Below are 144,179 nucleotides of genomic sequence, written 5' to 3'. Positions count from 1 at the left end.
TAGAAGTTCACCAGGATGGATGAAGACAGCTGGTTCTTCTTCAGTGTCCTGAGGAAGAAAAGGCGTTGGTGAGCCTTCTTGACCAGATTGGAGGTGTTTGTGGCCCAGGACAGTTCCTCCGAGATGGTGGTTCCCAGGAACTTGAAGCTGGAGACACGTTCAACAACCATCCCATTAATGTGGATGGGCTCATGCGTGCTTCCTTTCTTCTTCCTGAAGTCCACAATGAGCTCCTTAGTCTTATTGGTGTTAAGGAGCAGGTTATTGTCAGCGCACCATGTGGCCAGGTGCTGTACCTCTTCCCTGTAGGCAGTCTCATCGTTGTCTGTGATGAGGCCAATCACCGTGGTGTTGTCTGCAAACTTAATGATGGAGTTGGATCCATGCACAGGCTTGCAGTTGTGGGTGTAAAGGGAGTAAAGTAATGGGCTCAGCACACAGCCCTGTGGTACACCAGTGTTAAGTGTGATGGTGGTGGAGTGGGTGTGGCCTGACCAAACATGCTGAGGCCTGTTGGTCAGAAAGTCCATAATCCAGTTGCAGAGGGAGGTGTTAATGTCCAGGTCTCCAAGTTTTGTGGTCAGCTTTGAGGGAATGACGGTGGTAAATGCTGAACTGAAGTCAACAAACAACATCCTAACATACGTGTTGTTATGGTCCAGGTGTGTGAATGCAGAGTGCAGCACTGTGCATACTGCATCCTCTGTGCTCCTATTTCTGCGGTAGGCAAATTGGTGTGGGTCCAGTGTGGGTGGGAGGCAGTCTTTGAGGTGTGCTAGGACCAGTCGCTCAAAGCACTTCATAATGATGGGTGTGAGTGCTACAGGGCGATAGTCATTCAGGCACATTGGGGAGAGGTGTTTCGTTACTGGCACAATGGATGTGGACTTAAAACATGTTGGCACAGTTGCTTGGGTGAGGGACAGGTTGAAAATGTCTGTGAAGACCCCTGCAAGCTGCTCTGCACATGCCCTAAGCACACGTCCAGGAATGCCATCAGGGCCAGCAGCCTTGCATGCGTAGATCCGGCTCAGTGCAGTGTGGACATCTGTGGAGGTGAGTTTGAGAGGTTGGTGGTCTGCTGAATGTGTAATTTTGGTGGCCGTCTCCTTGCTGTCGCTGTTGAAGCGAGCATAAAAGTCATTTATCTCGTTAAGGAAGGAGACATCCGTGACCGTTGGAGTGGAGTTGCTTGACTTGTAGTCACTGATGATCTGGATGCCCTGCCACATGCGTCGGGGGTCAGAGTTGGAAAAGTGTTCCTCTACCTTCAGCTTGTAGCAGTACTTGGCCTTTTTGATGCCCCTTTTCAGGTTAGCCCTGGATTTACTGTAGGCCTGAGCGTCATCTGACCTGAAGGCAGTGTTGCAGGCTTTCAGCAGAAGTCGCACCTCCTTGTTCATCCATGGCTTCTGATTAGGGTATGTAGTTATCTGTTTTTCTGTTGTAACACTGTCAATGGTGGAGTTGATGTGATCCAGTTCAGAGGAGGTGAATATATCAATGTCCGTGTGAGAGCCACAGGCAGCCTGAGAAGCAAACATACTCCAGTCAGTGTGTTGAAACCTGTTTTGAAGTAAAGAGTCTGCTCCAGTTGGCCACACTTTGATGGTCCTCACTGATGGCTTCACACGGTTGATGAGGGGTGAATACTTAGGGGTGAGAAACAAAGAAAGGTGATCAGACTGTCCGAGGTGGGGGAGGGGGATAGCGATGTACATAATCCAAAGTTTTGTCTCCTCTGGTGTGGCAGGAAACATGCTGGTGAAATTTGGGGAGCACTGTTTTTAATTTGCAGTGATTAAAATCACCCTCGACAATAAAAGCAGCCTCTGGGTGAGCAGTCTGTTGTTTACTAATGGCTGCATGAAGTTCGTTCAAAGCAAACTTGGCATTAGCATCTGGTGGAATATAGACTGCGGTTATTATGGTGGAAGTGAACTCCCTTGGCAGATAAAAAGGTCTACATTTAACCATGAGAAACTCTAGGTTAGCTGAGCAGTGTCTCCCAACAATGACCGTGTTCGTACACCAAGCTTTGTTGACATAAATGCACAATCCACCACCTCTTGTCTTGCCGGAGTCATCTGCCGTTCTATCTGCCCGGAACGTGTAGCGTCCGGCTAGCTCAATAGCATTATTGGGTACGTCGCTGTGTAGCCATGTTTCTGTGAAAACCATGACATTGCAGTCCAAAAGTCTCTTACTGTGGGTGATGTGAAGTCGTAACTCATCCATTTTGTTCACCAGTGACTGCACATTAGCGAGGAAAATGCTGGGTAAAGACAGCCTGAGCGGTGTTAGCTTTAGCTTGACTCTTAGACCTCCGCGCTTCCCACGCCTTAGGTAGAGTGCGTAGCCTCGGGTGTTCTAGCGATCTCAGGGATGAGTCGAAGATTGGTGATAAAACTGTTGGAAAAGTCCTCACTGATATCCAAAAGCTCCTGTCGGGTGTATGATGTTAAAGCAAAGCTGTTCAGTACGATCAGACCCGAGATGAGCAGGAATTATACTGCAAAATTGCAAAAACTGGGGAGATGCTGAGCCTCGCGATGTGTTCGCGCCGCCATCTTGGTCTATTGGTCTATAAAACCCATTATAAACGTGATATAAACATTATTTGAAGTCATGTTTTCTTTTGGAAGGCAAAAACCAAGTAGTTTCGCTTTCTCAATGGAACAACGTCACACATGGCTTGAATGAGCAGAGGCAGGCGGCTTGAGAATGGTGCGGCAGGCTGATTCTACGAAGGAGCGTACCTTGGTCTTGCAGAAACCACATTTGACGAACCCGGGCTGGACGCTGCCTCATCCATGGTGAAAGCTGATTCAGCGATCCACAGTGAAAAGTTGATGTATTTCCTCAGCGACCAGCACGGATCAGCTCCAGACATGATGAAGCGGATATCATCCTCTTTTAGAAGGCAGAACAAAGTAGTTTTGCTTTCACAGTGAAACACACAGCGTCAATATGGCGAACATGGCGGCAGCGGCAACAACAATACTACAACGAGAATAAAAGGTACGCCTTTTTTTATTGCGTGAACATCTGGGCGGTATTATGCAAATCTTCCCATATACTGACGTAGATATGTGGGGGCGTGTTAGAATGAGCCATTATTTACAGAGGTATATGATGTCGAACTTCTCAATGTGTGAAGACATTGTCCAGCTCAAATCTGTGAATGGATGTTCCAAAGTGAGGTAAACTTCAACAGATTCCCCCTACTCAGGGAGTAGGGAACAATGAACACTGTGTAGGGACCATGTCAATCGGAACACAGTTCATGCACTGAGCTCACTTTTAATGAGCTGATTATCTGAATCAGGTGTGTTAACTAAAAGAGACATTCATCTCCTATCCATAGTTACATCCATCTGTGAATGCCTACCTCTCCTGGAACAGATGTAAGAACACTTTGACTCTTGGTGCTCCTCTCGAGGAGCGCTCCTCACATATCTCTGAGAACCTCTGGGGAAGTACGGTGGCTGGCCAGATAATGAAGGACTAGACTCTGACCCTTATGATTTCACAGAATATGAAAACAGTAGGTTAACTAATTCACTAAAGTCAATTTAACCAGTTTAATAGTTTTTTTTTTTCTCTACAGTGAATTTTAATATTTTGAATATACTAAGCCATTATAATATGATGGTGCCTTATATGTGGTGGTGGTGATAATATGATGTTGTCTTATATGTGGTGGTGGTGACAGCTCAGTCAAGTCAGAAGAGCAGACCAACATCTCAGAGAAGCAGTCAAAGGAAGAAGGCTGAGATCAGTAAGGTCAAGTACAAGAGAGTCCTCCTCATTATCAGATAATAGACTCTGGCTTGTGCCAATACTGTGATTTTTTTCTGCACTATTCCTCCAATACTTGTGCTACAATAATGAACTGGTCTGGATTTTTTTCAATCATGTTTCTTTTTTTGAATCAATTCCACAATGTAACTGCACATTAGATATGGATACTGATTTTTAACAGCGTGACCCTTTTGACTTGACAAGTTTAGATAGAAAGTCTTCGAGGCAGCTCTAATGAAGTCCTTTAAGGTGACGCGGTCTCAGTCAGTGGTGTGCTGATCTTCTAACTCACATTAACAAAGACCAGGACGAGGAGTTTGACCAGAACGAGATTAATCTTCTGCTGGAGTGCATGCAGGATGACAACCAGGTCATGGTCTCAGAGAATGTGATGTTTCTCATATAGTGCAGGGCCAATGGACAGCTGCATCTCTTGAAAATTCAGGAATGTAAATAACATTTCAATTATTTGTAATATAGCACTTTGTTACAGACTATAAGAAACCATTCATAAACTGTGAGCATCAATTGTTGAGTATTTATTTTGATCAAGTGCTTTTATTTTTTTATATTTCCATGTAATAATTTAGCAAAAGCGTCTATCCAAAGCAATCTACTAATGAGTAATACAAAAAGCAATTCATCTTATGAAAGCAAAGACCACGAGAAGTGCTAGTAATCTAATAACAGTATTGTCTTGAGAATAGTACAATAGTTTTATCAGTTGTATTTTATTTTTTTATTCTTTTTCATTTTGGAAACAGAGAAGGGCAAGCAGATTCAGTAGCTCCAGCTCAGTTATGAAAACACAATCTGACAAATTCTGGAAAGATTTGGAAAAAAAATTCTCCTTTAACGGCTTCATTATGTATCCTGCATGGTGTCATAGGGATTTTCTAGTCCACTGTCCTTTTGAATGGACATTTGGGGTTCTGTGGGAGAAAATTCAGTTTAATGGGAGTTACTGTACTGTTTAATAATGGTACAATTATCTAGTGTGGGAGGAGAAAACTGGTATATGGAAACATACAACCATCTGTCCTCTCCGGTTCAATCTCTCTGTCTCTTTCCATTAGTCTCCTCCTCCTCCGCATGTAGAACATTGCGCCCACAGCAAGACCCAGGAACATGGCAGTCGCCACAAAGACACTTATTGCCACTGTTGCTGTAGAACTTCCAATGGTGTCATCTATCTCTAATTGCAGGTCTTCGATTTCTGGTCTCCTGGTCTGAGTCTTCCAAAGTCCAGTCACATCTTTCATTGATGAAGTGAAAAGTTAAAACTCTTGTCCTAATTTATAAAAATTACACTGGTATGGAATAAAAACGGCAAACCGTCAAGGGACAGGAGGAAGATGACATCTTTTCCTTTGATGAAGCTTCGACTCTTCAGACGACCATGTGTGATGTAATTGCTGGTACCGTAACCCGGACCCCGGTAGAATTTACTGCCATCTGTGTCAGTGACTAGACTGCCTACTTTTTGTGGGTCATCCCAGAAATACTCAACATTACCCATTGCTGCACAAAGAGAGAATATGCTATTTATAAAATGCATTTTATTGACTTCAAACTCAACATAATCTGTAACCAAGTACTTAAAATATCTTAGCATTAATGGCTCATAAAAATGCCTCCCCAACTCTTTGTTTGTGTCTTACTGTCAGTTGAGGTCTTGGTTGGATCTGTAGTGATCATCCTAATGTTGTTCATGCGATGTTGGATGTCTGGATTCTGGTCCATCAGCTCCATAGATGCCTGACGCCATGGACATGGCCATTGGAGATTGTCATCATTGGGTCCAGAGGTCAAGTGGAGGTATATTGCCATTTTATCTGGACTATCCTTCAAGCCATTAATGTACAAACCAATCTGAAATGAGTAACCATCTGGGGACAGGAAGCGGGGGCTGTAGGTTTTTGAACCGGCAGGGATTGTAGCGAGAAGCCTGGAAAAATCACGAATGTGCCAAGTGTATTGAGGACACTTGGTCTCTGAAAGGTTGATGTCATCCAGAGACAGACCACCCTTTGATGTGTCTCTTCCTTTAACCCCTTCAAATACTACTCTGAATTTATCAGAGACATCTAGCGTAACATGATATAGTTCCCAGGATCCTTGAAGTCCACCTAGGTTGTACAAGTATAAGTTACCCATAGGCTAAAATTATTTAATTGGTGTTTTAAACATAAAAAGTATTACCACTGATCTTCTGAATGAGTCTCAGGGCTCCTTTGGGGTTTTTAACTGTGTATTCACGCACCCAGATGTTTAGCTGGTCATCAATGCCCCCGCTGTTGTAGTGATAGAACTGCAGGCATTGGGAGCGTCTTTTGGGGTAAAAGAGGCGACTTTCCAGGTAAGCCTTGTCACCCTGGATTCCTGTGGCTGTGCTAAAATGCATGAAGAACTCAACCCCTGTGGAAGCATAAACTTTATTAGATAATTGGATATTAAGCCAGTCTAATTGCTTTCTCTTTGGAACTTATTATGGAGTTTAAAGATCATCTTACATGTCATAATCCTTGACAAGAAATGCCTAGAGAAGGTCAAATAATATTTCCTTAGAGTATCAGTAAAATGTTTATCATGAAGACCAAAGTGCCACCATAATATCATAAAACAGTTATCAATGCAGGAATTTGGACTATGAATTATTAAACTTTTTACACAGAGGTGATATAGCAATGAAAAGACAAAACTAAACAAATCCTAAACAAAGTCTTTCATGTGACGCCCCCCTATTTAAAGTAATAGTTCATCCAAATTCACCCTCATGTTGTTCCAAACCCGTAAGACCTTTGTTCATCGACGGAACACAAATTATTATTATTATTATTTTTTTTTTTTTGTGAAATCCGAGAGCTTTCTGATCTTCCATAGACAGCATAGCATCTGACACATTCAAGTCCCAGAAGGGTAGTATGGACACCATTAACATGGTCCATGTGACAGTGGATCAACTTGGATCAACAAAACAAAAATAATGACTTTTTTAATCAGTTTCTTCTCTTTCGTGTCAATTTTCAATGCGTTCAACACAGTAGTACAATGGATGGGTGTGGTGCTGCTGATGCATTAGGCCCTTTAGATCCTTTTCACACTAATACCAGTAAATTGCTGTGAAATTGCCAGAACAACCTTACTGGTAAATACAAAAATTCACTGTTCACACAGGCAACAATGTTATTTTTTACCGTTTTCTTTTTTTTTTTTTTTACACACCATTCACACATAGGTTTCAAATTACCGGAAAATTCTGTGACATCATTAACCAGAAATTACCTCCTGGTCTTGTGTGTAAACCTTGAAGGGTACTGTATATGCAGTCAGTGTTTTTGTTTATGTTTTCATTTTTGTGTCAAACGTTCACATTTATGCAGCAATATTGGCCCAGAAACATAGAATTAGACAACTTCAGACTGAACTACACAGCACAGAGTAAATGCGTCATTTGAATCAGAATGCTATGATTGGCCCAGAGCCATTGAATTTTGAATTTCAATGGCTTTAGATTGGCCCAGAGTACATGTCTTACGTCAGCGAGTTCTGAACTCATACATGCTCATAATAGTAATCTTCATTCTGTGTTCACACACAGCATCATTCCAGAATTTACTGGCAATGTTACAACTTCAAATACAGGTATATTTCCGGAATGAATTTACTAGTATTTTTGAAAAGGTCCTGTTCACACATGATCTCTTAACAGTAATTTACCAGTAATGTTTGTATGTGTGGAATGATGATTTCGACAGAGAGGATGGCTTGCAATTTTTAGCCCAGCCTTACTTATTTGAACCAGAATATACAGGCAATGAAATGGACGTTGTAGTTCAGCACAGCGGTTCCTTCATCAGCAGCACCCCACGCATGCATCGCAATACTCTCATGAAAGCACATCCAAGACTGAAATGGGATGATTTAAGTCAGTATTTTTTTTCTTGTAGCTTCATAAAATTAAGGTTGAACCACTGATATCACATAGACTATTTTAACAATTTCCTTACTATCTTTATAGGCCTTGAACATGGTTATTCAGTTCCTGTCTATACAGGGTCAGAAAACTCTATCTTTAAAATATCTCAATTTGGTTCCAGCAATGAACAAAAGTCTTACAGGAACTACATGAGGGTGACTAATTAATAAAAGGATTTTCATTTTTGGGTGAACTATCTCTTTAAGAGAGTCTTTGGCCTAATTAGTATGATGTGGTAAGACTGCAATGATACATTTTCACAATAGGGTCACAATAGATAAATAAAATAAATAAAAAAAATCATAAAATATAATGTTCATCAACACTTTGAGTTAAATTAAATTAAAATTAAATTAAATAAAAAAATGAAATGTATGCATTTAGCAGGCGATTTTATCCAAAGCGACTTACAATCAATTTTTACCTATCATGTGTTCCCGGGGAATCGAACCCCTAGTTAAATTACCTTTGCAAACTAATACGATTAAAAGTCAACTCTGCGGTTTCTGATGGAGTTTCTAATACGGTGTTGACAAAATTACTATTAAGTTTAACATTTCTCTATATACTTATCTCTCTGTATTTTGTTTCCTCTTCTGTAAAGTAATGGAAATGCAATAGCATTATAGCAGTGTAAATTTTGCTGTAATTTCTTAACAGTTTCCAGTCAAATGTTTTACCTACCAAACTGTGTGTGATTTTGGATGCATCACAACCAAATATATTTGAGGTTATGTGGATTTTGAGCCAATGAGATTTCACAATAGACAGGGCCACCCAGCACGAAGTTGCATAAATGGAAACACGATTGCATGACTTAACTCACTTATCTCATTTGCATGAAGTTTTATTTCTAGCAATAATGTGGCTCAAAAATAGTTTTCATTGTAAATAAATGCAAAACTAGAATGAATCCTGCTTTTATGATTAGGGGTGTTCATACCTTGACATTGACCCAGGTTGGTGTAGTCCGTCTGTGGACCGCCCTCTACCATTTGTACACGAGCCCATTTGGCATTTCCACCATCACCCTGGATCATACCACAGATATTCGGCTCCTCAAAATTGCAAGAGTCCAGAAAAGTTGAGGCTGTAGCTGGAAGAATTATGAAAAATGTTTAGGTGAGTGAGCGAAGCAAAGTATTAGTTGAGCAAGTAGTCTTTATCTTATCAGTCAAACTAATGTCAATATATTTATAAAAAAACCAATGGAGGATTATTCCACAGAAAGTGCTTAATCATAAACTTACTACAATTGTATAGCCGGTTCAACTTGAGCAAGTCACTGTCACTAAACTCCATGCGTTGACCAATCACATTCAAGAATTCTGGTATTTTGGTAACAATGGTTGGTTCACTGGCTTTGCTGAAGGATGTCTTACTGTAGTGCATGACTGAACCATAATCATAGGGCACACCGAGAGAGCTTGACACCGTTTCATCATATGAATTAAAGTTGTGCTCTTTACCTACGCGAGAAACAAATGGCAAAACAGTTAATAAACAAACGTGTGTATTTGATATTAGAACATATACATTTAGGAGTTTGACAAGGCAGAATAATCTTATCGTTGATGCGTGTATTTAAAAATTAAATAGTTACCCTCTTGAATCTGGTCCCACACAATGGTGACATAGTCGTCTCTGTCAGATCTGGATTGCTCGTGCCACAAACCCAGTGCATGCAGAAACTCGTGCTCCACTGTTCCTAATCTGTCACAGTTTGCACCAATTGACAACTCTTGTTTCCCCATCTTTCGATTCCCCACCTTTGAGTAACATCTGATTGAAAATAAAAACATCCCGACAGTCAATGGAAGAAAGGCCAATGTTTGCACATGTCTGCAAAGGTCTAAAATGATTAGAGACTAAGAGATTATTAGTCGAATTAAAAACAATATAATTATACATTTTTCAATAATTAAAAAAAGAAAATCCATGAGCATGGAGCATGGAAATATGAGTTCAAATAATGTTTTTGAAGTTCTCTTACCCACTGCCTTTAAATACGAAAATGTAGTTTGGCTCTCCATCCCAGGGTTTGAAGTCAATACAGGTCTTGAGTCTGTATTGCTCAAATGCTTTCAGTATCACACCTTTAGCATTGATTTCTATTAGAGAGAGAGAGAGAGAGAGGGAGAGAGAGGGAGAGAGAGAGAGAAATTCGGAGCATATATTAAGTTCAAATTTGAATGACTGAACAACCAAACTGAATCAGTTATTGTTATATTCACAGACCGAGGCTGCTGTCTAGGACATATGGCACAGTGGTCGGCCAGCGATACTTGTCACCCAGAATAGTGTTTCTGCCTTCTCCCTGTTAAATGTAAACCAAACATGGATTTAGCTTATTTGCAAACCTGTAACTTGCGACTTTTGTTTTGTTTTGTTTGAATAACATTTTTTTTATTTGTGATGTTTAGCAATTGAAAATGTACTGTATTTAACTGTATTTACACATTAGTTTGAGGTTACTGTTGACATTTTCTGAAGGTTAAGAATGTCCTAAAAATGGTTTATTATTATTATTTTTTAAGCCCAGAGATTCAGGTCCTACTTTGTATCCTGTTTGTGGGAAGTGACATGAGAATTTGTTCAAAGAAAACACTGACCTCATTTATCAGAATGTCTCCTTCCACCAGGTCAAGTCCTGCCGCTGTTGAATGAGACAGCAGTTAATGCAAAACTGTTATAGAAATTATGCTAAAGATTTAAGATTTGATATTAATGTTTCCACAAACCTTCATTTATATTAAATATATCCTGGTCTTTTCCACCATCCACATCAATTTCTGTATTGCCTACAAAAAAAAAGAACATTAAATAGAACATTATATCATAGAACATTAAATCATTACATCATATGAATACATTGTTATATTCAAAATAATGTGATTATGTCTCACCTGTGAGTGAAGATGTTGGCTTTTAAAGAAAACATTAGAGAGATAAGTGTCAAAGGTGCACATTTAAGTCAACAAACTTGTATAACTTGCTATCATAAAATAACCAAAGACTATTTCATTATAAAACTCATTCAGTCTCGAACAAGGCCATTACATTTTACCATAACTGTGTTAGTTATGCTATAACATACTGTATGATCATTTGCTTCTGTTTAGCACAATATAAATCAACACATGATCACAAAATTGATGACGTCTGAATTCTGTACTCACCAAACACAGGGCTGTGGCACATCCACACAGAATCAGTAATGTATGGAGAGACGCCATGAGAACTTCACTCTGAGACGCTCTCTTCAGAACATCAGTGCATTGTGTATTAACCAATTTATAGAACAAAAGAGCCAAGTCTGCAGTGATAAGAGCCTGTACCTGATAGTGTATGATTTATTACACTAATGGTTAATGTGATATTATTAAGTATGATAAAAGTAATTATTGATAAAGACTTGGCTAAAACTTAGAATGATTTTAAAGCAATAGTCCAGCCAACATGAAAATTTGCTAAATATTTACTCACCCTCAAGCTATCCAAGATACAAATGAGTTTATTAAATATGTAACGCATTTAAAGCAGGGGCAGGGCTAGGGATTCTAGGGCTATTTTTTCCTGACAAGAATTGTTTTTATTTAGACACAGAACGTCTTTATATGACCACATCAAATGAGAGACTATTCAGACCCACACTCCACCTCAGAGCGAGTCAAACGGGCAAGGAAACGGACAGGTGATGAGGGAGCTTCAGTAGAACAACAGTGAACTGCGGATGAGATGTTGTCAGTCATATACTGTGCTCGTAGCATATCCACTTAATTTCCACTGACAAATGCAGTGGCGTGTGCTGTATATAATTTTTGTTTAAAGTGCAAATGAAACTATGAGCATGCAATGTCATAGTTATGTCATCAGTTAAGTCATAAAGTTACAATAAAGTTAACATAAAGTTTAAAGTATGCATGCATACAAGTATTTATGTTTGAATCACATTAAGAACATGTCTCTGAAATGCAGTGACTTTCAAAAATGTCCTGGTGCAGCCCAGCACTGTCTTTCTCATCTAACACACCTGATTCAACTTGTTAGTTCATTAGTAGAGACTTTAAGACTAGAAGCATGTCAGAAAAAGTAAAAAGAAGTGACAGGATGCATGTCAGTTCCCCATTTAGTTCAGCAGTGGCAGCTCTTAAAATAAAAGCAACCAAAAACCTAATAACACAAGCTGCTGTGTTAATTCTGTTAATAAAAAAAACAAAAGAAAGAAAGAGGAAATCAATCATTTTTGACAGCTTCATTCAAGGGCACAGGCAGCTAAATATGAAATTTATTATAATGGGTTTATGTGAAGATTGTTTTAAGTTCACTTAAATTAGTTGGTTTTTTTAAAAGGTCTAATAAATGTTCAAACTGATAGCTCTCAGTTATACTGTAATGTTGAATGGCTAGTCAATGATTAAATACTAGGGGGGAAAACAAGAGATATCAGTATGGTATCAGTGATATTTGCCTTCAGTCATAAAAGGATGCCATTAAATTAATATTAAAAATACACTAATGTATGTTGTTTCTACATTAATTAAAACATTTAATGTGAAATTATTGCAATATAAAAGTATATTTAAAAAATTAATGTTAGGTGGGATTATTTGTGATTCATTTCAGGAAAAAAATGTGTGACAAGTAATTTTTTAATTGACTGACAGCTAATATAATTATTAGTTATTTTTATGTTAGGCTCTGTAATTAGCCAACGGAATTTTAAAATCTGTGTAATTATAATTTAAATCGTACTACTTTTCAAATTGTATTTCATAAACCAACATCTCAGACGTTATGGCAAAACGTTATGGGGTTTCAAATAAAAAAAATGACTTTCTGTTATAGAACAGAGCATTGATTTCATACCTGTCCACTGTAGAGGACGTCAGATATTAAGTCATGTTCATCAGGCATTTTAGGAGACACAACAAGTGAATATGGAAATAAATTATACGTCAATATTACCATGAAATATTAGATATTATTATTTAAATGTTGCCAATTATTACTCCAATTATTACACTTCTTTTTCATTAAATGTTGCTCCAAGAACACATTAATATGCAAATAAGATATAGTGTATAGATACATTGAATTGAATGGGAATATTAATTTATGGCCATTTTACCCACATATTGCATAAAGTAAAATGCTGTATGAAATCATTCCATTATATCTTTCATAACATAGTTGAGAATCATCTTTATTAGAATTCCTAAAATAATTAGCAGATTTCCTCTCAGACCTTTTGGTAACAGTCGATAAAGTGCTAATGGTCTGAGATTTTAACGCTGATAATACAATTGATGCATTAGAACTTGTGTTTACTGACCTAATAAACTCTTTTGGAGTCAAGCAAAATGTCACCGGGCCCACTCATCGTTTTAATCATACACTAGATTTAATTATATCGTGTGGAATCTATCTTACTGATATAGATATCGTACCTCAAAGTGATGATGTTACAGACCATTTCCTTGTATCGTGCATGCTGCGTATCACTGATATTAACTATATGTCTCAGCGTTACCATCTGGGCAGAACTATTGTTCCAGCCACCAAAGACAGATTCGCAAATAACCTGCCTGATTTATCTCAAATGCTATGTGTTCCCAAAAATACACATGAACTAGATGAAATGACTGACAACATGGGCACTATCTTCTCTAATACATTAGAAGCTGTTGCCCCCATCAAATTGAAAAAGGTTAGAGAAAAACGTACTGTGCCATGGTATAAAAGTAATACTCACTCTCTCAAAAAAGAAACTCATAGTCTTGAACGCAAATGGAGGAAAACTAACTAGAATTGCGTGGAAAAACATAATGACCAGCTATAGACAGGCTCTAAAAACTGCCAGGGCCGACCATATCCACATTAAACTCATTAAAAAAAAAAACAATCAAGGTTTTTATTTAACACAGTGGATTAACAAATTCTGATTCAAATATTCCCTCAACGTTTAATAGTAATGACTTCATGAATTTATTCACTGATAAAAGAAGAAATTCAAAAACAAATGTAGATTCTACAGCATCTAATACTTCAGTTTCATCCATCGCAACCAAAGATAAACTGCAGTGCTTTACAACTATACGACAGGAAGAGCCTTATACCATGCCACAATCCATCACATCCCTAAGGTCACAAAATCGGGTACTGAAAAATTTTGGTAGTTCCTAAGATAGCAAAGTCCACTAAAGGAGGTAGACCTTTTTCGCATTTGGCTCCCAAACTCTGGAATAGCCTTCCTGATAATGTTTGGGGTTCAGAGACACTCTCTCTGTTTAAATCTAGATTAAAAACACATCTCTTTCACCAAGCATTTGAATAATACATCTCATAATTTGTGACTGCAGTTTTATCTGATCAAATGCGCATTATTATTCTTTAGCTTGGGTTAAACTTATTAATTTTACTTGGTTAGAACAGCAGCTACACTAATTATGTCTGTATTTGTTTCTCTGTTTTGCCACAGCATTTACATCCCGTGGTAACTAGGATTTACACAAGCTCCAGTCTGGATCCAGAACACCTGAGAAGAGATGATGCTGACCCTCAGAGGACCCCAGATGATGCTAACCCTGAAACAACATACAGAACTAACAAATATTGCTACAAGTGTGATTGCATCATATAATAATTGCTGTTAATAGTGTTCATCATCTGGTTGATTACGTATTGTATTAATTGACAGTCACCACTGATAAGCTACTATTATTGTAGAAACTCGATTTTCTGAAAAGTCGTTTTACAATGATTTGTATCATTAAAAGCGCTATACAAAAAAAACTTTAATTTAATTTAATTTAATGGCAGAGCAACAACTTGAACACACTATCAAATATACACAGTATGATAAATTTTTTTACACTGTAATGATACAGTATATTTATCATACTATAGTTATTTTGGGGTTTAATAAGGTTTTTATGATATGACAATTTTTGATACCTTAGCGATTTCATAATTCTTGTAATACTAGCCTTAAAAGAAAAAAAAAAACTTCAAGCTCACTAAAGACAAGCAAACAATCAGCAATTAGCTATTCATGGATTTAAAAGAAATTAGACAAAGTGCCCTTTCACAGATCTTCACCTCACCTTGTCTGTTTATTGAAAACCTAAAGGATCTAAGGAATTGAATTATTTCCATTAATTGGGGATTACATTTCCAATCCACCTCTGTTCTTTCTTTCTTTATTTTTGCCTTTCAAAAATAATGTTTATCCAGCATTTGTTCCCCTGTCTAAATTAATGTACTTCCTAGAATGCAGCTGAATATGAATACAAAAGTAAACTTGGATACTCACTGTGTCTTCCTTAAGTGATATACACTCAACACTATTATAAGATTTCTTTTGAATGTTAAAAGGAGTCCAGAAAATGCTGCCAGTAGATACTAGTAGAAAGTTTATAAATAGTTCAGTTATTGGACTAAAAAGTACAGCCGGTTAAACAGACGATGCCTTTTTATCTGTGCCGCCAATGCTGCTGGCTACTGCTGAGTGTTATGGAGAACAGGTCAGTGAAGAGCTTCAGGCCTGTTAGCACTGCACACGAATAAATGTGTCAAAATCAACAGCACACGCAGCTCTACTAAATGCTTCTGAAATCACAAGCAACACTTCAGGTAATAAATTTACTTTTTATCTCTTTGTACATTTCTTAACCCTTATGTTGTGTTCCAGTCATTTTCAACCAGAGAGGATTCTCATTATACTATTTTATTATTTAATTATTTTTCGCATTTCCAACTTGGTCGAAGGTGTACCAGTTTCTCATACAGTTTCTCTGTATTTTGTCACATTAAAGAAAGTGGCATCCAGGATGTACACAGTTACTGATAATCACTAACCTTTAAACAAATAAAATGCTTCAATGAGTCAAAGTTCCTAGATTTCAAGATAATAAAAATCTTTTGAGCCAGTGTTTACAGAGGCCTCCCTGCTGATAACTGTACCTGCAAAACAAATGCTAGCATAACAATTTTGTTACTTTATATACCTGTAGGTCAGCTATCTTAAGTAGAAATATCCCACATCTGAATTGAACAGAATGCAGCAAAAATAAACTGACTACATTTCCCATCAACATCAAATAAATAAATAAATAAATAAAAACTCAATAAAAACTTTTAATTCCTTTTTGATGTCTGGCAATTTATCTCAAAGTACCCTTGTGAGATTCACTTAAAGTGGAGGTGGCGTACAAGCTGGATGCTAATAAAGAAAAAAATCATTATAGTGAGTGTACGGTGACAGTGTAGAACAAGAGAATTAGAAAATGGTTAATATACAAAGATTAAATCTATTCATCGTCCCTTTGGAGAAGTTGTGGAGTGATAAATGTCCTTGTTGTGTGGGTGGAGTGTTTGACTTAGCCGTGGCTTGTAGGTGGCTAAAGTGCAAGATTATGGGTCATGTTTCTGATGTTCTCAGCTATTTAGCTGATGTCTCTTGTGGGGCTGCAAACACATTATAACACAAATCCACACTCACAGTGAAATATGTCCCTGAAGAACAAACCCACCAGCTCCTAAGTGCTCACATGCAAATCTTGCCGTTATTTTTGGTGCTGATCAGAAGTTTGCATCTTGCTGTGTAGCTTCTGTAATTCTGTGTCAAATTCTCCTGTGGACTGTAGATTGACAGAGCATCACTCCAGCTTTCTGGAGGTTGTTGGTGATTTTACAAACATGTATTTTAGGGTTCATTTTCACAGCTTTTATGATTTGTCTGTCATCAACTACTGTTGTTTTTCTCAGCCTAGCAGGTCGTTGTTGTTTGCTGATGTCACAGGTAGTTTCCAAACTCTTGATTTCTCAATGCCCTTTGTTTTTCCTATAGTTCTAATTGACTTCCTCTTTTTTTAGCATTCAAATTGCTTGCTTCTCTTTCAGAGTCGGCTTCTTCTTCATCCTGGTTTGTGTGTCATCATCGAATGCAAGAATTAAAATGCAGAAGCAATGGATATAACTGATAAAACAAATTCCCTGCTTTTAATTTCTGAAGAATTAATGCAACATCTTGCTGAGATTAATATTTAAGTCAAGTTCACGTAGGCTAAAGACTTCTCCCCCGCTGCTGTCATCCTCCATTCAGCATTCAAACTGCATGCCGCATTCGGTTACTACAGAAAGATGGAACTTCTCTTCAAGAGTGCACAATAACTAAGATTTAAAAGCGTTAAAAGAAAATGCTCAATAAAATATGGCACAGATATAATACACTATGCTGACATCTGCTGGTCAAAGCACAAACTGCACTGGAGATGTGTGTACAGTTACAGTAGATCAGAGGTTGAAGAACTTTTTAGGTGGTGGATTGTTTTAAAAGTGGAGCAAAACTCGTGGAGTGTTCACTAGCTTTTGCACAAACACTTATCCTTTATACACTGATTGATATCTCAGTTATGTTACCAAAGTAAAGAAGTACTAGTACTATTTATGTATTATGTACACTATCAATTATAATTAACACTTTCACATTCAACTCTTTGCTTTTGTAAATAAATAAAGAATATATAAAGAGATAGAGAGAAGTCTCTTTTTCTCACCAAGGCTGCATTTATTTGATCAAAGATGCAGTAAAAACAGTAATATTGTGAAGAATTATCACCATTTTAAAGAGCTTTCATATTGTAATGTATATAAAAATGTAATTGAATTTTCATCTATGAGTTCTCAATGACATTGGAAACAATTTTACTGTTTAATTGTACTATTAATATTATATACTTTTTTGTGACACTACCAAAGTTTTTGTTGTTGTTGTTGTTAAAAAAACAGCAAAAAAAACACAAAACAACAACAACAAAAACAAATAAACACAACCAGAAAAAAAGAAAGAAAAGAAAACAATAACAGTTGTCTTTAAAGGGGTTGTAGTGAAACAATCACTGTCACAGTCGACAGCAAAGTAATTGCCAGGAAAAGGTTAATAATAATAATAATATTAATAATAATTTTAAATAAATAAATAATAATAATAACTTTAACTATAACTTTAAATTATTATTATTTATTTATTTTTAGAAATCTACTGCAGTAGTATGCAGCGTCTGGCAGTAAATAATAACATTTTGAGTAACTGAATCTTAGAAGAGCTCCTGTTGTATGAAACAATCCCTAAAATACAGACCAGTGGGTCAAGGTCCAGAGAGATTCATTAATGTGTCATTAATTTCTTAAACAACATCCAATCAGAATACTTTAATATGATGATCTTCCATTTTACACTTAACACAGGCCTTTGAAAATGTATGATTCATTTTGTGATGTTTCACTGGAGAGATCTGAAGCCTATGTATCACACCATTTAAAAGTTTACATACCGAACTGATCAAAAGTGACAGTAAAACCATTTATACATACATAGATAGATAGATAGATAGATAGATAGATAGACAGATAGATAGATAAATTAATAAATTAATGTTGTTCTTTTGAACATTTTTAGAACTTTCTGTCCCTGTATCCTGAAACAAATTATCACTGTTTCTAGATGTAATATTTATTAAGAAGCAAAATATATTTATTTAAATGTAAATTTTATAATATCTAAGAAATATTTTATTAATTATATCTGCCTATGTGCGGACAACTTGGAATTCTTCAGCCCACAGTTTGAGACCCACTGATGTAGACAGGATGTCTACAGGAAGCGTTCTCGGATCTCTAAATGACTCATGAAGAAGAAGAGGACTCTGACCCTTATGATTTCACAGAAGATGAAAACAGTAGGTTAACTGATTCACTTTGATTTCTCAGTGAGCTATGCTTAATCAATGCAGGTTCTGTCCATTGCTGTACTAAAGTCAATTTAACCAGTTTAGTAGTTTTTTTCCCCCCTGTATGTTGAATTTTAATATTTGGAATATACTAAGTGCCATTATAATATGATATTGTCTTATATGTGGTGGTGGTGATGTTGTTGACAGCTCAGTCAAGTCAGAAGAGCAGACCAACATCTCAGAGAAGCAGTAAAAGGAAGAAGGCTGAGATCAGTCAGGACAAGGACAAGAGAGTCCTCTTCATTATCAGATAATAGAGTCTGGCTTGTGCTTGAGACTTCAAGGCAGCTCTACTGAAGTCCTTAAAGGTGACCCAGTCTCAGTCAGTGGTGTGCTGATCTTCTAACTCACATTAACAAAGACCAGGATGAGGAGTTTGACCAGAACGAGATTAATCTTCTGCTGGAGTGCATGCAGGATGACAACCAGGTCATGATCTCAGAGAATGTGATGTTTCTCACATAGAGCAGTGCCAATGGACAGCTGCATCTCTTGAAAATTCAGGAATGTAAATTACATTACAATTATTTATAACATAGCAGTTTCTTACAGACTACAACATACCACTAATAAACTGTGGGAGCATTAATGGTTGACTATTTGTGTTGATGCTTTTACATTTATTCATTTTGCAAGCACTTTTATCCAAAGCAACTTACAAATGAGGAAAACAAGAAGAAATTCATCTTAATGAGGCAATGAACATTGAATAGAAACTGAATAGAAAGAAAACGTCCATTTTTTTAATGCAAGTTATGATTCAGTAGTGCCAGCTCAGTAATGAAGACACAAGTAATGAAGTAATGAATATTTTTCTCTCTCCATAGAGGCTTCTTGATGTATCCTGCATCTCATGGGGATCTTTTAGTCCATGGTCCCAAGACTCTGGGGTTCTGCAAGAGAAAATTCAGTTTATTGGGAGCAGTGTTGAGAAGGTTCATTTGTAAATTTAATAGTTAACAGATTACAAGTTACCCTATGTGAAATGTAATAAATAGTGCATCTATTTAAATTGCTTTATTAATGTTTCTGATTACATTTGAAGTTTTTTTATTTCTTTTCTAAATTTCTAATCATTTTCAAACATTTAAAGCAGGCAGGGTTAATCTTTCAGTTATACTCAATACTGATTACCGTCAGACTTTTGAAATCTTTCTTCACTTGAATTAAGATACTAATAATTTTGTTTTAAAGCACAGCCACCACAAAATCAGACTTTAGCACCTCCATTTACTTTGAGATCATTCTGAGGTTAAATACTGTTTTAAAATTATAATAAGAAACCATTAAATAGCTATAATACTGTTTTTGAAATCAAATCTTTGCATATATGTGGCAAGAAACACTGACATCTAATGATTCCTGAAATAAATAATTTGTCCTAGTCTGTGTCCCAAACTCCTAAAACACCTGTGTCTCATATTTTAAAGAAGTCAAAGAACTCTGTCCCTTTGTTTCAAATAATAATTCTGCAGGTCTCATTCACGCACTAGTCACCTCACGTATAGACTACTGCAATGCTCTTCTCACAGGTATTCCCTTCAGATTGCAGCATAAGCTTCAATTGGTTCAGAATTCTGCAGCTCGTGTTCTCTCTAGAACACCTTCTACTGATCACATTTCTCCGGTTCTCCAGCAACTGCACTGGCTTCCAGTAAAATATAGAGTCGAATTCAAAATCTTGCTACTCACTTATAAGGCACTTCATAATCTTGCCCCACAATACCTTACTCAACTTCTCCAGGTTTACACTCCTTCACGTGCACTTAGATCTTCATCTTCAATTTCTCTTGTGGTACCTCGGATTCGACTTACTACTACTATGGGTGCCAGATCTTTTAGTTATGTTGCCCCCCACCTATGGAACTCTCTTCCCCTCAATGTTCGCAATAGCAAGTGCTTGTTGACTTTTAAAACACATCTTAAGACATATCTTTTTATACAGGCTTTTTTATAACATGTTTTATTGAGACTTAAATGCACTTTATATGTATAGGCTGTTTGTTTGATATATGTTTTTTCTTATGCAGTGCCCTGTTTATTGCTCGTAAGGTGACCTTGGGTGTCCTGAAAGGCGCCATGAAATAAAATGCATTATTATTATTAAGTCAATCATATGTACAGTAAGTTTGTGAAATATTCAGATAACTCCTTTGTAATTGTTAACATGTTCATAGTTAACTTATTTAATTACACATTTTGATTACAGTTACATTTATTTTGTTAATTAAATTACATAATTCCGTTACTTGTAACTAGTTACTCCCCAGCACTAAATAGAAGTTATCCATTTACATTTAATAATGAATAATGGTAGCCCTACAATTATCAAGTATGGGAGGAGAAGACTGGTATGTGGAAACATACAACCATCTGTCTCTTTGGATCCTCATCAATCTCTAATCGCAGGTCTCTGATTTTTGGTCTGCTGGTCTTCAAAAGTCCAGTCACATCTATTGATGAAGTTAAAATTTAAAGCTCTTATCATATTTCATAAGAATTTCACTTGTATTGAATAAGAACTGCACACCTTCAAGGGAGAGGAGGAAGATGGCATCATCTCCTTTAATGAAGCTTCGACTCTTCAGACGATCATGTGTGATGTAGTTGCTGATTTTGTAACCTGGCCCCCGGTAGAATTTTTTACCATTTGTGTCAGTGACTAGACTGCCTACTTTTCGTGGGTCATCCCAGAAATATTTAGCTTTACCCATGTCTGTACAAAAAGAGAAGATACTATTTATAAAACACATTTTTTAACTGTGCTGGCAAAATCAGTCACATTAAAAAATGAGTTATTTTTCACATTTCACATTCTCCATTAAAAGGCCTTCAAAATGATGAATTGTAAGGATCAGATGAAAAATGACAGAGCTACATCCTTTTGAAGTCAAAAGAGTCAGCAAACTCAATTCTGAGAAAAATCGCGTTAAAGTTAATGAAGGAGCCAAGGCAAAATTACAACATTGAATCTTTTCATCCACTTCTTTCCTTACTAATAATTACTATATTAATATAGCTATTTTTATTTTATATTGGTTATATAAATAAGAACAAAAAAAGGGGAAAAAGCAGTAGAATAAATATAAGAAAGAAACAAATAATGCATTAGGCTACCTTTTGTATTTTACATCTAAACAAAAGCATTAAAGTAAGAAAAAGCAAATAATTGAATGCAAAAATACCGTTAGTGTGTTCATTAAAAATAAATTGATTAGGCCTATTACAGTAAATCTACAAAAGTAGTTAAATCAAGAACAGCGAGTGATTCCCTCTTTTCTTTTCATTCCTATAGTATCTGTACTGTAAATGGCAACTGAGTGTCATACAACTGACTGAAATTCAATGACATCAAGGCTGTAATTTGATTGGTTCTTAAATGGGTCATCTGATGCCACTTAATTTTTCCCTTTCTTTTTGGAGTGTTACAAGCTCTTGGTGCATAAAAGAAAAATTGTTAAGTTGAAAAGACCAAAAGAAAAGTCCAAAGAGATTCTTTATAAAAGTTAAGACTCGTCCACACCCCCCTAAAACAGCTCATTCTAACACACCCCCACATCTCTATGTTACTTTGTGGGAAGATTTGCATAACGCCGGCCAGATGTTCATGCAAAGAAAGAAGGTGCAACTTTTATTCTCATTGTATTATTGTTGTTATCGCCACCTCCATGTTGTATAGACGCTGTGTGTTTCACTGTGATAGCGAAACTTGAGGTATTCTGACAATCACAACGCACTGGATAGCTGGCCAATCAGAGCACAACTTGCTTTTCAGAATGATGAGCCTTGTAAAAATCTAATCGTTTCAGAAGGATGGGGCATAGGAGAAACAATAATGTATAGTATGTGGAAAATAATATGTTTTTTTTTTAATCCCTAAACCATATAAACACACTTCATTACACCAACTAATGTTATTTTTAGCAGCATTATATGACCCCTTTAAGATACACTTGATCCAAGTTAGTCGTTACTATTTCTCCAATAGTAAGTAATACAGACCCTCTCATCACTCTATAGTAAAACAATCTCTGCTGTAATTCTTTGTACATTTTCCAGAAATGCACTCTGCCGGAAACACCTTTTATGCAGGCGCTGTGGATGATAGTCAGTGTGAGAAACGAGTGGGGAAAAGTTACCCTCAGAAAAAAAGGCTTTTATAAACTAATTTTAGTGAAATATTTGTCACTTTTTTTTTTGCCCGTAATTCTAAATTAGCCCTTACGCATTCTGACTCATTTTGCCAGCACAGTGCGCATTATATTGAGTTTTATCTCTAAATAATCTTTAACCAAGTATTTGTACTAAGCACATCAGCAATAAAGGGTTAGTTCACCCAGAAATTAAAATTAGCTCATAAATTACTCACCCTCAAGGAATCCTATGTGTATATGTCTTTCTTCTTTCAGACGAATCCAGTCAGAGTTATATAAAAAATTGTCTTTGATCTTTCAAGTTGTTTAATGGCACTTTGCGAGTGTTGCAATGCATCAGTCCAAAAGAATTTAAATAAAAAGCGCCCATCCATAATTAAAAGTGTCTCACATCGCTCCAAGGGGTGAACAAAGACCTCCTTTAGCAAATCCATGCATTTTTATAAGAGAAATATCGATATTCAAAACATAATAGTCACTTTAATGTAGCTTGCGCCAACAGTTCCGGGAGCATGACGTATGAGGTCATCATTGTGCATGCGCCAGTGAGCCTCGTGAAAACCAATGTTTGTTAGCAGGAGCAAAAGAAGCAAAGTTTTCTTACTGTAGCAAAGGGAAACAAGTCTCCTCTTGGTTTATATTAAATCATTCTTCTTTACAAATCTTTATTTTGTACTTCTAATTAGCAGTGTTGGGCAAGCTACTTGGAAAATGTAGTAAGCTAAGCTAACAGTTATTCTTCCTTAAATGAAGCTTCACTACATGGGAAATCATACCGCAACATGGCAAATGTAGTTTACTACATCTAAGCTATATATATAAAAAAAAAAAAAAAAAAAAAAATATATATATATATATATATATATATATATATATATATGATTTTTATATTGAACCAACATCATAAGTCAACGCTCTCTAAGTGATCAATAAAACTGTAAGTCAAGCAGATAGACAGGAATAATAGTTCAGTTTAGTTGTTTATTCAACAACTGTTCCAAACCAGTTTGGCATCATGTACTGTACAGGGCCGCATTTACCTCATATTGTCATTATTAATGTCAATTTCAACTATTTACAATTTACTAATGCATTATAAAAATGAAAAGATGTGTTTGTTAACATTAGTTAATGCACTGTGAACTGAACATATAGATGTATAGGCCTGCAAATTACAGATGCTACTTTTTTTGCATCATTGCATGTGTCATTATATTAACATTTAACCAAAATCAAGTTCAAGTAAAAAGTTTTTGACAAACTAACGCAACAAAGACAGCATGGGTATTGCATTTATATTTTCCTGAACTTGCAGGTTATAGTTTTCTGTCGCTATGTGTTCACTCAGTTTTTTTCTGTCATTGGGCCAAAGTATCATATTATAAAAGACTCAGTGCTTCACAGAAGCTATTTGACTGTGACTTGACAACAAATGGTAAGACACTTTTCTCCACTCCTCAAATATATATAAAAAAACATTAACCTTTATAAAAATAGTATTTCTTGAGTAAAGAAAAGGCTGTACTTATTCTATCAACAGTTCTTTTATTTACCTTCAGACTGCAAAAAAAGCTGAAATGCTCTAAACTGCGCGCCGCACTTCATTTACGTGAGAGACAGGAGGAATAATGAGGTTTGACTAACAGTTTGAGGAGCCAATGATGTTACAAGGTTTAGTAGTGGTATCATCACTTTTACTGGTCCAGGATCAGTGATTCTTAGCTGTTATATTTTCGATTTGAGCTTGAGTTTCAGAAATGCTTTGATAATGTAACGTCAGCTTTTGTTGACGCTACTGTGCTACTCGATCAAAAACAGAGCTTCACTACTGAAATGCTATTTGATTAAGAAAACAGCGACACTACCACCACACTACTCAGAAATGTAGTACTTGTAGTGACGCTACTGCCCATCACTGCTAATTAGTGACCGTTGTTTTTATCTCACCGCTGCTCTTCAGCATGCGTCACTTCTGAACGGCACATGTGCAACGCTGACCTCCATGTGTCATCCGCACAGAACTGCTTCCATGTACAACAGCTAAATTGATTATTACGTTTTAAATATGGTTATTTTTAAAATGCATAATTTGCTACAGGAGGTTCATGCCCCGGAGCTGTGTGAGACACTTTTTTATTAAGGATGGGTGGTTTTTATTTCACTTCTTTGGAAACATTTTTAAAATAACTCCGACTGGATTCGTCTTAAAGAAGAAAGTCATATACACCTACGACAAGTAATTTATGGGATAATTTTCATTTTTGGGTGAACTAACCCTTTAATGACTCAAAAAAAATATTAATATCTATAACTTTTTGTCTTACAGTCAGTGAAGGTCATGTTTGGATCTGTAGTGATCATCTTAATGTTGTTCATGCGATGTTGGATGTCTGGATTCTGGTCCATCAGCTCCATAGATGCCTGACGCCATGGACATGGCCATTGGAGATTGTTGTCTTTGGGTCCAGAGGTTAAGTGGAAGTAGATAGCGGTTTTATTTGGACTATCCTTCAAGCCATTAATGTACAAACCAATCTGAAATGAGTAACCATCTGGTGATATGAAGCGGGGGCTGTAGGTTCCGGAACCAGCAGGGGTTTTAGCAAGAAGCCTGGCAAAATTACGAATGTGCCAAGTGTATTGAGGACACTTGGTCTCTGAGAGGTTGATGTCATCCAGAGACAGACCAGCCTTTGATGGTTTTCTTCCTTTAACCCCTTCAAACACTACTCTGAATTTATCAGAGACATTTAGCGTAACATGATATAGTTCCCAGGAGCCTCGAAATCCACCTAGGTTGTACAAGTATAAGTTACCCATTGTCTAAAATGTTTTATCTATTTAAACATAAATAATTATTACCTTTGATCTTCTGAATGAGTCTTAGGGCACCTTTGGGGTTTTTAACTGTGTATTCACGCACCCAGATGTTTAGCTGGTCATCAATGCCCCCGCTTTTGTAGTGATAGAACTGCAGGCATTGGGAGCGTCTTTTGGGGTGAAAGAGGCGACTTTCCAGGAAAGCATTTTTACCCTTGGTTCCTGTGGCTGTACTGAAATGCATGAAGAACCCAACCCCTGTGGAAGTATACACTTTATTAGATAATAGACCATAAAACCAGTTTTCTCACTTTCTCTTTGGACCTTATAATGGAGTTTAAAAATCATTTTGCATGTCATATTGGAATCCTTGACAAGAAATGTCTTGAGAAGGTCCTTATGAATATTTCCTTATGGTATTAGTAAAATGTGTTTATCATAAAGACCAAAGTGCCACCATCAAAAAAGAGGTATCAGTGCAGGTTTATGGACTATGAATTATTCTACTTTTTACAATGAGGTGAAACAAAATTAAACAAACAGTTTCCATGTGATACCATTCCAGTTAATTGACAGTCTTTGGCATAACTAGGTATGATGCGATAAGACCTGAAATAATCATATAATAATGTATCCCTAAAACGCTTTGTATTTGTGATGAGGTTCAGTTCAATATTGACAAGGAAGGAAGAAGACAGGGGTTGGCTTGAGCTGGGACTCTCGTTTATTCAACTTTCTTTAGCAATTAACAAAAGGTGCGCACAAAGCGCGTTCACCGTGCACATGAACAGCAACAATAAACAATAACACAGAATTCTCTTTGGTGACTTTTCTCAGCTCCCAGCAGCACACAACGAGGTCCCCACTCATCTCTCTCCTCTCTCTCGGTCGCGCTCCGGTTTATATCCGGTCTCTCCACGCCAATTACTGAAATCAGTCACAGCTGTTCATCATCTGCACTTGACCTACTTACGCTCCGCTCTGCTCCGTCCTCTCTCTCCCGCTACAGACTCCGCAAAACCATGCCCCCCTCGCCACATACCCCCACTGCCCAACTCAGGCCGGGGAGCCATCCGGTCTGCAGCCCCCCCCTCCTCCTGGAGAGAAAGTCAGCCACAGCCATCTGTACACCCGGCCTGTGGATCACCTGAAATTTAAAAGGTTGCAAAGCTTTACAACCAAAGCTTTAAGATACCAACGGGTGATCCGCGCATTGGTGTCTCTCATGCGGTGGAGCCACTGCAGGGGAGCGTGGTCCGAACAGAGGGTGAACTCCCCCCCAGGAGGTAATAGCGGAGGGTGAGAACAGCCCATCTGATTGCCAGACACTCTTTCTCTATGGTGCTGTACATTGTCTCTCTCTTAGAGAGCTTGCGACTGATGTACAGCACCGGCCGCTCTTCCCCCTCCACCTCCTGGGACAGGACAGCGCCCAACCCCCTGTCCGACGCGTCTGTCTGTAGGATAAAGTGGAGAGAAAAGTCAGGAGCATTTAAGAGCGGACCGCCACACAGAGCAGCCTTTATCTGGGTGAAAGCCTGCTGACACTGCTCCGTCCACTGGACCCTATCTGGTGCTTCCTTTTTAGTTAAATCAGTCAGCGGGCTGGCAGTGTCCGAAAAATTAGGTACAAACCTTCTATAATAACCTGCCAGCCCCAGGAACTGTCTAACCTCCTTTTTTGTCTTGACGCTGAAAGGTGGCCGGGGCCCCGAACAATCCGAACGGAAGAGTAACAAATAGGTGTAATCCGAACGGCGTTCTGAAAGCTGTTTTTTCTTTGGTCATGGGAGACAAGGGGATCTGCCAATAACCCTTAGTTAAGTCCAGTGTCGAATAAAAACGAGCAGTGCCTAGTCGATCAAGCAATTCGTCAACTCTGGGCATTGGATATGCATCGAATTTTGGCACAGCATTCACCTTTCTGTAATCCACACAGAACCGTACTGAGCCGTCCGTTTTAGAAACTAAAACTATCGGGCTCGCCCAGTCACTGTTGGACTCTTCTATTACTCCCATTTCTAGCATCGCTTCTAATTCACTTTGAACCACTTTTTTCTTATGTTCTGGTAATCTATACAGCCGGCTGCGAACCACCACGCCAGGCTCAGTCTCAACATGGTGCTGAATGAGATTTGTTCGACCAGGCAGGGGCAAAAACACATCAGCAAAATCTGCTTGTATTGATTTTATATCAGTGAGCTGCGAAGTGAGAGGTGGTCTCCTCCAGGGGCCAGAGCAAGAGATTGGGACTTTGAACTCACTTCTGGACAGAGATCCTCCTCCCCACTCACTACCGTCGCCAGCATCACTGATACTGCCTCAGACCATTTTTTTAGCAGGTTGAGGTGATATATTTGTTGTGCTCCGCCCCTATCCGTTCGAGCTACCTCATAGTTGAGATCACCAACTCGCCGTGTGACCTCGAAGGGTCCTTGCCACTACGTGAGTAATTTTGAACTAGAAGTAGGGAGTAATACAAGCACTTTATCTCCCGGTGCGAATTGACGTAGTCTAGCCCCCCTGTTGTACAACCGACTCTGTTTGTCTTGTGCCTGTAACAAATTATCCATTGAAAGCCGCCCCAAAGTGTGGAGTTTTGTTCTCAGGTCCAAGTCATATTGAATTTCATTTTTGCTATTAGAAGGTCCATCCTCCCAAGTCTCTCTAAGGACATCTAACAGCCCACGGGGCTGACGTCCATTGAGAAGCTCGAAGGAGGAAAACCCCATGGAGGCTTGCGGGACCTCCCGTACAGCGAACAAGAAGGGTACTAACCACTTATCCCAATTTTTTTGGAACTTACGAATCATGGATTTTAACGTGCGGTTAAACCGTTTGACCAGCCCGTCTGTCTGTGGGTGATAGACACTTGTTCGAATCGATTTAAAGCCCAACAACTCGTAAAGCTCGCGAATAGTACGTGACATAAACGCCGTGCCCTGATCGGTGAGGACTTCATTCGGAATCCCCACCCGGGAGATTAATTGAAACAGTGCACTCGCCACACTTTTTGCAGAAATAGTGCGGAGAGGCACTGCTTCAGGATATCGCGTTGCATAGTCCACCAGAACTAATGCAAAGCGGTGTCCTCGTGCTGACCGTTCTAATGGCCCGATGAGGTCCATACCAATTCGTTCGAAGGGGACCTGCATTAATGGTAGGGGGCACAATGGTGCTTTTGGGGTGGCCGGTGCATTCACCAACTCACATTCACGACAAGACGCGCACCACCTGCACACATTCTCGTGAATGCCCGGCCAAAAGAGCCGGGCCATGAGACGGTTTAGTGAAGCCGTTTGTCCTAAATGCCCGGCCATTGGATTACAATGAGCCGCCTGGAAAAGCATTTCCTGACGGCTTCTAGGTATCAGTAACTGGGTTGTATCTAGCTTTGTCTGGGCGTCTTGGGTCACCCGATACAACTTATCTTTTAAAATTAAAAAATAAGGATAGGAGAGCGGTTGATCAGGATGAAGAAGCTGACCGTTGATAGAACGAACCTGATCAAAGGCATTTTTCAGCGTTTCATCCCGGGACTGTTCCAGGGGAAAATCATCATGCTCAGGGAGGATGTTTCGCTCCAGAGCACTCTGTTCCCCTGAAACAGGCTCCGGAGGTTCCGGTTCAGCTTCTCCTAACTGTGCAACCGCTACTCTACCCTTCTCTCTTTTCCCCCAAGAGGCATCCGAACATAAATATCACAATAATTTATTGAATGAGGGTCAATTAGTACCCAAAATTATCGGATGCCGGAGGTGCGGATTAACTGCCACCTCTATTCTATGCTTTTCTCCCCTGAATTGAATATCCACAGGCAAAATAGGATAATTCACCACTTCCCCATGCACACACCGAACCTTAACCATGTGGCTATTATCCAATGCCCTAGGTTGAATCAGACAGTGTTCAATTACCTTGGCAAACAAATACAAATAATGGTCTAAAAATTTCAAATTTCTAAAATTAAGAGTTTCTAATAAAGGTGCTGAGAGCGTGACTGTAAGTTTGACATTTCTCCTGTTTTTTCAATATATTTGGATTCCTCTTTTTAAGTCATGGAAATGCAATAGCAGATTTTTTTTCTTTTTTCTTTTTAACAGTTGGTATAAACTTGGCAAAATAGTAAATTTGCCATGTTGAAAAAGTTCCAATTTCCACACAACACTCCTGTTTGATGTGACTCACAGTGACAAGATTCTGGATTTTTGATGTATCATAACCAAAGATATTTTTGTTTGTATGGACAAATGAGGTTTCACAATGGGAGGGGCTACTGAGCATGATGGTGCATAAATGGACAAAAACAACTGCGGATTTCTCTTAACTCACTTGCATGACGTTTTATTGCTAGTGATCTTGTGGATAAAAACATGGCAATTTTCATTGTAAATGAATGTGAAACTCGGTTGGTTGCTTTTGTGGTTAGGGGTGTTTATACCTTGACATCGACCCAGGTTGGTGTAGTCCGTCTGTGGACCACCCTTTACTCTTTGTACACGAGCCCATTTGGCATTTCCACCATCACCCTGGATCATGCCACAGATATTTGGCTCCTCAAACTGGCAAGAGTCCAGAAAAGTTGAGGCTGTAGCTGGAAGAATTATGAAAAATGTTTAGGACAAGATGATTGAGAGAAGAAAAAATATTAGTTGAGGAAGTAGTCTTTATCTTATCAGTCAAACTAATGTCAATATAAATAAAAAAAAAAAAAATTAATATGGAGAATTATTTAGTTGAGAGTTGAGTCTTCCACAGAAAGTGCTTAATCATAAACTTACTACAATTGTATAGCCGGTTCAGCTTGAGCAGGTCACTGTCACTAAACTCCATGCGTTGACCAATCACATCCAAGAATTCTGGTATTTTGGTAACAATGGTTGGCTTACTGCCTTTGTGGAAGGATTTCTTACTGTAGTGCATTACTGAACCATAATCATAGGGCACACCGAGAGAGCTTGACTCCGTTTCATTATGTAAATTAAAGTTGTTCTTATGACCTAAGTAAGAAACAAACCATGAAACAGTTAATGAACAAATTAGTTTGTATTTAATATAAGTGTATTTATAGATTTTGGGAGTTTTGTAAGACAGAATGATCTTATTATTGATGCGTGTATTTAAGAAATAGTTACGCTTTTGAATCTGGTCCCACATGATGATAACGTAGTCGTCTCTGTCAGATCTGGATTGTTCGTGCCAGAAACCCAGCGCATGCAGAAACTCGTGCTCCACTGTTCCTAAATGGTCACAGTTTTCACCAATTGACAACTCTTGTTTCCCCATCCGTCGATTCCCCACCTTTGAGTAACATCTGATTGAACATAAAAACATCACCCTGAATTTCATTTTTTTTTATTTTGCAAGTACATGCACCCCTCAGATACAGCCAGTGCAATAAAAATCTAAATGTTTTCAAATGCCTGAAAAGGTCTAACATGCTTATTTGCCTAAAATATTATGTAATAAATTTAAGTGATTAAAGATCCACTGAAGTGCCTTAAAGTGTCTCAATTTTCTAATTATACATCCTCAGCTAAAAGGGGAAATCTATTAGATTTAGACTATGGCTGTCATAAGTGGTCAAATGTGTCTTTACTGAGATCAAAAGCTCTGACCCAAGCTGTGATATGAACAAAATACTGCTGGCTATTTCAAAAAGAGGCGGGGTTTCTCGCTTTGTCTTCCTGTTTCAGCTAAAATTATGTCAACTCATATAATAATATGTACGGTGTTTGAATTGTTCACTATACCCTATATAGTACACTACTGTACATGCCATCAACCATAGAGAAACTACTATGTGAACAGGGCCGTGTGAAGATGATGGGTTAAGCAGCTGCATTTTTTTAAAGCTTGTGATAGGTGTTCCAAAAAATTAGCTTGAAGTGAGTAATTCCTACTGTTTTAAATTAAGAAGTCTTCACAAAAACGGATTAAACCTGACAAACTACAACTAGACACCAAGGGGCAAAGATTTCTCACCTAATGTTGAAAAGAAAGATGAAGCAAAAGTAATAGAGTAAAATAAAAGAAATGCAAAGGCTAATTAAACCAATTTGGAGGCCATATTAAATCTGTAAAGTAGTGTATATAAGAAGCTGGTGGATTTCAATCCATAATATTAGATTAGATTTACTCGATTGTGGTGAGGTGGATTTCTTATGTTTTTAGAATTCTTAAAGCATCCTTTATTTTTAAGCATTTTAGTTTTGGAGTAAAATTTAAAAAGTGTATTTAAATGTTATTTCCTCTTCAGGAACTCGAGCTGTGTCGAAGCGCTACGGGGAACGCGTTTACCGTGAGCGACTCTGAATATCATATCTAATCTGTCTTATAGAAGAGCGTGATGTCACGGGCCGGGTGACGTAAGGCGACCAGGAAGCTATAAAGGCACGAGCCGCACAGCTGGCGTCAGCTTCGCGTCTTTCAGCAAGCGCTCTGTGTGTGCATGTCATTCTGTCTTGTCAGTCTTATTTATTGTTGTTTGTCACTATTAGCTCCTCAAAGAGTAAGCAATAGTCAAAGAGCAAAGCTAAGACGAGACATCAGAAAGGCGAATCCAGATCGCATTTCAGATTGTGTGTTCCTCGCTACATCACAAGTGGGGATACACAGACTGTGCTCGGTCTCAGTTCTAGGATCGAGGCCCTCTGTTTCAGCTCTTGAGGGAGCCGAATGCCTGCACTGGTACGAGCCAGTGTGGACGCTTTGATCCCTGAGGACTCTTCTCGAGAGGGAGTCTTCAACCAGCTATCCTCGTGGTGTCTGTCCCACTTTCACAGAGGCAGAGCGGCGCCTACATTCGCTGGGTTCGCAGATAGATTTGCTGGAGGGTATGGAGACGGGCATGTTCCTATCTCCTACCTCCCCCGCAGATCTGACCGTTCTCCGGGTTCGGAAGCCCGAATGTTGTGGTCCTTCCCCCCGAGTGACGGCCGTGACGCACCGCCTCTCTCCGAGGAGATTGAAACAGAGGGCGTCGATGAGCTCGCAGTTGCACAAACATAAGCTGCATAAACATCAGTTGCACAGACAACAGTGGCACAAGCATCAGTTTCACAAGCATATTATGCCTAACGTTATAACGAGCAGCATTAATGAGGAGCGCAGCTCGAGCAGTCAGCTCTCAGGAAAAATAAGGGGGCTGACTGTGCTTCTCACATATCTGGGAATGGGTCAAAGACGGCTCTGCCTATCTCCACCCATGTTCCCTAGATCTAGAGTTCGTTCTCGAGGTTCGGAAGCACGCGCAGCGGTTCCTTCCCCCTCTGTGAACTCGCAGGTACAGCTACTTTTCTCTGAGGAGATTAATACTGTTAGTGCAGACCATCTTTACTCGTCTGATTGGTTAACTGCATTAATTCTGAGGAATTAAATTCAGTATTTATCTGACTATGAGAAGTTAGATATGCATTATATCAACAAAGCAGACCATGTTTACTCTCCATGTCAGATTGTTTGTTTGCATTAAATTCTGAGGAATATAATGACATTTATCTCACTCTGAGAAATTATATATACTGGAGAGGCTGCTGGGCGGGAGCAGCCCTCTCAGTCTATCGTCAGAGAGTTGCCGCCCGCGCTCCCCCGCGTCGGGTCCGGAGGCTGAAGCAACTCTCTGAACCAGGGTTTTCCCAGCCTAAGGCAGATCTGAGGGCCGTATTTCAGGCTGGGAGGTCCTCGGCTAAGAAGTCCTGACACGTTTCGGTCACGACTGCAGAGGGCGTCCCCTACTTGGGTAGATCGGCGTACATTGCATTATACGGTGCCCGTCTCGCCTCAGCATCCTCTGGGGTCCGGTCTGCCAACCCTGCCAGAGTTCCAGGGCGCAGTGGCCTCCAGCAAGCAATGTCCTCAGTATTTTCCGCCCACGTGTGTAGCGGGGCTGAGATGCTCCCCGCCCCTTCAGGGGCCTCTTACACCAGAGTTCAGTCCTGAGAGACTGATTCCCTTAGTTGATTATTTAGCAGCGTGGAAACTACTGCCAAATGTATCTCAATGGGTTCTGTGCACAGTAGAAAAATGCTACCGTATTCAGTTCGGCTCTCCACCGCGGAGATTCAATGGGGTTACTCCAATGTAAGTAGGCCCCGAGCAGGCTCTGGTTATGGAACAAGAAAACCCTATTAGGGAAGGAGGCCATCAAGGTGGTCCCTCCTCAAGACAGGAAGTCCGGGTTCTACAGCCGGTATTTCATAGTTCCAAAGAAGGATGGGGGGTTGCTTCTGATCATAGATCTGCGGGTCTTAAATCAATCAGTTATGAAACTGAAGTTCAAAATGCACAATCATGCATGTTGTAGCTCAAATCAGATCCGAGGACTGGTTTGTCACAGTAGATCTCAAAGATGCATACTTCCACATATCCATCCTTCCACAACATAGGACGTTTCTGAGGTTCGCTTTCGGGGGTGAAGCTCACCAATATCGAGTACTTCCCTTCGGCCATGCACTCTCACCCCGCACGTTCATGAAATGTGTAGGTGAGGCTCTGGTTTCTCTGCAGGGCATCAACATTCTCAATTATATCGACGATTGGTTGATTTTAGCTCAGTCAGAGCAGGTTGCGGCTCAACATCGAGATATCATTCTCTCACATATGGGGGAGCTGGGTTTGAGACTGAACGCCAAGAAGAGGTTCCTTTTTCCGGTTCAGAGAACCACCTATCTAGGCGTAGTATGGGATTCGACCACAATGCAGGCACGTCTGTCCCCTGCTCGTATCGTGTCAATCCTCATCTCAGTCAAGAGAGTCAAAGAAGGCCAGTCACTCACTGTCAAACAATTCCAGAGATTGTTGGGTCTGATGGCAGCTGGGTCCAACGTGATACTTCTTGGCCTGCTGTACATGAGATCCCTACATATGTGGCTCAAGACCAAGGGATTTTCCCCGAGGGGCAATCCACTTTGAACGATCAAGGTCACGCAGCGCTGCCTCCATGCCATGGAAATGAGGAAGAAACCTTGGTTCTTGAATTGGGGCCCGGTGCTGGGAGCTCCCTGTCACTGTGTAATACTAACGACGGATGCATCCCTCACTGGTTGGGGTCCGGTCATGAGTGGCCACCCTGCCCGTGGTCGGTGGAGTGGTCGCCATCTGGTTTTACAACACTGGTTTGTCTCTCTAGCGAGATCCCAATTTTTCAGTCACTGAAGTAACGTCTCTGTTCCCTCCTTCAGGGAACATGGGTTACCATACTTTACTGAGAGATTCTTTCACACACATAGATCACATTGTGATCACACTCAGACATCAAGGAACAAACTTTTTAGCACTGCCCAGCAGTAACTAAATAGCTTGATTGCGCAAAAGCTACATCTTTCTTAACAAAGTTAGTTTTTGGTTATTCATACATGCACAGCCTCTCTCTCTCTTTCTCTGTGTGTGTTGTCATAAATTAACAGTTGATTAATAAAATTTTTCTGAGAATATTCAAGTGGAGATCGCTAAACTTCAAGATCACCAGTGTTTTCAGAAAGCAAGCGCGTTTATCCACAATGGAGAGAGAGAGAACACGTGTACAGGGTTGCCAGGTTGCCAAAGATAAGTAGCACACTTAGCTGATATTTCCATATTGGGCAACCCTTATGAAAAAGAAGATTATTCAAGTGTGCTATTAGTATACTTATTTTAAACTAAAAATATGTATGTAAAAAATGTTTTTAGTTTAGAAACGTTTTAGAAATTGGCTTTATGTACTCCTCAGAAATATACTTAAAATTACAGTATTTATACTGTATAATTATAGTATTATTAAGTATTTACTTTAAGTATACTTGACTTATACTTACAAAAAGTATAAATATTTTTGCTATACTTCTTGAATCAGTGTTTTCATTATTATACGGTAGAGGGCACTAGTATTCATCTTCTCCACGGAATAAAAAAAGAAAACACAAGTCAAGAAAGAAAAGAAACAACAGATACTAACACATTTAATCTAACACAATCCTCTGACATGAAACAGCATAACAACTGTAACAATATGGAATAAAACCGATGAAGAGGTAATAATTACAGTCAAGCTTTGGGGTGCTGATCGACTTAATCTACGTTTTGATTATCATTCTGAATCCAATTCATGTTTTGTTTTTGTTTGTTTTTTTCAGCTTTTTGTTCAAAAAGTTATTTATTTATTTTTTATGAAACTTACCCACATTAAAGTGTTTAAAAAAGATAGCATGAAGCTAGAATAAAATGTTTTTATTTACAAGCAGATACCCTGTACTTTCTTTGGATGTTTTGAATGTTCACATATTCATATAACAAAATATATACAGATTCAAACCTAAATAGGGACATAGTAGTATACTTAAAGTGATGTAAAGTTATCTTAAAGAAAACTTATGAGTTTACTTGCAGTATAAATCTACTAAACTAGTAGTTTACTGAGATTATACTTCAAAGTGTACAAAGTATTTAATTAGTAAACTATCAGTATAAGTTCACTTTAAGTGTAATTGCAGTACAAACTACAAACATAGAGGTTAACTAGTTGTGTACTCAAAGTTTGCGACTGTTATACTTAAAATATTCTTAAAAGTATACTTTTATATACTAGAAAGTGGGTCACTGTGGGCAGCTGTGGCCTAATGGTTAGACAGCCAAGCTAATTACCAGAAGGTCGCTGGTTTGAGTCTCGTGCCGGTTGGAGGGAGTGAATGAACAGTGCTCTCTTCCACCCTAAATACTCATGGCTGAAGTGCCCTTGAGCAAGGCACTGAACCCCCAGTTGCTCCCTGGGCACTGGATATATAGCTGCCCACTGCTCTTGGTGTGTGTTCACTTCTCTCTGCTTTGTGTGTGCACTTGGATGGGTTAGATGCAGAGCACCAATTTCGAGTATGGGTAACCATACTAAGGAAATGTCATGACTTTCACTTTCAGAACATTGATATTTGTATACTTGCTACATAAAGTATACTTAAAAATATACTTGAGCTTTACTTATGTATACTTAATAAAATAAGCTTGAAGTATACTACTTTTTGGTAAGGGAAGAAGGTAGATATGTTTCAGGGATTACGTTTCTTTCACGCTTGTTATTTTATTATTCATGACTGCAAATACCTTTTCTAGAATTCTGATTCCATAGACGTGGCGCTTCCGATTCTAGAAAGCATTTGGTTGGACAGAAAGTTTGATGAGAAGCTGAAAAATCGTTGATCGCATATTGAGGGAAGTTAGAGACTGAAAGTTTTCAATGACTATATATTCTAAATGCAACTTTTTTCATTGTTTTGGAGCACACTATAGCTTATAGATAACATAGTTATACTAAAAAACTAACAAAAAAAATTATTTCATGGGGACATTAAGAGTAAGATTTATTTGGTAGATTTTTGTTTGAAGAAAAAAAAGTGACACATTTACATACATGTGAATAGAGTTTTGATTACTGCACAATGTGTGAAGATGAGTTTAAATGTGTGTAGTGTTTTGAAGTTTTCTTACCCTCTGCCTTTAAATACGAAAATGTAGTTTGGCTCTCCATCCCAGGGTTTAAAGTCAATACAGGTCTTGAGCTTGAATTGCTCAAGTGCTCTCAGTATCACACCTTTAGCATTGATTTCTATATATATATATATATATATATATATATATATATATATATATAAGGCAGAAAATAAAATGAATAAGGTATAGTTAGTGAGTAATTTGGAGCAAATATTAAGTTACATAGAATTATATTATCATATACAGGTCAAAGCATAAATTCAACAGAACTGAATCAGTTATTATTATATTCACAGACCGAGGCTGCTGTCTAGGACATATGGCACAGTGGTCGGCCAGCGATACTTGTCACCCAGAATAGTGTTTCTGTCTTCTCCCTGTTAAATATAAACCAAAAAAGGATTTTATTATTAGGATATTATTTTGATGTTTGTGATGTTTAGTGTGTCTTACTGTATTTACACATCTGAAGTTTAAGAGTGTCTTTAAAAAATATTTGGTAACACTTTCTATGTAGCCCATTTTTATAATAAATTATAAGGGTATTCTTAAGGCATTATAATGAATGCATAATGCATTTTAAAAAAGCTTATAATATGTTATATCAACTTATGAATAATCATAACAACAATTATAATACATCATAATATTTACATATTTGTGGTTATAAGTTTAAGAGTATATTTATTTATAAGACACAATGAACACCATATTAAATCTACTTCATTTACAGTATAATGGACTGTATCATATCTTGACATTGTTTATTTAATATCTGCACAGTATCTTACTACTGCTTGTGAGTGGTTAGATGCTGAGTGTAACTTGAGTGTTTCTGTCGAGCTAATGTTAATTTATTGATGTGAGCTTAATATCCCAACTGAAAAACAATTCTGTGTTTTATATGGTCAGATTTTATTTTGATGGTCCCCTTAATCAATCGACTATGTGCATATCAACCACATATCAATAAGTTAATTATCAACAACTGTCTAAAGGGTACTATCAATTTTTTTTTATTACAATTACAATAGTTCAAAGCAAATGTGTCATATTACACATTGATCTGATCTGATATCTGATCTTATGGTCGTTTGAGATAAAAAATATTGTATTATTATTATTACTACTTATAAGTGGTCTTTGGCCGCTTTGAGTAAAGTAGCATCAGAAAAATGGCAAGATATGAGACTTATAATACATTATAACTATGAGAAATATAATCCATTGTGAAAGTGGAAATATACATCATTATACTCTTAAAAGATATAACCACGAATAAGTAAATATTATAATATATTAAAACTGTTCTTATGGATATTCATGATATGATACAACATATTATAAGAATTTTTAAAATGCATTATGCATTCATTATAATGCTTTAAGAATACCCTTATAATGTTTAGAAATACGGGCTACATAGAAAGACTTACCAAATATTGCATAATTTTTTTAGGCCCGGAGATTCAGACCCTAATTTGTATCCTCTGGAAAGTAGCATGAGAATTTGTTCAAAGAAACACTGACCTCATTTATCAGAATGTCTCCTTCCACCAGGTCAAGTCCTGCCGCTGTTGAATGAGACAGCAGTTAATGCAAAACTGTTATAGAAATTATGCTACAGATTTAAGATGTGATATTAATGTTTCCACACACCTTCATTTATTTCAAATATATCCAGGTCTTTTCCATTATCCACATCAATCACTGTATTGCCTACAAAAAAAAAATTTCTATAAATATAAAAAAAATATTTAACAATTTAAAAAAGTATTTAATTTATTGTTGTATAGATTGTTATGACTCACCTGTGAGTGAAGATGTTGGCTTTTAAAGAAAACATTTGAGAGATAAGTGTCAGAGGTGGACATTTACAAAAACAAATTACAGTGTAAGTTTTGATATTGTATGAAATAACCACAAACTATCATAAAACTCATTTAGTCTTGAAAAAGTTCATTGTATTTTAATATAACAATAGCTGTGTAAGTTTTGCTTTTACACAATATTAATTAACACATGATCGCAAAATAGTTTCTCTGACATCTGAATTCTGTACTCACCACACACATGGCTGTGGCACATCCGCTCAGAATCAGTAATGTATGGAGAGACGCCATGAGAACTTCACTCTGAGACGCTCTCTTCAGAACATCAGTGCATTGTGTATTAACCAATTTATAGAACAAAAGAGCCAAGTCTGCAATGATATGAGCTTGTATCCGATAGTTTATGATTTATTACACTAATGGTTAACTTGATATTATTAGACATGGTAAAAGTAATTCTTGATAATGATTTGGCTAAGAGTTAAATTGAGTTTAATGAAAGTTCACCTAAAATGAAAATTTGCTGAAGATTAACTCACCTTTGTTATGGAAAAATGTTTCCAACTCTTATTGTGAGACAATAACTCAGAGAGTATTGTAGAATAAGAAAAAATGGGGTTTATTCTTGCAAGAAAGTCAGACAATCATACAGAGCATCTGCACAGTGTGTGACAAAGAGGAACTCTTCGACTCAGTATTTATATCCCAATCAAACCAGGATGTTTCTATCTCATCCAATCATAATGCATATTCAACATATATCTCCTTTTAGGGTATCTATTACAAAAAATTAGATTTTTTTAAATTAACCCTCAGAGTGAGAAAGTTAACACTTTTTCTGGTTTATAAACTGGTCCACACTAACACTTTAAATAGTGTTACTTTTTTTTTTTTACACTTGCACCGAGTAAAAACACCCTTACCAAAAAGCTTCAAGTATACTTCAAGTTTATTTTAAGTATACTTAAGGAAGGTTTAAGTATATTTTTAAGGATACTTTATGTAGCAAGTATACAAATATCAGTGTTCAGTATACTTGTAAGTGTACTGTTTCAATACTCCTTAGGTCTAAATTGGCCCACTTTTTTAGTATATAAAAGTATACTTTTAGTATAACAATAGCAAACTTTGAGTACAAAACTAGTTTATCTCTATGTTTGTAGATTGTACTTTAATTATACTAAAAGTGAACTTACAGGTATACTGATAGTTTACTAATTAATTACTTTGTACACTTTGAAGTATAGTCTCAGTAAACTACTAGTTTAGTAGTTTTATACTGCAAGTATACTCAAAAGTTTTCTTTAAGTGAACGTTACGTCATACTTTAAGTATACTACTATGTCCCTATCAGAGGTGGGTAGTAACGAGTTACATTTACTTCGTTACATTTACTTGAGTAATTTTTTGGGGTAACTAATACTTTTCGGAGTATATTTAAATATGGGTACTTTATACTCTTACTTGAGTAACTTTTTGGGGAAAAATCTGTACTTTTACTTTGTTACTGTGGGCGACGCTCCTCTCGTTACTTTATCTTAATCCAATAAATGTTATAAATGCTTCAGTTTATTCCAAACGCGCCGTCTACTTTTCTCCGGGCAATGAGCGATGCCCATTCGCGAATGATTCATTCTTTTGAGTCAATTCTGTTCAAAGGCTTGATCAAACCAATTGGCAAACGAGTGAATTGGTTCATGAATCAGTTTGAATTAGTCGTTCAGTTCCCTGCCGCACCCGCTGAGCATCTGAAGTGGTTCACTCGGAGTTGTAACGTTTAAGAACATCAACAGCATTGAAAACATGGAACTGCACTGAACTGAAAGCAAATCTGCAAAGGCTATTATTTGCTAGCGATGGAGATCCTTATTAGATGAACACCGCGTGTGCTGTCTACTGTTTAACAGGTAATAACTTGGGCTACACTCGATTACAGTACGCGATACCACTGTGACATTAGTTTGTTGTACGTGTGTGGCTTATAACAGAGGGGAGTCAAGTTGAATGCAGCTTCCAAAAGACAAAAAATAGCCGATTAAGATTTTATTAATTTTAATACAATCACACCGGTGCGAGTACGTTCAGCAAGTCATATCATCATCAGCTGCTAAATTCAGATCTGTGATCGCTTGCTGGCGCTGAGCCAGAGATAGATGCATTTTTACAGCACTGCGCATTATAACCAATCACACACGATTCTGTTGAGCTTTTGAATGCAATGGCCAATCAGAGGTGTTCCGATGAGTCATTGCTAAAATCCCGGTGCTTCCTTCACTCGCTCGCTGACTGGAGACCTCTTTCTGGCGAATTCTCTCGTCAGAAACAACAAAGTGCAGATGTGTGTACCAATCTGTAATTAAGATATTGATTTCACAGTGTTAACAGTTTCAGTGATTTTAATGGGAGTTTCTGAGAGTGATTGAACTCTAGACTGTCAGTGAAAATGATCTTTAATAATGTAAATGGTATTTGCTCTCTTTCTGAACAATGAAAGATTAGTAGCAATATTTATATCACATTAACTTTCAATGTTAAATTCACATTTAATATAAAGTCAGTTGTATTAAAAATATGTTATGGCATGACACCTATATCTGTTACTTAAGTAAACAGACAGGGTTATATAATAAATTACATAAATTGGAGTAAAGGCTGATGAAAGGCTGTGCCTAGGGAGCAAAACGATTGGGGGGTGCTGCAGGAAAGTTCTTTTTTTTTTTTTACCCTTTTGTAACCATCGTGTAGTTCAGATCAGAGGATGGGTACATGGTGGTCATAAAGGGATGGACATGGTCAGAAACAATGCTCAGGTAGGCCGTGGCATTAAAACGATGCCCAACACCATTACACCACCACCACCAGCCAGCACAGTAGTAACAAGGCATGATGGATCCATGTTCTCATTCTGTTTACACCAAATTCTGACTCTACCATCTGAATGTCTCAACAGAAATCGAGACTCATCAGACCAGGCAACATTTTTCCAGTCTTCAACTGTCCAATTTTGGTGAGCTCGTGCAAATTGTAGCCTCTTTTTCCTATTTGTAGTGGAGATGAGTGGTACCCGGTGGGGTCTTCTGCTGTTGTAGCCCTTTCGCCTCATGGTTGTTCGTGTTGTGGCTTCACAAATGCTTTGCTGCATACCTCGGTTGTAACGAGTGGTTATTTCAGTCAAAGTTGCTCTTCTATCAGCTTGAATCAGTCGGCCCATTCTCCTCTGACCTCTAGCATCAACAAGGCATTTTTGCCCACAGGACTCCCACATACTGGATGTTTTTCCCTTTTCACACCATTCTTTGTAAATGGTTGTGCGTGAAAATCCCAGTAACTGAGCAGATTGTAAAATACTCAGACCGGCCCATCTGGCACCAACAACCATGCCCTGCTCAAAATTGCTTAAATCACCTTTCTTTCCCATTCTGACATTCAGTTTGGAGTTCAGGAGATCGTCTTGACCAGGACCACACCCCTAAATGCATTGAAGCAACTGCCATGTGATTGGTTGATTAGATAATTGCATTAATGAGAAATTGAACAGGTGTTCCTAATAATCCTTTAGGTGAGTGTATGTGTGTTAATGATGATTATACCCTCGTCATGTGAGCGGAGGATTTGCTAGTTATTCGCGTGCAGCATCCCATTATGGAGTTGTGCAAGTTTGTGATGATAAATTACCTCAGCTGCACACTATGTGTATGTGGTCTTATGCTGCATAATAAAGGCAAAAAATAATATGATGACTTCCCTCCTTGACCGGGGTTCTGTAGCGGTCAATATTATCCAATCCAAGTATTAAGGCAATCCCCAACACTGTGTACCAGGTATTTAGGTGCTTTAATAGAAGTTTCCTTTTTTTTTCAGTGCTCACATGACTCGAGTAAAGAAGTGTAATTGAGTATTTCAGCGTAAACTTAAAATAAGTCAGCAGAAATGACTTATCAAACTCTAACATTAAATTGATTTATTTAAAGTAAAAAGTAAAATGAAGTACATTTTATATTATAAATATAATATTGTCTTATATGTGGTGGTGGTGGTGATGTTGTTGACAGCTCAGTCAAGTTAGAAGAGCAGACCAACATCTCAGAGAAGCAGTCAAAGGAAGAAGGCTGAGATCAGTCAGGACAAGTACAAGAGAGTCCTCTTCATTATCAGATAATAGATAATAGATAATATAATTTTTCTGCATTATTCCTCCAATACTTGTGCTACGTGGATGAACTGGTTGAAATTTTTTCAATCATGTTTCTTTTTTTCCCTCATTTTGTTTGAGCCAATTCCACAATCTAAATGCAAAATAGAAATGGAGACGGATTTGACCAGCTTGACCCTATTGACTTGACCTGGTTAGATTGAAAGTCTTCAATGCAGCGATACTGAAGTCCTTAAAGGTGACCCAGTCTCAGTCAGTGGCGTGCTGATCTTCTAACTCACATTAACAAAGACCAGGATGAAGAGTTTGACCAGAACGAGATTAACCTTCTGCTGGAGTGCATGCAGGATGACAACCAGGTCATGATCTCAGAGAATGTGATGTTTCTCATATAGTGCAGTGCCAATGGACAGCTGCATCTCTTAAAAATTCAGGAATGTAAATTACATTACAATTATTTATAATAAAGCACTTTGTTACAGACTACAACATACCACTAAACTGTGGGAGCATTAACGGTTGACAACTTCTTTTGACGCTTTTACATTTATTCATTTTGCAGGCACATTTATCCAAAGCAACTTACAAATGAGGAAAATAAGAAGAAATGAATCTTACGGAGACATTTTTTTTATGCAAGTTATGATACAGTAGCTCCAGCTCATTAATGAAGAAACAATCTGGCAAATTCTGGAAATATTTTCTCTCTCTCTCTCTCTCTTTCCATTTAGGCTTCTTGATGTATGCAGCATCTCATGGGAAACTTTTAGTCCATGGTCCCAGGACTCTGGGGTTCTGCAAAAGAAAATGCAGTTTATTTGGAGCAGTGTTGAGAAGGGTAATTTGGAAATTTAATAGTTTACCGATTACAAGTTACCCTACTTAAAATGTATTAAATAAAACGTAACAAGTAGTGTATCTATTCCAACTGCCTTATTAATTACTGATTACATTAGATTTTTTAAATTACTTTTCTAAATTTCTAATCATTTTCAAACATTTAAAGCAGGCAGGGTTAATCTTTCAGTTATACTCAATACTGATTACCGTCAGACTTTTGAAATCTTTCTTCACTTGAATTAAGATACTAATCATTTCATTTTAAAGCACAGCCACCACAAAATCAGACTTTAGCACCTCCATTTACTTTGAGATCATTCTGAGGTTAAATACTGTTTTAAAATTATAATAAGAAACCATTAAATAGCTATGATACTGTTTTTTCAAATATTTGCATATCTGTGGCAGGAAACACTGACAACTAATGATTCCTGAAATAAATAAAATAAATAATTTGTCCTAGTCTGTGTCCTAAACTCCTAAAACACTGGTGTCTTATATTTTAAAGAAGTCAATCATATGTATATGTGTGAAATATTCAGATAACTCCTTTGTAATTGTTAACATTTTCATAGTTAACTTATTTAATTACACATTTTGATTACAGTTACATTTATTTTGTAATTAAATTACATAATTCCATTACATGTAACTAGTTACTCCCCAGCACTAAATAGAAGTTATCCATTTACATTTAATAATGAATAATGGTAGCCCTACAATTATCAAGTATGGGAGGAGAAGACTGGTATGTGGAAACATACAACCATCTGTCTCTTTGGATCCTCCTCTGCCTCACGTTCTGATTTTTGGTCTGCTGGTCTTCAAAAGTCCAGTCACATCTATTGATGAAGTTAAAATTTAAAGCTCTTATCATATTTCATAAGAATTTCACTGGTATTGAATAAGAACTGCACACCTTCAAGGGAGAGGAGGAAGATGGCATCATCTCCTTTAATGAAGCTTCGACTCTTCAGACGATCATGTGTGATGTAGTTGCTGATTTTGTAACCTGGCCCCCGATATAATTTTTTACCATTTGTGCCAGTGACTAGACTGCCTACTTTTCGTGGGTCATCCCAGAAATATTTACCTTTACCCATGTCTGTACAAAAAGAGAAGATACTATTTATAAAACACATTTTTGAACTGTGCTGTCTAGATCAGTCAGAATGAGCAAAGCGGGTTAAAGTTTACTGAAGGAGCCAAGGCAAAATCACCTAGCAACATTGAATCTTTTCATCTAATTCTTTCCTTAATAATAATTACTATATTAATATAGCTATTTTTATTTTATCTTGGTTATTATAAATAAGAACATAGTGTATGCCAAAAAAAATGAGTAACCATCTGGGGATATGAAGCGGGGACTGTAGGTTCCGGAACCAGCAGGGGTTTTAGCAAGAAGCCTGGTAAAATCACGAATGCGCCAAATGTATTGAGGACACTTGGTCTCTGAGAGGTTGATGTCGTCCAGAGACAGACCAGCCTTTGATGGTTTTCTTCCTTTAACCCCTTCAAATACTACTCTGAATTTATCAGAGACATTTAGCGTAACATGATATAGTTTCCAGAAGCCTCCACGTCCCCCTAGTTTATACAAGTATAAGTTACCCATGGGATAAAATTATTTATCTATTTGTGTTTTAAACATAAAAAGTGTTACCACTGATCTTCTGAATGAGTCTCAGGGCTCCTTTGGGGTTTTTAACTGTGTATTCACACACCCAGATGTTTAGCTGGTCATCAACGCTTCCGCTTTTGTAGTGATAGAACTGCAGGCATTGGGAGCGTCTTTTGGGATGAAAGAGGTGACTTTCCAGGAAAGCATTTTTACCCTTGGTTCCTGTGGCTGTACTGAAATGCATGAAGAACCCAACCCCTGTGGAAGTATTAACTTTATTAGATAATAGACCATTAAACCAGTATTCTCACTTTCTCTTTGGACCTTATAATGGAGTTTAAAAATCATTTTGTCATATTGGAATCCTTGACAAGAAATGTCTTGAGAAGGTCAAAGAATATTTCCTCATGGTATCAGTAAAATGTGTTTATCATGAAGACCAAAGTGCCACCATCAAGAAAAAAGGTATCAGTGCAGGTTTATGGACTATGGATTATTCAATTTTACATATAGTGTTGTTCATATAACAAAAATTAAACAAATAGTCTTCCATGTGACACCATCCCATTTAATACAGTCTTTGGCATAACTAGGTATTTTGTGATAAGACCTGAAATAATCATATAATAATGTATGTTTTAAACACTTTGTGTTAAATTACCTTGGTAAACAAATATAAATAATAGTCAATTCTGTGATTTCTGAAGGAGTTTATAATATAGCTGCTGAGAGAGTGACTGTAAGTTGGACATTTATCTTTATAGATATCTCTATATAATTTGATTCCTCTTGTTAAGTCATGGAAATGCAATAGAAGATTTTTTTTTCTTTTACAGTTGGCGTAAATAATGCTTGTCATGTTGAAAAAGTTCAAATTTCCACACAACACTACTGCTTGATGTGACTCACAGTGACAAGAGTCATGATTTTTGATGCATCACAACCAAAGATATTTGTGTTTATATGGATCTGGACAAATGAGGTGCTACGAAGCATGATGTTGCATAAATGGAAAAAAATAATTGTAAAATTCTCTTAACTCACTAGCATGAAGTTTTATTGCTAGTGATCCTGTGGCTCAAAAATGGCAATTTTCAATGTAAATCAATGCAAAACTCATTTGGCTTGAATCCTGCTTTTGTGGTTAGGGGTGTTTATACCTTGACATCGACCCAGGTTGGTGTAGTCCGTCTGTGGACCACCCTTTACTCTTTGTACACGAGCCCATTTGCCATTTCCACCATCACCCTGGATCATGCCACAGATATTTGGCTCCTCAAACTGGCAAGAGTCCAGAAAAGTTGATGCTGTAGCTGGAAGAATTATGAAAAATGTTTAGGACAAGATGAGTATGAGAAGCAAAGTATTAGTTGAGCAAGTAGTCTTTATCTTATCAGTCAAACTAATGTCAATATATTTATAAAAAAAAAAAATCAAAGAATATTCTACAGAAAGTGCTTAATCATAAACTTACTACAATTGTATAGCCGGTTCAGCTTGAGCAGGTCACTGTCACTAAACTCCATGCGTTGACCAATCACGTTCAAGAATTCTGGTATTTTGGTAACAATGGTTGGTTCACTGCCTTTGCTGAAGGCTGTCTTACTGTAGTACATGACTGAACCATAATCATAGGGCACACCAAGAGAGCTTGACTCCGTTTCATTATGTAAATTAAAGTTTTTCTTATGACCTAAGTAAGAAACAAACCGTGAAACAGTTAATGAACAAATTAGTTTGTATTTAATATTAGTATATTTATAGATTTTAGGAGTTTGGCATGACAGAATGATCTTTTTATTGATGTGTGTATTTAAGAATTCAATAGTTATGCTTTTGAATCTGGTCCCACATGATGGTGACGTAGTCGTCTCTGTCAGATCTGGATTGTTCGTGCCAGAAACCCAGCGCATGCAGAAACTCATGCTCCACTTTTCCTAAACTGTCACAGCCTGCACCAATTGACAAGTTTTGTTTCCTCATCCGTTGATTCCCCACCTTTGAGTTACATCTGATTGAACATAAAAACATCACCTTTTCATCACCCTGAATTTCATTTTTTTTTTTTTTTTTTTTTTTTTACAGCCAGTGCAATAAAAATCTAAATGTTTTCAAATGCCTGAAATGGTCTAACATGTTAATTTGCCTAAAATATTATTTAATAAATTTAAGTGATTAAAGATCCACTGAAGTGCCTTGAAGAGTCACAATTTTCAAACTACACGTCCTCAGCATCATTATAGTCACTGCTTTGCTTTAGTTAAAGTTTCAAATCGAAACTAAAGGGGAAATCTATTAGAGTTAGACTGTGGCTGTCATAAGTGGTCAAATGTGTCTTTACTGAGATCAACAGCTCTGACCCAAGCTGTGATATGAGCAAAGCGCTACTGGCTATTTTAAAAAGTGGTGGGGCTTCTCGCTAGGTCTTCCTGTTTCAGCTAAATCTATGTCAACCCATAGAATAATATGTAAACTGTTTTAATTGTTACCTATACCCTATGTAGTGCACTACATGCCATCAACCATACAGAAAATACTACTGTATATGAATAGAGCCGTGCGAAGATGGTTGGTTAAGCAGCTGCATTTTTTTAAAGCTTGTGACATTTGTTCCAAAAACTTAGCTTGAAGTGAGTAATTCCTACTGTTTTACATCAAGATGTCTTCACAAAAACTGATTAAACCTGCCAATCTACAACTAAACCCCAAAGGCAAAGATTCCTGACCTAATGTTGAAAAGAAAGATGAAGAAAAAGTAAGAGATGGCTAATGAAACGTGAAATAATGTGATATTAAATCTGTAAAGTAGGATGTATGAGAACCTGGTGGATTTATGTGAAAAATCCAAACAAAGCAGCGCAATGATTGTAAACCTAACGAAGGTGATTCAGTTCAGCATGGAAGAGGTGAATGAGTGCAACAACAACAACACACAAAAAAAAGATTTAAGGACTTGGAGATACAAAATGATCAACTTCCCAAGAATCGTGATCTTAAGGAGAGGGTTAGAGAAAAGGAAAGATATAGAATGAGGTGGTGCCTCCGTATCAAAGGCATAGAAGAAAAAAAAAGATGAAGCTATTAGATCACTTGTCAATCCATAACAATGTTAGATTAGATGGTGGATTTCTTTTCTTTTTTTCTTCTTTTTGATTTCTATAAAGCATCCATTTTATTTTGAGGCATTTTGGTTTTGGAGTAAGATGTTTTAAAAAAAAAATCATTTAAATGTTATATAATGGTATCAATCAGCTCTACAATCTCAAAATATTCTCCAACTAAAAGAGGAATTCAGTAGCTATAACTGACTGTAAAAAAGTAAAAAAATATTTCGTAGGTTTTTGTTTAAGAAAAAAAAAAGTGACACATTTACATAAATGTGTGAAGATGAGTTTAAATGTGTGTAGTGTTTTGAAGTTTTCTTACCCACTGCCTTGGAATACGAAAATGTAGTTTGGCTCTCCATCCCAGGGTTTGAAGTCAATACAGGTCTTGAGCTTGAATTGCTCAAATGCTCTCAGTATCACACCTTTAGCATTAACTTCTATAAAAAAAAAAAATAATAATAAAATTTTAAAAAAGGCAGAAGAGGGAGGTGTCATGATCATAGACTTTCTGTTCCTTTTGTGTTTCCCTACTTTGGTCATGTTCCGTTCCTTGTTTTGGTAATTGATTAATCCCCACCTGTTTCCATTCCCCTGATTACACAACAGCTCTGAGTCTGACCCAAGCTGTAATATAAACAAAACACTACTGGCTATTTTACAAAGAGGTTGGGCTTCTCGCCATCTGGGCGTGATGATTTGCCACGGGACTTCCATTCTCCAGCTCCGCCTTAGCATGAGGTTTCCTGTCTCCGCCTCCAGCCTCCGAACCCTGGACTCCACCTCGGTCCTTTGACCCAGTGGCTCCGCCTTGGCACCTAGTTCCCTCGTCTCCACCGTGGACCGTCGTGGACCATCCGCCGCCTTGGGACTCCACTCCTCTGGTTTCGCCTCATCACTCCATCCCTCCGGCTCTGTCGGGCTCCTCCTTCCCTCCAGCTCCACCTCCATCCTCAGTCGCTCCGACTCCGCAGCGGGCTTCTGGAGCCCTGCCTCGGTTGCTGGTGCCTTTAGCGCTGCCTTTGACCTCCGGACCCTCCGTGTCACCCTTGCTCTCCGTCTGCTTGGCTCCAACCTGGGCTCCTCATCCACCGGCGCAGTCTCCGTCAGTTGGCCCCCTGGTGTTGTCGGCTCCTCCTCCACCATGGCTTCTCCCGCCGTCGACTCCACCATGGGTCATCATCCTGGCTGGTCTATGGATGACCATCTGGCTTCTCCTGCTCCGGGCTCCTCCATCCACTCCACCCTGGTTCCATGCTCCATGTTCCCTCTTTGCCTGCCCCACGCCCGCCTTCTGAATCCCTACCCTCCCACCGCTGGACTGTCTCTTTCGGTGCAAGGACGGACCGTTCTGGGAGGGGGTGGACTGTCATGATCATAGAATTTCTGTTCCTTTTGTGTTTCCCTACTTTAGTCATGTTCCGTTCCTTGTTTTGTTAATTGATTAATCCCCACCTGTTTCCATTCCCCTGATAACTTTCCTTGTGTTTAAAAACTCTGTATGTTTAGTTCCTTGTTCCTTGTATTAATGTGATGTATTACTGTTAAATCCTGATGTTTCAAGAATTGTGTTGGATGTGCCCTTATTCTCCCTTGAGCTTTAAAATAACTCTTTTGATATATCTTCCTCATGTGCCTTATTCTACACACCAGCACACGTATTACATGAGGAGAGTGAGTAATTTGGAGCAAATATTAAGTTAGAATTATAATATCAGATACAGGTCAAAGCATAAATTCAACAGAACTGAATCAGTTATTATTATATTCACAGACCGAGGCTGCTGTCTAGGACATATGGCACAGTGGTCGGCCAGCGATACTTTTCATCCAGAATAGTGTTTCTGCCTTCTCCCTGTTAAATGTAAACCACACAAGGATTTATTTTATTTAAACAAAATGTTATCATTTTTATGTTAGTGATGTTTAGTGTATCTAACTGTATTTACACATTAGTTTGACCTCCTGAGGTTAATGTTGACAATTTCTGAAGGTTAAGAATGTCCTTAAAAATTATTTCATTATTTTTTTAAGCCCAGAGATTCAGGCCCTAATTTGTATCCTGTTTGTGGGAAGTGACATGAGAATTTGTTCAAAGAAACACTGACCTCATTTATCAGAATGTCTCCTTCCACCAGGTCAAGTCCTGCCACTGTTGAATGAGACAGCAGTTAATGCAAAACTGTTATAGAAATTATGCTACAGATTTAAGATGCGATATTAATGTTTCCACAAACCTTCATTTATTTCAAATATATCCAGGTCTTTTCCATTATCCACATCAATCACTGTATTGCCTACAAAAAAGGTCAAATTCTGAAAATATTATATAAATATCAATACAAAAACAGTTGTATTAAAATGATGTGAATGTTATACTCACCTGTGAGTGAAGATGTTGGCTTTTAAAGAAAACATTTGAGAGATAATTGTCAAAGGTGCACATTTACAAAAACAAGCTATTACAGTGTAAGTTTTGATATTGTATGAAATAACCACAAACTATCATAAAACTAATTCAGTCTTGAACAAGGTCATTGTATTTTAATATAACAATAGCTGTGTAAGTTTTGCTTTAACACAATATTAATTAACACATGATCGCAAAATAGTTTCTCTGACATCTGAGTTCTGTACTCACCACACACATGGCTGTGGCACATCATATGTCTCCTTTTAGGGTAGCTATTTCCTCCCAGACTAGGGTTGATTAAGTATTTAATTTATCTTCCTTGAAGTTTGGGTGTAGGGTGTTTGAAAAAGAAAACATAATTTCTCGTTGTGCACTTGTCTCGCACCATTTCGAATGTTATAAACATGAGCATAAAAAAAACTTGATCCTGGACCACAAAACCAGTCATAAGGGTCCAATTATTATTATTATTATTATTATTATTATTATTATTATTATTATTATTATTATTATTATTATTTAAGATTTTTACATTATAAGCTTTATATTCATGTATAGATTGTTAGGAAAGCACAATAAAAAAGTATTGAGAAAATCACCTTTAAAGTTGTCCAGATGAAGTCCTGAGTAATACATATTTCCAATCAAAAATTAAGTATTGATATATTTACGGTAGGAAATTTTCAATATATCTTCGTGGAACATGGTCTTTACTTAATATCCCAATGATTTTTGGCTTTATAAAATATTTATAATTTTGACCCATACAATGTATTGTTGGCTATTGCTACAAATATAACTGTGCTACTTATGACTGGTTTTGTGGTCCAGGATCACAAATGAATATCAGGATGCTTTTACCTAAAGCATTATATTCTTTACCTTCTTTGATCAAATAAACAGTTAATGCTTCAAGATGAGAACTAAAGAGCAAATAAAAGAAACATACACAAACTAAAATTTACATAACAAACCAACTTTTGATTATTCTTTAATCATTCCATATATTCAACCATCAACATTTACATTTATTCATTTAGCAGATGCTTTTATCCAAAGCGACTTACAGATGAGGACAGAGGAAGCAATCAAAAACAACAAAAAGAGCAATGATATATAAGTGCTATAACAAGTCTCAGTTAGGTTAACACAGTACACCTAACATGGGATTTTAAATAATATAATAAATAAAAAGAAAACAGATATATTAAAAAAAGAATAGTGCAAGCTTGTGTTAGAGGTCTTTACACATACACACACACACACACATAATTAATAAAAAAGAATATAGAATACAAAAAGATTAGAAAGGTAGTTAGATTTTTTTTAAGAATAGAATTAGAATAGTGCTTGTTAAAGTTAGAGGGTTAAATTAAAGATGGAAGAGATGTGTTTTAAGCCGATTCTTGAAGATGGCTAAGGACTCAGCTGCCCGGATTGAGTTGGGGAGGTTATTCCACCAGGAGGGAACATTTAATTTAAAAGTCTGTAAAAGTGACTTTGTGCTTCTTTGGGATGGCACAATCAAGCGACGTTCAGAACGCAAGCTTCTAGAGGGCACATAAGTCTGAAGTAACAAATTTAAGTAAATGGGTGCAGAGCCAGTGGTAGTTTTGTAGGCAAACATCAATGCCTTGAATTTTATGTGAGCAGCTATTGGAGCAGCTATTGGAAGCCAGTGCAAATTGATAAACAGAGGTGTGACATGTATTCTAGTTAATATACCAGGATTCAAAACATACCATCATTAACTAAAAGGGAAATGCATATACATCTCTACACTAACAAACTGAGGGGAGCTTTTCCATATATCATTCTTACACAATGGTTTCTTTGTCATTATCTGATGAACTTGAACTAGTAATAAATCTTGGGGGTTTAGTCACCCATGGTGGAATAGACTAAATCTGGGAAATCATCATCATCATCATTTTTGGGCACCTGTGTTTACATCATCATTTGGTGATGTATATACATTATTTTTCTCTATTTTTGCAAAGGTCTACACGTCTGAAATAGAATCAGAAAGTTAAATTCATTAGGCAGTATTCTGCAAGCCTCTGTTAATGCCACTAGTTTAGCTGCTTGGGCTGAATAGACTGCAATGACCCCGACAAAATCACATCATGTTCCGTAGTTACAGTATAGCCAACCTCGTTTTGCCTGTCTCAGGGTCTCTAGAGGCTGATCCCTCAACAAAAAGCATCATGTCAGCATTGTCAAAGAGGGTCTCTCTGAGGTCTGGCCATTGCTTCCAAACAGCTTCAAGCACAGTTACACAGTAAATTTATACCTTCTTCTTCTCTGTTGTTAACAGAGTGGTAAGATTTAACACAGAGCACTGTTTCACTGTCACATTTGGTTTTTTAAGAAATACAGTGTGGTATCTCAGCCAGCGATCGGTAGACAGATATGAAGTTTCCTGTTTCAGCAGAATTATTGAGACAGCGTGTGTAACCAGCAGTGTTGCATCAGTGTAACCAATGATTTCTTGGGAAGCCATTATGGCTTTTTCTGCAGTTGTACTGCCTGTAAGCATTTTGGCAACACAGGATTTTTTGCATAATTTGGGATGAATGTGCAACAATTTGAACACATTCCCAAGAATGACAATAGTTGTTTTTTGTAGCTGGTTTTGGAATTTTTTGAATGGCCTCAACCTGTTTTGATGACAGTGACTTCCTCGCTCCTTTAATGACATTCACCAAAAAAATGTACTTGCTGTTGTGCAAACTGTGACTTTGTCAAGCTTGCTTAATGACCTTTAGCAGCCAAATGCTGCAGCAGTTAAACAGTGTCTTTTTCACACCGCTCCTTTGTTGGTCTGCATACTATGAAGTGGTGCAGGTGTCAGGAGTAATGGTTCTAGACTCCTTCTCAGTGCCTCGTAATGTATTGTTGGTGATTCCCAGTAGCCTTGACATAATTTTGTAAAAGTGTTACCTTTCCCAAAATTTTTTTTAATCCAAACCAGAATTGACTGGGTATACTGGCATACTGATCTGTCATTTGCCAGATCGACCATAGAAAACCATTTGGCAACTGATGGCACTTGAGACATTATTAGCACATTTGGTGCATTTGCCTAAACTTCAGTGTTAGTAGCTCGTCTTGCACAAAACTCCACAGAGTTGGCTGACCTTTGTCTCTTATTCTTTTGACAGGAAACAATAGGGTTCATACTGGAGAGTCATTGCATGGCACAATAATGTCCAATTCTCATGCAATCAGTTGCTTCCTTTTTTTTTTTTTTTTTGAGTGTTGTGGTTTACATAAATAAAAGTCAGATTTTGCTGCTATCACCACTGGTCCATCTCCTCTCAAACTCACATCATACTTTTGTTATGCCACCGTGATCTTATGAGAATTATATTGTATTTCACATAAAATGTGGTTCTACAAATCATACATTTACTTATGTTTTCACCGGCACTAAAACATACAATAAATGTAAATTATTTATGTATGAACAACTTTACAGAATGAATTCTTATTAGTATTGAAATTGCAACATTATTATATTCAGTTGTCAAATCAATGGCATTATGTTTTCAATTGCATTATTAAATGAAGCATACTCAATTTATTATGTATAAAATGATAACATTTAATTATGTGTGATTTTTGCAACCAACTCGTTTAGAAAAATACATCATGTAAAAGAATACTTTAAACCCTTACAATGAATAACATTTCTGTAGTCTTACCCCTTACTTATCATGTAATATGTACTTTGTTTGATATATTTTCTCTGACATGCTGTGATTGATAATAGAACCATAAAATACACCAAAAAGGCAAAAAAAGCGAAGAAAATTTCTAGGGATCTGTTCTCATTACTTTGTGCTTCATTGTCTATTTCCTCTCCCTATGTTCAGCTTCCTCATATAACATGACATTCCTATTGCATTTGAAGAAAATCCCTAAATCCTTCATTTTTACCTTCTTCTTTGCTTAATTTCTGATATCTATTTTCTTTTTTCCTTTTTTCTTTTTTTCCTGACTGAATGTCCCTTGTTCTAGAAACCCATGGTATCCATCCAACAGAGTACTGCTGTCAGCACTTACCGCTCCATTCAACCTGAGTCTCTATTTCCCTGCAGCTGCAATTTACCCTTGTGATTGTCACCATGAGGGGCAAGTTGTTTTCAATCAGGCTCTTACTGGATTCTTGCGGTGAAGATCCAGGCCCACTGACGCCACTACCTCTCTTCCCTGAATGATGCAGGAGTCTACTTCAGACTTTAAGAGCAGGATGGCCAGTTGATCGACATCCCTGGGTCCAGACGAAACAATCACAGTATCTCACCATTGCCAGAGATGTTGTGGAACAATGTTTCCTACTTTGAATCTGCGGCAATAACTATTGAGTATTGTAGATTAAGAAAATAGAAGGTTTATTCTTGCAAGAAGGTCAGACCATCATACAGAGCATCTGTGGAGGAACACTTTGAACAAGTGATGTAATGCTAAATTTCTCCAGATCTGTTCAGATGAAAAAAAAAACTCATCTACTGTATCTTGGATGGCCTGAGGGCGAGTAAATTTTCAGTGAATTTTCATTGTTGGGTGAAACAATTTCTTTAATTGCACACATTTTCTGCATTTGTTATGAAAAATATTATTTACCTTCACAGTAGATTATTGTATTAAAACTATATACAGCATGTATGTATATATATATATATATATATATACATAAATATTTTATCTGAAAAGAAAGTGTAAGAAGAGATAAATTGTACAAAACGTTTTTGGCAGATACTACATTACTAGTCATTTTATAGGCATGATGAATAGGCCTACCTGAGATGCATAAGATAGCATAGGAAAATATATTTATAATATTATGAAACATTATAATGTTTCATAATTAGATAATCATGCATTTTCTATTGCCTTAAAAGCATTTCAACATATCCACAAATTACATTTTACATAACATTGGTAAACTACTTTAATATAACATCCTCGAAATACCATTCCTTCAAATGATTTCTCATTATTTACATCCTTGTGGTTCAGAATCCTCTTCTCAAGCATTTGTTAAAAAAATAATGATAAAAAAATAGAAAACTGTGTTGTCATCTCTTTCTGAAAGTGAGGTCTAAAAATGGTCTCTATATGATGCAAGAATTGCACACTGAATGTTCATCTCATCAGTCTGGTTGAGATTCTGTGGTTCATAGAAATAAAGAATTGCAGTTAAACATTGACGTGTGTGAATAAATTTATTAGGGAAAAGTTCTTTGATTTGTATACGTGCACATGACTTAAGTTACAGTTACATCGTCCAGGTAGTAGCAGTGGCGCAGGTTGAGGTGGCCAATGAAGTTGCGGCTGTAGTACTGTGCACACACACTGGACACACCTAGAGGGCGCCAGAGAGCGCACAAAAAATCTTGACGATTTTTTCTGTTTCTTATACTAGATAGCAGTCAGTAATCATTTAAAACTGAAGTGTGTAATATGGGGATGTTAAAATATAAGTTAGCTATTTATAGTTTGATCCCCCCATGAAAGGTGTAGCACTGTGAATTTTAGAGCTATAAACATTGAGCATATATGAGCATCACAGCCAGGCCAACTTTCAGGCAAATAATAGATAGATAGAGTGTTTTGTAATCAGGTTTCAAAATGGTCAGTCAGTTTAAAAAAATTAAAAAAATCAGTTTGGTGACGCCAAAGTTAAGAAATACACACTTCAGATTTAAATATCAAACTGAAAGGAACTACTTAATGTTTTTCAAACGATTGTGCTGTAAGTTTAATTCAACACATGATTAATTATTAGAATAGCTCCACATGATGTACAGTATAGGCTACACATGAATGGTGACTGACCACATGTTTGCTGTCACTGGCATGATGTTCATTGCAGTGATCACATAGATCGAGTTCATCCATTCCATCCTCCTGGCAGTACAGACACACAAAAGTTCTCAGAGTAAAACTGAAAAAATCATTTAAAAAATCATTTTCAGAATTATTTTAGGTTCCCCAAATATTCTGAAGAACCCCTTTTTTTTTACTATAACGTACCTTTTGTGCAATGAAATTTTAAAGGTTCTGCATGAAACATAGATGACAAAGTACTTTTATTTTTAATAGCGATCTTATTGTTTATCGTTTTTAAAAGATATGCCAAAATAAATAAATACTATTTAGAGATAGTTTTGGATATTTTGATATTTTGGATTGTGTTAATGGTTCATTATAAATGGGAATGTGCACTATATTTTGGACAAAAGCTTGTGGACAAGAAATATCAGATGAAAGCGTTGTAAGCTCATTTTAGAGAAAAACAAATAAACAAATAATTCAAAAAAAGTTAATGAAATAAATATACTGAAATAAATAAATAATATTAGAAGATTAAAATAAATAAATTCATTAATAGATACAAATATATTAAAATAAATTATAAAACATTTAAATAATAAAAATAATTAAAGTAAACAACTATGAAAGTATTTTGATTGGATATATTATATATATTTGCTATATACATATGAAAATATAAAGCTGATATTTTAGCTGCCTTTTAAATTTAAGGATGGGAGTCATAAGAATGATCCTATATGGGGGTCTGTGGCATCTAAAATATTTAAAACCCCAGTCACTGTGTGCCTTATGATTAGGATTTGTTGATTTGTGAATAACCAGATGTCCTCACCCCTGAGGTTGTGGACTCATCTCCATTAGAGTGATCTCCGTTTGCCATGGCCTGTGAGTGAAACAAAATATGAGTCATCCAAACCATAGTGTCAATCAAATAATTATCCTCTTAATGGGACTTACCATTCATCCATTGCAGTCTGCACATTATCCTGGGATGGGGCAGGGTTTAGCGGCAGTTGAACCGTGGCAGGTGGCGGGAGGACTTGGATTAGACCACTCGAGGCAGGAGTAACGGGTGCAGGTTGTGGGGCATTAAATTTGCAAGTGGAGCTCTGATCCGAGGCATAGGAATGGGCCGTGCAGAGGAAATGAAAGGGGAAGGGGCTTGATTCTGTGGGGGGTAGCACTGCTGCCCGATTAGGTGCACTAGTTTGAGAAGTAGTGTCTGCCTGTTGTCCCAGTTGGTCGAGGAGACTGTTGGTTTAAAAGAAATGATGAATTATTTAGAATTTGACAGAAAATAATACACTAAGCAATGATACTGTCCTGGGACTTACTTCTGTATGTTTGCACCAACAGCTCTCCTTGAATTAAATGTTTGAAAATCAGGATTGGGCAGGATTGGGTGCAAGTTAGGGTTCCTATCAGGAAGCTGAAACAAAAAATATTCATAAGAATCCAATCCTTGATGACCTCCACTCACAAAGACTGATATTTATTACTCACTTAAGCAGGGTTTTTACTTACAATCACAGTTGTCTACTGAGCTTCTGCAGTGTGGACAATGAGCCCTGTATCGAAAAGACTGACTGAGGCATCGCTGGCAAATTCTGAAAGTACAAAGAGAGAAAAAGAGTACTTGTAAAAAATCATAAAATAATCAACTACTATAAACATGAAGATAAAACATTGGTGGCAAGGCTGGTCAACCAATCATGTGATGGAATTTCCCTTAAGAAATACTTTAGCTTTTTGCTACCAGTAAATGCTCAGGTTATTTATGAGAAATGATATGCACTTGTGAATAAGGAGATACTGCAAATGTATAAAAAAGTAAATAAAATAAATGTCACACATAAAAGCTGTTTCCAACTACAAAAGCACTTTATGAAGAAAATTTGATTTATTGAATGAGTTTGATTTACAATCATTTATCGAATATATTTTGCATACGGTATACATTTTTATACAGCATTACTGTATAAAAGTCTAAACTATGCATATGTTAAATTACGTTAAATGCCTCACAAACCTACAAGTTTGATCAAGTTTGTAAAGTCTCCACATGAAGTCACCAAACTCACCAATCCATGTCAAATATAAGCCACACTTAAACTTTTCCACAGCATGGAGATGGTTGAGAAGGATTCTGTATGTTTTCCCTGCAAACAGGACACTCTTCCTCTGAAGCGGACATGTCCAAATTGTCTGCTATTAAGTCTGTCTGTCAAGTCTCCTCTGATATCTTCACTTTCAGGTTGTACAGATTAAATGCAGTCCAACTTCCTTATGGTCACAAAGAGGGAGTGTATCTTTTTAGTTTCAGCTGCTTCTTTTCATGATAAAAGCACTGATATACTGATTAGGAGAAGTAAACTTTGTGGGCAAATGAATACACTTCCATACTGTACAATTTTAATTATGCCATTAACAAACTGTTTAATGTCACATCAGTCAATCCCCCTTACACGTCTTTAATATTGACATTAACTTTTGGTTTCACATATTCTATCTAGATTCAAGTAGATTTATTGGCATGGAAAAAGTATCTTTACAATGCCAAAGCATAGAAACATTTAGATAAAAAATTTAACACTATACATAAGAATAGAAGTATTTAGTATATAGTCTATATATCTGTATACAGTAAAACTAAAGTACTATTAAAAATTCTAATAAAGAGACAGGAGAAGGACTGGATCGTGTCTCATCGGTTTATGTTTTTTTTTTTTTCCGGCTGTGACTTGTGGTTCTGTTCTTCTGCTTGTCCTTTTATCATGGCAGGTCTTGACGTATCTTGCAGCTAGGTTAGAGCTTGTTGAGGTTTCAACAAGCTCAGAGTGTATGGCAATTTGTCCTTTTGTTGTATCTGGTTGAAGTCTTTGTGCTGGTTTGTGAATTGGGGGAAGAATGCTTCCCTTAATTGTGTATAATTAGGGCATTTTGTTAAAAAGTGCAGTTCTGTTTCCACTTCATGTTGTGTGCAGTTTGGACACAATCTGTCTTCTTTTGGTAGCCAGGTCTCTCTGTGTAGTAAGGTTATAGTCACTGAGTCTGTAAATGGTCAGGTCTTTTCTTAGTTTAGGGTCTGCCACTGTGTTTAGGTATTCTGCCCATATATATTCTCTGTTTAGATACAGATAGCATTCTAATTTACTTTGCTGAGCTGCTGCTTCTGTCCAATGTTTCAGATTTTTCTCTTTCTGTGTTTTAATGATTTGATTATGTCTAGCTGGGGTTTTGGATTGTAAAGTGAGTTCTGAGACCAGCTGGCTGAGGGAGCTTTTCTATGGGTTCAGTTCTTGGTAGTTTAAGGCTTTATGTTGGAGGGTCTCAGTATGACTGCTTTTTAGGTGCACATGGAATTTAATGTCTTTTATTTTTTTATTATTATTAGTGGGTACAGCCCTAATCTGCTCTGCAGGCATTGTGTGGATTTTTTCGTTGTACACAAAGAATATGCAAGTATTAATATAAATTAATATAGATAGAAATATCTCTATCTATCTACAGTATCTATAAAAATGCAAAATCGTCAGTGTTAATATCCATTATATAAAATGTAACATCATGTTAAGGGTCATTTATATGTGTTCACACTACCCAGTTTAATGTTACACTTTTTAAACCTTTGACATCTATTTTGTGCTGATTCAACACTCTATATTAAATTGTATATCTGTCAGTCAGTCTGTCTTTGTCTATCTTTATTTTGTACCGAAAGTTAAAAGTTTATTAAGGGAACCGTGCAAGGCTTTTATTATGGCAGACGCAGATCTTTTATGTCATCGCGGAAGTAAAGTCACCTGACCGCCGCTAAGCTTCTTGGGCAAAATTGATCAGCAGGAGCAGTAGATTTCAACATGTCTGCCGTCGGCTGTCAGTAAAGGAGGTGTTTGTTTTGAGCTTAGCAGCGGATCCGTGAGCTCGGTGAAGAACAGACGAGGCGCGCTCATGGCTCAGTGCGTGCAGTCAGTGCAGGAGTTCATCCAGGACTCGTTCGTGCCGATGGTGGCCGTCCTGTGCAGCGAGGATGCGGAGAGAGTGACCCGCAAAAACAGCCTGAGCTTCCCCGAGCTGCTGCGGCCTTTCTGCCGCCTGACGTCCGAGGGTAAGAGGCCAGCTGGTCAGACAGCCGCGGATCACCCACCACAACCGATGATAACTAGATGAAACGGTTGTTAGTCAGCTCCCTTACACATACACACTTTCGTCAGAACCTAGAGAGCTGTCTGCCAAGACATTGCCCAAACAGTCAGGTGCAATTACAACGTTCAGAAGGGAACAATAAAGTCTAGCTAGGCAGTCCAGTTTTGTTTTTGAGAGACCTGCCCAAAAATGTTCCCTAGCAAGGCACCTTATTAGGATTTGAGACGCACTGAAAATTATGTCTAAGTAAGCAGCTCACCAGGTTTTCAGTCACACGCCAAAAATGCTGTTTAGACAGGCAGCCCACTCGATTTTTAGCTAACGTTACACGCCCAAAAGTGCTGTCTAAATAAGCAGTTCGCTAAGTTTTGAGAGATGTGCCCACAAGATCTGTTTAGGTTGACAGCTAACTAGCTTTTGAGAAACACATGTTCAATAATAGTGTTTAATAAAGGTGTCCCAGACCTAAGAGGGCTCTAATGGTCAGCAAATTCTCTATGTGTTGAGAAACGTAGGGTCTTGTGCACAGTGGGACCGGGGGCCCTATGCTCTAGGGCCCTCTGGCTCATTCCGTAATTCAGCTCTGATCCTCATTCAAATAATAGGAAGGGATTCAGACCAGATTTATCTGAATTTGATCTCTGTGTTTGTGAAATCTGATCTGATATCCGCTCACCTGACCATTTAGTGACACAAGTCTTAGACAGACACAGCACAGATCGGATGCCTGTATTGGTGAGGGTTCGATTCCCTCTCTGTTTGACCTGTGCTGTTAATCACCAGCCTGTATCTATTAAAGGATGTGGGATAATCCTAAAGAGGCAGGCAATCAGATCAACTGGCTCAACTTATGAAACTGCCGTTGTGTACAGTGACACAGTAGTCAGGGGATGACCAAGATACACAATCTACCAAAAGTTTGGGGTTTTATAATTTTTTTACAAGATTTATTTTTCACTTATTTGCCTTTAAGAGTTGACAGGAAGTAAAAGGGAGATGGAGACGGGATCGGTAAAGGTCCACAAGCCGGGATTCGAACCCGGGACACCTGAATCACATATGTTGGCACACTGCACATGAGGCTATTGGTGCTAATTTGATTTTATTAATTCATATTTTAGAAGCATCTAATGCTAATCAAGGTTGTATTTGTTTGATCAAATGTACAGTAAAAACTGTAATATTGTAAATTTAATGTAACTTTTCTACTTAATATATTTTGAAGTGTAATTTGTTCCTGTGATCAAAGCTGAATTTTCACCCTCATTACTCCAGTCTTCAGTGTCACATGATCCTTCAGAAATCATTCTGATATGCTGATTTAGAACCTACCATTTCTTATTATCAATGTTGAAAACAGTCGCTTAATATATTTGTGGAGACACTTTCACTTTTTTACTGTCACTTTTGATCAGTTTAATGCGTCTTTGCTGAAAGTATTAGTTCATAAACTTAACAGATGCCATTTTATTTGGTTCATTAAAAATGTTAGTCACTCTTACAACAAGAAGTGTTGGAAAGAACACACACACACACATATATATATATATATTATGGCTGCACGATGTGTCGTTTAAGCATCGATATCGCGATGTACGAATCCACAATAGTTACAGTCTTAGTTGATCTGTTATTCATTAACTGTACGGGCCAGCTGCTCCCCGGCCCTTGACAAATGTGATTCGCGGATTAATTGCACAGCTTAACCATCATAGAGTAAAAGTTTTGACAGGGCAGAGAGAAAGCGCGCGCGAGAGAGAGAGAGAGCGCACGTGAGAGAGAGGGCGCGTGAGAGAGCGCGAGAGAGAGAGAGAGCGCACATGAGAGAGAGGGTGCGTGAGAGAGAGAGAGAGCGCGCACGTGAGAGAGAGCATGTGAGAGAGAGGGCGCGAGAGAGAGCGCGAGAAAGAGAGAGCGCGAGAGAGAGTGAGAGAGCGCGCGCGCGAGAGAGAGAGAGCGCACGCGAGAGAGAGGGCGCGTGAGAGAGAGTGAGAGAGAGAGAGAGAGAGAGCGCACACGTGAGAGAGAGAGAGCGCACGTGAGAGATAGGGCGCGAGAGAGAGCACGAGCGAGAGAGAGAGAGCGCGCGTGAGAAAGAGCGAGAGAGTGCGCGTGAGAAAGAGCGAGAGAGTGCGCGAGAGAGAGAGAGAGAGCGCACGTGAGAGAGAGGGCGCGTGAGAGAGAGCGAGAGAGAGAGAGAAAGCGCGCGATAGATTTTGCAAAATATATCGCAGAAAAATAAATATCGCAATGTCATTTTTTTCCCATTATCGTGCAGCCTTAATATATATATATTAGTGCTGTCAACGTTAACGCGTTAACACATGCGATTAATTTTTGTCTGGTTTAACGTGTCAAAATATTTAACGCAATTAACGCAGCATCCGTATTTTCTGCCATCCGTTGGCTAGCTTTACATTATATGATCACGCTCTTATTCATTTAAATGCTTTAAACATTTCAAGCGCGGCAAGACAAAAGAGAATGCGCTGTCTGTGAATGCCCTTATGTGACACATACACACGTACACACACACACACACACACACACACACAATGCATAGACAGGGCGCCAGAATCCAGTTCTCTTAAGCGCTTGAACTAACAATAAACATCCCAAAGTGCCAGTTTTGGCGATTATCCTCATAAGAGCAATCTTAAATGATTTATATAAAGTCTAAAATGAACAAAAAGAGTTGTGAGAGAATGAGGCGAGATCCATAGACAGGATATAAACGGTGAGATCCGCGTGTCTGTCTGCTCTTAAAGGGACAGCAGCCAATAAAGCTTCCTGTCAGTAAAGTTAAAGAACAAAGGGAACAGAGAAAATGACTCGCTGCTCTTGACTAAATAACTTTTGTAGCTTTAATAAGGATTAACTACTTAATTTATAGTTTATGCAGTGCAGACTGCATATAACTTTGATAACTTTATTAAATTTCTGTATATTTCCTAACTGTTAAGACAGGAAGGGCAGGAGTAAACATGACATTTATTATGGGTTTATGTTAGCATTGTTTTAAGTTTACTTAAATTAAAAACTGTTTTTAATTTAATTTAATTTTTGAAGCCTAATAATAAATGTAAAAAAAAAAAAAAAAAAAAAAATCAGTAGCTGTATTAATATCAGTAATACTGGCCTTCATTCATAAAAAGATAAAAAATTTAACTGTGAAATTATTACATTAAAAAATATTTTAAAAACGTACAAAAACATTTCTTTTTTTATTGCGATTAATTGCGATTAATCACAGAAAAAATGTGTGATTAATCTAGTTAAAGTTTTTAATCGATTGACAGCACTAATATATATATATATATGTGTGTGTGTGTGTGTTCTTTCCAAATGATAAACACTGAAAAAAAAAAAAAAAACTTTCTTAAACCAGAACCTGTCCCGGTCACCATAGTCAAGACTGGACACATGTAGCTCATCTGTAGAGCATGGCGCTTGCAACACCAAGGTCAAGGGTTTGACTCCCTGGGGAGAAAAAATTGTGATAAAAAGTGTGCCTTGAATGTAAATAACTCTTTCTTCATAAGAGCATGTGTTATAAAATGATTTGTAAATAGGAAGTGATGTAATTCTGACAGTGAAACGTCGACAAAAACTGTTGGTTTTACAAAAAAAGTATTTGAACAAAATAACATTATTAACCATTTGAAAAGCTAATTATGCAGTTATGACATTTGAAAAGCTAATCATGTTCCATTTTCCTCTGGAACAACTGACATGGGTTATTGTGTTTCCTATTTCATTTGTTTCAGTTTTTGTTCCTTGAACTGCTTTTAATTCCTGTCTGAGCGACATCATCACATTCATTGACTGAAATCTTAGAAATCTTGAAATCTCGCTCTATTTATCAACAATATTAGTCTTTCAGGAATCATGCAGTTGTGGGAAAACATGGCACATTTTGTATTGCACAATAGACACAGACTTCTCATATCAGTCATAGACTACACTGATACACTTGTCATCAGAAAACTCTTTCAGATACGAAGAAAAACCCATTTCTCACATTGCATTTGTTGCAGTGTTATGAATTTGTAGAAAAAGCTGTAAACACAGTTAGGTTGACCCAAATGAACACAGTGCTCTCTTTGTGTGTGTGTGTGTCCCTCAATAATGTGATGTGATTTATTCAGGAATGCCTTGGCAGTCTCATCTTTATTATTTATGTCATGCATATCATGTGAATAGTGGAGTGCAAACACACAGCTCAAATATTTAATACTTACGTTCAGCATGGATTCATTAAATTAATAAAAAGTGACTAAAGATATTTATGGTAAATAAGATTTCTATTTCAAATCACTGCTGCTCTTTTGAACTTTATATTCACATACAAAATTGCATAATGGTTTCCACAAAAATATTAAACAGCTGTTTTCAATTTTTATAGCAATAATAAAAAAAGTTATAAAAACTGGTATTCTTGAGCAGCAAATCAGCATATCAGAATGATTTCTGAAGGATCATGTGAGACTGAAGACTGGAGTAATGATGCTGAAAATTCAGCTTTGCATCAAAGGAATAAATAACATTTTACAATATATTAATAACAAACTTAAAATAGAAAACGGGTACTTGAAGTTGTAAAAAAAATTCAAAATATTACTGTTTTTACAGTATTTAAAAAAAGAAAAAATGCAGCCTTGATAAGCATTAGAGACATTGCAAATGTCAAACTGTTGCTCAGTTCCTTTGTGTAAAGAAATTATTTTAATATGCATTAATGATAAAGTACTTGTGGTCCAGGTTGAACCAGTATTGGATTCTAGACCATGTAAAGCCCCTTTCACACCAAGAACAAAACTATAAAGCGATATATATATATATATATATATATATATATATATATATATATATATATATATATACTATAACGATAACGATATAGTTCTAAAAATCATTATCCGTATTAAAGAATTGCTGATTCTTTTTTTTTTTTTTGGTAGCTGATGAAGATGCAATCATTGTCACCCAATCAGAATCAATCCTGCTATCACAAGCTCGAGAACTGAAAGCAGCAGGCGAGCATGCGCTTAGAATAAACTGATGATATCGTCTTCTGATGAGGATGTGTGATGTGCTAATATAGATATCTTTATAGATATCGTTCTTGGTGTGAAGTTGTGAACAGGCCTTAAGACTGATGATACACAGGGCAACTTCTTAAGCAATATTGCTGGGCAACTTTGGTTAATGTTGGCGTCAACGGGCAACCAGGTGAGACATAGGGCCCACGATTGATTTAAAGTATCCATATATAGAAATGTGTTACCCATTCTCACTGGGAAAGTGCCCAAGCAATGTTGCTCAAACAAAGTTGCCCTGTGTATCATCAGCTTAATTCTAGAACCTAGAAAAAAGCTTCAGCAGAATAAGCAGCACCATTATTAATTTGACATCAGCCAGTTCATCATCTTTTTTTTTTTTCCTCCTGTTACTGAACTGTAGGTCACCTGCGTGACCCCAATAACCAGGTGGTTGTGGTGAAGGGCCTCCGGATCAGCGTGACTGGGATCAACACACAGCCTCCACAGACCCCAGAGATGCACAGACTCCTCAGCCAGACGGTCTCTGTCTGCCAGCCTCCTGAAGGGTCGCCCGCCAACGTCATCACGGCCGGAGACTATGACCTCAACATCAGTGGTAAGCGCTTGCAAAGAGTTTTCTGTTCACTTTAACTTCACCTGGGGAAATCTGTAGAGGACCTGATTATATTACTGCTATGTTTTTACAATAGGAAAGTGTAAATGTCCTGAAGTGAACAAAAATGGGAACTGAGAGATTGTTTCATAATGCAGCATACGTTTAAGTAGCCCTTGCAGGATCTCCAAAATGTTGATCATGTGACTATTAGTCAGCTGTTTGCCTGTGGATTTACAAGTATGCTACCAATGGGTGGGCAATATAATCAACCACAGTATTCTTCATTATGGTAGCAATATATATCGCAATATACTGTGATATGATTCACAGAAAAATAATAGTTCTAATTTCCGGAGTAATGGCAGACCTTTAGAAAATAGGATATATTTGGATTTTATACTATTCATACAGATGTTATAGTATTTAAGGTCTGCAGTTGTATAAATAAACAAATAATTTGGTGTTTTATCCTTTTTTAATGCAAAACACTTATCTATTTAAAAATATATAATAATTATAGTTTCTGTTGGGGGTATGTATACATTTTAGAAAAGGAATAAGAAAGTAAATAAAAACTTTTTAGTTTATTATGGACAGAAAAATATCTAAAAAAAAAATTCTGCAGGGGTGGGGGGGTGTAAACATTTTAGAAAAGGAATATGAAAATTAAAAAAATAAATGTTCTGTAGCTTTTTCTGGACAGAAAAAAAAGGTAATTATAGTTGCAGGGGGCTTGTAAAATTTTTATAAAAAGTTTTTAATACATTATTAATATCAATATTTTTTTTATTTTTTTTTATTTTTTTGAATGGGATTCACTTCATAGTAGTTTCTCATGTCAGCACCTGATGAGGGCAGCAGAGCCCTTGAGGGGAAAAGTGAGAATGAGAATGAAATGTTGTAATTGTCTATGAAATTAAAGGGTTTGGTTTGCACTACACGTTTGTTTTTTCGTTTCTGATCTCTTTTTTTTTTTCTTCATTCTCCAAATTCTCCTGTGGATGAATTCTTGGTAAGAGCTCTGACCCTCATACGCATGTTTTCCTCTGGTGTGTGTGTATGCCAGGTCACACACGTGAGCTATGCTGTGCTGTTAAGTGAAGTGTTTGGTCCCTTCTCAGATCATAGGCTCCCAGTAGAGCCCGTCCCCCACGTTGTCCCTTTGCTGTACCCTTCACTTGAGTGGGCCTAACAACAAACCTCTGAGAGTTAGACACTAACACACCTCTCTAGACCAGCATCCTCCTTTTAACTGAATGAACATATTGCACCTGAATATGAGAACAGAGTCAAGATGCAACAAACAGCAGCGTTAGCATACTTGAATATGTGAACTTCACGGTTGGTTGGTTTGACTACTAAACTAAGGTCTCAAAAATCTATGCTCTAAATTGAACATGAAATCAAAACTGTTCCTACGTACTTAAATGCTTAAAACATACTCCTGTTCTTATTGTGTCAGTAATTTTACTTTTATATGTATTGTTATAATATGTTATTTATATCATGAATGAATAAATAAGCTATAATAACATTAAATAATTTTAACATTAAATTGAGTAAGCTTTTTATTATTGTTATTATAGATTTTTATTTTTACTTATCATTTTAATTCTATTTAAAGTTTTAGTAACTTTTGAAATTCAGTTTTATTAATGTTACTTCAGTTTAAATTTAAGTTAGTAGCCGAGACAAAATTTCTAATTTTCATGTTTAAGATGATTTTTTTTTTGTCATTTTTATATTTTATTTGACATCAACTTTGTTTCAATTAATAAGACCGCTAATATAATAAATGTTTAATTTGTTTTGAGGGAACGGTATCAACACTGTATTGCACATTATTTATCAGTGCACATAATTCCAAATGTTAATAAAAATAACATCTTCCAGCTGAAATGACATTTTTTTTAGGTGATGTCATCTAGGACCAATGGGCGGGTACCTTTTCACTCTGTAAAGATGCTTTTAAAAAAAGTGAACTTGACCTTGAGCCTAAACTATTATTCCAGTTCCCAGCAGGTAGAGACTTAAATAAACCCTGCTTCCTTAAACAAAATGATCATCCCATCCATTTTTCAGCCTACTGGATTGTCCTACATTTAGTAGATTGCCTTTTCACACAGCGGGAGATGCCAACTGAACGAGCCCGTGTCTAAGCTCATCAGGATTTTAGAACAATGCTCATTTGCATTCTGGGTCTCCCTTGCAAACTCTGTTTAGCACATTGTCGATAGGGCTAGACCATCTATCGAAAGATATGATCATGCGCATCTAGTCAGTAAATCTGGTTCCGTGATTACCGCTAAATCGCCATCACTGACAAGCTACGCAATATTGCGTTCACTATCGTAGATGAAACGTCTTTGATAATGAACACGATATTGCGTAGCTTGTCATTGATCTACGGCTCGGTCTATTAAATGCTGCTCCGTTTGAAAGCAGGTGATGGCGATTGAGCGGTAATCACAGAACCAGATTTACTGACGCATGATCATATTGTTCGATATATCGCATAGCCCTAATTGTCGAAGTTCACCTCTGTTAAAGTTCCCCTGTAGTCAAACATGTTATCCTTCTAAATCTAAATTACATATTTTAATGTTGTTGTTTTTTTCTTGTGAATTTTTTCTTCTCATGCCTTAAAATAGCTTGAATGTAACTCTACACCCTTGCCTTGTTACTAAATGCAATATGCAAATTAACCCTGCCTCCACTCAGTGGCACCAGCTAGGGATAGTCCACAGAAAATAAAATGTGTTTTGGATGCGTTTACGCTTCTGTGGTTCCCGTCAGTGAGCTTTAATCAGACTGCCTGTCTCTTCTCCTCTCAGACCGCACGGTCAAAGCGATCGTTCCCTGGTACTCTGACTGGAAAGAAACACTCACCCAGCTGAGCTCGTCCAAGTACTACACAGGTATTCCCTTCCTTCCCCTGATGTGCGCGTGAGACGCCTTCTCCACATCATTTCCCGGCCCGCCTCGCTCTGTAGCAGAACTGTCACTAAATCTTCTTTCCTCTTTCCAATCCAGCTTCCTCCACTTTCTCAGGATGTTGGTGGTGGTTCTTTAGCCTTGTGTGTGTTTGAGACTCAATGTGCTGAAACTCTCTAGACATGTTCATAACTTTGTCTAACAATGGATTGGCGATCTCTTCAGTTACTGTACATATAAATAGTTCCAGCTGACAATCCGTTTTTACTGAAATGTAATTGTTTCAGAAATGATTAGGGTTCAGTTTGTTTGGGAGATTTTAGTTCAATGAGTCATTTTACCCATTCTGTCTCACTTTATAGTCTAGTTTCTTTTCCTCTTTAGAGCCATCATTCCTTTTGCTTTGAAGTAGAGATTGACTTTACATGCGCTTTTTCTGAATTCAAGCAGAATCTATTTTAAAGTAGTTCATCAGTTTGATTTAATGTAAAATATTTGTTTCTCTTTGCTGTTACATTCACAGTTAAAAACAACTGTGGTTGCCAGAAATTCAGAAAAATACTGTAACAATGTTTCCAGTAGTTGGCATATTTGTGCCTGAACAAGGACAGTACTCGTATATAGACAGGGTAATAAATACAAAAAATTAAATAAACATTTACTAAATAATGTAGAATATAACACAAAACACCCTAATTTATATTACTGATGACAATAAAAATAAGCAATATTTAGATAAAATATGTATTTGTATGTTTTTTTGTTATTCAGTGACTTCTGGTAATTTCCTTTTACTGTTTTTAACAAAGTTTATGGTAATTCAAAGTTTTTACTTCCAAAAACCATAAATATGACTGTATTTTACAGTGAAGTGACATATAATGCAGTGTTAAACCAATTTAAACCACTTTTTTTTTTTACTGTATTTGTATCTGTATTGTACTGTATCTATCAGTTAAACAATTAATAGTTTTTTTCTGTAGCATACAAAATAAAATAAAAATGTAAACACTGCATTGGCACACTAATGCTCTGAGTAAAAAATTAGTTGATAATTTAAATGTTTGGATTTTTCTTTACTATTTCTTCATTATGCATTTATTTATGATGTGCAAAACACTTTTTCAAAGATGCCTGTTTTGTTGTGTAGATATGGTGTAGAGCTCTAACCCTCTCTGTAAAGATAAAGAAATGAACGCGAGGCTGCCAGAGCGAAGTGCATCATACCGTTTGCTTATTACCATGACTGATTCTGAGGGGGTCATTGATTGAGATGAAATGTCAAGGAACTCAGCTAATAAAAATCAATCTTCCCCTCATTGCAGGATGGAATTAAAAGGGGAAAATTGATCATGAATACTTATGTTTCAACCTGTTTTGAACATTCTGTTTCAAAAAAGGTTGAATGCTAATTAGATCATTAAGTGTTCAAAGTGATTTAAGGTGCGAATTTCTGTGGAACAAATCTAGTAATTTCAATAAGAATCCACACAGGAGACACTTTTTTGCCCGGAATATTTTTCACTCATGTGACATTTATCTTTATGCTTTATATTTGCAGGATAAGGATTTTTTAAAATTATTTTTATTTTAATTTTTTTGGAAGAACTGTATTTACATTTAAATAAACGATTGGTAAAGATTGTTGGATTTAAAAATTCTTTAATTTTATTTCTGTTATGTTGCTGTAAAATAGTCTTGCTGTAAAATGTGATCTGTTATAATTTCTTGCATTTCTTGGGGGGTTTCTATTCGCCTTGGCTTTCATAATTTGCTTCTCTCCTCTTCCGTTGGAGGTCTGGTCACGCGGCCCGTAATAATCTTGTTTCTGAACATGACAATATTTCTTTGTGTTTATCTTACAGCAACAACACCATGGTTTGAGACTTATCGGGAGAACTTCCTGCAGTCCATGCCAGCATCAGAGCACGAGTTCCTCAACCACTATCTGGCCTGTATCCTTCCAGATTCTTTGCTAATAACTCTACCCCATTTCTTTTTATGCTTGTATTTTTTCTCTCTCTTTACCATGAGGGATGTGTTGAAATTAAAACCATATATAACGTTCAGCTAAGACTGCTATAAAATGTCATTAAATATAGCTTATATTGTAAATTATTTAATAAAATTGCAAGAAAAACTGTCTATTGATGACCAACTCTGCATTTATCAAACTTTTTTAACCAGTCAAATTCAAACTTTTTTAACCAGTCTGGCCATATTTTTGATTTAAGTGTTTTAAAAAAAATGTACAGCACAAGATAGCACCCTTTTTCTGTCAGTCTCAGTTTTGTTCATCTGTATTCTGCAAGATCTCCTGAACTCGGCTGCAGGTATGTTGGTTGTGTCGTCCCGTGAGGCGATGCCGACAGAACAGTTCCTTAAGCTGTCACAGGAACAGCACAGGATCCAGCACAGTGGGGAATACACTCATCCCAAATGGTTCATCCCCAACACGCTCAAATATTATGTCCTGCTCCATGATATCAGTGAAGGAGACGAGGAGAGGTGTGTGTGTCTTAAGTGTTCTCTTATACCTGTGTTGCTTGTTTCTGGGTTATGCTTTCTTCTTCTTTTTTCTCAAAGTTTTGCACTGTCAAACTGTCACACATAATGGTAAAAGGGAAAGTTCACCCAAAAATGTGAATGCTGTCATTATTTAATCAGCCTCATCTTAATTTGAAGTCGTTATTCACTGAAAATCTACCCTTAAAAGGAGATACATTTTAAAGGGTTAATCCACCCCAAATTTTTGTCGTTAATCACTAACCCCAATGTCGTTCCAAACCTGTAAAAGCTTTGTTCGTCTTCTGAACACAATGTTAGATATTTTGGATGAAAACCTGGAGGCTTGAGACCGTCCCATAGACTGACAAGTAAATAACAGTGTCAAGGTCCAGAAAAGGTATGAAAAGTCGTCGTCACAATACTCCATCTGCCATCAGATGTGCGATCTGGGTTATATGAAGCGACAGGAACACTTTTTGTAAGCGAAGTAAGGATATGCCTGTATCAAATTTTCCTGTTGCAATTAATTGCTGATGCTTTTATCATGGTATACGGTATTATCACAGTATTGATATTTAAATTTTTAAAAAAAGTCATAAAACTGTGTAACATCATAAAACTGTATAACAGGTTAATTTTTTTTTTTGTTATAACAAAAATAACTGAACATTTAAATACAATAAAGCAATACAGAAAAATATATAACGTTAAAAGTGCAAAAGAACTATAAAGACCCATAGGTATCACTTTACAATAAAACTTAATTAGTTAACCATAAACATTAACATGAGCAATAGCTACATTTGCTGCAGAAGTTATTAATCTGTTATAAAATACAAGTCTTAGTTCATGTTAGCTCATTAAATTACAAAGTTGCAACTTTAGATTTTAACGTGTTATTAAATATTGGAATACCTAAGATTAATGAATTTTTTCATAGTTTTTCAGAGTTTTTCATTGGCAGTTTATGTTAACCAGTGAATTAACTGTTAACTTATGATGCCCTAATGTAAAGTGTGAATGAACAATAAAGAATAAAAACACTTTCAAACAATATCTAGGGCATGTTGTAGTCCAGATAAAAAAAATAAAAAATAAAAAAAAAGTTTGAAAATAAATTACTTAAGTCTAAATATTTAAGTATTTCGCGTTGTGATGAGCATCATAGTGAATCCACAGATCTGACTGGCTATTTAAAAATATTTAAATATATTTTAGAAAGTAGCACAGCTGCTTTATTTATGGGGTTTCCATTGTAAGGGCTGTATTTTAGCGCCATCTGCTGTCAGAGAGTGAATGTGCTTTCATTCAGCTCGTCTCTCACGTGTTCCCCCGTGTGCTTCTCATGCGTGCTTGTTTACATCAGAGCGCACACTTCTTTCAAGCAGCATACAGCGCTGTTGTGCAGTTTGACCAGTTGATGGGAATAGGATTCTTAAAATGCATTCCAAATTTGGAATAATTTGTAATATATATTTATGATAACAATATCATGCATATTCATTACTGTGATATATTGCATTACCGAATACCGGCACATGTCTAAAGCGAAGAAAACAAAAATAACGACTTTATCAATAATTCCTTTGTCAACTGTCTCCTCTGTGTCATTCCATATCACCGTGCAGCGTATGCTCTTCTGTGTCCTCTGGATGGGATGCGCTGTTTTATTTCAAATCAAGTGATAGTGATATGGAGTGACACAGAGGAGACCATTGACAAAGGAATTATTGAATTTTTTTTTATTCGCTTACAAAAAGCGTTTACGTCGCTTCATATAACCCAGATTGGAGTACTCTGACGACAACTTTTCATACTTTTTATGGACCTTGAAACTTTTATTTACTTGGCAGTCTATGGGACAGTCTCAAGCCTCCTGGTTTTCATCCAAAATATCTTAAATTGTGTTCCGTAGGCGAACGGAGCTCTTACGGGTTTGGAACGACATTGGGGTAAGTGATTAATGACCTAATTTTTCATTTTGGGGTGGAGTATTCCTTTAAGAAGTTTGTAAGAAATGCAATGCTTGAAAGATATACTTATTTTATTTCTTAAGAAAATTCTGGAAATTTAGTAGTGCAACACTTGGTCACCAATGGATCCTTTGCAGTGAATGGGTGCCGTCAGTATGAGTCCAAACAGTAGATAAAAACACAATAATCCACAATTCACACAACTTCTATCTATCAATAATATCTTGTGAAGTGCAAAGCTGTGTGTTTGAAAAAATTCCCCAATTAAGACATTTTAAATTTTAAATAATTGCTTCTGGCTAAAATATGAGTCCATTAGCTATAAAATGTTGATGTGAGAGGATAATGGGGGGGGTGGACTTTTTCCACTGGATCAAGCATTATTACAGACTATGAACCAATATATTTGTCCAGAAATTACATCAAAGTGAATAAAAAACGACAAAATATTTGTTATAACTTTTTGTTCTTTAATTACTTTTCATGTTTTTGTGTGCATTTGCATAGAGCCACATGCACGTCAGCATGCGTTCACTTACGATTCATCATCGTTACTTTCACTGGAAAATAATTCTTAATTAAACCTTTTAAATGTAGCTGATGTCTGGAATTATCTTGAATAAATTTCCAGCATGTAGTGAATCATAAATGCTTTGAATGCAGTTCCAACAAATTCCAACTGCTTGTTCTGATTCTGCAATTAAACGAACAGAGTTGATTAACACTGGAAACATATATCCAACACTGCCTCAGGGATTACAGCTGAAGTGATGTCAGGAGAAAACATTTCTGCTTCTCCTTTGTAATTGCATACATTTAATTGGAGAAAGTAGTATGAGTAGAATAAAAATGAATCTTAAAAAGCAACATTAATGCATTTTCAAAGCATTTTTCAATGAATATTAATTTTTGACGTCACCCACTTCTTCCTCAGAGAGTTCTCTGCATGTAGATCAGTTGCCAGTCACACTAATCGTATGCTGCCTGCAGCCTCAAGGTCTGATGAATAGAAGATAAGATGAATGTGGGGAGAAAGATTAGGCTGTCATATATATTTATGATGGTATAGAACAAGCATCGATGTGTCTCTGCATCTCTCAGGGCGGACTCTGTGTACGAGGATATGAAACAGCGGTATGGTACTCAGGGCTGCTATCTGCTCAAGATAAACTCCAGGAGTGGTAGCACTGGTGCGGACGAACAGATGCCGGACCCCTGGAGTCAGTACTTACACAAGAGCAGCATACACAACCCTGTGAGTGCCACAACTTCACTTCAGGCTCTGAACATACAGTACAACTCATACACTTTTGATTATGGTCATAAGGTCTGGTCCACATAGCAGCTTATTGTGGCCAAAAATTAAGTTTTGATAACAGAGACCTTACAGATCGAGGGTGAAAGTTTAATGCAATATTTGTATTTTTAATAAATTACATTTATACATTTTTTTTTCAGCTGAACCCATTTTACCTAAAATATTTTCTTGAAGTACGAGTACAAGAATTAATATTTAAATGTTGTTAATAAGTTCATATTTCAATAATATGGTTTAATTGTTTGCATGTTCACAGCTCTCTTACAATGCTTAATGGTCACACAAAATGCCGGTAAACATAATCGGGTATAAAATAACTCTTTTAAAAATTGCAGGTCATTTTTTACAGTGAATGTGAATTTGTAAAACTAAAATAGGTTTTGATTGCTGTGTTAGTTGTTTTTACATTATTCTTGTTAGAGACTTATGACATAAAAAATGAATAATAACTGAAATAATAATAATAATATTATTATTATTAATAATATTATTATATTAATAATAAGAATATAATATTAATATTAATAATAAGAATAATAACATGTTCCTCATCCCTGGTGACGTTTTATAGGAGATATATGAAGAATCTGCAGTGTGTAATGCGGTTGAAAACAACATCGGCGCAGAGGAAGATGGTCTTGATCCCTCCTTTAGAGGTTAGTCCAGCACAGTTGAACCCCATTATCAGGGATTTTGGTTATAAACCTCATATTGATGAGATTGATTGAATGATTGTCTTATGTTAATTAGATGTTCATCTTGTGTTTGCAGACGGCGTCTCAGAGACTCATCCTCTGCAGCTGGACCAGCCCACTGATGCCGGTTACCCTAGCAACAATGCCAGTCAGTCTGTAAACAATGTGGATGTGACGAGGCCTGAAAAACAGGGCAGCGTGATCTCTAACACCACCCCGACCCCTCGAGGAACCTGCCTGACCCTGAACGACCATGACCACATCCGGCAGTTTATCCAGGAGTTCACCTTCAGAGGATTACTGCCGCACATCGAGAAGAACATACGGCAGCTAAACGACCAGGTACATAAACACAAACCAGCCATGTATTTCATCTCAAGTCTCTGAATTGATTGACTCTTTCTTTGCTGTTCCTGGAAGCTGTGTATTTTATTTTTGTATTTTGAGATGTCAAGTTTGGGGGCTGTAAGATTTACACTTTTTTTTTTTTAAATGTTTTGAATTCTCAGCCAGGCTGTATTTATTTAATCCAAAAAATAAATACAAATTTATATTTTATGTATGTATTAGGGCTGGGCAAGTTAACACATTAATTGATTAACGAAAATAATTATTTTGTTGCGTGGTAACGCAGTTTTTTAATATTATTATTATTATTATGAAAGTCCGTTGCTCACTGGCTCTGAATACACATACAGACAAATCATGGGTAAGAGGAGGGGATGCTCCCGATCAAATTACTTAGGCTAAGCATCAGCATTCACAAACCACTGTTTACTGTTATTTTTAACAGAAAAGAATGCAACGGGCTCATAATCATGACTTTATACGTTGAAATAGGAAGTTTCCGATACCATGTGAAGAAAGCAGAGAAGCTCTCTCGCTCTACACAGTGGAGTGCATTGTTTTGATAACTTTATGGTTTATTATTTTATGTCGTATGGGACGCGGTAACACACGTCCCTCTCACAATATATTGCTTTACAGATCTATAGCTTTTGCCGTTCAGAAATATCAATGCAATCATGCAGCACATATCAGAAGATCTTGATTCCGGCACGGTTAGCACTCACACTTACTAATCTATAAATAACTCTGGCCCACCTCTTCCAACCGAGCCAGGGACTGCTAAATGGAACGATCACTCAAGTCAAACGAACCATAGTGGAAAAGCGGCTCATGAATTGGCCATGATTGAACGTCATGATTCAGTTTATCTGGAAGAGAAAACAAAATGCTGAAGTCATCAGCTGTGTGGGAGCACTTTAAATTGAGTGAGGACAAGATAAAGGCAGTGTGATATGCGATTTGAAACTGGCCTTCCACAACAGCACATCAAGTTTGAAAAATCACCCAAGTTCTGTAAGTAGTTTGCCTATAGTATATTGTTGGTGTAAAAAAACGAGCTGCATTTATCCTCCATAAACTGGAATTTTACACGTGACAAAAATGTGCACTTAATTTGCTTGGAAAATACTTGCAGATATGGCAGCCAAAAAAAAAAAAAAAAAAAAAGGTACAGTAGCTCAGCCTTATAAAAGTTTGTCTATATTAAAAGTATTGTTCTGTAGTCAAGTCAAGTTGGGTCTGCAGCAACACAACCCGCCACGCGGGTCGATTGGATGAATGCTTCTCGACATAATAAAAATGCAAACAGACAGACAGACACACACACACACACACACACACACACAGAGATTCGTGCCTTTATTAGAGAGAAGAATATGTTCAGCCCCTCCCTCCAAAGATTCATATATTCGGTGTTGATTACTACCGAAGCTTCGAAGCTCAAAAAATAGTATTCGGACCAGTTTGTGTGTGTGTGTGTGTGTGTGTGTGTGTGTGTGTGTGTGTGTGCGTGCGTGCATGTGTGATCACTTCACTTATACCAGCAGAATCAACTTTAAACACTTATTGTCTTATTAATAATGCATCACTGTATAAAGGTCTGCCTTTATTTGTGTACACTCAAAAAAAAAAAAAAAAAAAAAAAAAAAATATATATATATATATGTGTGTGTGTATATGTATATCTTTATCTTTCTCTCATTCTAGCTTGTCTCAAGAAAAGGCCTGAGCCGATCTCTTTTCTCCGCCACTAAGAAGTTGTTTGGTGGAGGGAAGGTCCCAGAGAAGAGTATTGCTGAACTAAAGAACACTGCAGGGCTGCTGTAAGTGACTTGAAGTACGAATTCAATTGTTTTTGTTGTTCTCATCTGACTCTTGACCCCTGTGATATCAGCTATCCCTCAGAGGCCCCAGAGCTTCAGATCAGGAAGATGGCCGACCTCTGTTTCCTCGTTCAGCACTATGAGCTGGCCTACAACTGCTACCACACTGCCAAGAAGGACTTCCTCTCTGACCAGGCCATGCTGTATGCTGCTGGAGCGCTGGTGAGATGCACACAGCACTCATAACTGCGTGAGATTAGGGACTCTAGCGTTGTTTCTATGGGTTATCAGAGGAATACTGATTGAACTCGTCTCAGACTGAATGCCTGCTGTCTCTGTGTCTATAGGAGATGGCTGCTGTCGCTGCCTTTCTGCAAACTGGGGCTCCCAGGCCTTACCCAGCACACTACATGGACACGGCCATTCAGACCTACAGAGACGTGTGCAAGTAAGAACATGCGTTTGGTTTTGTAGCATGTTACTGCTTCGTTGATTCATATGGAATTATTTTCTTCCTACCCCCATTTATATACTATTTGGTAACATATTGTTTTTAGTATTTAAAATGTAAAATATTTAAAAACAAAATTAAGTAAATCTAATGCTTTTAAAATTGAGATTTAATATTAGTTCTTGCTTCATTTCGAGTGTTGTAATACATTAAGTAACTAGCCAGTTTTTGCTTCAGTGTTTCATACAAAATTTTAAAAACAAGTTTAGTACTTTTACCATTTCCATTAGTAATTTAAATCAACAAATTAATAAATGAAATTAGTTTGTTTTTTCTTTCTGTTTTAGCATCATCAGTGTTTGTTTTGTATGTTTGTTTTCTTTTTTTTAAAGAGGTCATCGGATGCAAAATACACTTTTACAAGTTGTTTGAACATAAATGTTTGTTCAGTCCACCACTGTTTCACTGCCAGAGCAGATGTAGACAAGATCGACTCCTAAGTGACTGATTTTATAGTTTGATGTAATAATGAACATAGCAGTCGTTATTTACCCCCGACATCTGAGCTGTTTAAGACGCTGTGGATAACATTTGTTTTTGAAGGGAATGCGCCCCTGATCTACCTAAATGCGTCTGTTTGCGCAAATCATTCGTTCACATAGAAGAAGTAATTATACATTTTTTTAAGAATCTTTGCAAATAGTTTTTCCTAAAAACGTGATTGTTGGCAGGTTTCACGATGAATGCGGCTAAAGTTTACTGTCTTTCAGAGAGTGGCTCAGAAGAAAGGGGCAGGGTGAGCAGAGCTCATTTGCATTTAAAGCAGCATGCAACAAAATGGCTTTTTTGACAGGGTAAAAAGGGTGTTGTTTTACATTAACTTTTGAGAATTAAAAAAAAAAAAGTATGTTATAGTCCTTTCATTAAGACCCTAAAGAAGCATATCAATCTTATCAAGGCTGGTTGCCCATTGAAGCTAAGCAGGATTGAGCCTGGTCAGTACCTGGATGGGAGACCTCCTGGGAAAGCTAGGTTGCTGCTGGAAGAGGTGTTAGTGAGGCCAGCAGGTGGGTGCTCACCCCTGTGTCTGTGTGGGTCCTAGCACCCCAGTGTAGTGATGGGGACACTGTAGTGTCAAAAAATACAGTCTTTTGGATGTGAGATGTTGTAGGGGTGTAACCTCGGCATCCTGGCCCAATTTCTCCCATTGGCCTCTGACCATCATGGCCTCCTAACCATCCCCATCTGCTGATTGGCTTCATCACTCTGTCTCCTCTCCACTGATAAGCTGGTGTGTGGTGGGCGTTCTGGTGCAAAATGTCTGCTGTCACATCATCCCGGTGGATGCTGCACACTGGTTGTAGCTGAGGAGGTTCCCTCCTTCTATGTTATAAGTGCTTTGAGTGCCCAGAAAAGCGCTATATAAATATAAGAAATTATTATTATAATATCAACTAGTTGAGAATAGGCATCTGATGACCCCTTTAATAAATTAAATGACATTTGTTTTAGTTCTTGTATATTATTTTATTTATCTTTTAAAAATGTGTGTATTTTTATTAAATAAATAGGCTGGACATTTATTAAGGGTGAACATTGCTTCGTGTTCTTTTAGAATGTTTATTTTTATTTTTATGGTATTATTATTATTAGTAGTAGTAGTATTTATTTATTTTCATTTTATAATCATATTCTTGCTTTGTTTTTGTAGACTGGATAACACATTATGTGGCTTAATTAAATCAATCAATAAATCAGTTTTCATTTTTTACTTCATCTTTTAGGTTTTCATCAATTTGTTGCTTATTGAAATGAATTTTATATGTTCAGTTTATTTATATATATATATATATATATATATATATATATATATATATATATATATATATATATATATATATATATATATATATATATATATATATGTATGTGTGTGTGTGTATTTGTGTGTATATATAGTACAGACCAAAAGTTTGGACACACCTTCTCATTCAAAGAGTTTTCTTTATTTTCATGACTATGAAAATTGTAGATTCACACTGAAGGCATCAAAACTATGAATTAACACGTGTGGAATTATATATGGAATTATATACATAACAAAAAAGTGTGAAACAACTGAAAATATGTCATATTCTAGGTTCTTCAAAGTAGCCACCTTTTGCTTTGATTACTGCTTTGCACACTCTTGGCATTCTCTTGATGAGCTTCAAGAGGTAGTCACCTGAAATGGTCTTCCAACAGTCTTGAAGGAATTCCCCGAGAGATGCTTAGCACTTGTTGGCCCTTTTGCCTTCTGTCTGCGGTCCAGCTCACCCCTAAACCATCTCGATTGGGTTCAGGTCCGGTGACTGTTGAGGCCAGGTCATCTGGCGCAGCACCCCATCACTCTCCTTCTTGGTCAAATAGCCCTTGATGCCTTCAGTGTGACTGAATAGTCATGAAAATAAAGAAAACTCTTTGAATGAGAAGGTGTGTCCAAACTTTTGGTCTGTATTGTATATATATATATATGTATGTGTGTGTGTGTGTATATATGTGTGTATATATATGTATATACAGTTGCAATCAAAATTATTCAACCCCTGACCTGCAAGTCGTTTTGTTGCGGCGAACAAAATTTTATGAAAACAATTTAACAAAGGCATCAGTAAAGTATTAGAGAAAGTTTGTTAATACACTTTTGAGTGTTTCTGAGAATGGAACTATGATGAATCATGATGAAATTCAAATTGGCTCTAAACATTTGTTCAAAAAAAATCAGTCTTTTATTCTTTAAAATCACCAATTAAAGCTTTCTGTAAGTGCTTAGAAGCTTCTGTCACCTCTCAACTACAGTCTTGGACCATTCATTGTCTGAAAAAGTGTGTTTTTGTGACATATCAGGACACAACTCTGTATAATGACATGGGTATGACACAGGTATTACAAGGAGAGGGTGACTTATGAGGACATAACCCATGTCCCCATTTTTCTAAATGCTTATAAATCATACAGAATGAGTTTTTTTTTTGAGAAAGTAAAAATGTAAAACTTCACAGTTTCCTGTGAGGGTTAGGGTTAGGTGTAGGGTTGGTGAAGGGCCATAGAATATACAGTTTGTACAGTATAAAAACCATTACGCCTATGGGATGTCCCCACTTTTCACAAAAACAAACGTGTATGTGTGTGTGTGTGTGTATATATATATATATATATATATATATATATATATATATATATATATATATATATATATATATATATATAATATAAGAATATATATAATTAGATTAATTAAAGAATATACATTTACAACTTAATATAAATATTTTCAAAATATATAATGTATGTGTTTGTCTTTATATATGCATTATAAATATACACAGTACACACAAATATATAAACAAAAACATTTATTTTGGATGTGATTATTTGCAAGTAATCGTTGCTCAGCACTAAAATAAATGTGTATACCTTTTCATTCTTGCTTAATTTTTTTAGGCCTTGCTTAATTTAATACTTTAGATTAATTTTTTTATTGATTTTATTAGTACTTTAAATAGTTTTAGTTGTTGCTTCTGTTTTTAGGCATCAGTTTATGTTGCATAAGTACTTGAGAGATCATTCAGATTTTGTTGGAAATCTGCATGCATATGATGTGTATGAGACTATTTTTCATGTTTATGTCACAGAAACATGCTATTGGCTGAGCGGTGTTGTCTTTTAAGTGCTGAGATTTTGAAGAGTCAGACCAAATACTCAGATGCTGCCACACTTCTGATCAAGATGACCAGTGAGGTGAGCTCAAGTCCCATCTGACAGCGTTTCTGTATCACATCTAAATTACTAAAACTAAACCAAATGTTTTGCCAAGTGTGCAATTTCAAACAAGTGTTCCCATTTCAAACTCACTCTTTTGGCTAGGCCAATTGCCAATTCAAATCACTTCCTCTTTCTCTCTCTGATAGGACTCTGACCTGCGAAGCGCACTCTTATTGGAGCAGGCGGCTCACTGTTTCATTAATATGCGCAGCCCTATGGTGAGGAAGTTTGCCTTCCACATGATACTTGCTGGTCATCGTTTCAGCAAAGCTGGACAGGTATGACAGCAGACATAAGAAACACTTTCATTAACTTTACACATCTGTCATTGTCAGCATTAATATTATTAATGATACGTTTTCAGATTTTTGTCTTTGAAAGTCTGACATGCAATGCATTAAATGGAGCAAGAGTTGAGATAATTAAAATGTAATTTGATCGAAGACCTGTCATCTGCTGAAATTACAGATAATTTCCCCTTATGATGTCCTCAAAGTGGATGAGATTGCCACTGGATAGATTTATCATTTTCTGAGCATTTAAAGTCATCAGCCAATCCTCTCAGCCTTTAGTGGGGCATGGTCAATGCAGAAATTAGGGCTGTGCAAAAAATCAAACCCGATTTTCATGCGTAAATCGCAGGCAATTCAACACAATTTTTATAGAGGAACCCCCTGGAAACGCGATAGGGCTAGTTTTGAGAAGTAATTGGGCAGGTTTTGTTGTGAAAACCTGGTAACTCTGATCTGAACGTACATGCTGGAGATATACTACTAATCACAGGAGCGCATAAACTGACGAGATGTGCATGAAAATCGCATTAGATTTTTTGCACAGCTCTAGCATAAATGCAATGGACTGAGATCATTGTGACCTCTGATAAAGAATTGTTAGTAAGTAAAAACTAAAAGCGATGTAGAAGAGAAAATGTATTGCTTAAACCTGAATGGGAAACATTAGGGGTGGGCAATGTACCGGAAGGCATGATTGACCGATATACATTTTTCAAGTAGTAGAGATTTTGGACTCATCTCTATAGCAGTTACAGACTCACATGACGTTGCTATGCTGTGTGGTCAAAATCACCCTATTATGATAAAGATAATGATAAATCTCATTAAATCATTTCCCATTTTTGTGCCATATGCATCAGACGTTTAGCCAACAGTCCATGGGCATGACATCTGAGGCTGAGAATATTCCTCACTCCCCGGCAGAGAGGGGTGGGGATAGCTGAGCTCATTAGCATTTGCAGGAACATGGATTAAAACGGCTTGCTAAAAACAGAGCTGATTTTGACAGTACAAAAAGGGTTTTGTTTTACACTACCATTGCAAAATTTTAACAAGAGTATGTTATATACATTTCATTAAGACCCTAAAGAATCATATCAACTTGGGAGAAAAATGAGCAACCGATGACCCCTTTAAGTGAAAGCAAACAGCTGAGAAAGAAAACGCTTGTGTAACAGTATATTGGATCCGGGCAGCTCTTAAAGTGACAGCAGTCTTAAATCCCTGCTGTTTATCATTCATGTTAATCAAACAACAAAAGAAAGAATATCTCTCACTGCTCTTGACTAAATCCCTTTTGTCACTATAAAAATAAATATATTTTTTTTTTACACAGTGAAGAATATGCAGTGTTTTGTATATATTTGATTACTTTATGTAGCATTTCTTCTTTAATTGTTCTACTGTAGTTTTTATGCATATCTTCACATTGTTTTTTTGTCCTTTTGTTTGTAATTTGTTTCTTATTATTCTTTCATTGCTGACCTGTTCTTGTCTACGGTGAGATTTTTATTATTATTTTAATTTTTTTTTTGACTGTGACCAGAGTTATGATATTTATATAATATATTTTAATCAAAATATTTTACATCTTAAAGATTTTATTTAAAGCAAAAACAATTATATTTTTTGAAGCATACCATTAACCGTGAAATAAAATTTACTCATTGTGATACAAATTTTTGATCATATTGGCCACCCCAAGGGAACATACATACTCTTGCTCTATGCCAGGCCTCGTCTTTGGTGTCAAATGCTGATATCTTGCTAACTATTAACGTTTGATTAACTCATCTGAGTTTGCTTCTTATTGCCATGAATAAATCAAAAGCTTACAAGGCATCTGAAAAACCACTGGCTCTGAAGTGATAAGAAAAAGCTGTGTTTACAGAGTCCGATGAGGTCAGGCTGTCAGTTTTCACCTGGAAGCTGATGCTGCTTTAACAGCGGTGGGGAAGCTATTGATGTCTCAGTAACATGAAGTGCTCTCACGGACGCAGACACGTTCTTTTAATGTGTCCGTCAGTTCACATGGTCTCTCTTTCTGTTACAGAAGAGACATGCATTGAGGTGCTACTGCCAGGCTTTGCAGGTGTATAAAGGTAAAGGCTGGACACTGGCTGAAGATCACATCAACTTCACCATCGGTCGGCAGTCCTTCACTCTGCGGCAGCCAGAGAATGCAGTTGCCGCCTTCCGGCACATTCTCATCAACGACAGCAAACAGTCAGCTGTGCAGCAGGCTGCTTTCCTCAGGGAATACCTCTATGTGTACAAGGTTAGCAACACACAATCTGAATCCCATTACTTACGACTCAGTTTATTCACACCAGGAATGATAACTATATTAGTGTCCCCACCAACTGATGACAAAGTTCTGTTTTTTTTTTTTTTTTTAGAGAGAGCACTGCAGTTTGTCGTCTGTCACTTTATGGTGATTACTATTTGGTTGAATAGTAAAAATGTCATGATGGTTACACCACATTATGTTTTTACTTATTAACCAAATAGTAAACACTAATAGTAAAAAGAGCGGTTTTCACAGTGAACCTGCATTTCATCTTGTTTTGCTATCAGAAAGCAGCTAGACTCTGGCAGTGTCACATTCAGGCCACTGACCCAGTCCCCCCCCCCCCACCCCCCCACCCTACCACATTCAGACTTTAGCCCTGAGTTTAACTGTCTGTGTCTCTGCATGAGACTGCTCTTTTGTCATTGTTTGGTTGAGTCTTTTTCATCAGCGCTCTGGCCTTGGGTTGTTCTGGTCCACAGAACTCCATCATCTTCAAACATCCAGCCTGAATACATAATAAGAAGAAATTACAACATTCTTCTTGTTTTGTTTCTTAATGGGAGTTTTATGGTCCCACTCTAGCACTCCAGGAACAGATGTGTAAAATATCAGTGTCATGCACCATAGACAGCAAAAATCTTTGTGCAACACAATGATATAGCACATGATCATCTATAGACACTTTCTGAACACATTTCCATGATTCAAAACTGAAATTAGTCTTTCGAATGTGGTTATTTACAGTATATTTCCAATGTTATTTTAGTATTATATGCTTGTAGCGATATGGAAGAAATCCATATCAGCTTTTCATTTTTTCTGATGGGCGGAAACCAATGAGGAAATTTAGAATAAAAGAGCGCTAGAAACGGAAGTTGGGGCGCGAGTAAAAAACAAAACACACCTGTAGGTTATTGTTGGAGTGGGACACACGCTACCTGAAGCTGAAGGTCGTACTATTCTTTGCTGGAATCTCTGTGCATGCGCTGACTGGGTGCGATCGCCAAAGTGACGGAGAAATTGCTCTACTGCGTCTGCATGGTTCGTTCGCCTGCCTGGTGCAACATAATCCAGCCTGGTTCGTTCGCCTGCCTCAGGTACTAGTGGTGATGTCCATCATCTTTTAACCTCACGCCAAGAGTTTCTAAACTCACGCCAAACTCTCGCCAAGTCTCCAAACTCTTTCTCCGGCCCAGGATTTGCGGCCGCTACACAGACTGCTTCACGCAGCCACCACCACACACACACACATACACGCTCATTGTACACGCACACACCCATACACAAACACTCGTTTGAAGGGTTTTTTTTTGTGTGTGTTTTTTTTTTTTTTTTCTCTTTCATTTCTTTATTTTGGCTGAAAATTGAACACAAACTGAGTTTGAAAAAAAGAACTGTTTGCCTTAAATATTTTGTTATTTGTCATGTGAGGTAAAGAAAAAAAACTCTGTGAAAATTTAACTTTGTGTAGTTTATTTTATTTTATTTCTTTGCAAAAATGTTTTTCTTAAAATATACATATTTTTGACCAAACCCTTCAATTTCTGACTGTGTGTCATTTAAGCCCTATTCTACATTATTGTGGGTATTTGAAGGAATTTATTTTCGTTTTTTGTGTAACGGTGGTTTGAGTTATCTTCGGGGAAATTGAACTTCATTACATATATATATATTTTTTTTTTTCTTCTTGACAAGTTTTACTTGTCTGGCGCCCGAACAATTTAAATTTTATTAAGTCAAATTTGATTTGGGGCAGCCACCGTTACAGAAGTGGCGCCCGAACAGGGACCTGAAACTTGAAACTTGAGACATGAAACTTGAAACTTAAACACTTAAACCTTGATGACTTGAAACTTAAACCCTTAAACCTTGACAACTTGAAACTTAAACATTTAAGCACGTAAACCATGACCACTTAAACTGGTCATTTGAGCTTTGAATTTGAGTTTCCCTAAACGATTACTTAAAGGTTGGCTGTCACTGCCTATATTTTTTTGTGTTTGTGAAATTGTGGTGTATATACATACTGAATTGAAACAGTTTTTTTCCTTTACTTAATGGTTTTGTGGGAAGATACTTTTTGTTTGTGAACTTGCACGTTGTTAAATATATAATTGTGTTACCCCTTAGTTGTCTTGCTGCCAAACTGACCCAATTATGTGAAAGTTGTGGAAACACCCATTTGTGTTATTGAAATCTAATTATTGATTTGTGAAGTTAAGTGAATTGAAGTGTGAATTGGTGAATTGGACAATTGGACAGACATTTCACACTGAACTGTTAAGAGTATTCTGCTGCAATTTATTTTTTCAAACATTTATACATTGTTTTTTTTTTTTCACTCAACTTGCATTTCACTACATTTTTACACTGACTGACTATACATACACTGACAATCAAACATGGCTGCCACTCCTCTGTCTCCATCCACTTTTGTGGAGATGGAACCACCAGCACCAGATGTTGCTACCCCAGTCTGGCCTCCAGCACCCCGTCCTCTACTTTCTTCAACTGGACCTCTTCGTGCTCCTTTCCACTTCACTCCTACTCAAGCCAGCACCACTGACTTCCCAGGAACCCATGTGCGGTTTGCAACTTCACCACTAGCTGGCAGTACTCCTGTTCAACCCTTCACCTGGGAGCAGGAACCGAATGGCGACTCCATGCAGATATGTACATCACCTGGGCCTTCATCTTTATCTTCAGTGGCACAGCAGGGCTTGCCTGGCATCCTGTCAACTCCTGGAAAAGGAATGCATCAACTCACTCAAGTTAAAGGAAACTGGGACACGTTGACACAGCATATGCAAACCCATGAAAAAAACATTGGTGAACTTGCCAAAGAACTTAAAACCATGACTGCACATCACGACAGCCTGATTTCTAACCTTGCTGATAAACTCAAGCAAAACCAACAAGAAATGCTCACCCACATTTCTGAAAGTAAGAAGCATGTGAAGGAAGAGACTGATCAACTCACTAAGTCACTTAAAGTCATGATGTCTGATGAACTTCACAAAGCTAAGACTACATATGTGTCTGAAGTACGGTTCATGATTGACCAACTTCAAGTGGAGCTTCAGCAGGACATCAAAACCTACCTGGTAACCCATCAAAAAAATTATGACCAGTTGTCAACAGAACTCACCCAGTGCACCCAAACCACCAACACCCTGTGTGCAACTGTAAAAAGCTTACAAACTGAACTTGAGAAAAGACTCGAAAAGCAAGAGAAACAAATGATTGACCTGCAGACAAGAGATTACTCACCCTTGCCTCTGACCACTGCAGTTTCACCTACATCACCAGTGACACCTCCAATGTTTCCTACTCCTGTTGTAAAGAGTGATCATCTTAAGATTACATTTCCTACTTTTGGGAGACAGTCAGATGACTTGGACCCCTTGCTCTATCTAACTCGATGTCAGGATTTCTTGGCGTTACATCCTCTTACTAATGCTGACATCCTGGCCACTTTCCGCACTGTCCTTTATGGTACTGCCCGGGACTGGTGGGAAGTTGCACGATCCTCAATAACCACGTGGGAAGAGTTTGAAGCTGCTTTCCTCTCTGCTTTCCTCTCAGAGGATTATGAAGACGAGCTGGCTGAAAGGGTAAGGACAAGAACACAGGGAGAAAGAGAGAGCATTAGGGACTTTGCATTTACATACAGAGCTCTCTGCAAAAGGTGGAAGCCCACCTTGACCCACAGTGAGTTGGTGAAAATGATTTTGAAAAATATGAATCCTTACCTTGCAAGCCAGATTCGCAGTCGGGTGAACACAGTCGATGAGCTTGTGAAATTGGGCCAACAGCTGGAAAAAGACTACGAACAACAACTGCAATATGAAAAACGTGTGAGTTCTAAGCAACCCCTATCCATGCCTCAAAGACCTATTCCCAACCGCCCGGCAGAGAAGCCTTTAGTGCAATGCTGGCGATGTAAAGGCCATCACTCACCTGGCAGCTGTCCTCACTTTGTCTCTTCTCAGTCCCAGTCACCTCAGTCCACCAGCCAACACCCTTCCTCCAATAACAAGCGGACAACATTTCCATCTTCTAAAGGTACTGGTCCATCTGGCAATCGCTCTGTGTCTGCCACCTTTCCCCACAATTCATCAACAACTGGTAAGAAACCACCACCTGCTGCAATTGTTCCACAACAATTAGTGATACCACTTTGCATTGGTACCTGGAAGGGAAAAGCCATTGTTGATACTGGGGCTAGCTACACCCTTCTACATGAGAATCTCTGGAAGGAGCTCACTTCACAAAAACTCCATCCATGGACCCAGGGTCCGCTCTACCTAGCAAATGGGGAAGCAGAAATTCCTTTAGGTTGGATAAACATGCCAATCACCCTACATCAAAAAGTATTCACCATACCTGCTGTTGTTCTATCAGCCAAAGCCCTGGCCTATGCAGTCGTATTAGGGCTGGACTTCATCTTCTCCAGTGGGCTGCAGATCAATGTGGCAGATCAAAAGTATTCATTTCAGTCCAATCCTAAAGAGTATTATCCTTTCCAGCCAACAAATGCCAGTGTACCAGTTATCAGTTCCCAACATCCAAGGGGAAAGATGGGAAATAAAAATCCCAACAGCCTCTCCTTACTATCTTCTGTTCCTCCTCCTCAACTTAACATGTTTCAACCAGCCTGCCTGGATGAGAAGACACTAATTAACACTGCTGTACAGGATGCCCACTTACCTCCGGAAGGCAAGCAACAGTTACGGCAGATCCTCGAGTCAAACCCTCAAGTTTGTACCCTTCGTCCAGGACGTACTGAAGTTACACAGCATCACATATATACTACCCACCAAGTACCTATAAAACAAAGACCGTACCGCACAACACCTGCCAAACAAGCTGTCATTACAGAGCAACTGGAAGAGATGTTGACTGCCGGCATCGTAGAACCATCACACTCTGGATGGGCCTCACCTGTCGTCTTGGTCCCTAAAAAAGACGGAAGCCTTAGGTTTTGTGTGGACTACAGAAAAGTTAATGCCATTACAGAGAATGATGCTTACCCATTACCCAACATCACTGAGATCTTGGAGTCACTATCTGGAGCGGCCATCTTTTCCACCATTGACCTTAACAGTGGCTACTGGCAGGTAAACATGGATCAAGAAAGTAAACCAAAGACAGCTTTCACAACTTCATCAGGACTGTTTCAGTTTAATGTTATGCCATTTGGGTTAAAAAATGCCCCAGCAACCTTCCAAAGACTAATGGAGAACGTTCTAGGAGAATTGCGTGGAAACATCTGCTTTGTCTACATTGACGACATCATTATTTACTCACCATCTGTAGCCCAGCACTTCTCCGACCTCCAAGCTGTTTTTTATAAACTGCAAATGGCTGGCCTCACCATTAATTTAAAAAAGAGCAAGTTCTGTCTTCAGAAAATAACTTTTCTGGGACATGTTGTCAGCGTCCAAGGCATAGCTGCAGACCCAAGTAAAGTGGAGGCTATACGTGAATACCCTGTGCCCACCAACATCAAGGAGGTCCAGCGCTTCCTGGGGTTAGCCGGGTGGTACCACCGGTTTGTACCAAACTTCTCCAGGATCGCTGAACCCATCAATGCACTGAAAAAAAAGGATGTTCATTCCTCTGGTCACAACAATGTCAACAAGCCTTTGAACATTTAAAATGCTGTCTTACCTCTCCTCCCATTCTTGGCCATCCTGACCTTCAACTGCCTTTTACTGTCTATACGGATGCCAGTAACACTGGTCTGGGTGCTGTGCTGACCCAGCGCAAGGAACAGGGATTGGAACAAGTTATTGCTTATGCCAGCAGAACCCTGAACAAAGCAGAGACCAATTACACAGCCACTGAAAAAGAGTGTTTGGCTGTAATTTGGGCCCTGGAAAAATGGCAGCACTACCTAGAGCACAAACTGTTCACTGTCATCACAGACCACTCAGCGTTACAATGGGTAATGTCTTCCACAAAAACCACGAGTCGCCTCATCCGGTGGGCCTTGCGACTACAGAGATTTGATTTTATCATTGAATATCGCAAAGGAAAACTAAATATGGCACCTGATGCTCGGTCTCGGATTCACACCAGTTGTAACCTGTACACCAACCAACACCAACAGGAGAATGCTGAGTTTCCGATATCTCCAGCCACAATCTGGGAGGAACAGCACAAAGACCCTGTCATCACCAACACACTTAAAGCACTTGCAGAAAATGATTCCTCTTTTAAAGATCAGTATGAGATAGTGGAAGATAAACTCTATCACAAAACTCACCTGCCGAACAATCAAGTTCATTACAGAGTCTACATTCCTACCAGCCTTGTGTCGTCCATTCTACACCACTACCACTCTAATCCCTGGAGCGGTCATGTAGGTATTTATAAGACCTACAAGCGTATCCATGATGTTGCATTCTGGCCTGGAATGTGGACTGACATAAAACACCACGTCAAAAAATGTGTCAAATGCCAGACTCTTAAGGGAGAAAATCAGAAACCTGTGGGCAAACTACAGCAAGTCACCACCACCCGTCCCAATGAGATGCTTGGAGTGGACATTATGGGGCCAATGCCACGCAGCACACAGCAAAATGAGTACCTCTTAGTCTTTGTAGATTACTACTCCCGGTGGGTGGAATTTTTCCCCATGCGCAATGCTAAAGCTGAGACTGTTGCGTTACTTCTTCGGAAGGAAATTCTAACCCGTTGGGGGGTGCCAGACTTCATTCTGTCGGATAGAGGTACACAATTTGTGTCATCACTGTTCAGAGAACTCTGTCAAAAGTGGAGTATCAAACCTAAATTGACAACATCATACCATCCACAAACAAATATGACCGAGAGGGTTAACCGTACGCTCAAATGCATGATTTCTGCCTATGTGGACAACAATCACAGAAAATGGGACCAATACTTACCGGAACTCCGTTTCGCTATTAATTCAGCTGTCCAGGAAACGATTGGGATGACCCCTGCAGAGCTTCATTTGGGGAGGAAACTGCAAAGTCCCATGGACAAGGTGTTACATGGCAAGAATCTAACTCCAGACTGCACATCTTACGATACAGTCCACCACCTAACTGAGCTTCAGACCAAGGCCATGGAATGCTGTAAAAAAGCACAAAAGAGACAGCTTCGGAATTATAATAAAAGAAGACGAGATGTCACATACAAGGAAAATGATCGTGTGTGGATGAGAACCTTTCCCCAGTCTAGTGCACAACATCACTTCACTGCAAAATTGGCTCAAAAATGGAAAGGCCCTTACCGTGTCATAAAACAGGTGGGTCCATTGAACTATCGAATAGCGCTAGAGTCCACTGGCGAAGATGTTCGCATAGTGCATGTGTGCAACCTGAAACCATGCTTTCCCACGGCTGAAGAGCTGGAATGCCAGGAGAAGAAAAGGCTCTGCCAGATATTCAATGAATCTTCTGATGAAGAGGAATTCATTGGATTTTAATTATGATTCACATTTCCACAACCATAGGTTGTCTTCTCCAGGGAGGGAGAGTGTAGCGATATGGAAGAAATCCATATCAGCTTTTCATTTTTTCTGATGGGCGGAAACCAATGAGGAAATTTAGAATAAAAGAGCGCTAGAAACGGAAGTTGGGGCGCGAGTAAAAAACAAAACACACCTGTAGGTTATTGTTGGAGTGGGACACACGCTACCTGAAGCTGAAGGTCGTACTATTCTTTGCTGGAATCTCTGTGCATGCGCTGACTGGGTGCGATCGCCAAAGTGACGGAGAAATTGCTCTACTGCGTCTGCATGGTTCGTTCGCCTGCCTGGTGCAACATAATCCAGCCTGGTTCGTTCGCCTGCCTCAGGTACTAGTGGTGATGTCCATCATCTTTTAACCTCACGCCAAGAGTTTCTAAACTCACGCCAAACTCTCGCCAAGTCTCCAAACTCTTTCTCCGGCCCAGGATTTGCGGCCGCTACACAGACTGCTTTTTTTTTGTGTGTGTTTTTTTTTTTTTTTTCTCTTTCATTTCTTTATTTTGGCTGAAAATTGAACACAAACTGAGTTTGAAAAAAAGAACTGTTTGCCTTAAATATTTTGTTATTTGTCATGTGAGGTAAAGAAAAAAAACTCTGTGAAAATTTAACTTTGTGTAGTTTATTTTATTTTATTTCTTTGCAAAAATGTTTTTCTTAAAATATACATATTTTTGACCAAACCCTTCAATTTCTGACTGTGTGTCATTTAAGCCCTATTCTACATTATTGTGGGTATTTGAAGGAATTTATTTTCGTTTTTTGTGTAACGGTGGTTTGAGTTATCTTCGGGGAAATTGAACTTCATTACATATATATATATATATTTTTTTCTTCTTGACAAGTTTTACTTGTCTGGCGCCCGAACAATTTAAATTTTATTAAGTCAAATTTGATTTGGGGCAGCCACCGTTACATGCTCTGTAGTATGTATTTTGAATTATTTTTTGCTATTTTAGTTAAAAACTTCATATCTTCATACTCCTAGTTCTTTGCAGGCCTTAACACTATAAAGTTTGTGTATAATGTGCAGAACCACTGTGCAATCATATGTTTGGCCAATCAGAAGGCATTGATTGAAGGCATGGTACTCAGCGAATGCCTGGATACAACTTGTATGTGAAAAGAAGAGCCGTTTCTCCAAGTGTTGTTGATGTTTTTGACACTTTGACCTTTTGCCCTCAGAGCATGAGTCAGTTGACCGGTGACAGCTCCCTCCCACAGCTGCCTCTGCCCTGCCTGCACAGCTCACAAACACGTGTGTTCTTCGGCCATGAGCGTAGACTCGCCGAAGGTAAGCACCCTCTGTCTGTCTCACACATTCATGTACACAAGAAAGTGATAGTTCACATGAACATGATGAAAAAAAGTGTCTTTTAGTCACCCTCATTTTGTTCCAAACTGTTATGCATTTCTATTTTCTGTGGAACACAAAAGAAGATATTTAACTAAATGTTCAGGCTGCGCTCAAGCATACAGTTAAAGTGAACAGAGGTTAGGGTTGGCAAAATCCACACCAAAAATGCCAAATCTCCATAAAAGTATTCTATATGTATTCTATAAAAAATTCCAGCAATGATGCATTAAGCTAATTAAAAGCAATAAATACAATAATTAAGTGGAATAATGATGGACTGGAATAATGATGCTGAAAATTCAGCTTTGCATCACAGGAATAAAAAGTTATTTTAATTTGTAATAATGTCACATTATTACTATTTTACTGTATGTTTGGTCAAATTAATGCAGCCTTTGTGAGCAAAAGATATTACAAAATCTTACTAACCCTAGACCATTCAGCAAAATATTCCAAGCATTTGTGTGATCATCAGACTGTAATGCAAAAGTCGTTATTCACTACAAAAAGCAAGCATATTGCCTTGAAAGTGACCTGAACAATGATATAATTCACTGTTCCTGCACACTAATAAACATAGCACAGCGCCAGTGTCATGAATGACATATTTTAACATCCACATTATGTTGAGATGACCTTTTCCCCATCATGCCCACAGTGAAATGAAGATGAACACCACACCATTTATATACTCCGTTAAAAAAAGCAATTTCCAGCGAGAACCTCAAATGAGACTCAAAAAAGTGGAGCATTGCTGAGGGGCATTTCCTTACATGACAGAATAAATTACATTTAAAATAAGAGAAAGGACATGAACTACCACATTCGATATCTGCAACCAGCTTCACTTCAATTAAAGAGACGCAAGCAAAAAGACTCATTTCAGGAATATCACAGAAGTCAGATGCGTGTTTAAAAAAAGTGAGTAAACGATGGAGCGAAGAGAACAGGCCTGAGGTGTGAAAACCTTTTTAATTAAATTCTTTGCCCGGAACTCGCGCTGGAAGCGAGGGAGGCTTTAGTGGTGTGTGTTGAATGATGAATGCATGGACCTGTTGTCTCTTCCAATGCGCCGCTGCTTGCCTGAGGCTATGAATGCCAAATATCCTTTGATACATCGGCTGATTGGACAAAAGCCAACTCTCTTGGGATTATATATTCTTGATTTCCATAATATTCCCTTCCGCTGCCATGATTTGTCAGTCATATTTGTAACGAGAGAAGAAATGTGTGAAGGGAAACCCAATGATCATGTTATTCAGCATGAATGGAAAGTATCCAAAAAAAGAGTCTTGAGCTTCAGTGGAAGGCAGAACATTCTCTGAAGTGTCACAACATCAATGTCACAAATTCACTTATTTGGTTAACAACATATACAATTTCATTCCCAGATAATTTAGCTTATTTCCAAATTTTGAATCCCAGATTTCTGTGTGACCTCGGGTTGTTGGACTCCACAGTGTGTCCGTTAAATACAGTAAAATGTCATATTTTAAAAAAAGTAATTTATTCCTTTGAAGGCAAAGCTAAAGTTTCAGCATCATTACTCCAGTCTTCACATGATTCTATCAGAAATTATTTTAATACTCTGATTCGCTGCCCAATAAACATTTCTCAATATCAGTGTTGAAAACAGTAAAAAAATTTGTGGAAAGCTTGATGCATTTTTTTAAGGATTATTCGATACTTATAAAATACTTAATTTGTGAATAAATACTGCTCCTTTTAACTAAGTGTGTAAATCTTTACTGTTGATATTGGTCAGTTTCATTGGTCCTTGCTGAATAAATGTATTCATCTCTTAAAAAAAAAAAAAAAAACCCAAATTTTGTATACCGTATTTTTCGGACTATAAGTCGCACTGAAGTCACATTTATTTAAAACCAAGCACCAAGAGAAAACATTACCGTCTCCAGCCGCGAGAGGGCGCTCTATGCTGCTCAGTGGTAGACTACAGGAACAATGAGCAGCATAGAGTGCCCTCTCGCGGCTGGAGACGGTAATGTTTTCTCTTGGTTCATGCCAAATTAATTTTGATAAATAAGTCACAGCTGACTATAAGTCGCAGGACCAGCCAAACTATTGGCACTTTTCCATTACCAGTACCAGCTCGACTCGACTCAACTCTGCTCGACTCGCCTCGGCTCGGCTCGCTTTTCGCTCCGTTTTCCATTGCAGATAGTACCTCCACAATAGTACCTGGTTGTCATAGCGACGCTGCAGGAAACTGCCGTGACGTAATCTTCTACGCGACACACACCCGCTACCCACACACACAGGACAATGGAGGAAATCGAGTGCAAGTTGTTTTTGATCCTCGGGATGTGGCTGTTTCTCACAGCAAGAAGACAAACGTTGTTTCAGGAGAGGCTAAGGGCAGCAAAACGAAACACTGCTGAAAAAACCATCTGGATACTATTGCTGGCGCGTGTAATGATGACGCAGTGAATAGTGACGATTCTCTCTGACCAATCAGCAGTCTGCTGTGTTTTCACGTCACATTATAGTATCGCCTCAGCTCGCCTCAGCTTGCTTGGAACCTCGCCGGAGGTGGTACGAAAAAAAGTACCTGGAAGCCGGTACAGGTACAACTTTTACACAGTGGAAAACCAAACAGAGCCGAGTCGAGCCGAGCCGAGGCGAGCTGGTACTGTGTAGTGGAAAAGCGCCATATGAAAAAAAGTGTGACTTATAGTCTGTAAAATACGGTAATATAATATACTTTTATTGTATGTGCAGGACAGACTTTTTGTAAAGGATACATTTTCCTGCATTGTACTACATTCCAACTAAATATTTTAACCTGCTTTTTCTTGTATAATTATGCATGCTGTTTCTATTATCATATTAAGACAACATTTAGTATTTTTTATTAATGCTTTATTACTACAATTTAAACGAGTTGAGGGTAAAATTGTGTTTAATGAGTGAACAAAATGTAAAGTTTTATTTACACGTCTATACTAATTTGAACAAAAGTTTTGATATTTATGTTTTGTCTCATCTGTATGTGATCATGGAAGCTCTGGCTTTCTTTTTTCCACAGGTGAGAAACAAGCCGCGACGCATGTGTCTTTGGATCAGGAGTTTGACCGGGATCTTTCCCCGCTGTGGAGGGAGTTGGAGGAGCGGCTCGTCGCCGTGGCAAATAAAGGGACGGTTCCCATCACCTTCCAGCCCTCCCAATGCTGTCTGAACAATCAGACGGACAACCTCAGATACCCCCTCGCCGTAGTGGAGGGTATGTTTTTCCCTCCTACATCACAGTATTTTTGTCTGTGCTTTGTATCTGGTCTTATTTTTGAACACATCTATTTTGTCTGCTTTTCTCCATTGACAAACTCTTGGATTCTGTGGAAGTTTTGATGCACTTTAGGGTCTTCGTTATTGCGTTTGATGTCTTGTGGGGCTGTTTTTTTTTTTTTTTTTTGTTTATTAGTGTGTTTTACATTGGACTGGGATTAATTATTCTCCATTTGCTTTCCTCTTTGTTTTATGAAATCTAAAAGAGAACTAATGAAGCATAGCGCCTTCTATCTTGCAGCCTCATCAGTGGTATTTGTAGTGCTGCAAGTAAAACTAGTATTGATCCTAGAAATGCATTAGTTAGTCACCCCACAGCGAAAGGGGAAGAGTAAAGAGGAACAGGAAGAACCTGCAAACACCCTTTAGTAATGCTGCCATGTTCCTACTTATAATTAATCCTCATTAGCAAATATTTGAGCAGCATAGCACATTAAATAAAACATACCGTTGCTCGACAAAAACTCTTGAATAGTTCAAAAGAAACACACATTTCAGTATTTTTTCCATAAAGTGGACTTCAGGGACCAAAAGGTTGAAGGTCCAAATGGCATTTTTTTTATAAAAACCTTAAATTCTGGTACATTCTCAGATCAGAGTCGTATATTTTTTTTCCTGTCATGTCGTTTGCTGTTATTTTATTGGCTTCTTTCTTGTTTTTGCATCATAGAGCCCATCATTGTGGAGGTGGTTTTCCGTAACCTCCTGAAGGTTCCTCTGGCTCTGTCAGCTCTGTCTCTGCTGTGGAAGTTTACTCCGAAAGACTTCTCAGATCCTCAGGGCAGCACAGCCGGAGAAACCATCACCAATGAGAAAGAGGCAGCATCTTTGAAAGAAGTAAGGCTGTTAATTGTCTCTCGGTTCACCGTGCCTAATGAGTTTCTCATCAGTTTGATTAACTACATTTGAATCCATCCCAGACCACGGCCCTCAATGACATCATTGATACGCAAGTCATTCCACAGTTCACCATAACTGCAGAGGAGACCAAAGTGGTTTGTGCACCGATTTCCTTTTATCTCTACTCTTCTAATTCATCTTTCTCCCCACTGCTATACATGAACTGGCTTTGTGTTCTTTTGTTTGTTCTGGTTTCACTTTCTCAGGCCCGTTTGAAGTTGCTTCCTCATAAAACTGGAGAGTTGCATGTTCTCGGTGTGGTGTACAACCTGGGCACTGGAGAAGTGGACAACAGTGAAGGTGTATAACAAACACTCGCTCTTTGATGCTTTGTAGACACTGAAACCAACAGTAAAGTTAATTATCTGATGTAAGACTAACTGTAGATGTGTCTGATCTTCGTGCTGCAGGCTCGCTGGCCGGGGATCTGATGTGTGTTCGTGGACAGCAGAATCTGGAGATCCAGGGACCCAGACTCAATTTGACCAAAGAAGAAAAGACTTCCGTCAGATATGGACCAGATCGCCGCCTGGACCCCATTATCACTCCTCCTATGCCCTTATTGGAGGTGTGTTTGAGAAAATTAGACTTTTGATTTTAAGCTTTAATTAACTACTTAAACTTAAACTCGTCCTGAGAGCAGATCTAAATAAAAAAAACACTCACAGTTAAATCGAGGCTGTTTAATGATTTACAGTGCTTATATCGCAGTGCCTGAGTGATGTATTGCATATTTACAATATATTCACATTGATTTTGGTGGGGATGTATAAATGTATGCTATATTGTGAATATTGCAGATTTAAATAATTTATTAGCAAAAATCAAGCAAGTGCAAGTTCAGTTTATTTATTTTTTTAATCTGTTCAAAATGTCTCTATCATTTGAAGAAATGGTATATCCAAAAATAAAAATTTAATGAAAATGTATCACACTCAGGCCATCCAAGATGTAGATACATTTGTTTCTTTATTGCAACATATTTGGAGAAATTTAGCATTACATCACTTGCTCACCAATGATTCCTCTGCAGTGAATGGGTGCCGTCAGAATGAGAGTCCAAACAGCTGATAAAAACAACACAATAATCCACAAGTAATCCACAGCATTGCAGTCCATCACTTTACAACTTGTAAAGGGAAAATCAAATCCATCATTTTTTTCAAACCATTGCTTCTGGATAAAATGCCTCTATCGGTAATATTGCTTTCTTCAGCGAATAAGTTGTCTCATCTGAATCAGGAGAGAAATATACACAGATCAAGCCCCCCTTACAAGCAAAAATGTCCTAAACAAATATAACTGTCCTAAACCCTTCGAGGAAGGGTTTATGTTAGGGGTGTAACGATTCACTCGTTTTCTCGATGCATCGATTACAAACCCTGTCGATTTATATGCATCGATCTTGAAACATGATTTTTGAATCGTGAATCACCGATCTTGGACAGTAATCGATTCAAAATGCTAAGAATCGAATGAATCCCGATTTCTATAGCGATTCAATGCTTTCAAAATGTATACACATTAAATTACTACACGCACGAATTAATGGAGACCTTGAAGAGTGTTCGTGAATCGTGCCTCTTATCTGTCCTTCACGCGCTCCACTGTTTACCGCCTGAGACTGTCACAGGATTGCGCTCGCGCTCCGTTCGTCTCTGACGCAGCTGACGTGTGATCTATAGGACTCGTGGCCAGTAATGCTAACGTGAAATAGTTTTACTTTTCTGTAGTTTGTCAATGGCTCTCTGCATCTTACCGACGGAGTTACCGGAGCCGTCGACAGCTGTGTTTATTGCATGGACGGAGCAGAAATGTAAGTGTCTAAATCATACGCACAGTTCCACTGAATGATAAATGTGTTTAAACAATGTGGATGCACCGAATATACGAAGGAAACTTTTAAAATTAACCACAGAATTAACAACGACCTTGAAATAAGAGCACGAGATTTATCTGATAATATGCATGAAAGTAGCGTTTGTTTCATTAGCAAACAGACATCTGGCGCGTTTTCTCTCGGAATCATTCGCTGATGGAGAGGAAAAGTTAAATAGAGATGAAGACGGTTTCACACTGAAAGAGAAGCGATCTCGCTCCCATAGACGTGCCAGGCTATATCTGCAGCTAAACTGAATAAAAGCAGAATGAACTGATGAAACCCACAAACAATTTATGAATGATGCAGTGCTAATTGACATTTATTACAGTACAGAAACTATCAAGTATATTTTCTACCTTATTCTGTGCAGAAAATTTAAATAATTGCTAATTAAATGTTGCCTAGTATATAAAACAATCATAAAATTGCCATTAGGAAAAAAATATCGATTACAAATTATTTATTATAGTCCAGCAGTGTATTTGATTTATTACAGCTAATTAAAAGTCATTAAAAAAGAAGATAATTCCTTGTAAAAAAAAATAAAAATAATAATAATTATTATTATTATTATTATTAATATTATATAGGCTACATACAGAAAATGATTGTATTTGACATTTGTCACTTCTGAAATTATGGCTACGCCCCTGGTGTGACAAAATGTTAGCTTATACATAATACTCTTTAAGCTCTTTTTTAAAAACTTGGCTTACATACATTTTTACGTATGCCATGTCGCATCATTAAACTATCATTTAACAATGGACAAAATATTTTTTTTTTATAACCTATGGTTCTCTAACCATAAATGCTACTGTAATTTGCCCCCTGACTAAGCATTTAAAGAATTTAGTAGAAGCATTTAAATAATCCCGTGGATGCACTTAAAGAATGCAGAATCGAATCGTTATACTCGAATCGAATTTAATTGTGAATCGAATCTAATTGAATCGTTCTAAATTTGCAAAAATCGTTCTTGAATCGAATTGAAAACCTATGAATCGTAATCGAATCGAATCGCTGCCTTGCCAAAGATTCACAGCCCTAGTTTATATGGATTATAGAATCATATATTAACCAGAAGTAAGAGTTTAATCTAGTTAAGTACTTAAGTCTTGATGGATTTGTTTATTACAAACACAGATTTTCAATTCAGAAGTTGGTATTTGGCAGTTTTATTTGTGCCAATAAGTTTGAACTTTTGCACTCAATTGGTGTGATATTGTCAATTTTATATTGACCTTTCTTTGCTTGTAACAAAATAATGATTGATTATGGTTTTTACTTTGTTTAACTGTGGCTTTGCTCTCGTTTTAACTCTTTCAAGCCCCGACAAAATTCAAAATTTATATTATCCCTTAATTATATTTTTCTTCCTGTTCCTGGCAGGGTTAAGTGGTGGTTATTTGCAAGAATAAGCTACATGTGCACCAGATATTGTATCAATAGTCAGACCTCTGTTGGATAAACCATGAAATTACTGTTTCTCTTTCCTTCTCCACCCAGGTGTTTTTCATTAACTTCCCCACTGGTTTATTGTGTGGTGAGATCCGCAAAGCGTGGGTGGAGTTTGTGAATGTGAGTGCAGTCCCTCTCACTGGTCTTCGGGTGGCGTCCACACACCCAGAGTTCTTCACGTTTGGAAGTGCCGCCTCTGACCTCACCCCAGTGACCCCCACAGCAGCTGAGCACTGTTCTGCATACAAGACTGTGGCCATGCCCCCATCAGTGGCGACCGTGTCGCTCGTGTCTCCAGCAGCGTTCGGGGTCACCAGCGGTGACCGGCCAGTAGTGGCAGAGATTCCTTTATCACAAGGTGTGTTGGGCCCTGGGGAGGCATTGCAGATCCCATTATGGCTCAGGGGCCCCGACCGAGAGGGTGTCCATGAAATCAACTTCCTCTTTTACTATGAGAGTACAGAGAAGTCCGCCAAACTCAGGTACATGGCCGTTTATGCTTTATTTCAACTACCGTATTTTCCGGACTATAAGTCGCACTTTTTTCATAGTTTGGCTGGTCCTGCGACTTATAGTCAGGTGCGACTTATTTATCTAAATTAATTTGACATGAACCAAAAGAAATGAACTAAGAGAAATTAACCAATAGAAAACATTACCGTCTACAGCCGCGAGAGGGCGCTCTATGCTGCTCCGTGCTCCTGTAGTCTACACTGAAGACATATAGCGCCCTCTCGCGGCTGTAGACGTAATGTTTTCTCTTGGTTCTTGGTTCTAAATAAATGTGACTTATAGTCCAGTGCGACTTATATATGTTTTTTTCCTCCTCATGATGTATTTTTGGACTGATGCGACTTATACTCAGGTGCGACTTATAGTCCGAAAAATACGGTAATAATGGACCATACTAAGAACTGAACAGAGTTTAAGAAGGTTTTTGTCAGGCCAGAGTAGCTTCTTTGGGTGTATATATTGTGTGATATTATTAATTCACAAAGTTAATTTTATTATTAATCCACTTATTTTCATTTTACATTCTAAGAAATTAAACGCAAATAAGGCTTCACATGGTTGTAGTAGTAGCCTATTGTTTAAAGATATGTGCTGCTTCATCAGAACGAGCTTTATTCACCACCTTAAGTGTGTTTAAACAAAATAATTTGTTGTGGTTTTACAGGAGCTCTTGATACATACATACATTGAAACAACCATATATATACAGCCCTAGTGCAAAATATTTGTTCCTGTGTCTCCTCAACTGTACTATCTAATAAAGGCAAAATCTCCAAAATATGACTTACTCTATGTATAGTTATAAATAGATTTAAATTTTCTTTCATTGGCCTACTGCCTACTGCTATAAGTGGTTGATAATCAAACATAAGGTTATGCATTTTCATTTTGGAAATTTGCTGTCTGCCATTTAAAGAGGATGATTGGCCTTTGACATCATTTAGAGTTTGAAAATTACCACTTGGCTTCCAGTGACTCATCTTGGCTTTCTCTGATGCTTTCAGTCACAGGGTCCTCCGACACACTGCTTTCATCTGCGCAAGCCGCTCCCTCAGCGTCAGAGCCACGGCCAGCCGCAGCAACACACTGCACGGCAGAGAGAGAGGGACCGAAGAACGGCAGGAAGGAGAGGAGAAGAACGGCAGCATGTTGGTTTTTGTGGACGTGGAGAACATTAACACAGTGAGCTCTTTCCCACACATGGTCTGCTCATGTGTCTTTCTCTTCTTGCACTTCATGAAATAGAGATGCACAGTTGTGAAATTCTCTACTAATTTATGTAATTTATAGTAAATAAGCATGAACAATTAAGTATTCAATACCTGCTCTTAGGGCTGGGCAATTTAACCGATTTTATCGATTAATTCAAATTTCATGGTTTACCACGATTTGCTTTCTTAGAAATCGAGGAATTGCGATCTTGAATAGAAATATTACCACACTTAAGAATTACACACTTGGACAATATGCCAATGATAACTGTAAAGAGAAAATAATTATTTTTACGACCACGTCAAACATGAGACTTTTCAGACACACACTTCAATTCGTCTCATCGCATGCGCGAGTCAAACGAGCGTGGAAACGGTACTGTGCTCGAAGCGCATGCTCTTCAAATGCATGCACAAATGCACCAGTGCTCACTGTATCCTGTAGCATTTCATATCAAACTGTTTATGCAATATCATAGTTGTGTCATCAGTTAAGTCATGAAGTTACCAAAGAGATGCGTGTCCGATCCACGTCACGTTCAGCAGTGGCCGCTCTTAACTGGGATAGCAGCCAAAAAAACCTTTTAAGGATTTAAGGATTCATCTATTTTAAATTTAAATTTCAAATAATAAATTTCTGTCTCTTCTTCTGTCAGAGCGAGGCAGGTGTTCGTGAGTTTCACATAGTTCAAGTGTCCAGCAGCAGTCGGCAGTGGAGGCTGCACAGGTGCATCAACCCTGTGGGAGATAAAGGTATGAATCCTCCAGCATGCTCTTGGTACATGCACTTAGTCTCTTAACAGACACTTTAATTCCTCTTGCATCCACCTGAGGTTAAGTGTTTTGCTCCACATTGCTTGGTAGTCTGTGGATCACACGTTTATTTGGTTCTGTGCCTGAGTTTTTTCTTCCATCCAACACGAAGTTGTTCATAGCACAAATATCCACAATTCATAATGGCGGTCCTTCATGAAAGATATATTTTCATTCCTCTTGCCTCATCTTGCACTCGGACTAAACTACTTTGTCATTTTCAAGTGTCTCTTATCGAACAGTTTTCTACCATTTGGTAGAGAACCACTTTCTCAAAACATTAAGGCAGCTATATATTTGCACATATATAGTATATTTGTCTTAAAAAAAAACTAAGTGTAGTGTAATACTGTAAAGACAACAAAATTATATGTATATATTTTTTCCCCATTATTTAAATTTTTGCATTTATATTGACATGGAATGTTTTAAAAAAACAATTCATGCACCATTTCATACAGTAGAGTTCAAGATATGTGGAAAAAAAAAGTTTGAGATTTTGTCTCATATTTACGTCACATAGTTAAGAAATATCACACGAGAAGTAGGCTAAGTGCAATATCACACCAGTGCATATGTGATACTCATTTTATACAACGGTGTTATTTTAGACACAATGTTGTCTGTTTTGCTCAATTTTGCTAACCAGAAGATAAAGACAAAGCAGAACTGTTCATCCCCAAGCAACACACAGCGGAATTTCGTTTTTTTTTATCCACATTTTGAGCGAATTTGGTGAATCTTTTGGCACATTGAATCATTTTCAAACAGGGGCATTTTGCCCAATATCTTGAATTTTAGGGATATTCTCTAGGATCCATCACGCAGTGAGTTGTTGCTCTGCCTCATATTAGTCATCAATCACCTGTATGAAATAGCAGATGATCCACATAGGTCTGGGGCGGGGCAAGTGCGTTAAATGTGTTAATAATTATAACGTTATTTTTCTCCATAATTAATCTAATTAACATTTTAAATTACCAGCCCTAATTTCTATGCATTATACTTTGTAAAGGGATAACAATGAATCTGTAAGTATTATAAAGTGTTGTAACTGTGATTACAGTTATTCATGAGATCATACAATACATTATAAGGTACATAATGCATCAAAATTACTTTTATAATGCATTATATATAAATGCTTTAAGTGAATTTTTTTTACGAAATATTTGTATAATATTTTTGATGTACTTTTACCTATTACAGCCCTAATTTCTCTCGTAATTTTTACAGACAACGACAGTCTATAGCAATAATTTAATTTTGAAGTTTGTATAATATCATGCTTAGTATTTTTTAATACATTGTAAGTGGCTTTCTACATAAACCACATTTATATAGAAAGGGAATCGCCATGTTTTGCGGTCCTTGGCCGAAAAGTTTAAAAGCCCCAGCAGACAACCCAGAGACAAGTCGTTTTTTAAAATATTTAGTTTTGCATATTTTGAAATATTACACAGATCTGTTTGAAGATGCTGTGTAAAGAGCGATCGTCCTATATAAATCCATATGCACCTCCAGCACTGTGAATATTGATGCAGAGGAACTTGATTGCACTTCAGCAGGCCAAGCAGAGTATCAAAAGAGCTGGGAGCGGGTACAGACGCAGAGTGGTACGTTCCATGACCAGCAGCCTTTAAATGACCTATTGAAAGTGAGTCACATTGCATTTGTGTTGAGTCAACTGTAAGGCTGATACCTTAAGAGCAAGAAACGAACGCTCATACACATCCTGCAGAGAGTGATGCAGCTTCTCTAAAATGCTGAGATGAAATTAGGTCACTTTGAAATTGTGCTGGGTGTGTGAAACATGCAGGCATACGCATTTTAGCAGTGTACTAAATTGAAAATTTAATCCCGTGCATGCATTCATCCTGTACCCCGTCAGCTTGGATGAGGCGAATATATTTAATGATGTGAAAGAACATGAACAAGAACTGGCTATAAAACAATGCATATTTAACAGAGCGCAACGCTTCCAAAGCTAAATCAGTGTATGCCTGTTAAGTTTGTAAAATCAATCTCCTGTTTCACACAGCAGCCCGGTGGCTGGTGTTGTTTAGTAGCATTTATGCCTGCATCCTTCTGCAAAGTTAATAACAATGTAAATAGTTAAAATAATATGCCTGAAAAGTACTTTAATTCCGTACTTTTAATTAATTTATTGGCCTGAAGGAACAGTGTCTTTTAATCTGAGGAGACGATGGATCAAGGACCTACAGCTACAAACATGAAGAATACTGCTTTGTTGTTAGTCTTTGAGTACTTTTCATAACAACAAAAAAACATAAAATGTTTGTACTAAACTTTAAGCTCAACCAAAAACTAAAATTGTACTAAACCATTGTATCTCATATGGACACCTGTAAAAAAATAAATTTAAATATCACCTAAAAATTTTTTTAGAAAATTCAGCCAGGGATTTTTTTTTAGGTGGGTGGTAAGAGATAAACGCTGGCATTCTGGATTTAGATGACAATTAAATCACTGACTACCCCTTGTAAATGGTTATAGGAACACTCCACTTTTTTCAAAAACAGGCTAATTTTCCAACTCCCCTAGAGTTAAACTCCTGCTCCTGTGGCTCAGTGGTAGAGCATTGTGGGTTATCCTGAATGCACTGCAAGGTATATATGGTATATCCTGAATGTACTGTAAGTCGCTTTGGATAAAAGCGTCCGCTAAATGCATAAATGTTTATGTAAACAGTTAAGCATCTCGCTCAAAAATGTCCAAAGTGTTCAAAGGAATATTTTCAGGCGCTGCATAATATCACTGTAACTACAGAAGAGTCTTAAATAGGAAAGATATAGAAACTCTTTGCTCATTTTTGAGCAAGATGCTAATGGTCTAATCAGATTCAATGATCTATGCTAAGCTAAGCTAAAAGTGCTACTGCCAGACCTGGAGATCGGCTGAATGGATTCAAAAACGGTAAAACTCAACTGTTTAACTCTAGGGGAGTTGGAAAATGAACCTTTTTTAAAAAAAAAGTGGAATGTTTCCTTTAAAATCACTTGCTTCCCCATGAGAGACTTCAGTATATTCAAAAGTAGTGATTTATGGTTACTCTTCAAATTAACTTATTTAAAAAGTTTTTACGCTCGCATGAGGTGGTTTTTCTTGCAGTTTGAAAAAGGAATAGATAATTCCATTTTCACATTAACAGGCCACTTGGTGTACGTAAAAGTCACTTGATCATTCTTTAATGTACTGTAACCTCCAAGAAACATCTCATACACATGTCCACTCTATAAAGGGCTGTCCTCTTTTGATCCAAAAATAATGGCTAGTGCGGTGGCTGCAATATATGTAAACCTACCAACATTGCTGTCGTAAGAGAAAAAAAAAGTTTTCTTCGCATAACATTGATTAATGAAAACGCAATAGGTTTTTTATCAACATACATAAAATATTATAAAAGTTTTGTGAAAATCTGGAATGGACACCCGGCTAGTGACATCAAACTTGGTTTGACAAATCTTGTAATTTTGAATATGCGTAAGCGCAAATGAGATTTGACAGCTGTGACAAATGAGTTCTGTAAATAATTAATTTTTGTGCTGTTATGCCCACACAGCTATCATCTGGCATGTTAAAGTAAGTGTAACTGTGACCTGAGTTCACATGCTAAGGGCAAATTAAAACTAAACCATTGAAGCGATAATCAAGAAAGATGGAAAACAGCTTGTGAAATAGGAGCAAAATGCACTTTTTAGTTAAGAGTTAATTAACTGACCTTGACATCTGAACTCTTTATGTGTATTTGAGTCTCGTATGTGGAAGCACCAAAATAAAAGATTTTCTGAAAGTAAGTGGATGAACACTCATCATCTTTCTTGTTTTTGCCTTCATTTCATGTTGTGTTTGCAGACTCTAAGCTGGCCAGCAGGGAGAGGGGTAAGCTGTGCTTTAAAGCCACCAGATGCAGAACAGAGGAAGGTGAGGCATCCAGTTCACGCACACGTACGCAAACCCTTGTGTATTCCGTGTATTTTTATGCAGCATTTGCACCACTGAATAAACTGCTGTCTGGAAAGACCAAGATGTGAATCAGATTTCCAAAATGCATATGTAGAGGTGTATGCATTTTATTTGTGAATCGAATAAATTGCTTTGCCTTTGCCTTTGCCTCCGCAATCACAGGTGCTCACAGACAATTAAAATAGAGAAAACTGTGGTTAAAGTACTGATGTTTGAACATAATTACATTTTTTTTTTCTCCTCAATGCCTCAGCTACCTCAGATAAATACACCTTTGCCGACCTCAACCTTGGCAACGAACAAGTAAGAATCTCCTTTTGTTCTCAGTACTAGTTCAAATCTTGTCACTGACTATAGTCTTCATTCAGCTTCTCAACAGTCCTCATTGTGTTTCACTCTCTTTGTCTTTTTCTCTTTCATTAGATTGTCAGCTCTACTACTCCATGTGCTGATTTTTTCTTCCGGAGGGGTCTGCCCTCTGAACCCAGGAGGGGGGGCATTTCCACAAGCAATGCTAGTCAAATGTGGAGACAGAGCGGGACTGATGACGGTGTGACAGATATTGTCAAAAAATGCAGTGACGTAGAGCTTGACATCATCGTCCTCTGGAAGGTACCCTGAAGAAATGTTCCTGCATTTATTTTGATTCAAGAAGAGTGAAAAAAATATATATATATATGTGTATATGTATATATGTATATGTGTGTGTATATATATACACACACACACACACACACACACACACATATACACATATATATATATATATATATATATATATATATATATGTGTGTGTGTGTGTGTGTGTGTGTGTGTGTGTGTGTGTGTGTGTGTGTGTGTGTAAATTAGTGGGTTAAACACGCTTTAACTGTTTAGCTGGCACCCATGTCAATTCTGTTTAAGTTTCTTGATTTAAACCTTAATAATAGATAATAATACAAGGTCATTTCTAAAAGCATTACCAGCCAACTAGCCACTAACTTCTATTTGTTCACCAAACTAACTGCCTTTCATTCATTTTGGATGAATGCACCAGTGTTTAACACCACTAACGTTGATCACTTGTACTGTCAATAGAAAATCAGCTCCTCAGTGAAGTCTTGCTGTAATTAATGCATGGCGTTACTGATGCTTTAAGATTTGAGGACAAATATCTTTGTATTAATCATATAATGTCATTTCAGGGGTATGTTGTGGAGGATAACAAACAGCTGATTTTAGAGGGGCAGCTTCACGTTGCACTGCAAACCATTGGCAAAGAGGCCTGCTCACTCTCGCAGAAAGAGGTACTTACACACTTTCACAATGACTCTCCCTTGCTATTCAGCTCTTTTAATGTGGGTGCTTTACAAATGAATGTCTATAAAGAATATAGTCCCTTGCTTTAGTGCAAGAGACCACTGTATCTTTTCAATGAGGCTTGGTAAGTGTATACATAAGCAAATGAGCAAATAATATTTTGTGTGTGTATGTTTTGAATTGTCAGTTATTGATAGACCAAAATGGATTTATCCTTATACACACAGGCAAAGCACTCAGTTGGCTTTTTTTTTTGCCTGTAGGATTCAGTGTTTCAGTAAAATACCCCTCATGGCAAAGAACCTGAACTCAAATAACAATCCTGTGAACAGAAGCTTTAACCTAAATATGCAAATGGCCTGTTATTTTAATATCGGTCTTGTCATCTGATAGAGCAAAAAAATGTCTTACTCAAACTGCAGCAGTCAAACATGCTTGATAGCGTGGAAATTAATTTTAGTGAATTTTCTGATTGAGTAAGCCAGATATGAGACCAACACATCGAAATGAGGTCAAAATGACTTTAATTCAGTTCTGTGTTTCTCACTGTAGCTGAAGTAATGGACATCTGTTGACACTCAGCAAGTCACTTTTACGCATCAGAGCTTTGATGCTTTTGTAGGGCATTGGAGGTTATAAAGGTACTTTGAAGAAAGTGGTAAAAGAAATAATTTCAGTCTCCTGACCTTGATATATGGGGAAAGGTGTACATGTCCTCTGACTTTTTTTATTAAGAAAGGTGAAGGTTGGAAGGAAGGATTCTTTGGTGCTCAAAGATGAATAAAATGGAGGAGATGGACCTTGAAGCTCATCATTGTGTGTGATTTTATTGGAGACCTGAGTACTGCTTGTGGAGGGAAAAAAAAGAAGTACATTGCACTAAAGTAAACAAACTTTTTTTTTTTTTTTCTTCATTGTTCTCCAAGTAATTATTTTGTCATATGACAAAATCATATACAGGTGCAGGTCATATAATTAGAATATCATCAAAAAGTTGATTTATTTTACTAATTCCATTCAAAAAATGAAACTTGTATATTATATTAATTCATTACAAACAGACTGATATATTTCAAATGTTTATTTCTTGTATATTAATTTTGATGATTATAACTGACAACGAAGGAAAATCCCAAATTCACTATCTCAGAAAATTAGAATATTGTGAAAAGGTTCGATATTGAAGACGCCTGGTGCCACACTCTAATCAGCTAAGTAAGCTAAGACTGATAACACTGTGTGATAATTCACCCAAAAATGTATAGTCATCAAAACTTTGATTTGACGTTTAATATGAATCTTCTGAAGAGACACAAATGTGCTTACTTGATGCATGAAAACCAAAGAGGTTTCTTCTTTAGTGTAAATCAAGTTTGCTCTTCAGAAGACTTAGATTAATGTGGATTACTTAGACCTTTGAGATAAAACGGTATCGTTATTTACTGATAAGGCTCCCAGATGCACACCTAAAAGGAAGCACACCTCAAATTTGAATGTATCGTTTTTGCTTTCAAATGTATATTTTTTATTTAGATTTTTATTTAAAATCTCCTTAAAATTTTAACGCGTGTTCTGAATAAAATACAATCTGTGTGATTGCCACGTCTGCTTTTTGTATTAAGCTATGCATACATACATGATGCGGTTTTGTTCATAATTGCTCATGCAATTGAGAAAATTGTTAGATCAGACCTTATGCACTTTTTTATAGATAGTCATTATTTCATTGCATTGAATAAGCAATTTAACTCTGTGCATTATTTTGCTTATTACGCCCTCCTGTGGCTTCAGGAGACAGCCCAGGTTTCTTTAAAGGGGTCATATGATGTTGCTAAAAAGAACATTATTTTGTGTTTTTGGTGTAATGTAATGTGTTTATGTGGTTTAATGTTCAAAAAATGCATTATTGTCTACATACTGTACATTATTGTTTCTCCTCTATGCCCCGTCTTTCTGAAACGCGTCAATTTTTACAAAGCTTTCGTTCTGAAAGTCAAAGTCTATGCTGATTGGCCAGCTATCCAGTGCATTGTGATTGGCTGAATACCTCAAGCATGTGATGGAAATGTTACGCACTTACCATACTGTGATCCCTTGTCCTGGCATGATGAGATAAAACCAATAAAATCCATCATAAACTAGCTTTTGTTGCATCCAGTGGGGACATAATTACTGTTAATAATGACTTATACTGTCTTATATTTGGTTTGAACTGTTCTGGAACAGTGTTGTAAAATCAACTTAACCCCTGATTTTTTTTGTTTTGTCCTCTTTTGGAAGGCCAAACTAAGTAGTTTTGCTTTCACAACGAAACACACAGTGTCTCCACGACATGGCAGTGGCAGCAACAATTCTACAGCTAGAATAAGAGTTACACTGCCTTTCTTTGCAAGAACATTTGGGCGGTGTCATGCAAATCTTCCTAAACGGTGACAAAGACCTGGGTTTAAACGAGGCGTTTCAGGAGGACGTGGACGAGTCTTAACTTTGATAAAGAATATGTCTTTGGGTTTGAGACTTCAGTCTTTGCAACTTTACAGATCTTAACTATAGACAAACCGCTTGTTACACTCCAAAGAGAAAGGAAAACTTGAAATTGCATCATATGACCTATGATCTACCCCATTAATATTATTATGCCCCTTGCAAAAACTCTGTGACGTTCAATAAATTGAACATTCGGTGGGTTTTAACACTTTCCCAGGGGTCTCTGAGCAGTTCACTGGAATATAGGAGTCCTACAGACAAACTCACTTGTAGAGAGAGACTTTTTTTGGCCGTCTTTTCTTAGCATCTGGCACCTCGCACTTTGTGTTTATCCCTTTCTGTTTCTCACTTCAGGTGCTTTGTGAGGTGTCTGACCTCAAATACAAGCTAAATACACACAGTCTTCTGCACTGGCGCTCGCTCAAGTCTTCCTCTCATAACTCGAATTTCTATTTTCTCCATCTGAGATGGAGTGCAAGAGCAATGTGACTTTGAGAGCATTATAAGTGAGTCTGCTCTTTATGAAGATGGATGCATCCTAAGGTGCTTTAAATGGTCAGAGAGCCAGAAAGCAGAGACTCTGACCTTCGTTTGTGTCTGCATTTGGCTCTGCATGTCACCTTTCCAATCTAGATGTTCCTCTGTTTGAATATGCAGATTAATATTCAGATGTTTAATGTGTTTACTGTGCAGAAAAATCTTGCCTGTTGTATGTCTATAATGGTGCAAATAAGCAGCAGAAAAAGCAGGTCTGTTTGGGGGTGTGTGTGTGTGTGTTTAACAAGTATTTAATATTTGGTATTAGCAAGGTGAAGGAGTCGAGCGTTTTGTGTGGGTGTTTTGTGCAAAGTGACAGCTCTCTGCTGATTTGACGACTACACATCAAAAAGTGTGTGCGCGCATGGATGTAAGTGTAGTAGATGCCAAGTATCACATTGTGTATTAAAACTCACCTTCATGTCATTTCAAACACACACTGTGGTTTATGTTTAAACTATATTTGAGTATAAACTGTAATTAAAATAAACGGTATAAAATCATTTTTATAGAAAGTGTATTAAAATAAACATTGATTTTAAATAGTCATGTTTCACATTATTGCTGATTTCATGTATTTTCTGGTCCCCTTTGATCAGAATTCCTTTAAAAGCATTCATCTTACCAACCCCAAATTTGAACGATTATGTATATCAAAAACTACAATTTAAAGTGTTATTTTATTGTAGTTCGTTTTTTTTTTTAACTCTGTTTAGTTTTCCCCCAGTTACAGTAGGTCTTATTTCTGTTTATTATTATTTTTATTTATTTTTTAGCTTGGACAAAAAAAAAAAAAAAAAATAAACTGTCATATAGGTTTGATACAACATGAGAGTGAGTAAATACAGACTTTTAAAGGGCATGTTTAAAGTCCTGTCAGTGTCCAAACTCTCTTTTCTGTTTCGTTTCCAAAAGTTCCTTCTCCATTTCAGCTTCTCATTGATTCACATTTTAATTTGCTCTGTAATCCATTCATCTTTTCCTCCGTTTCCCTCCTGCTGTTTGGCACGATTCCATCCGGTCTGAAATCTCTCTCTGCACGCCGTTGCATAGCGACACCCATTCATTGCAGAGGAAGTCCCTCACGTGAGGGAACGGCGTGTCACATGTTGATCTCAAAGTCTTTTTTTAGAAACCCTCACGTGAGCTTGTGCTTTTCTCTCTCTTTTGCGTTCGTACTGTCACATCCACCACATTCTCTTCACTCAGCCACACACGCAAACACTTTAAACCGAATAAAAAGATTTTGTTAAAGCAATTTCCTCTGCTGGTGCCAATTCCTTTAAGCTTTCAGAATGAATGAAACTTATTCTTTTTGTCAATTAGGAAACTCAGGAAATGGTGCTTCTGAAGTTCAAGCCTGACGTTCCTCCCCCTGTAAGCAAGCCCTCACTGGAACAGCTTTCCCACCTCATAAAGACCTGTCTCCACTACCCAGAGTCTTATGATCATCCCTTCCCACAAAAGAGGTAAAGTGCATACAAACAAACACTTTTGAAAAGCTCAAAGAGACCTGAATCGGTTAGCTGAAATCCGCTGACTGTGTTTTTGAGGTCATAAGACTCAGACAGTGACGCCCACAGGAGCGCTTGTCTGGCCTAGTTCTGCAGTGGTGTGTGGAAAGTAGGTGTGTCCACATGAAAGATGGAGATAAACTGGACCGGGTCGAGCTGATGGTACTCCAAGAGCTCAGTCATCACTCATTGCCTTGGGTTTGTGCGAATGTGCTGTCAGAAATTTGTTTGTCTGTTCGTTGAGGAACAAATGCCAGTCCTCAGTCAATGGCAAAAAAATCTCACTGAAATGCTGAGAAGAATTGCTGTTCAAAGAGAACACCTGTAACATGAACATACTCCTTTAAAGTTGGCATGAAATGGAAATTCTCTCTATTACATCTTAGCGATCTTATACAGTAGTAAACAATTCATCCATGCGTTTTATTTTGACCTAGTAATACTCAATCCAAATGTTATAACTGGACCTTCCTGTAAAAACAGCAGCGTGATGTATGCCAGACTTCTCCAATCGTTTAGTCTGCTTAAAGTCTGCCCCTTTCTTAGAGTCAACCTCAAGCTCGAATTCAGAACCAATCAACAACGGACAAACATTTTACCTGGATTTACATCAATGCAGTAGAAAAGAGTTCTTCAGATAAAAAGAAATGAAGGTTTTTGAGGAAAGCGTTCAAGGATTTTACTCCATATAGTGGATGGACTTCATATAGGACTTTTCGCCACGTTTTGCGACAGGATACACACACAGTAGTGGTCAACTGTTTGACGGTAAACAAGAGTCGTCGTTGTCATCTGTTTGCATGTATAGCATGACAAATAATTAACCATACTTGAAGCTTTCAGTAAATTAAAAATTAAACACCCAAAACTGTATATGGCATTATAACGAAGACGAAACATATGTTTATACGTGAAATTCTGGAGGGGACGTCGGATGGCGTTGCCTGGGGATGTAATGATGTGTGCCATTTCTATAACATGTAAAACGAGAACATGAAAGGAATATTCTAAAAGCTTATTTAGAATAAGGTAATTAATTAGATTACTGATGTCCATGTAAATGTAGTCACTGAAGCAAGAAATCAGTATTTACTAACAAGAGAAAATAATGAGTTAGTAATAACTTTAAAACAACTTCAAAAACACTTTAAGGAATACCATCATAAATAACTCTAACAAACTGTATTAATCAAATTTAACAATGTCACGAGCTAAAAGTTCTTGCCTTTTTGAGTTTTTATCCTAACTGAACACAAGCTTTAGGACATTTTGTTGATTTGTTGCACTTGATGCTGGATGTGTTGTATCTAATCACGATAACACACTAGCTAGGAGAAAAAAATGGTTGAAATAACATTTGAATTTATTAATAACTTAAATGCTTTAAATGTCTTAAAATTGCAATGAAACTTAAGTAGAGACAGATCTTTCATATTGGAAATTTATAAAATTATAAAATTATTCAATTAAATGATTACTTAAGTCTGACATCTGACATATACATCACCAGAAGTTGTTTTTATCGGAAAGGTCAAAGAAAAGAAGAAACTGTATACATGAATGAGTCATACAAAATATATGTTCAACATGCGTTTAAAAAATAGCCCTCATTTGAATTTTACTGCCAACTTTACATGTTTAAAGTATTTTTTGTTGTTTTATTTAGTTTAATTTTAATTTTAGGATAGCAGAGTGAGGGAACAAAATCGAAGACCTAAACCCCGGGTCAAACTCATCTTACTGTGCAACAGCACTGCCATACAAAACTTAAATTTGCCAGGAAATTGAACCAAACATCTTGTAGCATGAGATGAATGTTCCAGAGTCAGGGGGTTAGTCCATCCATATTTGTGCTTCAGGACAAATGACTTACAGTTGCTGCACACCAGTATGGGATTAACAGAAGTTATGAGACCCATTGATCAAAGTAATATCCAGATGAAAGTCAAGAGTGCTATATTTTACATCACAAAATTAAATAAATATTGAATAATCAATTTTGTCTGGCTTAAAAACTTGGCAACATGTTTGAATTCCGATAAGAGGTCATGAGGAGACTCAAGTACTGATGTTTTCTATTGCATATTTCAACGGAAGAATTGCTCATTTCAAATGAAGTTTGCCTTTGTGGAGGTTGCACAAAGCATTGCTATTTCAAGAATTTGAAGAATTTTTTTTTTTTTCCTTTTCTAGTTTATGTATGGTTCCAGTCACCCTGACGTTGTCCAACTGTTCCTCGGCTCAGGTAGACGTCATTGTTGATCTACGGCATAAAACGACCAGGTACAGCTCAGTTTTCCCTGATCCCAGAGTCTTTTTGAAATCTTGAGATTGAACTTACAAGCCATCTCGCACTCTTGTTGTCTATCTTTGCAGCCCAGAGTCACTGGAAGTGCATGGGTCTTTTAGCTGGCTGGGCCAGACCCAATATAAGTTGCAGCTCCAGGCTCAAGAGGTGTACAGGCTTTCCTTGAAAGCTTGTTTCTTCCAAGCTGGAGTTTATAATTTGGGCACACCCCGTGTCTTCGCCAAGTTGGCACAGACCAGTGCTATGTGTGAGACCAGCCAGCAGAGCGCCATGCCTGCCCTCATTATCATCAACAGTGTTTGAGGAACTCTGCATCATCGATCCAACAGTTCTTCAAAGTCCCACCTAAATAAATAACTGGTCTGGATTTCCAGATTTTTCTACTTGTTGCTAAAACTAAATCTAATTGAGAGAGATAAGTAAATAAAAAGACTTGAACACACATTTCAACTTAACACTGCATCTGATGTGCTTGTACGGTCTTCAATGGTGAGCTAAACACAAACCGACTTTAGATGTTTTGTCTTCAATGCACCTGAAGTGTGACTGGATCTGTTTTTTTCCATGTTAATTTATCTCTCGTATCTTTTGAAGATTTTTGTTTTATGAAATCTTTTTGTTTTTAGAACTAATTTTTCAAGATCCCAAACATGGCTATGCATCTCTGCCTCATACTGTCCTGTCGGCTGTCTCATGGTTGTACACTGTGCTCTGTTGCCACAGTAACACAAAAAAACATCACATTGTAACATGATGACCTGCGGTTAATATCATTGCAGCTGTTAAAAGGAGTAAATATTCTACCTTATTCAGTCAGGCTGCAAATGTGGTGTTAAGTGGAACTTAAAATCACTTTATGAGAAGCCAGTGGAATCAGTGAAGTCCAACAAAGAGCCATCTTATTAATGTTCGTGACCCAGTGAGGAAATGGCACAATCCATGTTGCCCAGCCAAACAGCATAGACTTGTAAGGACCTGTCAGGACACCAAGAGGGGTAAAGTCAGTCTGAGGGCATATTTTTGTTTGTGCATCTTTGTGTGGGTTGGCTGTGCTGTTTTCTCTGAAGATTTTACATTTTCTACAAACCAATCATCTTCTCCCACCACCCCAGCTCTCATTCTGTCATCTCCACCACTATGATCAAACTGTTATTTAAATGTATCTACAAGACCGCTTTTCTGAAAAATAAATAAAATAAATTTATTATATTTATAACAAATTACTGTACATAGAATAAAATGTAACCAAGAACCTGGCTGCCTGTTGCTTTCTTAGGTGTTTGGCCTATTTTAGAAATGTAATTTGCTGTATTGATTTATCAAGTACCATCTACCAATCACAACACACAAGTTTGTTCTCTAACATGCAGTCCCTGGTACTGGCGCTGGTACATAATGAATGCAAGGCTTGTTTTTAATAAAAGTAATTTTCTTTTTGTGCCTGGCTATTTGCTTCTTACATTTTTTAAAAGTGTAGTAAAACAGAGCTTCAGAATCTTGCCAGAAATCCTTTTATTGTCTTCTGCATCTGTTCACTTTTAAGTTCATTCAACAGGGCTGGTTTGGTCAGTGGCACTGTACTTTATGTGAGGTTGGACCGCTTGAGAGGACAACTAGGTTTGTCTGCAATGTTATGCATTTTGTCCCTGAAACAAACAAAAACTTGCTGGAAAGCTCAACACACTTCAATGTCATTCTGCTGATGTTGGCAGCTGAAACATCAGTGAAAGGAATGTGATGAATTTCACAGCAATAGACATAACGGTGCACCCACCTATTTTATTTTTTTAATACTTTCTACTTTGTCACAATTTATCTCAGTATTTTTTTTTCTTTTCAATTTTTTTTTTCTTTTCAAAATCTCAATTTTTTTTCATCCTTTTTTTTTAATAAAAAAATGTATCTGAAATAATCAGCTGAGCCCACTTTGAAAAACTACAACTACTGTATATGAGTTAACGTGTTGCTTTCCTCTTTCCAGTATTTGCATGCATATACATATTCTTATAATAATCACAATTTGGTGATGTTCTGTGTAAGTAAGCATCATTAACATATATGCCCATAATACCCTAAATGCCATAAGCATATTAAACCAACATTTTGACATCAAGCATCAGTTTATGTTCAAATGAATGTCAGTCTGGGGGACATTAGATAACATAGTTTTAAAAATTAAGCTACTTTACCATTTTTGATTGTTTAGTTATTTTAATTCGCAAGCATGGTTTACATTAATTGAGTGTTAGGGTATTATTAAGCTGAATGTAGCCTATAATTATACGTTTTTTATACTTTTAACTCTAAACGTAATCTGAAAAAATACTAAGAATAAATCTTAAACATATGATGTGCATGTAAATTACATTGATTTGTTTCCATCTCACTATAGCTAACAGGTATAGAATATAAGTATTTCTTTTTTTCTTTTTTTTTTCTTTTTTTGGTTCTTAGTAGTACATTGCACATAGTCCAAACCAACATAATTCATATCGCACCAAAAATTCCACATACGTGTTTTTCTGTCCCTAAAGGGTGCAAATCGACTCGCTCATTCATTTTGAATCTTCCTTTGGACGCTGGAGGGAAGGATTGGATGATTACTGTAGCCCCCTGATCGTTAAAGCTTCCCACCGCTGCATAATTTCACGCGCTTCAGACTAAATGAGCGCTCACGTGCAATTGGATTTGCGCGCACTCGTGTTCAGAGACGCAGAAAGTTTACAGTGGCTTACATTTTTTTTAACAATAAATTTGACCAATTAATTATTTGATCTTAATTTAGAGTTAAAACTGTAAAATAAAACAACAATTTATTTGTATACCTTTTAAATGGTGTGTGGGATTAAGCAGGCTGAAACTGCTTAAGGGTTCATGAAGGGTTTAGGATGTTATATTCATTAAATGTGAAACTGTTCCCTCTCTTTTTTCCCTTTACCTCTCCCTTCCCCTATACCTTTCTTTTCTGCTGCGTTCCTTTCTTTCCTGTTCTCCCTTCCTTCCTTTTAATCTCAGTGCGCTTCTGTTTTTGGTTCTTTACATTCCTTTTCTTTATTAGTATACCTATTATTATTATTCATAAATTCTTAAAGCACTAATAATTTTGTACTTGAACATGATGCTGAACCTGCTTTCCTAATATGAGAATCCGGATCTAATGTATTGTAATTTGTAAAGGCACGAAAACCTGCATTACAGTAACGCGCGCTGTCGTCAAAGGTCGATATGTGTTTCCAAACTCACCGTTGCGCGCATCAAGCGTCCAGTACAACTGCTTTTTATGGAAAAGTGAGTTGGTGAGGAGGGTGGTAGGGTTCATTCACAACTCGCTGTGAACCTCTCGGGATTATCTGCACGTGCATTTGCGCACAGTCTTGCGCAAAATCACTCATCACCACCGGAAGGTCTCGTTTTTGGTCTCCCAATCGCATCCACTCGACTCCGCGTGCCACCGCGACGTGGGTCCGAACCGCGGAGCTTTGACGAATGATCACGGATAAAGCGGATGAACACCTTTGGCTTTCCGAGGAGAGGCGAGGCTAACGGCTGTCATGGTAGGAGAGTGATGTTGGAGATGTTGGATGGAAGTGATCAATCAGGGTTGTTTGAACCCACTTGGATTTTTCTAAGTGATGACATCGAGTGTCTCCTAGCGAGCAGGTGCATGTGGATAAACAGCGCGCAAAGGAGGCAGGTGTGGACGCGAGAGTTTGGTGCCGATGAGACAGAGTCTGAGACAGAGCAACCCGAGTGTCTTGCGATTATGCGCTTTTCTGTGTCTTGCGGTGGCGTTCCTCGTGCATATACCCCATTCACTTGTTGATTGTTTGTAACCCTGCCTCGAAAAGTCATGTTGGGTTTGGTTTTGGTTTTATTAGTGAATGAAAGAAGCTGAAGGCTTGTGCGCTTATTTGCTGAGGGTTGCGATTCTCTTCGCACAAAGTCGTGTGCTGTAACACATGTTGGTTGAAAATTTGCATCTCAGTGTTGCTTTGGAATGTATTTTTCAATGTTTAATAATTAATCACCATGTCTGCTACAAATGAATGCAGTTTATAAATCTGCAACTTATTCCTAAACTATGCAAATTATTGTCAAACACAAAGAGTGCTATTACAATCGACCCCACTTCTTGGGTGGTTTGTAACACCAAATAAATACAATTTATAATTTTCCTTGACTTTATTATGATAATCAAATGTACTTGTTTTAGAATGATTATGACTTCCCTTCGCTTGCTTCAGTTTGTTTCCAGATGTTAAACATATATAAACTCTAACAACACCAATTTGCTATAAAAATTTTGGGGACAGAATATCAGCTAAACCTTATAGAAAGCTATCTATTTACTTAATCATACTTTGTGGCCAAATGTGTGCCCAGAAGTGAGTTAAATATGAAAAGACCTCACTCTGAAGGTATCCTCATTTGTAAAAACTGCATAAAAATAAAGCAAATAAAAGTTGCTTGAAAAATGCACAAAGTTCTCTTTTAGGGTTAGTGTGTGGGTTAGGGTTACAATAAATAATTATTTATTACTAACAGAGGCTACACTCTAAAAATGATGTCTCATTAGACGTACTGATTTTCTGGAGTTCAGCTATCCAGCTACAGAGACTGTCAACACACTCTCAGCAGGTAAATGATTTATTTCTTAAAATGTCAATCATATTTAACTTTCAAATTGCAATTGGTTTCTTACAAATCATGTCTTTTTCTCTTTTAAGTTTAAGAGAACATGTAAGTGTGACCAGCCCTGTTCAGTTAAGGATACTTCACTCCTCTTAATCACTAAGTAACAAAAATGTTTTATTTATTGTACTTTTTTTTTATTTGTTTAAAAAAAATGGAATGATTCGCATGTAACTCTGAACTCAATTGTGTATTTCAGATGCTGTCACATCCTACAACCTCCTCATCTGCAGAGAGAAACAGCCATTCAATCACAGCAAAATACACATAATGATTACAGGCATCATAGAGGATTATGGAAATACAGAATTTCACTGAAACTTGGTCCACATTTCACTATTTCCAGTTTCTATTTTGTGTTACTTCTTTAAGTATTTATTTATGTTTAATGTCAATTGTCATTTTTGCTACAAATACACGTCATTAAAAAATAAAAGTACCTAATTGACACATTGTTGTTCTTGTTGTTGTTTTTATGTAAAACCCTAGATACTACAGGATACTGTAATACCAGGCAGATAGAGGCGTAAAAAACTATATTAATAAATAATATATACAAATAATAGTAATGAAAATAAACTATCATTAAAAGGTTATTTATAACAAGGTTTTTAAATCCTTCATATGTTTTCACAGAGCTTTTACTGTCACCTCAGCTGGATGGTGGTCATGTGATAGTGATAGTTTCAAAACTCCCGCCTGATGTAATTTTCTTAACCACTGAAACAGAGACAACACCCATACTGTGAATATTTAAAATATTCCAGTAATCTGAGAAATATCTTAATCTTTATTCAGTGCATAGTATACTCCCACCCCCTTTTTCACAAAATCTGAGGTTTTGCTAATGCATTTGTTTAAGTTTATTAATAACAGACTCTTGCTCAGCCTGAAGTGTTTTGGAGTTCTCGGATTCAGCACCCACAGATAGAGAGGTCATGTCTAGTACCACCCTCATGACCTGATTTTTTTTTTCAGGTGCTTGTCAAGGGGATTTACCTGTGTACACCTACATATTCCAGGCATAGATGGACTGTGCATCACATGCCACAGATATTTACATTTACATTTAGTCATTTAACAGTCGCTTTTATTCAAAGCGACTTACACATGAGAACAATGGAAGCAATCAAAAACAACAAAAGAGCAATGATATACACGTGCTATAACAAGTCTCAGTTAGCTTAAACGCAGTACACATAGCAAGGGCTATTAAATAATATAATAAATAAAAAGAAAACATGGAATAGAAAAAGAATAGAGCAAGCTAGTGTTAGAGCTCTTTTTTTTGCTTTTGTTAATTGTATAATAAATGAAAAGAAGACAGATAGAATACAAAAAGATTAGAAAGCTAGTTAGAATTTTGTTTAATAAATGAAAAGAAGACAGATAGAATACAAAAAGATTGGAAAGCTAGTTAGATTTTTTTTTAAAATAGAATTAGAATAGTGCTAGAGTTAGAGGGTCAAATAAAGATGGAAGAGATGGGTTTTAAGCCGATTCTTGAAGATGGCTAAGGACTCAGCTGCTCGGATTGAGTTGGGGAGGTCATTCCACCAGGAGGGAACATTTAATTTAAAAGTCCGTATGTAACGATATAACCTTCATATTCTTCCGGACGAAGGAGGCGGGAACCGGCGGACAATCAAAAACATTTTAATAACAAAATAAACACAAAACAGCGCACCAGCCCCTCACGGACGACTGGTGCGCATAAAATAAAAACCAAAACACAACTAAAAGCCCAGGCCTGGTCCTCTCTCGTCCTTCACTGTCGTCGCTCCAGTTTTATATCCTTCCATCTCCTCCATGGGCCTCGAGACCGGTGGGACGAACAGGTGTAGTTCATCTCCAATCACTCCCCCGGCCTCGCTCCCATGTCCCTCGGCCCCGCCCCACTCGTCACACCGTAATAGTGACTTTATTAAACTTTCTTGTGCTTCTTTTGGGATGGCACAATCAAGCGACGTTCACTTGCAGAAGGCACATAAGGCTGAATTAATGAATTTAGGTAAAGGGGTGCAGATTCAGTTGTGGTTTTGTAGGCAAACATTAATGCCTTGAAATTCATGCAAGCAGCTATTAGTAGCCATTGCAAATAGATAAACAGAAATATGACGTGTATTCTTTTTGGCTCATTAAAAATGTATCTTGCTGCCATGTTCTGGATTAATTGTAAAGGTTTGATAGAACTGTCTGGAAGACCTGCCAAGAGAGCATTGCAATAGTCCACCCTGGACAGAACAAGAGCTTGAATAAGGATTTATGCAGCATGTTCCGAAAGAAAGGGTCTGATCTTCTTGATGTTGAATAAAGCAAATCTGCAGGACCGGACAGATTTAGCAATGTGGTCTGAGAAAGCTAGCTGATCATCAGTCTTAACTCCAAGGTTTCTGGCTGTTTTTTAAGGAGTTATGTTGATGTGCCTAACTTGATGGTGAAATTGTGATGAAATGATGGGTTTGATGGGAAGCACAAGCTTGTCTTGGCAAGGTTGAGTTGAAGGTGATGGTCCTTCATCCAGCAAGAAATGTCTGTTAGACAAGCTGAGTTGCGAGCAGCTATCGTCAAATTATCAGGATGAAATGAGAGGTAGTTGATTGTCATCAGCATAGCAGTGGTATGAAAAGCCATGTTTTTGAATGACAGAACCTAGTGATACCATGTAGACAGAGAGGAGAAGTGGTCCAAGAAATATGCCCTGAGGCACCCCAGTAGTTAGATGTTGCGACTTGGAAACCTCACCTCTCCAAGATACTTTGAGTGTATATACATATTTGAATGCATATTTGGCTGGTTATTTAATGTACTGTTTAAACGGAAAGCAGTCATGAAATGGAACCAGACATTCATCAACAGTGATATGGGGGCCTGGATTGTGAAGAAAGGGAAGCGCTGGACCCACTTGTCCCATACATCCAATATTGCTTCACGTTTGTCATGCTGTCATTGGCCCTGTCCTGTTTCTTTAAAACCTGTAATGTCTTTAGAGACATGGTGGCTGAAAATATTGACCTTCCAGTGTCAGCATTCCAAAGGCTTGCTATTGCTTCTTCTTTTGACTTGTACACTCCTGCCAAAATGAGCAACCCTATGAGGGCTTGTAAGTCAGTCACATCAAAGTCCCCGTACATGCTAGAGAGAGAGAGAGAGAGCAGAGAGCACAAAGAGCCCTGCTGTTTGCTCCTCAAATGTAACCCATGAAAATTATGTTTTTATTATATTGACCTCAATATCACCCAAAATTAATTTTATGTTTACTGGGTTGTCCCCATTAAAGGGTTAGTTCACCAAAAAATGAAAATTATGTCATTAATGACTCACCCTCATGACCTCTGTTCATCTTCGGTACACAATTTAAGATATTTTAGATTTAGAGAGCCTTCTGTCCCTCCATTGAAAATGTATGTACGGTATACTGTCCATGTCCAGAAAGGTATTAAAAACATCTTCAAAGTAGTCCATGTGACATCAGTGGGTCAGTTAGAATTTGTTGAAGCATCGACAATACATTTTGTTCCAAAAATAACAAAAACTACGACTTTATTCAGCATTGTCTTCTCTTCCGGGTCAGTTGTGAGTGCGTTCACTACAGTGTAGTGATATCCAGTTCGCGAACTAATCATTCCATTTAACCGGTTCTTCTTGAACCAGTTCACCAAATCGAAACTGAATCGTTTGAAATGGTTCGCGTGTCCAATAAGCATTAATCCACAAATTACTTAAGCGGTTAACTTTTTTAATGTGACTGACACTCCCTCTGAGTTCAAACAAACCAATATCCCAGAGTAATTCATTTACTCAAACAGTACACTGACTGAACTGCTGTGAAGAGAGAACTGAAGATGAACCCCCGAGCCGAGCCAGATAACGAACGAAAGATTGACTCTTTCTCGAGTCAAGAACCGGTTGCATCGGCTTTCAGATCACCAGTAGTGATGGGAAGTTCAGTTCTTTTCCGCGAACCGGTTCTTTCGGACAGTTCGATTCAATAAACAGGTTGAAAAAAAACGTTCACTGGTTCTTTTGCGCTCGATGTAATGATGTCATTGGCGAGGATTGCCCTTCATTCAAGCCTTCGGTTTACCCGCGATCATAACATTAGCAAAGCATCAGTTCAGAATCAATCACCAAAAGAATCAGTTCGGTTCAGACGCTCTGTGTGTTGGTGTGCTTCACACTGAATCACGCATGCGCAGTTATCATCAGCTCCTCAGTTCTCGAATCGGACGCATCCAACAGAAACGGTTCTCGGTTCAGTGTACTGTTGATCCGAAAACCGATGCAACCGGTATCATAAGAAATGTCCAATTTTCGATGCTTCAACACATTCTAACTGACCCTCTGATGTCACATGGACTACTTTGATGATGTTTTTCTTACCTTTCTGGACATGGACACTATACCGTACATACGTTTTCAATGGAGGGACAGAAAGCTCTCAGACTAAATCTAAAATATCTTAAACTGTGTTTCGAAGATGAACAGAGGTCTTACGGGTTTGGAACGACATGAGGGTGAAATATTAATGACATAATTTTAATTTTTGGGTGAACTAACCCTTTAAATTAGAAAAAGACATTAAAGGGCACCTATTATGCAAAATCCACTTTTACATATACTGTTTGAACATAAATGTGTGTTTGCAGTTTGTGAACACAACCACCCTACAATGATAAAAATCCAACCACTCCTAATTCTTTAATCGGCTTTAAACTTTAAACAGGGAAGTCGTGGCCTAATGGTTAGAGAGTCGGACTCCCAATCGAAAGGTTGTGAGTTCGAGTCCCGGGCCGGCAGGAATTGTGGGTGGGGGGAGTGCATGTACAGTTCTCTCTCCACCTTCAATACCACGACTTAGGTGCCCTTGAGCAAGGCATCGAACCCCCAACTGCTCCCCGGGTGCCGCAGCATAAATGGCTGCCCACTGCTCCGGGTGTGTGTTCACAGTGTGTGTGTGTGTGCACTTCGGATGGGTTAAATGCAGAGCACAAATTCTGAGTATGGGTCACCATACTTGGCTGAATGTCACTTCACTTTCAAACTAAGACAGTCTCACTAGGCCTGCCATTTTGATTCTCATGCAGTGTGATGTCACATTGCATAGGGCCGGGACACAGGCGTTGATTGACAGCTCTGCATTGCTATTGTTTCACTCTCAGCGATTGTGAACTGCCCTGCTTTTTCTCCACGCTCGAGCAGCTGTAACATCAGCAATGTCTCGTAAGCAATCCCGGTGTTCTGTGTTTGATTGTAAGACTGAACATAAGAGTCTTTATTTACATTTTTCGGAGCTATTGAGGACACTGTGGATCACTTTCATTTTTCACGGTAATGCGCATGTGCATTTGGCTTTTCCAAATTTGTTATTTTGGGCTGAAACTTCACAGACACATTTTTGGGACACCAAAGTATATATATATTATATATATATATTTATATATTAGTGGTGGGCATAGATTAATTTATTTAATCTAGATTAATCTCACTTTGATCTTGAAATTAATCTAGATTAATCTAGATTAAAATGGCTCATTCGAATTCTGCCGAAGGCATTCAGAATATGTGTGTTACCCAAATAAAATTGACAAACAGTAAGTCTTTGAGAAGGGGTTTATCAAGCTAGGTGGTGCATTAGAAAAGGGGATCATCTCCTGTTTCCAAAATGCATCACAAAGTGCCTGAAAAAGCTGTAAACTAATTCCACATTGCACAAGGTGCAAACAACCCTACGCCTGTTACACACATACTCCGTCTGCAGTGCGTATGCGTTGCATATTTTTTTATGCACCCATGTTAACGGATTCCAGGAGCGTTGCGTCTGCAGCAGTGCAGCGATCGTTTACGTACCGAGTAGTGGACTGCAAACGCATCCTGTGTGAAAGCACATCCATGCTGCACCACATACGTAACGCACATGGACTGCATACGCACTGCAGACGGAGTATGTGTGAAACAGGCGTGAGCAGGGCCGTAGCTGGGGTCAGCAGGGACCCGGTGAAGTTTGTACCAGTAGGCCCTGTTTGAAATTGTTTAATTTGAATGTTCGTTTATTTTTTTTTATTTGTGCTATTTACACAATGTTTAAGTTTTTTCAAGTTTGTAGGTGTCAAGGTACAGAAACCAAATAATTAAATGTAAAATAGCACTGTATAGTCTTCAATGTAAAAATGAAACCTACATTTCTCACATTATTACAGTTTTGCTATATATATCAAAAATTATACCTGGTGTCTGAATAATTTTTGGTTTGACTGTTAAAACTACAAATTAATTCAGTCAAGAGCAGTGAGTGATTTTCATTTTCATTTTCTTGGATTAACATTACAGCAGACAGTAGCTAAATAAGGTGCGGTCACTTTAAGAGACAACGAACGCATCCAATATAATACACATCCCATTTTTTTCCTCAACTGTTTACTTTCACTTAAGAAATTACTGACAGTTTTTTCGAGCATAATTTCCAAGGTGGATATTTTGACATTTTGTATGTATTTGTCGGCACAAGAGCAAAAATAAGCAAATTCGATGATCAAGCGTTTTGGAGACGCCTTTCTCTGCGTGAGCCCTGACCACCAGAACACTGCGAGTACTGAATTGGGCTCTTTCATATCTTTTTGTTTGTTCAAACTGCGATTTGTATTCACTGCAGAGAGTATGTGATGTAATGCTAAATTTCTCCAAATCTGTTCTGATGAAGAAACAAACTCATCTACATCTTGCATGGCCTGAAGCTGAGTAAATATCCAGCGAATTTTCTATCTTTTTCTATTCATATAATTCAAGACATTTGAGAGTTATAAAATGGCTTTCATAAACTCATGCCCCCCTATGTGTGTGTGTGTGTGTATGTGTGTGCTTTGGATGTTCTGAAGTTGTTTTTAATAAGAAATATAAGATGTGCACATCACAGACACCAAACACTCCAGGCTGTGGTATTTTTAAATAATCTTGTAGTAACAGGTGTGGAGTGAAGTCATTTTGAGAGGAAAATCTAGTTGTGTTAATACATTCACTCGGTTATTCCGTTTAACACAGGGTTTAAAGAAAAGCAAACCCCAACAACCCTTTGGCAGTACGAACATTTGATCTCAGGAATAACATATCAAGACTTGACAAAGATGAGTGTGTGTGTGTGTGTGTGTGTGTGTGTGTGTGTGTGTGTGTGTGTGTGTGTGTGTGTGTGTGTGTGTGTGTGTGTGTGTGTGTGTGTGTGTGAGTGTGTGTGTGTGTGTGTGTGTGTGTGAGTGTGTGTGTGTGAGAGAGAGAGAGAGAGAGAGAGAGAGAGAGAGAGAGAGAGAGAGAGAGAGAGAGAAGAAAGATGACATACCATAATGACAGAACAGAAGTGAGTGACAGGATGTTGTGATGCCATCTGTAAGTTTCTGTAAAATCTGTAAAATTCAAAGTCATGAAGGAAGGAAGGAGCTTGTTTGTTGTTAATATGTTCACAGAATATGTTTATATCACTTTCAAAGCGGCTTTATGGTGTGAGATTCAGATTGTATTTGTATCTGAACAGTGCCTAGGAAATATTAGGTCATCAGTAAAACAGTACTTTTTTCCCCTTCCTGCAGAGTGTATAGAGGTTTTTTTTTTTGATGACTTGTCTTAGAAAAGAACTTCCCGTTTGCTAATATAAAAAAAAAAAACATGAAAGCGATTTTACTCATAAAATGGATTTGGGAAGAACATAGTGCAGATCTGAGATTATCGCTCTCTGGAGGCGTTTGAGTGTGCAGACTCAGCCTTTAGCTCCACTGCTGATCAGCTGCATGTGTGCATTTGAAGAAAGCAGGGAAGAAATTTTTGAATATTTTTGCAGATGGGATTTAAAGAACTTGACAATTAGCCTAATGAAAGTTAAATGCTAAATGCAGTGTTTACTGTTTTCCGTTTACTAGGAAGGATGCCTAATTTTTTTTTTTTGATATGACTGAACATGCGATTGAAGGATAACTGAAGTACTGTCAGCAGATTTTCACAAATTCCCTCTCACTCTGTAACTCTGTTCCCAGACAGGTTAAAGAAATACAACCCGAATTCCGGAAAAGTTGGGACGTTTTTTAAATTTTAATAAAATGAAAACTAAAGGAATTTCAAATCACATGAGCCAATATTTTATTCACAATAGAACATAGATAACGTAGCAAATGTTTAAACTGAGAAATTTTACACTTTTATCCACTTAATTAGCTCATTTGAAATTTAATGCCTGCTACAGGTCTCAAAAAAGTTGGCACGGGGGCAACAAATGGCTAAAAAAGCAAGCAGTTTTGAAAAGATTCAGCTGGGAGAACATCTAGTGATTAATTATTAAGTTAATTGATATCAGGTCTGTAACATGATTAGCTATAAAAGCTTTGTCTTAGAGAAGCAGAGTCTCTCAGAAGTAAAGATGGGCAGAGGCTCTCCAATCTGTGAAAGACTGCGTAAAATAATTGTGGAAAACTTTAAAAACAATGTTCCTCAACGTCAAATTGCAAAGGCTTTGCAAATCTCATCATCTACAGTGCATAACATCATCAAAAGATTCAGAGAGGGACAAGGCCGGAGACCTTTATTGGATGCCCGTGGTCTTCGGGCTCTCAGACGACACTGCATCACTCATCGGCATGATTGTGTCAATGACATTACTAAATGGGCCCAGGAATACTTTCAGAAACCACTGTCGGTAAACACAATCCGCCGTGCCATCAGCAGATGCCAACTAAAGCTCTATCATGCAAAAAGTAAGCCATATGTGAACATGGTCCAGAAGCGCCGTCGTGTCCTGTGGGCCAAGGCTCATTTAAAATGGACTATTTCAAAGTGGAATAGTGTTTTATGGTCAGACGAGTCCAAATTTGACATTCTTGTTGGAAATCACGGACGCCGTGTCCTCCGGGCTAAAGAGGAGGGAGACCTTCCAGCATGTTATCAGCGTTCAGTTCAAAAGCCAGCATCTCTGATGGTATGGGGGTGCATAAGTGCATACGGTATGGGCAGCTTGCATGTTTTGGAAGGCTCTGTGAATGCTGAAAGGTATATAAAGGTTTTAGAGCAACATATGCTTCCCTCCAAACAACGTCTATTTCAGGGAAGGCCTTGTTTATTTCAGCAGGACAATGCAAAACCACATACTGCAGCTATAACAACAGCATGGCTTCGTCGTAGAAGAGTCCGGGTGCTAACCTGGCCTGCCTGCAGTCCAGATCTTTCACCTATAAAGAACATTTGGCGCATCATTAAACGAAAAATACGTCAAAGACGACCACGAACTCTTCAGCAGCTGGAAATCTATATAAGGCAAGAATGGGACCAAATTCCAACAGCAAAACTCCAGCAACTCATAGCCTCAATGCCCAGACGTCTTCAAACTGTTTTGAAAAGAAAAGGAGATGCTACACCATGGTAAACATGCCCCGTCCCAACTATTTTGAGACCTGTAGCAGAAATCAAAATTGAAATGAGCTCATTTTGTGCATAAAATTGTAAACTTTCTCAGTTTAAACATTTGCTATGTTATCTATGTTCTATTGTGAATAAAATATTGGCTCATGTGATTTGAAAGTCTTTTAGTTTTCATTTTATTCAAATTTAAAAAACGTCCCAACTTTTCCGGAATTCGGGTTGTAGCTCACAATAAAATTTCTGTGAATAACAACTGTTGGCCTTAGTCAGGGTAATGTATGCAATCTGTTTCTACTTTTGTCTACTATATAACATTTCTTGACAGTTACAATCGGTAACAATTCTGACTTTTTTTTGTAATTCTGATGAAAAAGTCAGAGATAAGAGAAAGAAAATCAAAATGTATTACTTTTATAACAATTATGTTTTTTTTTCTCAGAATTGCGTGAAAAAAGAGATACTAATTCAGAATTGTGAGAAAATAAGTGTGAATTGTGAGATAAAAAGTTAAGTTGTGAACAGTTTTTTATTCCATGGCAGGAAGAGCTACAAAACTGCAGCGTCTTCAATGGATATAGACTGAGCAGCTGAGAAAACATCTTTCGAAATAATTTTTCAGTAGACACAGATGTGACCTAGTAAAGACAGTGGCCTCATTTCATCCATATATAATTACATTATTGGTCTACCCTGACTAAGGTCTGTTGTGTTTAAATGTATGCATTTTGTGGATGCATTATCTACACTTTTTTCACTTCATTAGTTCTCTGGGATCCTGACCTTGGCGATGCTTGCACTATATTCTCTGATTGAGCTTTCGGCTGTTTTGGTACCGAGACAAAAAAGACCTTAGACACCTTAAAAATGCAGAAAGCATTGAAAGCTTTTTATGTTAATTTGAATAAAAGCACATTTTAAAAGGTTGTCATTCTTTTTTTATATTCTATTATTAAGGAAACAGATTTGCAAATTGGTTGAAATGTAAAAAAAAAAAATCTAATGTTTTAATTTAGCTTTTTTTATGCACCCAGTCAAATCCATTAAATAATGAGACTCAGTATCCTGTAAATTATATCAGTAGTAATATTGAGGCAATTCATTATAAACCCATAATATGTATTCTGAATCAGACATATCGGTTACACTTCATTTGACATTTACATTACATTTACATTTAATCATTTAGCAGAAGCTTTTATCCAAAGCGACTTACAAATGAGAACAATAGAAGCAATCAGATCAACAAGAGAACAACAACAGTACAAGTGCCATGACAAGTCTCAGTTAGTCTAGTAAAGAACGCATAACCAGGGCTTATATGTATATATATATATATATATATATATATATATATATATATATATATTAATAAATAAAATAAATTACTGACAATAAGGGAAAACACATGGGTTAAGGTTAGGTTTAGGGTTATTACCCAGTTATTGTAGTTATTATAATAAAATTTTTGTATGTACATGAAGAACAATACAATAAAATTAAGTGCTGCTGACATTTTTGTTTTTGTATGTGTGAAAACTTGAGTATTTATTATTATTATTATTATTATTATTATTGATCTCTCTCTCTCTCTCTCTCTTTCTCTCTCCCCCCCTCTCTCTCTCTCTCTCTGTGTGTGTGTGTGTAATAGATGCCAGGACTGGACAACAGTACCTTCCAGTCTAACATCCCAGTGGCTGCTGACATCACAGTGGGCATAGTTTACTCCCTTTTTGGTAAGAGAAAGACATTTTTTTTTTAATCTGCATTCTCATCAACTTTGTTCTATGAACCATAACAGAATTACAGGTTTCTCATTTGCTTCTATTTAATCCACATGCAGTACACATCAAGAATTGACTGCACTGTGCTCTGATCTTAACATAAGTGCACAGGTGAACAGTTCTGCACTCTCAATGTTTATATCTCCAATGCTTTTGATGGTGTATGTTTGTTAAACCCATGCAGGTGATAGTAAGTGATACAGATTACTTTATATTTGTGATTGTGAATTTGTTGGAATTCACTAAGAAGGTATTGTGCTGGCTGATAGGGCCTTTTGCTTGTGTTATTTTAATATCTGAATCACTGAAGCAATTTTGCAAATCAGGTAATGACACAAACAGGCCTGTGAAATTGGGGCTGTTTGTGCAATCTGATCGCAATTTAAAGGCTTCATTCAAATAGTACTGAATAAATGGCACATGTACACAAATATGCAGTATTTTCACATATTTTGTTTTTTGCCTTTCTACAATTGATAGATTAAAATAGCAATTAATTTAGCAATTGCATTCTTAATTAAGTCACTCATAAAATATATTAGATAGCATAGCCTCCATCAACCATACTGTTTGTAGAAACTGAATGTCTGATATCTGTAACACTGAATGTTACAGATACTGTTATGATCATTGCTTTTGTCTTGCCAAATGCAGTATGCTGCCAGCAATATTTCATTTGCTGTTTACATGCATCTTTCTGATTAGTTTAAGTGCCGACGATGCAGTTGTGAGGGGCTGCATCCATGACCCACAATAAAAACTCTCACGCACAGAGCACATTTATTGATCTAGCCAACTCTCTAAACCGAATTACACAATAAGTCACTCAAGCAGAAGTTTCTACTCCTGATTTTTCTTTTTCTGTATTCTTAAATATAAAAAATTACTGATGTTACTGCCATGATGCATCTGCATAGATGTTTATATGTAGAGAAATCAAAAAATTCAAATGTTTAAAAAAAAATAACAATAATAAATAACTCCAGCGGATATTATGAGATAATGATCTGATCAGAAAATATGTACATAATTAAAAATGTGTTTTACTTATAATATTTACACCAGCCAAAATGTATTCCTGTGATGATTTTTAGCATCATTACTCTAGTCTTGTCACATGATCATTCAGAGATTTTGCTGCTAAAACAGTTGTGATGCTTAATATTTTTATTAGGGTAATATAAAATTGGGGTAAGAAAGATAAAAAAATAAAAAAATAAAATAAAATAAGATTTATACTTTTTATTAGCACGGACACAATAAAATTGGTAAAAAAAAATACAGTAAAGACATTTAGAATCTTACAAAAGATTTATATTTCAAATAAACGTTCTGTTCATCAAAGAATCCTGAAAAAATATTAATATCATGAATTAATTTTTGAGGAACAATAATAAAAACCATCATTAAAAATTTTGCACCAAAAACAATTAAATAATCAACATATTAGAATTATTTTTAAAGACTGGAAAAATGGCTTCTGAAAATGTAGCTTTGCCAGTTGACAAATCCGTAATGTATATTATCTCTTTTAAATATATTTTCTTTTTTTTATCTCAAAATGTGCATCTTTAAAGTTTGAAAATTAGATGTTTATCTGCTTTCCACACAGGGCATCCAAGATGTAGGTGACTTTTTTTCTTCAGTAGAACACAAACTGAGATTTTTAGCTCAAACCATGCAGTCTATCACTCTTATAATGTAAGTGGAGGGGAAACACGGCAAAAATAAACGAAAAATATACACAAACAAAACCAAATTAAACCCTGCGGCTCATGACGTTACATTGATGTGTAAAGTCACAGAACATTCGGTCTGTGCAAGAAACTGAACAGTATTTATATTGCTTTTCTACATCTGATTCACGCAATGTGCAAACTGTTAGAACTCTCCAGAGTGTGTTCTCTAGTGGAAAATTGACATTCTATCTACAATCTCAATTAGGAGTATATTTCTTATAAGTGTGCAATCTGCCATAAAGCAAGAAGAAGAAGCCTCTTAACGTGCCTGCTGCTAAGAACGCACACAGGAGAATTCGAACAGTTTGCACTGCAAGAATCGGAGGTAAGAGGTTCCTTGTACAGACCAATCGTTTTGTGTCTTTACATATCAGTGTATCGTCACAAGCCACAGGGATTAATCTGGTTTTGTTTGTTTTATTCTATGTTTTAGCCGTGATTCCCATTTACTTACATTTTAAGACTGACAGACTGCAACTTTTTCAGTTAAAAATCTCAGTTTGTGTTCTACTGAAGAAACAAAGTCACCTACATCTTGGATGCCCTGGGGGTAAGCAGATAAACATCAAATTTTAATCTTAAGGTGAACTATCCCTTTAATACCCTCAATATAAGTTAATACGATTATTTTAGTGTCTTTTAGTAATCCACAATAAAGTACTTTGCACTTTACCGCATCACACACAAACTACACACACTCAAACAAACAAAAGATCAATTTCTGCTACCACGCTCACTAAGACATGCACACAAAGGCCCTTCTACAGTAAATAGCCTTTTTGATAAATAGATGCTGAACTAACTGTAAAGCTCTAACATATGGAATTTTTGGCCTTGTGTTTGCAAATGTGCTACATACTTTGTGTTGTCTGTATGTGAGTGTATCATATATGATTTAAAGAGGTCATATGATGCGATTTCAAGTTTTCCTTTCTCTGTGGAGTGTTACAAGCTCTTGGTGCATAAAGAAGATCTGTCAAGACTAAAATCTCAAATCCAAAGAGATATTCTTTATGAAAGTAAAGAGTCAGCCACTCCTACGGGTCATTCTAACCCCCCCCCCCCACACACACACATGTCTGCATCACGATGCGGAAAGATTTGCATAACACCGTTCAAAAGTTCACGCAATGAAAAACATAACTTTTATTCTCATTGTTGTCGCTGGCACCATGTTGTGGAGAAGCTGTGTTTTTTTTCGTTGTGAAAGCGAAACTACTTAGTTTGGCCTTCCAAAAGAGGACACGACTAGAAATCAGTGGATAACTTGTATTTACAACACTGTTCCAGAACAGTTCTACCCAAATATTTGGGCAATGCATTTTCCGGAGGATGAGGACTGTTTCCTGTGAGAGTAGCCTTCAACTTGATGTTTTATTAACAAATTTCAGGAGGAGCACTCGCAGATAATCAATGCAGCCAATTCACCATCATCTATCCAACCACCATGAGAGAGAACCACTATAAATAATCAAAGTAGCCTTACCTTCATTCTCTCTAGTCTTTCAGCATCCCTTCACCATCCCAACTTCTAACCGTCGACCTATTCTGGGTGGGGAGCACTCAGCATTCAGGCCGATGCTGAGCTCGGAGCCCTCTCCCTGGGCAGCATGTCAAATATGCATACTATTCCTCTCACTTTATTATCTGCAAGGCAAACTCGTATAACCGGTGTCTGTTTCTTTAAACTGGGCCAGTTCCATATTTGCAAGGACAGTCTGGTACGTCTGACTCTCAGTCTGCAAGTAGTTTAAATATGTTAAGGATTTGCCACTGATGATTCAAACGCAAGTTTTGAGCAGTGTAGAGTATAGCTTGTTATTTGTTGTTTCCCCGATCACTAATGCAGACATGGTTTTATGTTTACATAGCACGATTCGCAAAGCAACGTGTAATAAGACAGTGTACGTGATTATAATCAGTATTTATGTCACCAGTGGATGCAACAAATGCCTCGTTTGGAATGGGTTTTATTGTTTTTGTCTTGTCATGCTGGATCATCACTATATGGTGAGGGGCATAACATTTCCATCACAAGCTTGAGGCATTCATCCAATCAGAATGCACTGGATAGTTGGCAAATCAGAGAACACCTCGCTTTCCAGACAGATGAGCTTTTTAAAAAACGATGCATTTCAGAAAGTGAAGTTAAAGTGAAAGTGAAGTTATAGTCGTAACATTTGCCAAGTTTGGTAACCCATACACAGAATTGGTGCTGTGCATTTAACCCATTAAAGTGCACACACACAGCAGTGAGAAGTGAACACACACCTGGGGCAGTGGGCAGCTGTATATCTAGTGCCTGGGAAGAGAGCCCTGTTTATTCACTCCTTTCTTCCTACTGTACAACTCCTGCCAGCACTGAGACTCGAACCTGCGGGTTACTGTACATGTCCAACTCTTTAACCATTAGGCCACAGCTGTCCCATAATGTACAGTATGTGGAAAATAATGTGTTTTTTTTAATCTTAAACCACATAAACACATTTCATTACACCAAATATACAAAATAATTTTCTTTTTAGCAACATCATATGACCCCTTTAAACTCTCTTTGATGAATGCTTGAACTGAAGGTTAAGCCTTGATCTGTACACAAAGCTTGAACTCAAATAAGCATTTTCATGTTCATGTTGTTTTTTTTTGTGCTGTCCTCAGTTTGCTTTGATAGAAAACGCTGTAGTGCCATAATGTTTCATTTGAAATGCACTGTGGATCTCTGCAGTGTTTAGTAATTATTTATGTGAAACATACTGTCTGTGGAGCACTACAAAACATCTTACAATCCTCCTTGGTCTTATTTATTTTTTTTTTTTAATTAGATACGTGGTTGATGAGCGTTCACTTTCAGCATCATAATTACTGATGCTTTAGGTGCCGAAACAATGGAGAATTGAGTGCCAGAACACTTGTCTGCCAAATGCTAATTGGCTTTTTCAATTCGACATACAGAGCACTGACCTTCTCCTTTATTCTGTCTCTCTTCTGTTTCGCTCTCTTTCATTCACTCTCCTTGCCTCCGTACCCTTCCTCTTGTCAGCTTCCTCTTCCTTTCAGCGAAATAAGGATAAGACTGTTGTTTATATCAGGCTGGTAGATTAGCACCTCGGTGGAATACTTGATTTGATTTGCAATCAAACCATTGAACCATCAAATATTTGTGTACAGTGGCTGCTGAACTGTATATTTTACTGTTTTCTATTACAACATTGCTACTTCAGTGTGTCTTGCATTACTGACCATATAGTGTTTTCTATGTTTAATGGAGTATGAACCATTTTTTATTATTATTATTTAATTTTTTCAAACTGCGATGAACTGCGAAGATTTCAGGAATAATAAATTCAGGAATTGAAACCAACATTTTTTTTTTGCTTTGCTTTTTGTTTTAGTTTTTTAGCGATATAGTAGTTTCAGCCTCAGATGTTATGCCCACGGACCGTCTGGTGCTTAACGTCTGATGCATATGGCACACAAAAGTGGAGACTCTTCAGGAGTGTCGAAATCGTCATTGTATTGTTTGAATTATACAGGATTTCCGGGAGACGTGACTCGTTCTTTAACGTTCCACCTGGAAACAAAGTTACCGTGATGCCAAGCCCCTCATGAAAGAAGAAAGCCGTAGTGTTTACAACTGTGACGATGAGCACTTATCAGGATCAACTAAGTGCTGGATTCTCAAAAGTATATGAAATACTTAAAGTTTGCAGCATAGAATCTTTAAAATACATCTCAGAGTTTTTTGACAGCATCACTCTGTCAGGTTTGTGTACATTGTATATTTCATTGATTACAGAACTCAGTATTGCATGCTTTACAACTTAAGCTTATTATTTCAAGGTATTAAAGCAAGGTCTGAGCCTTCATTTGTGTGTGCTGTTCCTTTACAGAAGGTCTCACAGCACATCTGAAGCTTAGGCACTATAGATGTAAATTTGATGAGATTTCCTGACAGTACTGTATATAAGGTTTGTGATCCTAAGGGAGATTGTTGTGAAAATGTATTTCACAGTTGGCTTAATAGAATAAATATACATTTATGATATAATTTCTATCATATTTTCATAAATCATAAATGTGATGTTATCCATTCTGAGGCTGACTTAATAATAATGTAATCTTACTGGAATATTCCTTTAAATTGTTGTTATGCGAGGAAAAGTCAGGTTTTAAGCCTGAGAACTTTAAATCTATATGATATAGGAGAGTCTATAGAAAAGGCTGAACCGCTAATACAAAGCTTAGCAATATAAAATCAATCCAAATATTGTTAAATCTAAAAAAAAAATAAAACATAACAGTCTAATCTTACATTAACCAACATTTAAGCTATTTAATGGCCTGTTTCTGGTCACAAAGTTGTCATACAGCATACAAACAGCATTTCCAAGAATTTCATAATTGGCATTTCATCAAGCACTGTCCTCTTGTTTACTGTAGCTTGCTCATTTTTACAAAACAGAATGAATGAGAGATTTTCAATAAAACAAAATGTTTATCAAATTATAAAAAAAGACTAAATTAATACTTATTATTTTAATTTGCCATTTCCTTTAAATAAACAATTTTATGCCATAATGACTCTTTTTTTATGCCATAATGACTATTTTGCCATACTGACTCTTTTTTGACTGTATGAAGTTCAATTATCGTTACTGTCTGCTTTTGAAAAGCTTTTGACTTATTGCTCTACTGTCCTATCTATCAGACAATGAGACAAACTCCCCACCCAAATTTGCAGCTAGCATTTGCCTCACAAAACTGATTTCAGACACACTTCTGAGGCAGCATAATGGTTTAGTGATCTACAGCCAGTGTTGGGCTCGTTACTCAAAAAAATGTAATTTATTACTCATTACTAGTTACAACTTAAAAAAAATTACAGTTTAACCAATAAAATCAAATAAAATCAGAAATAAGAATAGTGTTACTATAATTTATTTGCTACCTATATATACGATTATAAAATTTCATTATGTATTTTATCAAACAAAACTTTTTTTTGTTTTCTAAAATGATTTTTACTTTACTTTTTATATCAGGATCAAAGGGATGTGGATGGGTAAGCCATGTAATGCCAGAATAAAGTAATGCCACAAATTCTATAATGCCACAATTTACACATTGGTGTTCAGATCATCCTTTCTTCTCATAAAATCAGACTTCATGTGTTCACAAGTCATGAATAAATCTAGGAATTATTGGATTGTTGGACTTCAAAGTAACTAGCCCAACAGGCACAAAAGCATCATAAGATGATGATATTTAGTTAAATTACAGTTGATATTTAGTTAAATTGGTTGACCAAAATTCAATGTCAGTTCAACGTGTAATGTCAATGTTAATGTTATGTCTAATACAGACATCAGCTGATGTTTATATTTGTTGTTTGTTGTCAACATTTTGTTGAATGTCATCAGCGTTGTTTAAATTTAGTAGACAACAGGTTGTGTTCCTTTCGGTACAGGTCTTCTGTATGTGCTTTGTTAAATATAAAGCCGTTTTCAAGAGATCTTCAAAGGAGATATCAAAGATAATGATAAGCGATGTCCATGCAGGCTGATATATAAAAGCCTGCATTTGTTTTTTACTAACACTCTATTAAAACTGAATTCCAAGAACAAACACAACTAGCTATGTTAGCTGATTGTCTTAAAAGTCCATAGATATAGGCATCAGTTCATACTGCAGTCAACACTTTCTCCAACAAGCCGATGACCAGATGATGCTCGACATACACTTCATGTCTTTGATTCTCCACAAACTGACTTGTGTTGTGTGCAAAATGAACTTCTGGTTCTAAAGTCAGTTCTGTCAAAAAATAACTTGTTTCAAGTCATTAGCTTAAGTCCAAGAGACATGACCAGCATACAGTCAAAGTAAAGTTTCAGCTGTTTCAAAACTCATCTTTAAAGTATGTGTAACTTTATGTAGCAGAACAACCTTGAAAGTCTAATGTTATTTTACTAATAAGTCAAAAACTGCTTTTCTAAAAACTCCTGAGGGAACCCATCACTACAAAATGCGAATTCTCTGCTGTCTTTTGGGACTACAGACTGCAGTGCCAAATATCTTTTCTGCAACACTTCTACTTTTATCAAGAATTTACAAATGAGAGCATGGGTCAATTTCAATATGTTGGTGGGTGAAAAATGAAGCTTCAGAAATGATCTTGTGAAATTTTTCACTTCACCATACCACAAATTCATCTTACATTTTTGGTTTTGCAGGTGTTTTTTCGCTCTGTGGAAACAGTATGCTGCTGTATGTGTCCTTCATGAAAAAGCACCTCTTAAAACCAGCCGAGTTCTTCATTGTTAACCTGGCCATCAGTGATCTGGGCATGACTCTCAGTCTCTACCCCCTCGCGGTCACCTCAAGTCTCGCACACAGGTACCACAAAGAAATAAAAACTAGGAAAAAGACAGAGCAATGACAGTTATGGACCCGCATGCAGATGTTCCTGCAGTGTACCTACAACAGCAGGACCCTGCTTCCAAGAGATTCAAGACCCTTACAATTTTTATATTGGTTTGTCTTGAGTTTGTAAAAGTTGATTTATTTTCTTTGCTCTCCCTTTCTTTTAGGGCTGCTCCGATCACGATCGGCCGATCGTTATGCGCATCTTGTCAGTAAAGCCGGTGTTATGCCCAATTTTGACCCCCTGCCAAATTATTACCCCCCTAGTATTGGTAGGTTTAGGAGTAGGTTTGGGAGAGGGGTTAGGATTAGGGGTGGGGTTAGGATTAGGCAATCAGGTAGCGATTTGAACGAGGGGGGTATGATCGGAGCATCCCTACTTTCTTTCTCTTTCTATCCCTCCATATCCTGTATAGACATAATAATCTATCACTTTACTTCAGTTTATCATGTTTCCAAGGCAAAATGGTTCATTTAATCCTAGCCAAAAAGGCACACACACATTCAGTTCAATGCGCCATCAAGACGAAACTGGCCAGTAAACGCAAAGATAATAATGATTTTTGAAGACATGGAAAGAATGTAGGAGACAGACTAAATCCAAGGGCTCCTTTTGAGCGACTTACAGATAGAGCACATGTCACACATAAATCCAGACCACAGCCATCAAGGTTAAACTGTCCTTTACTTCAGACTGTGGTTAAGAATGACAATTGCAGTCATTAGTTTATGTGACTTCATGCTGCATCTGAAATGTACTGTAAGTCAGAGGTGTGCCCAAGACTTTGTCCCTTATTTATGTCTTTGAGTGATGGATTGTACATCAGGCTACAAACTAACCCAAAGCACATATGAATCCTAATGGAGAATGTCTTTTAATAGAGGCCCTTGAAATGCTTGATGAATAGGCTTTTAAACTTGCTACCCTTGTCTTTTGTTGTTGACATCAGGGGATGTGTATCCAGTCAAACTCGATGACAATTTGGTTATTTACCATTTACTGTTATTTATGCATTTACAAAATTCAGTTTACTTATTAAGTATATGTAATTTTCATTAATGCATTTTTAATACATTACAGTCCTTGAAACATTTTTGCTGAGTTGTTATGATTTTAATGTTGTTATTTTTAGTTTAGTTTTATTCTGTATTGACTTTTTATTTTATTTATACACTTTTTATATCTTTTTTATTATTCTGAAGTATTAATTCTTTTTTATTTTTCTTTCACCTTGTCATAGTTATTTAAAGCAATTTGAATGATCAAATGTGCTATATACTTAATCTTGCTTTGCTTTTTCTTAATATAGCATATTGACATAGTATACAAGTATAATGAAGAAGGCTGTTATTAAATCTATTTGCAAGGCAAAAGTGGTGATTTGACTGACAAGAATGCATTTTAAGGAGGACTACTTTGCAAACAACCACTGAAGATCCTTTGATTTAGCTTTTTCTTACTGAGTGCCGTTTCTCTTTGCAGATGGCTTTATGGAAGGACAGTGTGTGTGATCTATGCCTTCTGTGGTGTTTTGTTCGGAATCTGCTCTCTGACCACTCTCACTATACTCAGCACTGTTTGCTGCCTCAAAGTCTGCTATCCACTTCACGGTAACCTACATTATATTTTTTATTATGTTAAATACAGTGCAAAAGTCCTCAAGTAACAACTGAATCACTATTGGTTTGGTTGAGAGAATAATTCAATGACTCACTCATATAAACATTCACTTGTTTTGTTCCTTTATGAATTAGTGCTTAAATAAAATTAACAATTCAATCACTTATGAAAGTCACTTGTCCTTAAATAAATTTATAGTTTTATTTATTTTATACTTTATTGTTTTGCACTAATATGATGATTGGTTGGGTTTACAGAATAATTAAATGACTTACTCAGATGGTCACTTGTTTTGTTGCTGCATGAATGGGTGCTTTGATGAATTCATAGACTGAATGATTCAATGACTCACTTATAAAAGTAACTTGCCTTTAAAATAATATTACATCATATGTGTTTATCTGTAGGTAATAGATTCACCTATGAGCACGGTCGTGTGCTAATAGCATGCGCATGGGCCTATGCACTCATGTTCGCATGCTCCCCCCTCGCCAACTGGGGTCAGTATGGTCCTGAACCCTATGGCACAGCCTGCTGTATTGACTGGGCCTGGTCCAATCACGACTCAGTTGCCCGCTCCTACACCTCGGTGCTCTTCATTGCCTGCTACCTGCTGCCATGTGGTATCATCATATTCTCCTATACACGCATACTGCTCACGGTCCGTGAGTCCCACAGAGCAGTGGAGCAGCACATCTCAGCGCAGACACGCATGGGCAGTATCCAGGCCATCATTGTGAAGGTGTGGTGTTCATTCTTTTTTTTTTCAATACAACTATACTGAGTACACTATTGTAACACAATGTTGTATAAAAGTTATGCCAAAGGTAAAAGTCTGTGCTTTCCTTATGATCAATTCAGTGTGTTCTTGCTGAATAAAAAGTATGAATTTCTTGCAATAAATGTCTTACTAACCCTATCTTTTGAACATTAACATATATATTTCCAAAATATTAATGAGTTAGAGTTTTTGATTGTGTTGGAAAAGCTGCCAACATGAGCCCAACGTGCACTCCTAACTCCTTCCATAATGTTAAAGGTGATATACCATGATGGCCCTCACAAAGTATTGCATGAAGCCTCTATCCTGGTCTTTCTCTATCTTTGTCCAGATGAGTGTGGCGGTGTGTATAGGATTCTTCACTGCATGGAGTCCATATGCACTAGTGTCTATGTGGGCAGCATTTGGCCATTTGGAGGACATTCCGCCCCTTGCTTTCGCCATCCCTGCAGTTTTTGCCAAATCCTCCACCCTTTATAACCCTCTCATCTACCTCTTGCTCAAACCCAACTTCCGCCACCTCCTCTGCAAGGACATGCGCTCCCTGCAAGGGGTTTGCATGCACTACTGCCTGTGCCAGTGTTTTCACCTCTGGAGCTACCGCCCATCGCTAGCCCTCAATCTGCGGCCCCTACGGCGACGAGGCAAATCCATCTCAGAATCGAGGGGGAGGCCTGTAGGTCTGTTTCATTGCCCTTGCGAGAGGTGCAACGACCCATTTGAGCAGTTTAGGCACTACCCACGCCACTGTCCCGTCAACGTGAACACTGTGCAGTTGTCTCTGCAGGACAGCACCGAACCCGAATTGGAGCTGGAACTGGAACAAAAACCCACAGAGATAAAAGAACGTAAACCAAAGAGCCAGACAATGGAGTGTAAGAAATCTGTAAGGGTGATTGTGAGGGGGCGGAAATGTTCCGAGATTGACAGTCTGGAGATCACTTTGGAAACGTTGCCTGTACACAGCAAAGCTGCCAAAAATGCCAAACCATAACACCTGAGCCTATGCATGGGTGTCTGGTTAAACGCATGCAGTGCGTGTGTGTATTCACTTGTCTTGGAGTGGAGCAGACTTTCACATATGCCTCAATTAAGACCCTGACAACAAATGACTTTCTGAAGTATTATTGATTTGATTATTGTGTTGATTTGTCAGTAATGACAATGATTGTTTTTTAAAGGAAAAAATGGTTTATTATGAACAACTGACAAAATATTAGTGTTTTTTTAACTCAATGATTTTTTTTTTTATGAAGTGTACACACGTCTTGGCTACCTGCTGCGGGGCTGAACACATATGCATTCTTGAAGTCACTTTGGTTAACATGAACAGTACTTTCTACAACGTGTGCAACTGAAACCTCCTTTCAAATCACTTTTTACAAATGGAATAGTTAGCCCTGGATCATTATAAAACCCGGTTAAATTAAATCCTGCATTATTTTGCTTCATTTCATATTTCATATTGCTTATAATTACCTAGGGTTAACCATTAATCCTGGGTATTCATATGCTGTTTCAACCCGCATATTCCTTAATCCTAAAATAATGTTCTTATTTGCATATTTGCAATGTCAGTGTCATTGATTTGATAAAAATAGCACCAATAAC

The 144,179-nt window shown here is 37.5% G+C and overlaps 5 protein-coding genes across 8 annotated transcripts; 2 read left to right on the top strand and 3 right to left on the bottom strand.

The window, feature by feature from the left end:
• Window positions 1-4,651: 4,651 nt before the first annotated feature.
• LOC132106948 (meprin A subunit beta-like) lies at window positions 4,652-11,043 on the bottom strand. Of its 2 annotated transcripts, XM_059513058.1 has the most exons (14): window positions 10,963-11,043; window positions 10,690-10,708; window positions 10,525-10,584; window positions 10,396-10,439; window positions 10,022-10,100; window positions 9,777-9,894; window positions 9,387-9,565; window positions 9,034-9,252; window positions 8,727-8,879; window positions 6,007-6,222; window positions 5,466-5,933; window positions 5,140-5,325; window positions 4,835-5,059; window positions 4,652-4,736 (listed from the first exon to the last, which is right to left on the bottom strand). In XM_059513058.1, coding segments are annotated over exons 1-14 (2,025 nt in total). In that variant the 5' UTR covers window positions 11,020-11,043; the 3' UTR covers window positions 4,652-4,734. The 2 variants fall into 2 exon arrangements, with proteins under 2 accessions (XP_059369041.1, XP_059369042.1); XM_059513059.1 differs by lacking the exon at window positions 10,690-10,708 and having other exon boundaries at window positions 10,944-11,034.
• An 8,257-nt stretch (window positions 11,044-19,300) lies between these two features.
• LOC132106951 (meprin A subunit beta-like) lies at window positions 19,301-39,510 on the bottom strand. 2 transcript variants are annotated; one of them, XM_059513069.1, is made up of 15 exons: window positions 39,385-39,510; window positions 39,080-39,160; window positions 38,825-38,843; window positions 38,673-38,732; window positions 38,544-38,587; window positions 37,312-37,390; window positions 37,011-37,128; window positions 30,689-30,867; window positions 30,335-30,553; window positions 29,995-30,147; window positions 25,596-25,811; window positions 25,058-25,525; window positions 21,110-21,295; window positions 20,947-21,032; window positions 19,301-19,472 (listed from the first exon to the last, which is right to left on the bottom strand). In XM_059513069.1, the coding sequence occupies exons 2-15, from the start codon at window positions 39,134-39,136 to the stop codon at window positions 19,431-19,433; spliced, it is 1,926 nt and encodes a 641-aa protein (XP_059369052.1). In that variant the 5' UTR covers window positions 39,137-39,160; window positions 39,385-39,510; the 3' UTR covers window positions 19,301-19,430. The 2 variants fall into 2 exon arrangements, with proteins under 2 accessions (XP_059369052.1, XP_059369053.1); XM_059513070.1 differs by having other exon boundaries at window positions 20,950-21,032.
• Window positions 39,511-45,126: 5,616 nt separating this feature from the next.
• On the bottom strand, window positions 45,127-53,482 carry LOC132107432 (meprin A subunit beta-like). The gene is made up of 11 exons (XM_059513641.1): window positions 53,273-53,482; window positions 50,950-50,968; window positions 50,804-50,863; window positions 50,675-50,718; window positions 50,343-50,421; window positions 48,889-49,006; window positions 47,297-47,473; window positions 46,937-47,157; window positions 46,623-46,775; window positions 45,505-45,720; window positions 45,127-45,428 (listed from the first exon to the last, which is right to left on the bottom strand). The coding sequence occupies exons 1-11, from the start codon at window positions 53,480-53,482 to the stop codon at window positions 45,127-45,129; spliced, it is 1,599 nt and encodes a 532-aa protein (XP_059369624.1).
• A 7,155-nt stretch (window positions 53,483-60,637) lies between these two features.
• On the top strand, window positions 60,638-117,393 carry LOC132106944 (trafficking protein particle complex subunit 8-like). Of its 2 annotated transcripts, XM_059513049.1 has the most exons (30): window positions 60,638-60,931; window positions 66,433-66,627; window positions 69,462-69,545; window positions 71,427-71,516; window positions 71,895-72,069; window positions 75,144-75,297; window positions 75,932-76,016; window positions 76,132-76,397; window positions 78,111-78,226; window positions 78,298-78,448; window positions 78,574-78,674; window positions 82,352-82,457; window positions 82,628-82,759; window positions 84,828-85,052; window positions 93,754-93,862; window positions 96,972-97,166; window positions 97,899-98,065; window positions 98,149-98,223; window positions 98,335-98,428; window positions 98,539-98,696; window positions 101,520-101,953; window positions 102,989-103,166; window positions 103,852-103,948; window positions 107,885-107,953; window positions 108,249-108,298; window positions 108,419-108,607; window positions 109,181-109,282; window positions 113,646-113,788; window positions 116,027-116,116; window positions 116,210-117,393. In XM_059513049.1, the coding sequence occupies exons 1-30, from the start codon at window positions 60,775-60,777 to the stop codon at window positions 116,442-116,444; spliced, it is 4,422 nt and encodes a 1,473-aa protein (XP_059369032.1). In that variant the 5' UTR covers window positions 60,638-60,774; the 3' UTR covers window positions 116,445-117,393. The 2 variants fall into 2 exon arrangements, with proteins under 2 accessions (XP_059369032.1, XP_059369033.1); XM_059513050.1 differs by lacking the exon at window positions 69,462-69,545.
• Window positions 117,394-131,695: 14,302 nt separating this feature from the next.
• LOC132106954 (opsin-5-like) lies at window positions 131,696-143,877 on the top strand. Its single transcript, XM_059513074.1, has 6 exons — window positions 131,696-131,755; window positions 131,905-131,959; window positions 139,977-140,139; window positions 141,650-141,777; window positions 142,195-142,529; window positions 142,900-143,877. Exons 1-6 carry the CDS (start codon window positions 131,696-131,698, stop codon window positions 143,560-143,562), a joined length of 1,404 nt encoding a protein of 467 aa, XP_059369057.1. The 3' UTR covers window positions 143,563-143,877.
• Window positions 143,878-144,179: the final 302 nt, after the last annotated feature.

Source organism: Carassius carassius, chromosome 27 (genome assembly GCF_963082965.1).
Source record: "Carassius carassius chromosome 27, fCarCar2.1, whole genome shotgun sequence".
Lineage (NCBI taxonomy): Eukaryota > Metazoa > Chordata > Actinopteri > Cypriniformes > Cyprinidae > Carassius > Carassius carassius.
The sequence above is the reverse complement of the archived record's forward strand: the minus strand, read 5'-3'. Positions and strand labels throughout refer to the sequence as shown.

Coding starts and splice junctions, on each gene's coding strand:
- LOC132107432 (XM_059513641.1), bottom strand. CDS start 53,482: ATGGCTTCCCAAGAAATCATTGGTTACACTGATGCAACACTGCTGGTT. Junction 47,474..48,888: donor TTCGTATTCCAAGGCAGTGG/GTAAGAAAACTT, acceptor ATGTTCAATCAG/ATGTAACTCAAAGGTGGGGA. Junction 45,429..45,504: donor ACTCATTCAGAAGATCAGTG/GTAACACTTTTT, acceptor TGTATAAACTAG/GGGGACGTGGAGGCTTCTGG.
- LOC132106948 (XM_059513058.1), bottom strand. CDS start 11,019: ATGGCGTCTCTCCATACATTACTGATTCTGTGTGGATGTGCCACAGCC. Junction 9,895..10,021: donor TGTCCTAGACAGCAGCCTCG/GTCTGTGAATAT, acceptor TCTCTCTAATAG/AAATCAATGCTAAAGGTGTG. Junction 5,934..6,006: donor ACTCATTCAGAAGATCAGTG/GTAATACTTTTT, acceptor TGTACAACCTAG/GTGGACTTCAAGGATCCTGG.
- LOC132106944 (XM_059513049.1), top strand. CDS start 60,775: ATGGCTCAGTGCGTGCAGTCAGTGCAGGAGTTCATCCAGGACTCGTTC. Junction 66,628..69,461: donor CTATGACCTCAACATCAGTG/GTAAGCGCTTGC, acceptor TTCTCCTCTCAG/ACCGCACGGTCAAAGCGATC. Junction 76,017..76,131: donor TCTTGATCCCTCCTTTAGAG/GTTAGTCCAGCA, acceptor TTGTGTTTGCAG/ACGGCGTCTCAGAGACTCAT.
- LOC132106951 (XM_059513069.1), bottom strand. CDS start 39,136: ATGGCGTCTCTCCATACATTACTGATTCTGAGCGGATGTGCCACAGCC. Junction 21,296..25,057: donor AAACATGACCTTCACTGACT/GTAAGACAAAAA, acceptor CTTTTTGTACAG/ACATGGGTAAAGCTAAATAT. Junction 19,473..20,946: donor ATCCAAAGAGACAGATGGTT/GTATGTTTCCAC, acceptor TTTCTCTTGCAG/AACCCCAGAGTCTTGGGACC.
- LOC132106954 (XM_059513074.1), top strand. CDS start 131,696: ATGTACATGAAGAACAATACAATAAAATTAAGTGCTGCTGACATTTTT. Junction 131,756..131,904: donor ACATTTTTGTTTTTGTATGT/GTGAAAACTTGA, acceptor AGTACCTTCCAG/TCTAACATCCCAGTGGCTGC. Junction 141,778..142,194: donor AGTCTGCTATCCACTTCACG/GTAACCTACATT, acceptor GTTTATCTGTAG/GTAATAGATTCACCTATGAG.